At 49.0% G+C, this 140,431-nt stretch overlaps 3 protein-coding genes and 3 long non-coding RNA genes across 11 annotated transcripts; 3 read left to right on the top strand and 3 right to left on the bottom strand.

Moving 5' to 3' along the window:
* Positions 1-10,751: 10,751 nt before the first annotated feature.
* Positions 10,752-17,746, bottom strand: LOC308191425. The gene is made up of 4 exons (XR_013947976.1): positions 17,318-17,746; positions 15,689-15,790; positions 12,068-12,401; positions 10,752-11,038 (listed from the first exon to the last, which is right to left on the bottom strand). It is a non-coding gene; the product is annotated as an uncharacterized lncRNA (long non-coding RNA).
* A 4,859-nt stretch (positions 17,747-22,605) lies between these two features.
* On the bottom strand, positions 22,606-24,300 carry LOC308193688. 2 transcript variants are annotated; one of them, XR_013949849.1, is made up of 3 exons: positions 24,286-24,300; positions 23,793-23,963; positions 22,606-22,863 (listed from the first exon to the last, which is right to left on the bottom strand). It is a non-coding gene; the product is annotated as an uncharacterized lncRNA (long non-coding RNA). The 2 variants fall into 2 exon arrangements; XR_013949850.1 differs by lacking the exon at positions 24,286-24,300 and having other exon boundaries at positions 23,793-24,279.
* Positions 24,301-38,548: 14,248 nt separating this feature from the next.
* Positions 38,549-61,356, top strand: MTMR9 (myotubularin related protein 9). 2 transcript variants are annotated; one of them, XM_080585722.1, is made up of 10 exons: positions 38,549-38,911; positions 41,497-41,605; positions 42,309-42,434; positions 48,040-48,213; positions 49,909-50,126; positions 51,410-51,571; positions 53,713-53,854; positions 54,452-54,672; positions 56,597-56,748; positions 57,474-61,356. In XM_080585722.1, exons 1-10 carry the CDS (start codon positions 38,727-38,729, stop codon positions 57,635-57,637), a joined length of 1,653 nt encoding a protein of 550 aa, XP_080441848.1. In that variant the 5' UTR covers positions 38,549-38,726; the 3' UTR covers positions 57,638-61,356. The 2 variants fall into 2 exon arrangements, with proteins under 2 accessions (XP_080441848.1, XP_080441849.1); XM_080585723.1 differs by lacking the exon at positions 38,549-38,911 and adding an exon at positions 41,217-41,361.
* A 17,817-nt stretch (positions 61,357-79,173) lies between these two features.
* LOC308192310 (L-threonine 3-dehydrogenase, mitochondrial) lies at positions 79,174-92,194 on the top strand. 3 transcript variants are annotated; one of them, XM_080585724.1, is made up of 11 exons: positions 79,174-79,237; positions 80,085-80,141; positions 81,169-81,280; positions 84,481-84,682; positions 85,034-85,076; positions 86,403-86,473; positions 87,205-87,354; positions 87,442-87,614; positions 88,201-88,291; positions 88,776-89,045; positions 89,273-92,194. In XM_080585724.1, exons 4-11 carry the CDS (start codon positions 84,499-84,501, stop codon positions 89,410-89,412), a joined length of 1,122 nt encoding a protein of 373 aa, XP_080441850.1. In that variant the 5' UTR covers positions 79,174-79,237; positions 80,085-80,141; positions 81,169-81,280; positions 84,481-84,498; the 3' UTR covers positions 89,413-92,194. The 3 variants fall into 3 exon arrangements, with proteins under 3 accessions (XP_080441850.1, XP_080441851.1, XP_080441852.1); XM_080585725.1 differs by having other exon boundaries at positions 79,186-79,237; positions 80,085-80,145; XM_080585726.1 differs by lacking the exon at positions 79,174-79,237 and having other exon boundaries at positions 79,863-80,141.
* A 5,618-nt stretch (positions 92,195-97,812) lies between these two features.
* LOC308192477 lies at positions 97,813-117,076 on the top strand. The gene is made up of 7 exons (XR_013948831.1): positions 97,813-98,040; positions 98,885-99,139; positions 104,101-104,270; positions 104,950-105,185; positions 107,006-112,910; positions 113,911-114,151; positions 114,301-117,076. It is a non-coding gene; the product is annotated as an uncharacterized lncRNA (long non-coding RNA).
* Positions 117,077-117,209: 133 nt separating this feature from the next.
* Positions 117,210-138,564, bottom strand: FAM167A (family with sequence similarity 167 member A). Of its 2 annotated transcripts, none has more exons than XM_080586064.1 (3): positions 136,413-138,564; positions 128,384-128,911; positions 117,210-119,430 (listed from the first exon to the last, which is right to left on the bottom strand). In XM_080586064.1, the coding sequence occupies exons 2-3, from the start codon at positions 128,753-128,755 to the stop codon at positions 119,167-119,169; spliced, it is 636 nt and encodes a 211-aa protein (XP_080442190.1). In that variant the 5' UTR covers positions 128,756-128,911; positions 136,413-138,564; the 3' UTR covers positions 117,210-119,166. The 2 variants fall into 2 exon arrangements, with proteins under 2 accessions (XP_080442190.1, XP_080442191.1); XM_080586065.1 differs by having other exon boundaries at positions 136,296-136,423.
* Positions 138,565-140,431: the final 1,867 nt, after the last annotated feature.

Below are 140,431 nucleotides of genomic sequence, written 5' to 3'. Positions count from 1 at the left end.
AGGCCTTGGGGCTCAGCTGCCGTGGTCCCCATTCTACATCCCAAATAACGTGCAGGAATTGCTTGGCTCAAAGCCCAGCCTTGGCAAAGGGGAGCTCCCGTGCCTCGACGTGCCTCTGCTGATGAGTAGAGATGCAGCCACTGCTCCTCTTGAGCCAGGATCTGGGAAAACCTCCATGGATTTGCATCCAGGCCTTGTCTGCTGCCTCAGGCAAGGCCCAGTCCCTCAGCAGCATGCAGCTTTGCTGGTGTCCTCACAAATTAGACCTGCAATAGGCTCTGTTGAACCCGGTCAGCTCCAAGCTCACTAAAAGACACTATCAGTGTCTGCAGGGTATTTTGGTGTGTTGCGAGCAGGGACCAGCAAGGGACTCCCACTCCAGCACCCTGAGCTCCTGCGCCTCCTAAAGGAGCTTGCCCCTGGCCCAGGAATGCAGGCAGGGAAGAAACAAGGGCAAGAGCAAAGTGGCAATATGCTAGCTGCATTACTGCCCTATTTACAGGTGTATTTTTTCATAGAAATGAATTTCTTTAAGTAAACTCCATAAAGTGAATTGCGTTTGGTGGAGGACAGGCAGGGAAGGGAAAAGATTCGGGCCCAAGTGAATTGTTTTGCTCAGATAAAACTGTGAGGATCCATTTTTATTTTGAGCTTTTAAATCCTTTCCATTTGCTACATCAAAACTATACAAAGTACATTAAAACTAAATAAAACCATAATTTCCTTCCCCTCAAAAAGAGGCTGTGGAGCCCGGTTCCCCAGGTTAGGATAACTCCCCTGTGCCTTGGAGCTGAAACTGGAGCTCACAGCCAAGAGCATGGATGGGAGGGAAAGGAAAAATTGGCCTCAGATATTGCAGAAGGCAAAACCTGAGAATTCCTCTCCAGCAAACCCACCTGGTCCCCCCCTCCAGGTGGATTTTCAGCATCCACAATACCCTGCAGCAGGGATTTCTCAGTACCCCTTGTGGAGGCACTGATAAAAAAAAAAAAAAGAGAGGAAATCCAAGTGATGAATGGGAGAGAGGGTCAGCAATGCAAAAAGCTGGTTTGGGTTGCTTTGCACTTTATCTTCCAAGAAAACGGTGAGCAAAGAGGATCCCTGAATGTTTCCTTCTTGTTTAGCTCTTGTGCCCTGCTTCCTGCTGCAGCACCGTTGTGTTCCCCAGTTCTCCAAACAGGAGTGGGGCACACAGTGGATTTTCTGGTTCACTGGCAAGCCCAAAGAATTGGAAGGAAATTGACTGTGATATAAAAAGAAATGTTTTTTCCTTTCCAGTTTGCCAAAAAAGAAAAAAAAAAAAAAAAGAGAGACAGGAAGAAGAAAGGTCAGGCACTAAGGTCAGGCACCAGTGAGGTCAGGCACTATGTTTGCTTTCATGCCTGGACGTTTAAAAATTTTGTTTAAATAAAAGCATGGGACAAAAAGGGGAAGGTAAAAGGCTCCGTGGAGGACTGCCTGATTCATCCAGCATGGTCCCACTAAAATTGCATGGTGGAAAGCATTAAATTTCTTACTGAAGGGCCTAAAAACTCTGTTGCCTCTGGTACTGGTGTAAAAGGAGGACAAAGCCAACCCAGTAGTGAGGATCTCTAAACAGCTTGTCTGTGCAGAGTAAAGGTCTGCTCCTGCTGCACAGCTCCTGCACACCTCAGATGCCTTCATAGCTCTTTTCCATATTTATTTTTTCCCCACCACACACCCCCTGAAACTAGAAGTTGAACCCCCCATATGGCACCGTTCCCCCAAAATGAAGAAGCCCTGGCTGGGCAGCCTTGGCAGTTTGCACAAGGCAAATTAAAAAGGCATGGTTTGAGGTCTGGGACAGCCTCTTTGTGTCTCTGTTGTACACCTCTGGGGGTCTGAAGCTGTCTGTACATCATGCACCAGGACCTGCAGCCCAGGTAGCTGTGCACGGAATCTGGCCCTTTATCGCGCCTTGTTCTAAATTTGGCTTTTTCAGTTCGCAAGGGAAACAAAAAAAAAAAAAAAAGGGGGGGGAGAGAGAGAGCCAAGAAAAACAAAAAAAGAATTCCTCAAAGTAATTTTTTTTTTTTTAATAAAAGCATGGGACAAAAAGGGGAAGGTAAGAGGCTGCATGGAGGACTGCATGGTTCATCCAGCAAATGTCTCAGACCTAAGATGCCTTCACAGTCCTTCTCCATACCCATTTTCCCCCACCTGAGACCAGAAACTGAACCCCCTGTTTGGTACCGATACCCCAAAATGCAGAAGCCCCGGCTGGGCAGCCTTGGCAGCTTGCCCAAGGCGAATTAAAAGGTGTGGTTTGAAGTCTGGGACAGCCTCTTTGTGTCTCTGTTGTCCACCTCTGGGGATCTGCTGGTATTCTCACAGAAAAAGGGGTATAGCATGCTTACAGCAGACATTGCTGAGCCACCCACATTTCATTTTTTGAGATGTCTGGAGGTAACCTGTAGGCTGAAAAAACAGTAAGGAAATGAATTCTACCTGGATTCTTGTCTCCAGGTGGAGCTGAATTAAGGGGCAGGGAGAAGGAAAGAGTTAAAAAGACAGCTTTCATCCCAAACCCCTACCCCACAAAACCCCTGGCAGCTCTACAGATTGCTGTTACTGGGAACCCAGGCTTTTGTGGTGCTCACAGGACTCTGGGCTGGGCTCGAGGAACCTGTCCTAGTGCTCTGCCTGGGGTCACAGGTCGCGAGTAAGCACACCACACACAAATGGGAGTTACATCTTTTTGTCTCTTTTCATTTACTGAGAGGAGGGGATGACACTTGGGTTCGACAGTCGAGAAGCCGCTCCCAATGCCACCGAGCTGCCTCCTCGTCCCCGGGGGCTCCTTGCCCAGCCCTTATTTCCCCTTCCAGATGAGACGGAGGCAGCAGTAGAACTTGCAGTCGGAGGACAGGGACCACACATCCGCCTTGGAGCACTTGCGGGAGCAGTACCCGCCCCAGGGGCAGTACTTCCTCACCTGCCCGTAGCCTGCAAGAAGAAAGCAGAGGGGGAGTGCTTGGGTTAGGAGGGTGCCTGTGTTCCTCGCTCTCCAGCCCCCCATTGCCTCCAGACTGGGGATGCTGAGTGGGATGAGCCCCTGTTCATGGGGAGGTGCTCCTCAAACCCAGAGGTGGAAGGGATCAGAGCACAACCCTGAACAACCAACCCCTTGTGCATCCCTCTCCCCGCAGCTGCAGGGCCGGTCGGTGATAGAGGTGCTCATCTGTGCAAGACAACATTTCTTCATCCTGTTCCTCTCCTTAAGAGACAGGATTTAGGTGTAAATCCTGTGTAAAACAGCCAAAGTCACATCAAGATGGTTTCAAAAACACTAGTGTCCACTCAGGTCCCTGTACTTACAACATGCTTTTAGAAATTGTCTTAGAAAAAAATCAGAAAAGGTGCTTCAAATGTTCAGCTGGCCACAGAGCAGCCTTGCACCAAATATTCACTGCGGTGGTTACAAGTGGGAGCCCGAGTGAAGGACTTGGCCTAGATAGAAGAGAAATGGTGCCTGAAAGGAGCTCCTAATGCCCGACGGGCAGACCTCAGCCCACAGTTCCTGCAGAGGGACCACAGGGCACCAGACTCCCGGAGACGGGCATTAGCAGCTACAGCTACCTCACATCAGCAAGCCGAATGTGCCCAGGACTGCTCCGTGACTCAGAAATCGAGTGGCAAGGGTCCCCTCTGGCACTGTGAAGCTCTCTTACCCCCTGCAGAAGTGTCCGCATCCAGAGTCTTGGTTAGGAACCGTCTATCCTAAGCTCGCTCCCAAACGTGTAACCTCAGTTATCCCTCCACAAATCTTCCTGAGATAGTCCCTTTTTACATCGCAGTCCCTTGAAATAAATCACTGATGTACCTGACCGGGTTAGAGCGATCATCTCAGGTGGCGATACCTATATTTCCAAGACCTAAAGTTACCTGAAATGAATCGCAGCCAGTCTCATCTCATCTCATCCCATCCATTTTTTCCACTTACCCGGGGCGGCCAGGGAGACCAGCAGGAAGACGGCGAGGATGAGGCAGAGGAACCTCATGGCTGGTGCCGAGCTGGGATCTGCAAGGCTGGACGGAGAAGAAATGACTGGGCTCGAGCAGGCAGTGCCTTGAGAGGCTGGAGCTGCCGCTATTTATTGGCCCATTTCCTGCAGACCAATGACACGAGGGGTAGATGAAATCACCGAAAAGCGCCAGTTTTAAAAATGGAAGCCGTCCAAAAAAGTCGGATGAATGCACGGGTGAGTCACAATCCTCCTGCTAGCTCGAATTCCTGCCGGAGCCTTGTTCAGTGAAGAAACCCGTCACCTTTGGCATGGAGGGCGAAGCTGAAATTTGCAAAAGGATGCTCAGGTTGTGCAGAAACAGGCTGTCCTGGTTCCAGTTAAGACAGAGTTAAGTAGCTCATAGTAGCTGGTAGGGTGCTATGTTTTGGATTAGGATGAGAAGAGCGCTGATAACATGCTGATGTTTTAATTGTTGCAGAGCAGTGTTTACACCAGGCCAAGGACTTTTCGGCTTCTCGCTCTGTCCTGCCAGCGAGCAGGCTGGGGGTGCAGCAGGAGCTGGGAGGGGACAGACCCAGGACAGCTGACCCAAACTGGCCAAAGGGGTATTCCATACCATCTGACGTCATGCTAAACAATATATAGGGGTGGCTGGCCGGGGTGGGGGGGCCGGCTGCTCGGGGGTAGGCTGGGCATCGGTCAGCGGGTGGTGAGCAATTGCATTGTGCATCACTTGTTTTCTTACACATTATTATTGTTAATACTATTACCATTATCACTATTATTATTATTATTGTTATTATTATTTTCCTGTCTTAATAAACTGTCTTTATCTCAACTCACAGGCTTCACTTTCCCGTTTCTCTCCCCCATCCCAGAGAGGGAGGGGGGAGGGTGAGCGAACGGCTGTGTGGTGTTTAGCTGCCAGCCGGGTTAAACCACAACACAGGCATGGACCTTCCAGCCTCTCCCATGCGAGCGGCCAGTCAAACCACAAGCTTCACCCATGGTGAGACCCTCCCAGATTTTTCTGAGCGGCCAGTTTCTGGGGTCAGGATGTATTTCCCTGACGATTGTATCTAAGCTCTGCGCTGCTCGAGGTTGGGCTTTTTGCTACCCTCAATGGCTGCTGCTCTGCTCTCTCCTTCACGCAAAGTCATTGGGAGCGATGCCCTGTTTTGGAGAACACAGGAGCTAATGCACACAACACTGCTGATGGAAGAAAAGGAAGTCCATTTGGGGACAACACGTAATTGCCAGTGGCAATTAGCAGGTTCAGAAGGTGCAGCACAATTTTCAGGCTGCCCCAGACCCAGCTAGGTCTGTTTCCTGAGGTGTGACAGATTGTCTCTCCTCTTAACTCTCCAGTGCGGTGGTTTTACTCGGGTGGGCGGCTGAGCTCCATCACAACCATTCTCTCACTCCCCATGCTCAAACAGGAAATACGATGAAAAGGGCTCGATGGTTGAGATAAGGACGAGGAGATCGCACAGTAATTATCGTGACGGGCAAAACAGACTCAGCATAGGGAGATAGCAAGATTCGTTGCCTATTACTGACAAGCTAGAGAAGCGAGAAACAAAGGAAAGAAACCAAAAGCACCTTCCCCCCCATCCACCCTCTTCCACCTCCTCCCCCCGAGCGGTGCAGGGGAACGGGGGAATGGGGGTTATGGTCAGTCTGTAGCGCTTCTTCTCTGCCGCTCCTTCTCGGTCACTCTCGTCCCCTGTGCTGTGGGGTCCCTCCCACGGGATGCAGTCCTTGCTGAACTGATTCGGTGTGGGCTGCCCACAGGCAGCAGCTCTTCAAGAACTGCTCTAGATACGGGTCCGTACCACGGGGTCCATCCCTCAGGAGCAAACTTCTCCAACCTGGATCCCCCACGAGCAGCAGCTCCTGCCAGGTCATCTGCTCCTGCGTGGGCTCCTCTCCAGGGGCTACAGGTCCGGCCTGGAATCTGCTCCGGCAGGGGTCTTCCACAGGCCGCAGTCTCCGTCGGTGCAGGTCCACCTGCTCCACCGTGGTCTCCTCCACGGGCTGCAGGGTGAAACCCTGCTCCACCGTGGTACTCCACGGGCTGCAGGGGGACAGCCTGCTTCACCATGGTCCTCACCACAGGCCGCAGGGGACTTCTGCTCCGGCGCCTGGAGCACCTCTCCCCCTCCTTCTTCACTGACCTTGGCGCCTGCAAGGCTGTTCCTCACTCCTCTCACTCTGCCAGCTGCTGTGTGGCGCAGTGTTTTTTTTCCCCTGTCTTAAATATGCTCTCACAGAGGCGCAAAACAACATCACTTATTGGCTCGGCTCTGGTCAGCGGCGGGGCCCTTACCAAACATGGGGCAGCTTCTAGATCCTTCTCACAGAAGCCAGCCCTATGGCCCCCTGCTACCAAAACCTTGCCACGCAAACCCACTACATCCAGCTCCTCAGTCCCATGGAGCCTGTGCTTACAAAGGCTGCCAGCACAGCACAGAGCACTTCACAGTGTGATGGTAGCTGCTGTATTTCCCCTCATTCCAGTCCTGATCCTGCACTATTTCAGTAGTGAGATCTTTGCTCGTGGCTCCAGTGACTCCAGGATCAAGGCTCTACTGCAGTCTAAACCAAAGGGATACGTCATGGGATACACGTGCTTTGCAGAGTTGGTTCCCACATGTCTCAGCAGTGCAGGAGTGTGAGGGCCGGAGCTACAAAATCCCAGATGCCCTTATGGTTTCTCACATGTGGAAGATGCCTGAAGAAATCTGAAAGGGCTTTGGGAACAGAAAAAGTCACCTTCATAGGGTTGTGTCTGGGCTGCCGGTTCAGGCTGTCTGGGACAGAAGTGTTGAAAACTTATGTAGGGGTCTCAGGCCCTACAAGCCGAAATCATGGTGATGGTCAGTGATGATAACTCGTCTGAGTGTAGGACATCTGGGACAGGCAAGAGGCCTCCAGTGGACTTCTCTCTGATACCACCCCACCATCTCTGCTCCAGCACATCCCCACAGGATTTGAACCATACAAAGGCACAGCTTCACGTGAGCAGGCTACCAGGAGACTCACATATGGCTCTGGTGTGAGAAAGTGCAGTACCTGTGTTTGGCCATGTCATCGCTTATAAGCATGGCAAGGCTTACCAAACCACGGAATCACAGAACCATTAAGGTTGGTAAACCCTCCAAGATCATCTGGTCCAACCATCCCCCTACCACCAATGTCACCCACTAAACCATGACCCTAAATCTTCACAGGTCCCCTGACCACGACTGTTGGGAAGACAATGAACCACACAGCACACCTCAGAGTGAGAACTGGTCTTTTTTAATGAGAGGACCGAACTCCATTTCTATGAAATGAGAAGAAACTGCTGCAAGCATCACTGTTTCCCTCCTCCTCACAGCGCTGAAAGCCTCAGCTCTACTTCTTTTTCCTGTGTCTCAGGCAGCAAGATGTCCTCCTGCAGTCCTCAGTGTGCACCTCCTTCTCTCCTTTAGCACACGTCCTGGAACAATACCCATTGCAGCTCTTTTTTGACTGGCTTTTTCCTGGAGAAAGAAAGAGAGTTAAGTCTGCATTTGCTGTTTCATCGTGGTCAATGGCACAGAAAGTCCACCTCCTCACAGGAAACTGTCTCCTTAAAACAAAGCACCCACATCCGAACTGATAATTAGGAATGGGCCCTGGCCACAGTTGGTCCTTGTCTCAGGATGGTTTGGGTCCGTGCTATTTGGACAAGAGCAAAACTGACAATTAAAAGGTTTGGAGGAATTAATTTCAATGTCAAGTCCAGGCCTCAGAGCTGGCACTGCTGAAGTTATTAGAATAGCCATAACCATCCAGGTTCGTAAACTCAAATTCAGCTTCAGAGGAGCTGAATTGCTCTGCCTGTGTTCATTGGTCTCCAATGACTACGACAGGACCCAGTTCACATGCAGACCCCCCCAGACGGTGGATATCTAAATCTAGGCTGGTGTGATTCTGGTCTCCTTCCCAAAATCTGGTGAGCCAAACCCACCCAAAACCTCTATATGACCCTCCCCACCCACACCTACTTCCCTGGAAAAGTCTTCGTTACCTTCATTCCTTTATGGTTCATTCATTTCTTCTCCAAGTAACGTGCCACCTTACCTGGGGTGGCCATCAGGGCCATTAGGAAAATGGCAAGCACAACATAGATGATCTTCATGCCTGGATCTCCACCAGGATCACAGCAGGTCTGGGATGCAGCCTTGCTGAGGGAGCTTAAATCTGTTGCTAAGAGGAAGGCTGGAAACCCTGATATTTATAGACATTTCGTGGCAGAAAGGACAGTGTTAAGGTGACTCTGCTGTTGTCCAAGGACACGTTGTTTGCTGCTCAGTGGGATATTGTGTCACTCCAACCCAGTGGCCATCCGACAATGAGACATCCACCCTGTGCCCATTTGTCACAGGGTATTGAAGGCACCTCGTGTGGCCTCTGTAGGCGTCTCTCCCTTCGGGGCCGGGCTCCTCTCCGTCTCGGTGACGATGCTCTTAGCACGGCCAATTGTCACTACCAGCCCCGGGGTCAGGGGACATGTCTTGGGATGGGGAGGTCACAGGGACAGGTTTGAGAGTGCTTCTGCCCTTCCAAAACAAACACCTGAGAGGGCTGGCACTACACAAGCCAATGCCACCATGTAGTTTCTCATTTTATGTCAAATCCTAGGCCCTCAGCCAAAATACTGTGGCAGTGGACAGAAAATATTTAATAAAGTTAAAATATCTTTCCTGCAGCAGAACTCCGGCTGTCTGAATGTGAGGACACCAGTCTAAGCTCATCGGCAGGGGCTTAATTCACTTTCCTGAACACCGACAGCACCATTCCCCAAGTTTATCCCACTCATCAACCACCCCAAAGAGGTTTGGAAGCCGCTTTCTGCAGAGAGATTAAACAGCAGCTCAGTCCTAGTCTCTTGTTCTCTTAAGTCCTCTAAGTGTTGGGCTTTAAAAATAAATGGATGGAATAGAGCAAAGCACTACGTGCAGAGGTGGCCAAACTGTGGCAAGAAGCCCGTGCCTCTGCTGCTTACCCGGAGTCTCCTTCACCACCAGCTAGAGAGAAATCCCAGCGCTTACATTTCCATCAGCGTGTTTGTTTCCTTTCTCATTCTCTTCTCCTTTGTGGACAAGCAAAGAAATAGCAACCACAGCACCGCCAGTCCGAGAAGAGGCTGAACCCGAGCAGAGACACCGTGGGCTGTGTTCCCTGGCAATGACCGCGCGTTTCGGGCTGAACAATACTGGCACTGCCTTGTGCCGTTCCCTCCGGACCTGCCTGCGAGCAGGTTAGGGCTATCTGCCCCGGAGAGCACAACCTGCAGAAGCACTCGCTCCAAGTCCATTCGCTCTGAGTGGGAGATGAATAAACCTAGCAGAGATATCCCACCTCGCCCCCAGCCGTGTCTCTAGAGGGTGACCATCTCCTGCAGCTTCCATATCATACCTGGCAGCCACGTACAGGTGTCCCAGGCACAAAGATCCTTCTGTGTAAACACCTAAGAGCTAAACTCTCCCTAATTTCCATTTTAGTCTCACCCAGATAGTGCCAGGGGGACAAAAGCATGAAGGGAGGATTCTGCCTGTCTTCCACTCCGTCCTTTACACCCAGCTTGGACAGCACAGCTCGAAGATGCTGGGAGACCCCAGCCTTGCGGTGCATCTGTAGTTGTTTTTCTGCCCCGATTGTGTCTTACTGCACTGCAAAATGAGAAAGCAAGAGAGAGAGCAGAAGAAAAGTTAAGATAGAAGAGGAATAAACTACAAACTCCTTGCATTTTCCCAGTGCCTCCCTCCAGAAGGGAAACGATCACTGTCATGCAACTCTTCTTGTCCTTGATTCCCCCAATAACAAAAGCAACCACTAGAAATTCAATGATTCCTGCCGTTAACTCAAAACAAGTTCCTCTTGGAAAAAAAAATAAAAATCAGCCAGCAACCCCACAAACAGCCACGAGTCCAGGCAATGTCATACGGATCCTCCTCGTGGGAGTGAGAGCAGAGCTAGCCCTAGGATGTATTTATTTACAGAAGCTTTTCCACTGTTAGACTCTGAACCCCTGGTTATCCCCATAAACCCACTGCTATATCTTCACCTTTACCAGACTACAATTGTGGGGTGGAAAGCATTAAATCTCTTATTGAAGGGCCTAAAAACTGTGTTGCCTCTGGTACTGGTGTAAAAGGAAGAGAAAGCCAACCCGGTGGTGAGGATCTCTAAACAGCTTGTCTGTGCAGAGTAAAGGTCTGCTCCTGCTGCACAGCTCCCGCAGACCTCAGATGCCTTCATAGCTCTTTTCCATATCCATTTTTTCCCCACCACACACCCCCTGAAACCAGAAATTGAACTCCCCGTATGGCACCGATACCCCAAAATGCAGAAGCCCTGGCTGGGCAGCCTTGGCAGTTTGACCAAGGAGAATTAAAAAGGTGTGGTTTGAGGTCTGGGACAGACAATTTGTGTCTCTGTTGTTCACCTCTGGGGGTCTGCTGGTATTTTTACAGAAAAAGGGGTATAGCATGCTTACAGCAGACATTGCTGAGCCACCCACATTTCATTTTTTGAGATGTCTGAAGATAACCTGTAGGCTGAAAAAACAGTAAGGAAACGAATTGTCCCTCGATTCTTGTCTCCAAGGGGCTGAATTAAGGGGCAGGGAGAAGGAAAGAGGAAAAATGACAGCTTTCATCCCAAATCCCTACCCCACTTTGGGCTGGGCTCGAGGAACCTGTCCTAGTGCTCTGCCTGGGTCCACGGGACGCAAGTAAGCACACCACACACAAATGGGAGTTACATCTTTTTGTCTCTTTTTATTTATCGAGAGGAGGGGATGACAGTTGGGCTAACAGTCGAGAAGCCGCTCCCAAAGCCACCGAGCTGCCTCCTCGTCCCCGGGGGCTCCTTGCCCAGCCCTTATTTCCCCTTCCAGCCGGGCGGCAGGCAGCAGTAGAACTTGCAGTCGGAGGACAGGGACCACACGTCCGCCTTGGAGCACTTGCTGGAGCAGTACCCGACCTTGGGGCAGTACTTCCTCACCTGCCCGTAGCCTGCAAGAAGAAAGCAGAGGGAGAGTGCTTGGGTTAGGAGGGTGCTCTTTTTTCCTGTTTTCCATCCTTTCATCATCTCCAGACTGGGGATGCTGAGTGGGATGAGCCCCTGCTCACGGGGAGGTGCTGCTCCGCCCTCCCACACGTCCATGCTCCTGCTCAAACCCAGAGGTGGAAGGGATCAGAGCACAACCCTGAACAACCAACCCCTTGTGCATCCCTCTCCCCGCAGCTGCAGGGCCGGTCAGTGATAGAGGTGCTCATCTGTGCAAGACAACATTTCTTCATCCTGTTCCTCTCCTTAAGAGACAGGATTTATGTTTTCAGTGTAAAACAGCCAAAGTCATATCAAGATGGTTTCAAAAACCTAGTGTACACCCACTTACAACATGCTTTTAGAAATTGTCCACTTAGAAAAAAATCAAAAGAGGTGCTGAAAATGTCCTGTTGGCCACAGAGCAACCTTGCACCAAATATTCACTGTGGTGGTTACAAGTGGGAGCCCGAGTGAAGGACTCGGCCCAGATGGATGAGAAGTTGTATCTGAAAGGAGCTTCTAATGCCCGACGGGCAGACCTCAGCGCAGAGTTCCCTCTTGACTCCTGCAGAGGGACCAGAGGGCCTCAGACTCGGGCATTAGCAGCTACAGCTACGTCACATCAGCAAGCTGAATGTGCCCAGGACTGCTCCGAGACACAGAAATTGAGTGGCAAGGGTCCCCTATGGAAATGTGAAGCTCTCTTACCCCCTGCAGAAGTGTCCACATCCACACCAGAAGTGTCCACATCCAGAGTCTTGGTTAGGAACCGTCTATCCTAAGCTCGCTCCCAGACTTTTAACCTCAGTTATCCCTCCACAAATCTTCCTGAGCTAGTCCTTATGTCCCAGTCCCTTGAAATAAATCACTGATGTACCTGACCGGGTTAGAGCGATCATCTCAGATGGCAATATCTACATATTCAAGGGATAAAGGTACTTTAAATGAATCCCAGCCAGTCTCATCTCATCTCGCCCGCTTTTCCCACTTACCTGGGGCGGCCAGGGAGACCAGCAGGAAGACGGCGAGGACGAGGCAGAGGAACCTCATGGCTGGTGCTGAGCTGGGATCTCAGCGAGGCTGGAGGGAGGAGAGCCGACTGAGCTCGAGGAGGCGGTGCGGAGGGAGGCTGAGGCTGCCGCTATTTATCGAGCCCTCTCCTGCAGCGCGGAGGACGCCGGGGAGCCACGGGAACCCGTCCAAGACCGTGCTGTTCGTGGCCGGGCGCAGGGTGGGGGAACAAGCAGCAGGACCTCCCGCCCGTGCCCAGGTGTGCTGGCAGCCGCCGCCTGGTTGCCCAATATCGGCCGATAATCCACGCGCCGCCTTTGAAGGGAGCACAAAGGAATAGGGGCTGGCGAGAGCGGGGCGGATGGGTCAGCGGGACCTGATGGAGATCTGCAGTATAACGGGGAGGGGAGGGCGAGATCGGTATCACAGCATTTTGGGGCCTTTCTCGGCCTCTGGCAGAGATGCAGGAGGGCTGAGCAGCGGCCGCGATGTGCCGATAACTCGCCCTCCATTGTCTAGGCCCATCAGCGTGCAGACAGAGGGACCCTGCTCTGAGCTGCCTTGGCCTGGGGAGGACCTGGGGCCTGTGCCTCCATTCCCACCCTCACAGGAACACAGTCTGCAAAATATCTCTAATACCTTCAGCAAACCTCGTGTTCGTTACTTACTGTCCCCTCTCACCCCGCTGATGGGCAGCAGCACGGGGGCTGAGCGCCTGTCCCAGGAGCCTGGATGAGCCGACTGCTTGCAGACACTTTGGTCATCATCCCCCCTTTCAAACCCTCCAGGAAATTTTGAGGTTGCAAGCATAAGCAGGGCAAAAATTGCTTTTCCAGCCCCAGTTAGCCAGGTTGTTTTATAGCTTTACACACAGCCAGAAGAATGAAGTGAGTGGTGCAGGGACAGAAGCTGCTGCTGCAGGATTACCAAGTGCCACCAAACCCAGGTCCCCCAAAGGACCTTACAACACTGAGTAACAGGTTAGCAAAGGGTCACAGCTGATTCAAGGTCAGTCACTTCAAGGCTGTGGTTTGGAAAAATATGTAAACAAATGATGGGTCTGGATTAGCTAGAGCCAGTTAGGAAGGAGGTTTGGGAATCCGAGGGCTTTGAAAACAGCTGGAAGTCCAAAAAGGGGAAAATTGTATGCTAAGAAATCTTAGCTTTCTGATTTTTTAGCTTTCTGATTTTCAATTTCTGATGGGCTATAATAGGGCAAGAAGAGGTTAAAAGGTGGGAACTCATTCCCATAAAGTTAAATATGCTGGTGCTTTTCAACTCAGGAAAGAAGCGATTACTGGATATGTATCACAAGGCGTACAAAAAATTGTAGAGGCCTAAGGAAGAGAGATCTATGGTTCTCCAAATTTCCTAACCCAAGAAATAGGTGAGATGTAGTGCTAAATCACACTTCCATTGCAAAAAATAGCCAGAATTCGTCCTTCACACTGAACGTAGCTGAAATGTTGAACTTGTTGCCACCAGATGTTGGAGAGGTTAAAATGTCGGACGTCTGGCAAAGCAATTTATAAGTTCAAGAAGCAATTATAAACTCAGAAATTAGATACAAATCCTTATCAAAGAAGCCCCCGAACCTCATGTTACAGCAGGCTGGAGTGTTTTGCTGGGCGAAAACACGCTCTTGGACTCTTTCCTGTGCACTTGCTTCTGCCCACAGCCTTGGCTCAGCCTTTCTTCTGTTCCCCTCTGATCCTATCTGAGAAACCGTGTAAGAGTAAGGGTGAGAGGCTGCACACCTCGCCTACTTCACGGCTGCTGTTTCTTACCAGCTCTCTGCCTGTTTTGTGGTGTTTATTTTCTCTGTGCACGGTGTACAAAGCTGGATGGATGCACTTTCCGACACGTGCACGGTGCCGTGGGTACGTCCTGTGTTTTACCAACCCAGCTTCTGTTTATACTTGCAGGACAATTGGTGCTGGCTTCCCAGCACCAGGACATTGCTCGTTTGTTCCTACCTGTGATCCACTGCAGCCTGAAATTTTCCTGCAGGACTGCTGTGCAGCCAGAAACTCCTTGTTCTGCATTCCCCAGCTAATTGCTCGTGTCTGTATAGAAAGGGTAACTCTCCCTGTTACCTAATTGTGCTTGGTTTGTTATTTCTTTAGCATGAAAAGATCCACTGGAATCCTAATCCTGTCTCTAATGTGTTGCAGTCCCTCTCAATTTTTTTATATGTGAATATATCAAGCACAGTCCCTAGATGACCACAAAAAATATTAGGCAGGATAGCACTGGGCTCACAACAGATTTCTGATCGGATGTGGTGTGGGAATCAATTGCTTTATTTTCATTTAGATATTTGCCTGTTTCCTTCAATCAGCATCATGGGTCTTTTTGAGGAGATTCTGACAAAACACCCAAATAGCTCCCAGGCTATTATTGCAGAGCATCAATGGGAAAGACCCTTGGGGAACCTCACTGATAAACTGAGGATGAAGGCACCCTGAAAACCATTCCCCGTGATGGATTTGACACCCCAGTGCTGTCCGTCAGGTCTGTGCCTTGCAGACGGTGTCCAGGGCCGGTGCCTGACCAGAAGGACACCCAGGCTGGATTCCTGCGGCCCTGGGGTGCAAACCTGACCCAGGCAGCTCCTGCTGGCACCGGGTCGATCAGGGCTGCACCCGGCGGCGCTGAGCAGCCGGATCTGGAGGAGGGGGAATTGCCCCCGCGCGTCCGGGTTGGTGCAAGCGGCTGGGAGCTGAAGCCCGCTGGAGCATGGCCCCAGCCGCCAGGCACCTTTGGGAGCGGGTCCAGCAGGTCGCAGTGACATTGCACGCGCCAGAAAGCAAACGCCGCCTCTCCGAAGATGGCTTTGCTCGAGTTCCTCCTCCCGCCGCTCTGCTCGCAGCAGGCACCGCTCTATAAAACCCAGAACCTCCAGCGTTCCTCACCGTGGCCATCTCAGACCTGCTTTGCTCCCGGCGTGCCGAGATCTCCACCGTCCTCCAGACATGAGGGTGCTCTGCGTGGTCTTTGCTGTGCTCCTGCTTTTCTCCATGGCCGCGCCAGGTAAGAGAGCGACGCCGTCCCCAGGGCTGAGGGTGCACAGCCTCTAGCAGAACCATTTCCAAATGCTTACCTTGGGTCCCTGGGTTTTAGAGGCTCACAGCCACAGGGGATGCCCCGGAGACACCTCCTGACCTTCTTTCTCACTCTTTTTCACTCTAATTCCTGCCCTTTCTTCCTCTTTCGCCCTCTGCCCGCAGCACCCTGTGCCTCCTGCCTCCCCCTCCCTGGTCTGTGGGGTGGAGGGAGGGGTGCATCTCACCCAGCTTTAGGGTTCATCCTCCCGTGGCCACCCCCGGCTGCCTTCAGCTTCATCAAGGAAGGTCAGAAACGGGCACTTTAAGACATGATTTACCCAACACAGTCAGCAAGCTGCAGTATAGATCAGTAGGGATGAACTTCCAGTGCCCAGCTCTCCACCTGGCTCAACGGCGACAGAAAACACGTCTCCTCCCCTGCAAGAGTTTAAACACAAACCTACCCCCCGCACCAGTACAGCCAGCGAGGAGATAATTTCCAGCTTTTGGGGGCTTTCTCTCCTACGGTGCCGGACATTTGCCGTTATGACCCACCTCTCTCTCTTCCCTCGCAGGGTACGGGCAGCCGAAGGGCTTTTGCGCGGGGTACTGCTCCTACTCGTGTGCCAAAACGGACGAGTGGACGTTCCACCAGACCTGCGGGAAGATGTACTGCTGCATCCCGCCTCCCAAAAAGGGAAAATGATTGCGACGGAGCCCTGCGGTGGACCAAGAACGGCGCTTTCAGTGGAGATCCCAGCGCTGTGTTCATTGCGTGCCGGAGACGGTTTCATTGCTTTGAAGTAAATGTGGCCAGATGTGATTTCTGTGTGCCGTGTGGTTCATTCCCCTCCTGGGCAGGGAGCTCCAGGAGAGGTTCTGCAGCCTCCCTGGACCACAAACACAATGTACCTCTGATAACCACAGACCTGTGACTGCAAAATGTTAATCTGGAAGGGAAGGGGCTTTGGGACCTGCTTCAAAACAGGGTGGTGGCAAAGGCTGGGAGAGGACGGACTGCCTGATATTGTGTCCTCCTCCTCCACAGTTTAGCCTTAGGAGCTCTTTAGCCCAAGCCCCCAGCAGTCCCATTCTGCGCTGAGGACCTCGGTCCCACCAAGGGGCAGACACCAGGGTGAACAGCCACCTCCTTCCCCTCGCACCCCCAAAATCCCACTCCCAGGGTGTCTCCGGAGCATCCTCACCCCAGTGCGGCCACTCAGGTGTCGTGGTCTTGGGCACCTTAGCACAAAGCAGGTACCTTAAAAATACAGTCCATGACCAGATGTCCGTGGCCCGGGGCCTGGCAGTCCATGTCCCCTTGGGGGTCACCAATAACAGAAGAAAAGACACAGATTTTTTCAGTTCCCCTGTCCCTACCCGCTCCATCACACAATAAACCATTCACTCCAGGCTTTCTGCATGGGCACGGGGACAGGGAACGGTCCGGTGCCGGGGGGCTCACAGCATCCCAGCAAAAGGCAGCCAGGGAAGGCTCAGGAGCAATATCAGAGGGTGGGATGCTTGTGCCAAAAAGAAGCAGCTCCCTGACCGCCTCATGGGACAGAAAACAGCCCAGCTCCTGAGCAATCCCCCAGGAAACAGAGTAAGTTTCCAGCCGTGGGGCCTTTCAAACCCAGAAAAAGGCTCCTGCACTGGTGTTTGTCAGGCTAGAGGATGATGCAGGAAACTCCCTCGCAGAAAACTTGCTTAATTTAAGATTAAAAGAAAGAAAGTTTGCTTAATTTTGTCCATACATGCAACCTGAGCTGCTCCAATTGCTTCCACCAATCACTCGGGTACAAACGAGCCGCACCAGGAGATTTTTTTTTGGGGGGGGGGGGGGGGGGTTGAAGGGAAATAACCTGGCGAGCAACCTTACACTATTTTATCCACAGGACAAAGGATAATTGTGAAACCTGATAACCTTAAAAGATGCATGGCTTGAAAAAGTGAGCAAGAAGGCAGGAGTCCTGACGGAGCTGTGGGATCCCGTGCGATATTTCTCCTTGCAGGAGGAGCTGTCAGGATTTCTCTCGCATATTTCTCTTTCCAAACCAGCCGCGGATTGTGAGATGCTGAGCGAGAGGGGTTAACACCAGCGTGCGGCTGAGATCAGCCAGGGGAAGGCAGCAGGTAAATGTCGAGAGCGGCAGGCGTCCTGCTTACCCAGGGGTTACTTACCAAGCTTCTCCTGGCCCCAGGCAACAGGATCCAAAAAAATAAAAAAGGGAAAAGCACCTGAAACAGCCGCGTGCTGGTGAGAAGACTACACAGCCACACGGGGCTGGGAGCTGGAGAAAACAATAAAGCTTGCAGGAGGAGGTGCTGAACAACAGCAGCAAAAAAAAAAAAAAAAAAAAAAAAGCCATATTGTTTCTTTCCCATTTTTCCACAAGAAAAAAAAGAAGTGTGAAGAAAGTGAAAAGAAAAGCTCTGTGAAAGTGAATGAGCAGCAAAATGGGGTTTTGAAGAGGTCTCTCTCGCTCTGCTGCATCTCCAGCCTTCAAAATGCTCTCTGCAGCTATAGAAACTTTCCGATAGCAAGAGCTTATTCCAAATGTCCGTTGTGAGGAGATAGAGAGCTCTCCTCTGCCTCCTGGGGAGCAGAGGGACCCTCCAAGGGCGCTGAGCAGCAGGAGGGGTGGCGCGGGCTCTGCCTTGTGGTTTCCAGCCTGGAAAGGGATGCGGTTGCAGTGCAAGGAAGAGGGGAGGAAGGCTTCCCTCATCTTCAGGGCCCATATCCTGTACCTGTAGATAGCTGGACCTTGGTACATGCCACAGAAGTGCTGTTTTCGTTGTGTGGAAGTGATGTTTGCCCAAGGGGTCTTCAAAAAAGGGAAGCAGAAGCCCCCACCCCCTGCAAAGAGCATCCAGGAGATTCTCAATGGATCCCTTTGGAGGCAAGACAAGAGCTGATGGGGACAAAAACCTGACCAGTCTCCTGGAAGAGCTGTCAATAATAAATTCATTTTTGCAGGAGGCATTTTGATCACTATCGTGCAGGATTTTGTTTTGTTTTAATTTGTTTTCCTGCAGGATAAGTGCACCAGATAGGAATCATGAGCGTGCAGAAAGTGCTTCGGCCGGTCTTATTTACACACACTGAAAGCAGAGAGAAGGTCGTGATGAGGTGTACGAAAGAGAAAAGCCCAAACGGTAGGAATCATGCCCTGGTGATGAGAAATCAGTGATAACAGACTGACATTATGAGAGAAACGTTCAGCTCTGACACTACTACAGCCAGATGTGATTTCCAGGGCTAAGCCTTCCTCTTGGCACCACGAAGGCCAGCATCCAAAGAGCCACGCAATCAAACACTATTGCACACCTGGAAGGTGCTTCTGGGAGGTCCAGACTTTCGGAAGAAGGATGAGCAAAGAGCACAGAGTCTTTGTTATTTATAAATTAAACCCCAGCATCCCACCTTTCACAGCGTGGCGTCGGCAGTATGTTACCTGCTGCGTCTCGCACGGTGCTTTGGGCGTGAAGGCGCAAGGTTGGGTAGGAGGCCACAATCCTGCCTTCCAGGATCTGGATCAGAGACCTCAGAAACTGTGCCCAGACCTCATCTCGGAGGTGATTATACCCAGAAGTTGCCCAGAAGTGAATTAATGTGTGCATGGGAGACAGACAGGGCGATCCAAGTTGGCACTGTGAGTGCAAGGTAACTGCAGGACCTTGGTGGGTGAAGAAAAAAGACCCCATTATCAGATTATGTATTATATGTATCAGTTTATATATTATATATATATTATCAGATTTCCTGCACCGCACACACATGATCATGACAGCCTGATCTTGCACTGAATTCAATTTCTTCTGGGTGCCTTGGATATTTTTTGAACAAGGTTACTCAGGTGGGAATACATGCCCAAGGAAAAGAGAAAACGTATCTTCCCTAGCATGGTCACCATTTCTGCTAAAAACGGGCATCTTTCTAATTTCAGTCTGTTCGTGTTATAAATTCCAGCTATGCCAAGAAGCAGATTTAGGTCCTGGAAAGCACCTTCTGTTGGAGTAGTAGTTGAATACTTAGGCCTTACAAAGTCAGCGTGGATAAATTACTGGTGTAGAGGGGTTTTAAACGTTTACAGGGAGAAAACACCAGTTAGAGGCTCACTGACCTAGCAGGAGGAGACAAAGATGTAACAAGCAATTTCTCAGTACTTCTTTCGGTATGCAAAATTAGAGAGGACAGCTCTTGGTGCTGGCTAACCCTCTGGGCTTAGCTCAAAGTTTTACCCTGGGAAAGCTGCCCTGCAGCATGCATCAGGTTCCCACCTCTGCAGGAGCAACAGGGGATGGAAAGGCCACTATTTCTGTGCTTAATTTCAATGAGGGAGCCACATAAAAATGAGGGAAATGTTAAAAAGAAGACAAAAGGGACAGCTAAAAGAGTTAAATCCTTGCAAACAGATTATTTGCAGGCACCCTGGGAGCTATTTAAGGCCACTATATTGGAGACTCGGAGAGAATGTATGACACCTATTAAAGAAAAGCCCTGAGAAAGAGCAAAAAGAAAAGGTCATAGCAGAACAGTGGGATGAGGGAGATTGTTAGAAGGAAGAAGCTGAAATTGTGTCCAAACGTGGGAAAAAGAAAAGATAATAAACTGTGCCTGACAACGTGTAAAACGCAATAAAGCTGCTCAGCAGAGAATTGCAGGAAGAACTTGCAAAAGGCAAAGAAACCTCCTGAAATATGTCTTCTTTTTTTTTATTTTATTTTATTATTATTTTTTTTCTTCAAACACATCAGAAAAAGAAGCTTGGTGAAGAGTGTGTAGGGCAGGAGATGGATAAAATAGTAATGCTAAGAAAAGCTAAGACCGCTCAGTGGAAACTAAATGAAATATTTGCAGCTGTGTTCACCTTGTGAGAAAGCAAGGAGGTCTTCGTGCCAAGCCTTTGTGGGCACTCGTCAAAGGATTGGTCTTAAATGAAAAGGCAGTGGAAGGGAGGAAATAAACAGCAACAAATCTCCAGCATCCAGAGAGATTTCCCCAAAAGTCCTAGAGGAACTCATGGATTCAATAGCTGCCCTATGACTGCAGCGTGTCTTATTGATGGATAGAGATTTGCTGTGCAAAGGTTGGAGATGCTTATGTTAGGAAAGAAGGAAACTTAAAAGGGGTCCAGGACCAACAGGATGATAAGGTAAGATTGTGCCAGAAACAAATATAAGACATGGGGAAAGACAGGAAAATCTTGTCCTAAAAACCTGCTGGAGCTCTCTGGTGGGGGCAGCAAAAAAAAACCTCAAGGACTAGGAGATGCGCACAGGGGGAGGAGGCAGGGGCCAGAACCAGGGGGCCCAAATTGATGGAGAAGGAGGTCACGGGCAGATCCATGGGGTGTCACTGCAGGGGCTGCAGTGGTAAAGTTGTTCATTAAAGATGCACAAAAAGGGTTGAACGGAAAGATGGTAAAATTTGCTGCTGGCACTGCGTTGCTCGGGGTAATAAAGGTGATGGCTGCGGCAGGACCTCACCGTTTTGAGTGGCTGGCTCATAAACCATGATGAAATCCAGCACAGGTCGATGTAGAGGGATGCACATAGGAGAAATCAGACTAATTTTATAAGTTGAATGAATGGCTCTACGTTGGCTATTCCATGGCTCAGCAGAGACCAGGAAGCAAGCAATCAGCAGAGGAAGAGAGAGCAGGGAACAGCGTCATTACAGGGCACAGCTTGATAAATCTGGGGAGTTCTAGCCAGAAATTTTGAGAGCACTTACTTGCTCTTTTTTAATTTTCCTGTTTCAGGTAGAAAGCGTTTGCCTTCTTCTAATGACAGCTAGTAACCCCGTGCAAGAAGAGGGAAGAGTTAGAGGTGCCGAGACTTTGTGCGCCATTCAGAGGGAGAAACGGGAGCCTTCAGTTTCCTCCTTGTCGGGAAGCTTCAGCTGGAAAAAGTCCTGACGGGTCATGGCTTTGCTACTCAAACAAACTGCACTCAGCCATAAAAGCCCAAGACCCGGTGCAAAAAGCCAATTCTGCCCCGATTGCTGTCTGCGATTGTACGTAGGTACCAGTGACAGCAAAGCAGATGGGCATGCTAACACGAGTCATTGGACCAGACGTTTTCATTATGCCTGGCACTCCTCTTTCTTCCAGGGCAGATGTACGGACTGTCACTACGGGAAAAGACAGATCTCTAAAATGTATCGCACCAGACAGTGTGGTATCTCCAGATTTGTGTGGTAAGTGGGTTTTGCTGCTGTGTGCAGCTTGTTTCCTCTAAAATGTCTCTGCAGAAGTTGTTATATTTCACTGAAAATAAGACATAGAGAAAAATGGTGGGAAAAAATAAAAATAAAATAAAAAGCACCATCTTACAACCAGGATCCAATCTGTTATCATCCTGCACGTTCCAGAAGCAGGGCTCAGAAACGCAGCTTTTCTCTTGGAGCTGCAATTTATGGTGCTGTTTGAACAGGTACTTACTGCAACTTCACAAGTTAACTCTCGCTGCCAGATAGGAAAGACCACGAATTTCTCCCCAAATACCTGTCCTTTCAGGTAGTGGAGCACCATGAAAGCTTTAAATGAGAGGGGTCCATAAATGACTGCATTAAAATGAGGACGTTTTAGATGAAAACCATTCACGGTCGCTTCATTACTCTGCTCAGGCACGTTCTTTATAGTAGTCTCTGCTTTGTCATTGAAAAATGTGGTTTCTTTTCCAGGACCCAAAAACGTGAAGAAGGGCATCATATGAAGGGCACATAGACAGTGACACAGTTTTCTAATTGGAAAGTAGCTACAGAGAGACAGGATAAGGATGGAGATAATCGTTGTAACAGAAAGGGATGCTGCAAATCTTCCCTTTACAACCCCTGCTAGGGCAGTGTATTGGCAGTGCAGGAGGGGGAGCGAGAGGGCAGAGGTGCTCGGCTACCTGCTGGTCTCAAACCAGCACAGGCTGCTGTGTGCCCTACGCAGAAACCCTCTAACAACCCCAATCGATGCTGCTGGTGGTGCAGAGGAGCCTTTGGGAACCAGAGGGCAGGAGCAATGCTCCCCTAAAGGTCCTTCTAGACAAGGGCCCTGGGGCATGGTGAAGGGAGGACAGACTACGGCACCCATCGTTTCCTGCTCGCTACCCGGTCCTACTACCAACAGGCTTGCCAGGATCTCGGAGGGATATTGATTTTTTGAGCCCCACTGTTAGAAATGGCTCTCTCTCCCCTAAAACCCATGGGCTTTGCCATGCAGCCCCAGGGGGGAAAGGACACCCAGGGGGGTGTTATTCTAACCAGCCTTTTTCCACCCACCATTGACTAAATTATCTGTGGGAAAAAAAAAGAGGAAAACGCCACATGTTTAGCTCTTTTGCTATCAGTTTTGTGCAAAACCCACCGATGAGACATGCTGCTAACGGGCCTTTTGGGCTGTGCTCAGGGAACCATCTTAACCCTCCGCCTGGGGTCACGGGACGCGAGTAAGCACACCACACACAAATGGGAGTTACATCTTTTTGTCTCTTTTTATTTATTGAGAGGAGGGGATGACACTTGGGTTCGACAGTCGAGAAGCCGCTCCCAAAGCCACCGAGCTGCCTCCTTGTCCCCGGGGGCTCCTTGCCCAGCCCTTATTTCCCCTTCCAGCCGGGCGGCAGGCAGCAGTAGAACTTGCAGTCGGAGGACAGGGACCACACGTCCGCCTTGGAGCACTTGCTGGAGCAGTACCCGACCTTGGGGCAGTACTTCCTCACCTGCCCGTAGCCTGCAAGAAGAAAGCAGAGGGAGAGTGCTTGGGTTAGGAGCGTGCCCTTGTTCCCTGCTCTCCAGCCAGGGCCAGCTGGTGATAGAGGTGCTCATCTGTGCAAGACAACATTTGTTCATCGTGTTCCCCTCCTTAAGAGAGGGGACCGGTGTTCTCATGGCAAAACGGCGAGAGGAACACCAAAGTGGTTTGAAAACGCGAGCTGGTATTCCAAATCTGGAAGGTTGCTGCGGCAACCAGAAAGCTGACCTGCAGTAGAGAAGGTGAAAAAAAAATTAAAAAAAAAATCAAGTGCCAAGCACTAGTCACCAAGGTGGGAGACTGTTTGAAAATGATGTCCTGAGTGAATGGATACTGGACTGGGAACCCTTCTGAGCCCAGAATCCCCCTTTGAGTCACTGAAGAGGGAAGTGGGAACCCTGCTGCAGGGGTATGCGGGGGAGCAGTGTTCTGGATGTGAAATATCCTGAGAACAACCTCAGAATCAGCTTGGCACAAAAGGGGGCATCGTTGGACTGAAACAGAGACACCACAGCCCAGCTCACCTGGACCTAGAAGACATCAAAAATATCTAAAACACCCAAAAGTGTTTTTTGTAGTACTTCAATTGTAAAGTGAGTTTTTCTATAACAAGGATATCTATTTTCTAGCTGCAAGGTGCTGCTCAGTTGCCCGCACACGAACACCGAGCCCTGTTTAAAGCAACCTGGGATAACCAAGTCATCTACATCTGCAGGAGACCAGCAGCTACCTGCCTAACCTAAGGATGAGATGCCTACATGTGTGCAACTAAATAATAGCCTTTAAAGCCAATAAAGACCCCGAGCTGTCTATGAAGCATGGCACACTCCTCTGTGCTGCAGCCCTGACCCCCATCTGGCTCTCCCACCACTCTCCCAATTATTTTCCAGTGCAATTTGCCCGCTTACCTGGGGCGGCCAGGGAGACCAGCAGGAAGACGGCGAGGACGAGGCAGAGGAACCTCATGGCTGGGGTCGAGCTGGGATCTCAGCGAGGCTGGACGGAGAAGAGCCGGAGCGAGCCTGAGCTGGACACCGCTGAGTGGCGAGGCTGGGGATCCTCCTATTTATAGTGAGTCCCTGAGCAGAGAGGAGGGCTCTGGGGAGGTCCTGCTGCTTGGCAGACCTCTCACGGTTCACAGCACAGCACCCTCCTGCCCCTCCACCCTGCACCTCGCTATGGTGGCGAAACTCTGCCCTCCCCAGCTCTGCTGTCGGAAATCACAGGGAAATAAAAGGAAAATCATTGACTGTGACAAGAACCAGCGGTGAACAGATAGGACAGATCTGCTGGGGCAGAGGGACCCGAGACAAAGCGAGATCGGTATCACAGGGTTGCATTTCTCAACCTTGGGAGGAGAGGCGAGTTATGCAACAGGGCTGAGTGGTGGATGCGACGCACCGATAGCTCTCCCCCCACCGTCTGGACCAGTCTCTGGACATGCTGAAAGGGTGTGTGCTGGGATGTTAACTTTCCCTGCAGCAGCCCATACAGTGCTGTGCTCTGCACTCGTGGCTAAAACAGCAGTGGTATCACACCAGTGTTGTGTCTGCTGCTGAGCAGTGCTGGCGCAGCATCAGGACTCCCTCTAACCCCCCCTAGGGGGTGGGCAAAAAATGTGAGAAAAGAAATATCACCAGGGCAGCTGACCTAAACCAACCAAAGGGATATTCCATACCATATGATGGCACTGAAGGGATGCACGACGCGGACTCCTGATGGCTCTTGAACAAGGAGACGTTTATTGCCCTTTTTCACTACTACATATACCTCCCCCGTAGCCCCATGTGCTGTCCACGCGCCCGAATCCGTCTTACAGTCGGTTAGAGACCCTCAGACACGCGCCTCGAGCCAGCCAGCAATTGGCCACTGCCCAAAGCTCATCTTTAACACTGTAGCCAATTCACTTTATCTCGACCTTGCTCAAATTTTTGGTTCTACCGCTGTTTTCCTCATTATCTCTAACTCAGGGACGTGTGAGACAGCGCAAAGCTCCCTGCGAATTCCTTTCCCACACGTCACACTCAGCCATAAAAGATGGAAAAAGGAAGAAGAGGGGAGGGGTGGGCTCTCGTTGTGAAAACGTCTGTCCTCCTCCCACACACTGGCGACATGCGTTGAGGCCCTGCTTCAAGGAAGTGGTCAAGCATCGCTCATTTGTGGGAAGCAGAGAGTAATTTCTTTCCTCTGCACTTCCACATAGCCTTTACTTGTTTTGTTTAGTTTTCCCTTTCCCCTTCCATTTTCCCCTTTCCTTTTTTTTTCCCCTTTAGTTAAATTGTTAATTGTTTAGTTAAATTGTTTAAATTGTTTAATTAATAATAATCTTTCCTTAATAATTATTTATTTTTTTCCTTTAATTAAATCGTCCTTATCTCAACCCGTGAGTTGTTCTTTCCTTTACTTCTTCCCCTCCTCATCTAAGGAGGGGGAGTGAGAGAGCGGTTGTGGTGTTCAGCTGCCTGAACCACCACAGGGTGTCAGGGTCTCGGCTTGGGAAGGACCTGGTGTCCACGTCCCCATCTCCGCCACCGTGGGAACCACGAGTGCAAATCCCCTTTAATTAATTTAGCAGAGACCGTGTTCAATGTAGCTCCTTGTGTCGTCCCCTCTCACCCTGCCACTGGGAAGAAGGGAGCCTGGATGTGCTGACCATCGTCACCTCTTCCTCAAAAACCCTCCAGACAGAGCTGTGGTCCAAGTGGGCTTTCTTTCTGGGGCACACATATTCTGATCCCTGCTACGGTCATTCATGGCAGTGAAACCGAAGCTGCCCGCAAGGAGTTTGCAAGGCAGGAGGGCCTCAGCCCTGAGCAGCGGCGTTAGCAGGTGGCAAATGAGATTCAGTGATGGCAAACTTACTCTCACCTTCCAGGAAAGAGGTGCTCCCGAAAAGAACTTCAGAAAAATTCACCTCCAGTGTCTGGAGGCAGCCAGAAAGGAAATCTGAGTGCTGGGATTTATGAGGATGGGCGCTGACAAAAATTGGTGTGTCACTGTACCAAACTTAAGGGTACTGCATGCCACACACTGTGCGTGCTGCTGGTGTCCTGTCTCTGCAAATACTAGGACAAAAAGTGGTATAAAGGATGGTACAAAGTACTCCATCCCACAGGAACCCTATCCTATATGCAACACGGAACTGTCATTGCTACACTTTAAGCCCACTGTTTACCATCCAGCCCACAGTAGGCATGGAGAACATATGTAATCCCCATCCCATGACCTTTCTCTTCCAGATTTGCAGGGCATCACAGCTCCCACTTTTTTTTTCTCATCATCACGATCTCAGTTATTGAAGATTTTTGTTATAGACTGTATTTTCTTGGTCCATTAACCCTCTCAGCTCTAGACTCTATGCAACTATTCCACCCCATCTTGGAACACGGTGCTTAGACAGCGAGCAGTGCACTACCTGAAAGTTTAGCAGTCAGCAGTAATAAATGGATCGGTTTAAGTGCCTGAGCAGTGATAACCCTTAATACGTATACAAAGAAATAACGATTTCTGCCGTTTCCATAGCAGGATGACATTGTACCATTCTGTGCACCTCGCTGCCCAGTGCAATCCCACGCCTCTCCTGCAGAACTGCTGCACTGCCAGGTATTGCCTGCTCTACCTTCTCCAACGATTGCTCCCGTCTTTTGCAAACAATGCAGCTCACCAGCATTCTCCCACATGCTGCAGTCCCTTTCAGCCTGCTGTTTGCAAATTTAGTAAGCACAATCTTTATTCCATTATGCAATTTGGTAATGAAGACCCCGGATAGTCCAGGACTCAGAACAGCCCTCTGAGATGTCCTTCTGCCATCACCATGGTAACTGGAAATTTAGTAACTCGTGTTCATAGACCGTTTTGCCTTCATTTCCTTTAGGCCAATGTCATGATCAATATGGACGGAAAAAAAGAGAAAGAAAAAAAAAGAGAGAGAGAGAGAAAAAATACCCAAATAGCTCTAAGGCCAAATGAATGTGATGAAAATGTTGTAGAGCATCAGGTTGGAAAAGACCCTTGAAGAACGTCACTGACAAAGTGGGGATGAACACAACCTGAAAACCGTTTCCTATGATGGATTTGATGCCCCAGTGCTGTCCGCCAGGTCTGTGCCTTGCAGATGGTGTCAAGAGCCACTGCCTGATCAGAAGGACGCCCAGGCCAGATTCCTGCAGCCCTGGAGAGCAAACCTGCCCCAGACAGCTCCTGCTGCTTGAGCAGGGCTGCAGCCCATGGTGCTGGGTGGCCGAGTGCCGGCAGCTGGATCTGGAGGAGGGGGAATTGCCCCTTTGTGTCCAGATTGGTGCAAGCGGCTGGGAGCTGGGAGGTGAAGCCTGCTGGAACATGGCCCCAGCCGCCGGGCACCTTTGGGAGTGTGTCCAGCAGGTTGCAGTGACATTGCACGCGCCAGAAAGCAAATGCAGCCTCTCCAAAGATGGCTTTGCTTGAGTTCCTCCTCTGTTTGTATCAGGAATCCATCTCTAAGTACCAATATCTCTGTCTTTGTTTGTGATGAGTATTGTTCTCGGTTCCTGGCGTGCCAAGATCTCAGCTGGCCCCCACACATAAGCATTTTCTTTACTGCTTCATTCTTCTCTCGTTTTTCTCCATGCCCACCACAACAGTTAGGAAGCTAGAGAGGACAGAGAGAGGTGGAAGGTGAAAATTCAAAATTACTGCCTTCAGAGTATTCTTGTCTGGGCAACCTGCAGAGGTACAATTTTGAATACAGTATAGGTCTCCAAAGGCCGTAATTGTTGTATGTTCAGATTCCTGAAGACTAAACCGGAGAAAGACTCTTCCAAATCTCTCCTCTGCTTCTCTTTTACACTATTACCATCTTTCTCCATTCTTCCCCTTATTTGCCCTTTCTCCCAATTATTTGACACTACACGTTCATACCTTCCTAGTCCCCTTCTTCATTCTTTTCTTTTCCTGTTTGTTCTTGCCTTGATTTTTTTCTTGTTTCCCATGATCACTGCAAGGAAATAACTCTGCTCATTTCAGCAATTGGCCATTCATAAGCTTCTTAAATGAATAATTCAATTTACTTGAATTAAGCTGCTGAGCAGCTTCCTTTTTTCTTGACAAGCAATTGTTGGTTTATTATTTTTTTTAGACGCGTTTTATTTTACAGATACTGAATGTATATGTTCCTATAAATGCTCAACAGGGAATCCCTAAGTCAAGCTACTCACATTTGAATACAAATAAACACCACCACTCATTGCTAATGTTGGCTCAGCATGAGGAGCTGCAATGTTTGCATGGATTCATCTTTTCTGGATGCAAAACCAACCGCTATAATTTCTTCCTTTGAGTTAAGGCACGAGGGCTGGAAAGGATGAGTCCGGGTGAGTCTAAGGGTAGACAAAAGAAAGCAGTGCTGGGAGATGCTGAAGCACTCCGTACCACAGGAGAAACAACAGAGCTGGAGAAGAGCCAGCAGAGGAGGGGAAGGATCTTTTATGTTTCTTCACAAAGCATATTTTTCATTGTATTTTCAAATTAGATATGATGTAGCCTTGATGTAATTCAGGTTTTTTTAAGCAATTCTGGGACCGTTTGCCCTCAGGCGAATCACCCAGCCACCTTGTGCAGATATTTCATGGGGCTTATTTCTTTCCAACCTGTTCCTGGTAAGAATAGTGACCTCTGTGATCCTCGTATTGTTTACACAGGCTGCCTCTGTACCCGTAAATTAAATATTTTCCAGAGCAGTAATAAGAAATGTAGAGCCCTTCATTATTAATATAACTTTGGGCCTGTTTTCCCTTGTTCCTTACTTTGCAATTATCAATTTTTGTGACTCTTTCCCAAAATGCATAGCAGTGAGCATAGACTAGGTCTAGCAATACGCCTGCTTTAGAGCATTAGGTACTGAGGACTTGCGGCAATGATAATTGTCAGATTAATTAGACTTGTACGGTACTGCTCATTAGGTGCTCCAGGAAAGACAGATGCAATGAATGCAGGTTTAGAAAGTGTGTACCTCGACAGCTCTTTAAAACCAGACATAAAATATCCAGGAAGTGAAATGATGATGCTCTTTGCTGGTTTTAAGCTACAGCCTTTGTATTTCACCTGTAATAATTTATGCTGGGCACATTTACAAGGAGGGAGGAGGGCAGTAATAAAAGTATCCTATTGTATCCCATCCTGTTCCACTCTACTCTGTGTTGGTGCGGCCTCAGCTTAAGTACTGTGGCCTGTTTTGGGAATCACCGTATAAAGAGGACATAAAATTATTAGGGAGTGTCCAAAGGAGGGCTACGAAGGTGATGAAGGGTCTGGAGGGGAAGGCGTGTGAGGAGCAGCTGAGGTGCCTGGGTTTGTTCAGCCCAGAGCAGAGCAGGCCGAGGGGAGGCCTCACGGCGGCCTGCAGCTCCCTCACGAGGGGAGCGGAGGGGCAGGCGCTGAGCTCTGCTCTCTGGGGACAGCGACAGGACCCGAGGGAACGGCATGGAGCTGGGACAGGGGAGGGTCAGGCTGGGGGTTAGGGAAAGGTTCTGCACCCAGAGGTGGTCGGGCACTGGGACAGGCTCCCCAGGGCAGTGGTCACGGCACCTGGCTGCCAGATTTCAAGAAGCATTGGGACGATGCTCTCAGACATAGGGTCTGGTTTTGGGGTGGTCCTGTGTGGAGCCAGGAGCTGGACTTGATGGTACTTGGTGGTCCCTTCCAACTCAGGATATTCTATGAGTCTATGATTTCATCCCATCTTATCTCATCCCATCCCATTCCCTTTCAAGGGTGTCAGGCACCAACAAGCTTCCATGACATCCTTCTGTTGTAAACAAGTACGTAAAAAAACTCATTTAGTTCTTTCAACAAGACATGATATATATATATATTTTGTGGCTTGTGGTGCTCAGGGGACCTCCCTTTTCCACTGTTCTTGGCTTACTAAATTCAGAAGAGGGATTTGGTGAAACTAGATGGCCTGGGCCACAACAGCTCAGGACTGTGCCGACCATTTAGGAGTACAGCCCTGCTTAAGTTAGAGTATGGATGCCCTCTAGGTAGCTCAAGATGGCAACATTTACCGGTATTAAAGAAAGAATCATCGTTAAATATAACCAGATTTGCAGGACTTCATAAGTTGTGGAGTTGCACTCAGTGACAATTTCCCCTGGCAAAGGGCATCCACTTACGAGTTGAACATCTCCAGCAAATGAAGACACTACTACTTCTGTTAATAATTACTCTCACTCTTAAGAACTAAGCTTTCTTTCTAAGTTTAGTCTGTCTAACTGAGAAGCAGCAGCATCAGGAGGTTATGCCTTTCTCTGTTCAGTTAAACAGCTCTCTTTGATTTTTGGTTTTCTCCTTTGATTTTCCCTGTGAAAACAGTTACACCCTGAATGGAATCACTCCCCGATAATTTGATAAGCCCCTTATCCTCCTGCAGGGTGACATTTCCTACATTTTACTATATAAATCTACATCCTTTTTCCAAAATATATTCTTTCCAGCAGCATCACCAACAACCTACATTCTGTTTGATGTGAGTCAGCAGTGAATCCTTGCAGCAGTCAAGGCCAACTGCATACTGAGCTGTATCAGTAAAAGCATGGCCAGTAGGTGAAGGGAAGGGGCTGTTTCTATCTGTTTGGCTCTTGGGGACTGCATCTGGAATCCTGTGACCGGTTTGGGGCTCTTCAGTGCAAGAAAGATCCCAATAAAGGCATGAGTCCTCCTTTGCTTCTTTCTGGAGTTCGAAGTCCCTGTTGCATTGCTCTTCTCCAGAGGTCTCCTGTGACCAGACTAAGACAGCTCTTAGTTTGCCTGTTCTGGCGATGAGCTATTTGCAAGAACAGAGTCTTGATTTTAGTCTTCTGTCACTCGAACAACAATTTCACACCACAAACAATTTTACACAGTGAATTTCATGATTTTTTTACACTGTGAATCTCATCTCATATTACTCCAGTCTTCATGACAACCCAGTTCTTGCTGTATGTTACTTTAATCTTTTTTTTTCTTTCTTTATTTTTTTTTTGTTTCTGTACTGATGGAATACACTAGATTTGGGTCCAGTACATTGCTTTTTCATACTTGAATTTTTGTTCTAAGAAGAATGACCCATAAGAAAATTTCACAGCAACTGCCCCCCTGCGACATGTTCCCTTTCAAGGTTATTCCTCAGCCAATTTACAGTGCCTTTACTAACACCCCCCTTCCCCCTACACACTTCATTTAATGTAGTCTTTCACAAACTAACAGTCTTTACTGAAGTGCATTTGATAAGATCTGATGCCTTCTCTTTGCTAAAAAGCTATTTCATCAGGTTGGTCTGTTGAAAACTATTCAGCTGAGAACCCCTGATGCATTTTCTTTTGTATTCTTGTTTGCCTGTTTGTTCCCAAAGCCTTGCATAATATTGAGATCAGATCATACTCGCCTGGATAATTTCTGTTCTCGCTCTGAACTGTAATAGTGCTTGCTGTTCTCAGATTGTAGTGTATCCCCCACTTACCAGATTCCTGAGAAATTCCTGTTGTTTAATCCCAGTTTTATGAGCCCCTGTTCTGAATTTGGGGAAGGGTAATATTAAATGAACTTTGTGGGTCCCTTCCAAACGAACTCTTCTACTCTACTCTACTCTACTCTACTCTACTCTACTCTACTCTACTCTACTCTACTCTACTCTACTCTACTCTACTCTATTCTCTAAATAAGGCTCTCCTTCTTTGGGACTGACTTTCAGTGAGGCCTTTTCCAGTTATTTGCAATTTTCTGGCCTTACTTATTCCTGAATACCAAACCAAAATATTCATCAGTGTCTGTTCCTGCACACTCTGCAAATCCACCTCTCTACAATAGCAGCTCCACTTTGCCTCTGATCTTACAGTTACAGAGACTTGATGGCGAGCTATGGCACGGCTTGACTTTTTCCAGTGCTCGCTTTCTCCCTGTCCTTTTTGATTTCCAAAATGACAATTCATTGCTCTGAATTTATCCCACTCCCTACAACAGGGAGGGGAACAAAAGGCATTTCAGCATGCAGGAGCCTGGCTGACCCTGCTGGGCTACCCTATTGCTAATCTCTTTGTCACATATAAGCGTGGGTACTCTGCCCATTTCTTCTTTATTAACTGCAACCATTAATTGGGTTCCGAAGGGAAAGGTTTTCATTTCTGAATATCCAACAGAGAGAACATTTAATCCCGTGCTGAGCATCCTTTTTCCCTGACGAGCAATTTTTCAGACGTGGCCTCAATCTACTACACTCATCCTGGGAAACCCTAATTCATCCTATCCAGATTTGATCTGAAACACTCACCGCAACCTTAGCAGTCACTGCTGAACTGACAACACCAAGATGCAAATCCTGTTCCTGACATTTAAAGCTATGTGCCATTTCCCACAGTTGTGTAGCTCTTGGGACCTGTAGACACAGAGAGAAATGTGCAGATAAATGCTTACTGTAACCCGAAGAGCACAAATCTATGGGTGTTTGTAGGAAAATGCAGCTGTGGGAAGCACAATTGCTGTATAGAGACGATGACTTGGTGGCTAAGGAGGGTCCACAGATGAAGAAGGAGGTCGGCTGCAGCTGCTGCTCCTCTACTCTTCTACAAAACCTGTTGTTCCCTGCTCGTTCTAAATTAGACATGAGCTGCCCTCACTGTTCCTGTCCTCTCTTGGGGGATGCTCTATGAAACTTGTCATTCCTTCAAGCTCCCCATGGCTAAGAACGAATTTGGATGTGCAGAGAATGTAAAGGTGGACTAAATGAACTCTTAAGCCCCTTAATAACCATGGCAATCCTGTTCACTTTGTAGTGAGGAACTAATAGTTAAACAGGCTGCAATTTCTTACATTACAGGGCAGCTTGCCAGGTTTCACATGGCAGTTCTTATCTTCTAACATAACCCCCTTTTTTTTTTCTCTCTTTTAAGCAGAAGCCCTCATCAAATCTCTATCAAGCCCAAGAGGTTTTAGTTTAGAAGATATTTTAATTTATACTTTTCTAGAGGCAATTCATGATGCAGCTTTCTCCGGAATGATCTGGTAAGTTCCTAAATTGGGTCAGACCCCCAAGAACCCAGCTTTGAAGACATGAAGAATTACCCCAGCATATGCACCTCCTGGGACACAAACAACTCGATCCATATCCCATGGAAAAAACACCCAGAACTATGCTTTCAAAGCACTGCAGCTTTTAAATAGTAACCAAAAAAAAAAAAAAAAAAATCAGATCAGAAGCAGTTTGCTTTATCAGCTTACATTATCCTCATTTGCTCTTTCAGGAGTAGGTGGAAGGAGAGCCCTGCTCACTTGAATGACATAATGCTTTCCTCTGGACCCCAGAGAAATCAGAGCTGTCTCTGTTACAGACTGCAGTCACTGCATAAATGGCTGTTTAATTATCTTTCCGCTTAAAACCATGTGCAGGTCAAGATCATTTCATTAATGCCCCCCTGCTCCTTTTTTTTTTTTTTTTCAGGCTGCTGTCTAATGGAAAATATTTATAACCACGGGGGTTTCTCCTCTGTGCCATCAGCTTCTTCTCTCTCTCTTTCCAAGCTGGGGCTCCCTTTACTTCAGGCAGTAGAAGGCTTCTTAGAAGGCAGACGTGGACCCCAAAAACGAACAGCAAGGCCACACTGTGATGCCTCTTCCAAGCCTGCACCACCAGTTCCACATGTTAAATGATGTCCACAGCTCTCAGAACACCTCTTTGTCCACCTAATCAATCAGGTCACGATTATTTAAGAACACGTCAATATACAAAAGATTCTTCAGCCCCCTTATTAGGCTGATGGATGCCTCTTAGGCATTAGCTGATGTTACAAACGACGATATTTTCTGTAGAATTCAAGCTTTTTTCTCCCCCCAGCAATTTCTGGAAAAGCCAAAAGCAGATGTCAGAACAACTTCCCACATGGGTAGTAGTGCTGGAGAAAGCTCCGGGGACAGTTCGTACCAGAGCAATTGTTCTCGCTCTGTCAGAATAATTGCAGGCAACTTTGGCACCGAACTATCTGCACGTTTTGGATGGCCAGCCATGAAGACACTCCGAGAGCACAGAGACCTGCAGGTTTATCTTTGGCCAGTTCTCCTCCTGGGAATGATTTCCCCGAGCTGAGGAGAAAACCAGCCCAGAAGTTCCCTTTTCATTGTCCAGACATTTCCCTAATTGAGAAATGAAAGGTAAAAAAACAAAACAAAACAAAAAAATATAGAGGTGGAAAAGACAAAAAGCTTTGCAAAAAAACATGATAAATTTCTGATTTATGGACATTATGTAGTGTCTCGTGATTCTGATCCCCCTTTCCTTATGACAAAATGGGAAAGCTTCACTAGAAATCCCTTAAAAAGAAAACAAAAACAAACAAACAAAAAAACCCCACCATACTACCACCACCAAATAACAACTAAATCTATATTCTGCTAAAAACAATTTATTATGGCAATTTAGAGGTGAGGAACAAGCCTGTTTGCAACGTTGGGTACACATGGCTGCTCCATCACGTCCTGGCAGCCTCTGTCCTTCTGTGGTCTCATTTTGCTCGCTCTCCAGGTATCAAATCCTCAGACTTACATCGCTGGGGTTTGGGGAGAGCTGTCCTGGGAAGGTGATGGGTGTTAAGTGGGAAACAACATCTAAGTCAGCTTCGGTCAGCTCTCCTACTCTTAGGATGTTGTATAAATAGAATGACTTCTTTGCTTCTTTATAGGAGGGTTTTGCCCTCTTTTTTGCCCAGACCCACTGGCAATAGTGGTTTTGCCCACTTTTTTTGCCCAGGCACCACAAATGCTCATCCACACTTAAAAGTCGGAGCCAGAGCAGTTTTGGCCTTGGCCAGCTAGCATTGCCCAAACTCTCCCGGGCAGACCTCAGGAGTTAGCAGAGGGACTGACACCCATCAAGCTGACCCCTTTCGGGGAAGCCAGGAGACCTTAATATCCTCTACATGGCCATGCCAGCTGGCCTCGCAGCTGCCTAGGCCCTGTGAATTTCCCACCACAGGTATGGGCACTGCAATCTCAGGTGGTTTTCAGCCACAAACATCCTAGGAAAACATCAGAGGGTGAACAGTTGGGCATCTGGATAATAAAATCAGAACCTATTTCAGGAGTGAAAACAAGCAAACTGCACAGCTCTAGAAGATTACTCGTGCTTCTCCAAGGGGCAAATGGGCACGGGACTGCAGCAGATGGAGGGGGATCCTCTGGCATTCCGCAGCCAATTATGCTTTGGATTTCGCAGGCGAAACCCTGCTGATAGGAGCTCATGTAGGGGAGAAAACCTCGCTCGCTGAAAAGCCCAACATCAGGCGAATTGCCTGCCATTTGGGAGACGTGGCACCATCGGTGGTGCAACTACATGATGCCTGGGGGAGGAACCTCCTTCCAGGAACCACTTTCCACCCAGGAAGAGTGGCCAGAGACCCGACAGCTCCTGATGGTGCTCCTCAGACAGAAAGGAGGACGTGGGAAGAGCCCTTCTCCTGCCGAGGCCAGACAAACCCTTGGCATGGCAAGGGATGGACGTGGAGCAGATGGCTTGGCGTTAGGGACCTGGCAGAAGGATCGCTGGGCGTTTGGCACTGATTCAGCTGCATCTCCTCCTGCCTGGACACCTTCTGGATGTGCAGGCTACTCCTGCATGGTGGGGATGCTGTTTCTCAGGAGGCTTGCAGCTACCAGCCTCCAGAAACTGGAAAACCCCAATTAACCCATTCTCTGCATGTGTACTGTTACGAACCAAGCACAACCTCACAAATATCTGTACATCTGCTCCCCCTCACGCAGAGAAGTCTGTACCCCTCACCTTACATGTGGTTTTGTTTGTGGTGTGCACTGCCCAGCCCGTTGTTTCTCCTTGCCCCGAATAGAGCTGTGGATTTGGGAACGGAGCACAGGATCATCATCCATGCAGTGTGCAGGTCCAACAGAAATTGCACAAGAGACGCCTCGTACTCCTCATCACGTCCTGTTCATCCTCCGTTTGTTAGGAGATGGTAGTGACACCTAATGACCGTGACACCGGCGCTGCGCTGTGCCAGGAGGTGTTGAAATACTGGAGGAGAAGGAGCCTGCCCCAAACGTTCCTGACCTTGTTCCACAGGAGGAACAACGAGCCTCAGGGAACGGGGGGGCTCAGAGCTTTCTGTGGAGAAAAAGAGATTTGAGCCCAAGGTTTTTGACTACGAGCCTTTCAGCTTTTCCACCCAGCAGGTCATTTTCCCTAAAGGCAAAAAGAAAGAGGCAGGCAGTGAAACCCATGTGAGTGCTACTCCTCTTAGGAGACACATTTCCAAAGCACCTCTCACTCATTTTAGTCCCTGTAACATGCCCACAATTTGACGAATGTACTTATTTTTTTTTTCTTTTTTCTCTAAGCTGGGAGAGAGGTGATCCAAGAGCTTAGCCCTGCCACTGTCATGCCTCTACTGGGGAGACCACAGGGCTATACAAATATATATATATTTATATTTATATTTATATATATAAAGTGCCTATCACCATACTGGTAAACACTCTTTTAACCACTCTGATGGCAGGGGTAAGAATGGGAGTTGGCCTATTAGTATCTCACCACTTCTGTTTTCAACCAATTATTAAAAAAAAATAAACTACAAGACTTTGCTGGGGACCACAGGGCTACATCGGCCACATGCTCGTACCCATCAGCTGGCTGCAAGGCAGAAGGAGCTGTGTGGAGCTCCCCCTGCCGAAGCCGAAGGCATCACCAAAGCACCAGCCCTCCAAAAATGCCGAGCTGAGTCTTGCCTCGGAGGCTCCAGACCTACAGGATGGTTGGAGGTTGGATGGGAAGGGAGCAGCAGAGCAAATGTCTGGGGCTATCACCCTCACCATTCCCTGTGGTCTGGTCTTGGAAGCGATGGCAGGTGGAACTGGAAATGAGAGGAGGTAAAATGTGTGCTGATCGCTCTGAGCAGGTGCCCTCTGGTCTTTTTTCTGGGTTTGTTTAGTCAGATTAAACCAAGGATTTCTTGTACAACCATAGGCAAGCAGCACGTCGTGGTCCTTCTCATGGCCCGAAGGTGGGAGGTTGTTAGCTCTAGATTCCCACCAAAGGCTTCCCAGTCCGTCCAGTAAAATCCAGAGAGAATTGGGATTTCTTCCAGGCCATCCCAGAACCAGACTGAAAGTAGCGCTGACACATTTTTAAGTTAAATACAGGACTCCCATGCCCTGGGAGCTCCACAGCTAGGAGAGCCCCCTCTTCTCTCTTGGAGCCACTGATGATGTGGGTCACTGCCAGCACTGCCAAAAGAGCATTAAGCTTCCTTATCATGAACATTTGTATGTGTTTATGAAAAGAAAATGCCATTAAGCAGCTTTCCAAATCATTGTCAGATAAAGAAATCACCTAAACTGCCAGCATTAATAAGACACGCAAGGAAGAACCTGGACAAACAGAGAGTGAACTTGCTGCCAGAGGTGAGTATAAAATTTCAGGTCACTGTACCTAAATACCTGCACAATCTTTCTCCTGTGCAATTGCCTAGAACAGGCCGTTATCCAAAGCTGCCTGCTTGCATCTGCACTGATAGTTCCAGGCCGTTTCCATCGTGCAGGGACTGAACACTCTCAAATTTGTACCACCGAGGTAATCACAAGCAGGATGGTACGGAGCGGCTATTTGCCTCCTCCAAAGGGAGCCCTGGACACATCTGGCATGATTTTCACGCTTTGTTCTTTTCCAGAGATGAAGCAGATTGAGGACTGAGTTTCTTGAGGTGACCGAGATCCGGGGTTCTGCGCCAGTGCCAGCACCCCACTCCTCCAAGCCCTTTGCTTGGGAACCCTTCTCAGTCTCACAAGCACTCAGGGTAAATGCCAGATTTCAGCACTACCCACCTCAAAATCGGTTTTGAATCTTGCTAATTTCCTCATTTTAGTGAAACCCCGCTGTCAGTGAGCCCCATGCCAAGACGTGTTGTCTGTTCCTCTGGCTTAGTCTGGCTGCTGTGTGTGGACAACCTTTGGCTGTGTTTGCTGTCTCGAACTTTGCTAACAGCGATTTAATTCACAGCAGTAACCAAGGGAAAAGTGCACAAATACCTCTCTGCACCCTTATCACCAGCTCTCGCATGTTTGCAGAGTGATGGGACGCATGTCACGGCATGAAGGAGCACCTACAGCCCACGGATGACCCCTTTGACACCGGGAAAGTTTTGGATTGAAGCACAGGGTGACGTACAGGGGGCACAGGCACCAGAAAACCTCAGACCACCACACAGGCTGGGACTTGGGTTTGGAAGGGAAAAGTGGGCACTGCCCAAAGTTGTCAAGGGGGTGCTGAGGAGAAAGCCAGGAACAGCAGTGGTGGCTGTCGTGGGGTTTCACCCAGGTGAGGAGCAGTGTCAGGGCTTTGCACAAAGCGTGTTTGCATCTCCCCTGTTGACTTTTCCCCTACTGTTTTTTCCCCTGTTGTCTTTTCCCCTATGGTGCAGGGGCAGAGCCAGGAAAGCAGGAGCCCCGCTTCCTGCAGGGGTGCAGCCTTTTAACACGGGCTAACAGAGGATAACAGAACAGCGGGTAAGGATTTAACATAACCAAACGAAGTCCCAAAACGTGGCCGGGACAACCCCAAATCCCCCACACACCCCGGGCGGACAATTCATGCCGCGGAACCTTCCTCAGCAACCACCATTGCGCGCCGAACCCTCCCCTCCCTTCCCCGCCCGGGCAGCGTCCGCCATTTTGCGTCCCCCACACGCTTCCGCCGCGGCTCCGCCGGGGCCCGGCCATGTCGGCGGGCTCGGGGCTCGGGGGCTCGTGGCCGGTAACGGGTCGGGGCCGTTGAGCCCCCCCCCCCCCCCCCCCCCGGTTTCCCCCTCCCGGTTCCCTTCTTCCCGGTCGCGATGGAGTTCGCGGAGCTGATCAAGACGCCTCGGGCGGACAACGCGGTGCTGCACGGCCCCCGGTGCCCGGCGGTGCGCGGCACCCTGTGCCTCACCGGGCACCACCTCATCTTCTCGTCACGGCGCAGGGAGCGCGGCGAGGAGCTGTGGCTGCTGCACGCCAACATCGACTGCGTGGAGAAGAGGTGAGGGGCGAGTTTCTGTCGTTGGTGGAGGTTTAGGTGGGAAACGAGGAGATATTTCTGGTCAGGAAGAGCAGCCAGGCGTTGGGACGGGTTGCCCAGGGAGGTGGTGGCGTCACCGTCCCTGGGGGTGTTCAAGGGAAGGTTGGACGTGGTGCTTAGGGACATGGTTCAGTGGTGACATTGGTGGTGGGGGGTGGTTGGAGCAGGTGATCTTGGAGGGCTTTTCCAACCTTAACGATTCCGTGGTTCTAAAAAAAAACGGCTCACCAGAGGTGGAAGGTGAGGTCCTGCCAAAGGGATCTGCTGTGCAAACCTGGCGGCAGGAGTAGGATCTGGATTATCTCAGCCCCACATCACTGTGCAGCTGCTAGGCAGTGTCATCCCTATACTCCTCCAGCAGCTTGCACAAATCAATAACGCCCTTCGCATCATGCTTCTTACTGGACTGGTGTGGTAAAACTGAATTTTAGTTACAGCACGCCAATAGCATTTTAGTCTTGCGCATCCTCTCTTGTTACAGGAACTTCAGAGACAAATCCTAACATAGTTTCTGTCAGTTTTATGTGTTCTTCTGCCCCACCGTGCTTCCCTCAAGCTGTTGAGTGCCAGTCCCCTCTCATCTGGTCATTGTCCGCTGCATGGTCCTTTTTGCAGTTTGTTCATAATATATATTTATTTTTTTTAATTAAAAACTCAACTCCTCTCCTCATAAAGCGATCCAGAAGATACATTTCCTCTCTGACAACAAGGCAGGAAAGATGAAGCAGCAGCAGTTACAGATATGAGGCTTCCTCAGAGTGGGTAAACTGTTGGTCATGGATGAAGTTGGTTCCTGTGATTCTGATTTCTCTAAGGGTTGGAGAAATGTTGCTTTGTGGCCTGAGTGCGGACAGGAGCAGGGTGAAACCTAAGGAGATCGGCTCCCGTCTGGTACTGCTCAGTCATCGGGGTGCTTTGGCCACATCCTCATTGCTGCTTGTACTAAACCAGCCGTGGCTCCAGTTTAAAAAATTATTATAGGGAAGCTTCTTTTTTCTTTTAGCTTATAATGTAAGTTAATATGAAGGGAGAAAGGAGTATTTTAAGTTTTGATGCTGGGGAGTGGTGCATTGCTAGCTCGGTGCGTGATTTATAACGGAGCTAGCTGTGCCTGCACGTCCCTCGGTTAGCCCTTATTGCCAGCCCCAGTTTCTAAAAGGTCCCTAGAGTGGATGCCGCCCTCCTGAGAGCAGCTTTGTGAGCATAATTGCAATGAAACTCCTCCGCGTAAAAGGACAGGCGACTATATTCCTCTCAGTGCTGGAGAGGATGGAATAACAAGGCTCTTTAAACCAACAAAGACCGTAAAAAGCTCCAGTTTGGCACCGCTTCAGGGTATTAGTGCCTAACAACTGTGTTACTACATCAGGTTCATGAAGTCTCTTCTCCCAGGTCCATGATAGGAGTGTAATTCTGTAAAAGTGGTGTTTTCCTCAGTTATCAGGTGCTCATTGAGCTGTTATCAATGTTTTGTAGTTTTTTCATAACTTAAATATGACCTGTAGGATGTGATAAGAAGAGAAACAGTTTCTAGTGATACTATGTGGAGTTTTTGCTGAAGGAATTGGGGAAAGGGGGAGTAACCCCAGTGGTGGATGTACACTGGCTGTTTGGGGAACTGTGAAACAGTGCTGCAGCGAGCACGTGTGATGCACAGACTGGTTGTGCTGGAGGTGCAGAGCTTTTGGGTCAAAATGCCTCCATTCCTTCCTTCAGTGTTACTAAAATTGTAATAGGCTCTGAATGTTAACGTTTCTTTGCACAGATCACCTGTAATAACTTCAAAATAAATTAGAGGCAAGTTTGTAGCTCAAGTGAAGCAACCCGAAGCTTAGCAACAGGTCTGCTCTTAGAGCTGGTGCAGCTCTGCCCTCCTTTCTGTGGTCTATCCCCTGCTTAGTCCCCCAGGGGACTGGAACTTGGTCCTTCACTTCTTGCCTGCTCCTGTTTCTTGCATCACCTTCGGTGCTGTGAGCACTGCTGTGGTGTGCAAGGAGACTTAGCTGCTTTTCCTTAGTTCACTGCTCTGCAAACAAAAATCTGCATCGCTTCTGTGAGTGCTGCTGGCTACTTGATGTAAAGAAAACATTATCTGCTCAGATGTAGGCCTTTTTTCATATCTGCAAGGAGGACTGGAGAGGGCGTCTGTGTGCTATGTTTGCTCTGTAGCATAGTTTTTCTGGGTTGATTTCCAGCTGAAGTTCCCAGTCTTATCAGGGGTGAAAAAAAACAACCACTAAACATTCCTTTTCTCTTGCGTATTTTAAAGCAAAGCCAGGGTGAAAACCTTCTCTGTCTTGTAATACGTCCACTCGCTGCCACATCACAAGGGTGGAATAGAAAAGCAGAGCACAACTTGAAAAATACCAAATATTTCTCTGTTGTCATCTTTCCAAAACAGATATATCTATGTATATATGTTGCAGATGAATTACTACTAATGGAATTTTATCTTACAGGCATGTGTTGTGGGAAGAGATCTAATACCTCACCGGACCTTAGAAGATCTTGTTCCTAAGAGGCTCTTTCTTCCTGTCTTGCTGCAGGTTTGCGGGCTCGCTGGGTACCATCGTTATAAAATGCAAAGATCTGCGAATCATTCAGCTGGATATCCCTGGCATGGAGGAGTGTCTGAACATCGCCAGCTCTATTGAGGTAAGAATTCATGATGATAATCACACTTAGGTTCTCAGACCTTCATCGGACCTCAGCCTTGGCTCTTCTCAGTCACGGAAGACCTCACTGCTGTTGTGGAAGGTGAATGTGAATAGCGGGATATCTCCTTTCAGTTGTTAAAACTCTATTTGTTGTTTGTGGGTATTTTAAAAACAAACAAAATGCTAAAAGACTACTTAATCAAATATTTCCCAATAGCATTTGGAAAAATGATGCTCAGCAGAATTATGGTGGAGCATGAGGAGGTGAAAACAAATCAGACCAAGTAAGTTTCACATGTCTCAAGCAGCGTTAACAACTCTTTTAACAAACTCTGAGTTTAAAGCTCAGTGGCAGGATGTAGGAGGTATCCCATTAATTATACCTGTTTGGGATGCATCGTCCTCACTCTTTGTTGCACTGTTAAATAGCACAGCCTGCACAAGTGATACTATGCAGACAAATCCCCAGTTGTGGTTAAATTGTCTGTTATCTTTTTTTTTTTTTATGCTGCTCTGCTCTATGACCGTTAAACTACCCTGCAGGTAAACTTAGTGCTTCAAACTTAATAGTTCCATGCTTTTGGATGATGTCAGCTTGCATCACCAGTATTAGAGAAAAACACCACTTTCTGTGTGTTTTAGGAATGAAACAGCAGTTTGAATGAATTTTAACTACTTGTTTGTTTCTGTCATCCTTGCAGGCACTTTCCACGTTGGATTCTGTCACCCTCATGTACCCGTTCTTCTACCGGCCCATGTTTGAAGTCGTTGAAGATGGCTGGCGTTCTTATCTGCCTGAGCAAGAGTTTGAGCTCCTCAGTTCGGTGGTAAGCTGAACCTAAAGGTTTGCACAGACACTGAAGTGTTTCACTCAGTGCCTGGGTTGGAAATCCTCTGTGGGTTATAATAGCTGATAATGCCTGGGTGAAAAATGAGTGGTGCTCCTGGTGCTCCCTGTAAACGTCCGGCATTTCTGCATGTGCTAAATATTCCTGTTTGGCACTCATATTTCACCTGGTGGAAATGGAGTTTTGAGGTTCATGTAAAAGCTGCCTGGGAGGATATGAACGCAGGAAATGTTTATCCTTTGGGGATGCTTCCTCGTTGTAAGAATGAGTACAGGACCTTTGGTCTGGGTTTGTTCAAGTTAAGTTTTCATCTGGAGCAGGACGAATCTTTGTCAACGCCTGAACTGAAACAAAGCTGTCTTTAAACACAAACAGAAACTTAGAAATATAAATTATAGCCCTCTAGGAAGATGATAATGTGCATGCCCACTTCCAGATACTTGCAGGATTCTGCCTGGTTTGATAGTGCCTTGGGTTTGCATCTCTGTGTTTCAAGTCCTCCACATTAAATATGCGCACTTGCTGCATCGCTTATGTTCCTGAGACCACATCCATTAGTACAGCATCAAAGAACATCGATTTATTTTTTTTAAATACGCAACCGGGCTTGTCTGCAGGATTTGTCACTTCCTGTTTATGACTAATAACTGAATAATGTGATTAGCTCGGCCAGATTCACATGATGAAATCAGAAAATCAAAAGAGTTTAGGGGTCTTTCTATTTTTGTCTCATAATTAGATGCATGTCCCATCTTCACCTGCTGTCAAAAGTAATAAAACCTGACCTTTTCTAATAACTAACCGCACAGCTTTTGTTTTAATTCAGTTGGGTGAGTCAAACCTAAGATCAGGGTGCTGTCCTGTTTGGAGGCAAAGCAGCGGATGTTTTCCAGGCTCAGAGGCATTTCAGGGAGAATCGAAAGGCAAGAAACAGAAGCGTGCCCTCTGGTGAGAGGGGAGATCGTGCAGGAGCAGGATTGAGGGCAGCAGCAGGACATCCCTGAGAGCTCAGTGGAAGCTTGCAGGAGATGGTTCTTCTGTTCATGTCTTTCTGTGTGTAGTTTAAAACCTTTCTGGTTTTCAGGAATCAGATCACTGCGGACTTTGGGATTTACCATCACGCAGATGCAGCTGCTAACAAAATCCATTGTTACACTTTTGTCTTTTAGAGGCTTTAAAAGGGCACTGATAACTTATTTGTGAATCCCTTGGCTTTCTGAACATAGATTCCTGGTAAGAAATACGAATATATTCCTTCCCAGGAATTGTTCCTTATAATTAAAAACCTAATGATTTATTCCTTTAAAACATACATGTCTAACAGCTGTTGATTAATTCTTGGCTTTTAACCTAGAATTTCAGATGTAACTTTTTTTTTTTTACAAGAAATGGTGACAAAAACCACGCTCAAGTGACTTGCTTTCCCTGAACAACAGATTTAAAAAAAATGGTGTTGACCAAACATTTCTTGTTCTATACTTAAACTTTATTCTGGGACAGGCCAGAGCAAGTAAATGGCGGATTTTCTTAAGTCACATGAGTGGAATTCAGAAGCTTACTTCCCTCTCCCTTAAATCATCCATCTGTCTGTGTTGTGCCTCCAAATTACTGTGAGATGAGACTTCAAAGATACTACAGACAAATAAGAAAGGAGCAGAGAATGCACAGGATAGATGGCGTTTGCTTATCCAGCTGTTTTTTTTTTCCTGGAGGCACTGGGTGCATGAGACCTGGACTGGCTACAGGTACGTCAGGTGAAATTTGTTTTAAAGAAAATTGCATTCCTCGCTGTGCTCCTGCATAACCAGCGAGTAGCTGAATGGAATTAGAGTATATGCAATGAAAATACTTCTTTTTCTTCTGAGGAGCTGAGGAAAAGCTAACAGGTCAGGATGAAGGAATTTCCTTTCTGCCAACTTCTACAGTTGCAGGGTACTGTGAGCTGTAACGCTGAAAACTCACGCTCCTCTTCAAGATAAGGGAACAGCCCTGGGAAGCTTATACACTCAAGGGATAATCAACGTGAAGATATTTCATTGCCACGGAGCTCGGTTTCTTTGCCTATTTCTTCTTTTTATTTTTTTTATTTTGTTGCCAGCGTAGGAAAGCTGAGGGTTCTGGACAATTCAACTGGTTTGTCTTCTCTCCTGGAGTTCTTACAAACAGGTGAATTTTCAGGCTTTGGTCTCGGCTTGCAGTGTAGCAGATAATTGTGAAATACAGGCAATCAGACAAGCTTCAGTCTTTGCCTGCATCTGTTTTGCTTCTTGTCTCTGCACTCTCTGTTATAGGGCTTGGTGCCTTCTGTCCATTCCTTGGTACTGGCCTGCCATCACTGCTTTTCAGGATTCTTCTAGGTCTGTGAAGGCTTCTCGAACTGTCGTCTAAGGCTTGTTGTTTTACACAGTTTTGTTGAAAATGAACTTTTCTATCAACTGCAAGCTCTTCGGAGGAAGAATAACTGTAGTTTTAGCTTTCCAGTACAGTGACATTTGAAAATTGCTGTCTCTAAACAAGTACCAGGACAGGCAAAATAGAAAGAAGAGAAAGTTAATCCTGCTCTATGTTTAGGAAAACACTTCTGACTACCTTTTTGTTCCTCCTTTTGGGTCCTCTCCTCCTTTGTGCTCACCCTGCAATCCTTTGCCACTTTCAGTCTTAACTGCAATTCTTTTTTCCTGAATCCTTAAAGCTCAGGTCTCTAGATCTCTTGCCAAGAGAAGTAAATGTTAACTTTGCACTTTCTGAGCTTCACGGAGCATACGTTTTTGATGTCTGAAGATGAGGTCCACCTCTTCTCTCTTTCCTTGCAATCCGTGCTGCTTCCTGTGTCTGCATCTACTACTGCGTGTAGCTGAATTGCTAATCCCTCACTCTGCCTGTTAGTAATGGCAGAATTTTTTCCAAAATGCAGAGAGACCCCAAGAAAAATCCACGAAGACGTTTGCTCTGTTGGGTTTATACTGTCACCTGTTCATGTTGGAGTACGCTTTAACAGTCTGAAGCTGGCTCTGCAGAGGTTCGCTGGATCTCTGCACAAGTAGCTCTGATACAGGAGACGAACGGGGCTAATTGCTGCCCTTCTCCTCCTTCCCCTGTAACAGTAAATTATAACTGGCTGACACAACGGTATCATCTATCTCGTGTTATAAATGGTGAGGAGAGGAGGTTGTGAGTCAAGTTACCAAAGTGGGAGATAAATCAGGTTGATACTCTTCTATTCCTCTCGTACTGGTGATGTCGGTGATGGCCAGTCTTTCAAAAAGGATACTAAAAGGTTTTGATTCTGCCCTCCCTACGTCTTAGGTAACAGTGAGGTGTTTCAGTTGTTTCCTGTATCACACATACTTCTTAAATTGTGGACAAATTGCACACCATCGTATGAAATCTACTGTAATTTGACACAGGCACCCCAAAAAGCTGTAAAAATATTGTTGTTGGCACAAAAAGCACGAACTGTGACCGGCCAACCTCCCGTCTGTGATCCAGACACTGTTTCATCTCTGCCTGTGACACGATTGCCAGAGGCAATTTAACTCTGCATCTGGGAGAGCCTTTACCTTGTAAAATGTAGACGTTCACAGGGGCCGTTTTGAGGTTACTGAATAATGAAATAAGCTTGCAACAGGGCTGCTGCAAGACCGTCTGGGTAGGCTGCTCAACACAGTGCTGAGCACTGTTCCTGATGATGGTAACACCCATGTGTGTGCTTTCCAGCATCTTTTTCTTAGGCTGCCGCCAAAAGAGACAATTTTGCTGTATCCTGGGCCCCACATCCCTTGCATTGCATCTGTTGATGATGAAATCATGTCGTGAATCAGATCATCATGTTTGTCTGGCGGAGATACTTCATTGCAAGAAGCATTTCTGGTTCAATCTTATTTTTCCACTGGACAAGCAAGCCAAGCAGATTGCTTCGTATAACCAGGTACAGGCAGGCTTTTTTTTAAGAAAAAAGGAGAGAGGAGAAGAGACCTTTCTGATCAGAGTCATGCAGTTAACGCGTGTCCAAGCTTTCTGAATCAATTTTTGTTATAATTTGTGTTCTGTTACTGGATAACTTAACTGTCATGCTCTTCTCTTGCTTCCTCTGATACCTGCTTTGTTCCCCTGCCTTTTTGTCTAGCTGAAGCTTTCTCTGAACACAGGTTTTTACAGCATCTTTGAGGTTTTTGCATGCTGCAGTTGCAGAAGTCTTTACTGGTCCATACCAAAAACGCCTCATATGAGAAATTACTTGGGGTCTTATTTGCTTTCTTATATTTGTGTCCTGTCTAGTAACTAAATATAAAAAAGAGACCTTAATAGCAGCTGCCTGTTCCTCTTCAAAAGACTTCATTTCACTTAAATTTTTTGCCTGGAGCTTTCTACAGGCAAATCTGTCACTCTGCCTCTATTTTTAAGAGGCTAACGCTGTTGCTAAAATCCAAACATGCTGTAGGGGCTTCTGGGTCACTTTCCCCACCAGGGTTTCTGCCAGCAGTTTTGGTTGGCCGTAAGGAGTTACAGAATAAGGACACAACGACTAAAGATGCAGCCCAGCAAAGCCACCACCCTGCTGCCAAGTGCCACGAGCTCTGTTCCTGCCAAGCTTTAGGTGCTGCTGTGCTGGATTCAGTAAGCGAGGGCTTCTCGTCAGTGAGGCCACTTGTTGACCTTTGGTTTTGCCTGAGGTGGAGCCAAGGCTTGTGTCTGACCCCGCGTATCTGGTAGCCTGAGCTCGCTGGCAGAAACACCAGCCGCCGGCTGGAGCGTGCCGATGTTCAGCGGGTTCTTTCACAAATGTTTGGCTGCTGGAAGCTGAAAAATGATGTAACGGGAGTTCACCTTGGTGCTCAGACGCTGCCGTGGTTCCAGGAAGTGCTTTTGGAGGAAGAACTGTCGTGGTTTACGTTAAGCAGAGCCCACAGGAAAGAACCAAGCTGGAAATGTTAAATCGTAACTTTTAACCTCCAAGCAGCTTTGTCATCTGGAGCTGAGTTGTCTGCTAATGCAGTAAGTTGCATTATAGTGCGTGCTGAAGACACGCTGTTTTCTGTGCTTGTGAAATAATGAAAAGCTGCTACCACCCGTTTCTGACCATGGGAGCTAAATGGGGAGCTGTTGTGGAACAAATCCCTCACCTCAAGAACCAGGGTCATCTTATAAAGGGTCATCTTATAAAGTTTTGCAGGCAGCAGAAGAGATGACTGTGTGCTGGTTAACGAGCTTCTGGGAGCTGCTGCAACAAGATGTGGTCGGAGATCAGGAGATTTGGGGTGGGAGGATCGGTCAGCAGACCTCTAAATGGATACTAAAGGGCTAGGCAGGAGCATACCTTCTGATGTCTGTGATACATGCATGCGTTGTGCCTTTGATCTGACTGATCGGTGTAGTTACGCTCTCACAGGGGGTTCAGAGTCCTGGGTGAGCAGAAGTGGTTACGCTCGGTGATAAGTGAGCTTTTACCTGTGGTGCAAATGGAACAGATCACCGTGTGTGCGTGCTTTGTTCTGAGCATGGAAGTTCCTCTTCGCTGTTACCTTTCACTCTAGCAGTAATACTCTGTTTTCTGACCTAACGCCTAGAATTTCTTCCCTTTCAGACAGATGAGTGGCGTCTAAGCTGTGTCAACAAGGAATTCTCTGTCTGTCCCTCCTACCCTCCTGTTGTTACTGTCCCCAAATCCATCGATGACGAAGCGCTCCGGAAGGTCGCACTGTTTCGCTACGGCGGTCGTTTCCCAGTCCTCAGCTATTACCATAAGAAGAACGGGATGGTAAGTTGGGATGGCTGGTGGTTGTACCTGAAGGAAGCGCGTGAACCTGCTCAAATCCCGTCAGCCTCTCTTAATGAGCAGAACAGCTTGTGCTCTAGACTTAATGCAGTTCATGAGACGTTCACTCATTATTTTCCAGCTTGTTTGTAAGTGTATGCATTGAAACTGGTTCTAGGCGATGGAATGAGTAATCTCCATCCTAGAAATAGCTATTAGCCTGCTTGTTTGGGCGCGTACGTGGCATGAGCTTGTCTCATCTTGCTCTTAGTGCTGGGAGCCTGTAAAGCCACTGTTGGCACCCTTCCTCGCTTCGTCTGCCAAGAGGCTTCACGCTGCAGGGATGGCAGAAACCACATTGTCATGTCTCTGGGTGGTGGGCCGGCTCCTCTGCAACGGAGTCACGATGACAGCAAGCGTGCCCGGAGCCAGCGCTGCTTCTGCCGGGTAACTGTCGGTGGAGTGATCGGAACAATCTGTTCTCCGAGCCTCTCAGCTTAACACGTTTCAGGAGCAGCAAATTCTTGCTGTTGCAGGCTTCGCCGCCTCTCAGCGAGCCAAAATCTAATTGAGGCACCGATGCGCTGTAATTAAGAAATGCACTTTATGAAATCGTTGGGTAATTCTCCGTATCTCTTGCTGATGTAACTTGTTCTAAGGATGTTGGGGTGTTCCGCTGGCAGCTTGCAACCTCGATGCACGCTTCTGAGTCAAATGCTCTTAAGTGTTCTCACCTCCTGTTGCCAAGATTTGTAAGGCCTGAGTTAGAGGACATCTAATCTGACCCAGCAGTGTGCTACCTTCAAATTTTTTTTTGCCTTGCTTTTAAAATCAGCTCTCCACCAACTTCATAAGTAGCATTTTCTGCTCTTTTTCTGCTTGACTGAAAGCTCTTGAAGGAAGACATGTTCAATTATCCCTCTGAATTGTGCATGTATCAAGTGTGAGGAGTGTAGCAGCGTTTGGCTCAGTGCTTGAACTCGTGGCAGTAATGCTGTCTGTCGTGTTGCTCTACTGGCTTTGAGTTCTCAAGTACAGCCGGAGCTGCTGACTGGCTGCCCTCACGTTTTAGTTGTTGGAGCTGTTGGGATGCGATAGCTTTCTCATTTGAAAGGTGTTTACCAAAGGAATCTCAACTAATAAACCTGTTGAATTAGGATTTATTAGCCTAGCCACTGAGTAAAACTGTACCTAGTAGACATCATTAATATATAAGTGACTAAGATACTGTAAAAATGGATTTGAAAGAGACCTTCAGAATGAGAATCCTAAAAATGGTGGTTTATAAAGGAGGCAGCAGCAGGAAGGCAGTTCAGTGGCTTGCAAAGATGGTTCTACAGGAATAATTAAAGAACAGCTCTGTAACTTAGAAAGTGGCCGGCCAAGTGATTGCACGACTTAAGGATTTCTAGTTTGTTTGTTTTTTAAATAAACTCTGTCTCTGTGAGTAATTGCACTTAAGAACCGAAGAAAAGAACTGCAGGGTTCAGAGCAAGAGGGAACAGCAGCTATCGGAAGAACCAGAGGAATGTGGGATGGTGTTTCTGGGCATCAAGCTGCTTAGATCAGTGTGTTTGACCCTCTAAATGTTGTGGATTGAACTTAAAGCAGAGTTTGTTCCAGACTGAAAGCCACGGATCGCTTGAGCCCCAAGTCTCAAGCCTTTGTCTCCTAATTGATGGTTGTTTGTCCTCGCAGGTCATGATGCGCAGTAGCCAGCCTCTAACGGGTACGAACGGCAGGCGGTGTAAAGAAGACGAGAAGCTGATTAACGCCACGCTGCGGCCTGGAAAGCGCGGCTACATCATCGATACAAGGTCCCTGAACGTAGCGCAGCAGGCCAGGGCCAAAGGAGGGGGCTTTGAACAAGAAGTGTACTACCCCCAGTGGAGGAGGATTCACAAGTGTATTGAGAGGTGGGTGAAACCACACAGGCCCTCGTCTGCTAGGCTTTGCAGGGTTGCATTGGCAGGGCTAGTTCCGTAAAGTAATTGGCTTCTGTAGAAAGTGACCGGGCATCCTGGTTACTGTCAAACAGGGTCCCTTTCTTGCAAAGTGAGGATGCGTGAGTGATAAAGACATTTGCCTTTGGGAAAGCTGTGTTTAGTTCCTTGTTCTGAACAACCTGCTGCTGCAGGTTTCAGATATCTGGCAATCTCCCTATTTTTCTGACCATCTCTAGCTGCAGTCCAGCCTTCCCGTGTTCCTCTTTTGTTTTCCGTGAGGAGCTAATAGAAGGAATTTCCTGTCCTCTGCTTTGAGCTGCTAGTTTTTGCTTATAAAAAATTATGTGGAGTTGAGCTTCATGTTGATTACTTTGCAGGTGGATGTAGGCGTCAAGCGCATTCATTCCTCTCTGTGTAGCTCATGCTTCTAGTTTTTTTAAGCTTTTTGAGATCTAGTCTACTAGCTGCACCCATTATTACACCTGAGTGCACAGTGGAATCAGTGGTGTTAAAGCGGCATTTGATCCAGCAGTACTTCGGTGCCCCTGGAAGGCATAGTATGAAACAGGACCAGAGAAGCAGCTGTTGTACCAGCTGTGTGCAGAACGCCAGCCCTGCAGGGCTTGAGGACATACTGCAACAACTGTAAAAGTGAAAATTTGTCCTTCCTCCCGCTACATCTTTCTTACATTCTTCAGAATGTAGCCAAACTTGGCGTGGCTCTGTGTAGTGAAATTGAGCCTAGTTTAAAGTTTTCTGTGTTACAGCGGGGTTGCAGCTCTACAGGTTAAAACTTGCCGTGCAGTAGAAAGAACAAAGCAGCACTTGGAGCCTGGCAGATGTTTGCTAGTGCCCATGCGGGACTGCAGTAACGCTTGTACTTGGTGATGGCAGTAAGGCTCCTGAAACACGCTTTACATGTATGGTGTTCATACGGCTGAGCACGCACAGAGCTCTGGTAAGAGAAGGAAAAGGCTGCACTGTTGTAACACCTCATGGAGCAATTTGTTTTGAAAGTGGAGAAGCTGCTTGTAACCAACGAGTGGTGTTCTGCTGGCGCTTAGCCACGGTTTGGGATTCCCACTGAAAGCAGGCTTGTAGAGTTAACGAGGTACAACATCTGGGGGCTCGTACTTGTGATGTAAATGCACACAAGTCTTAGTGCTGAATTTTGAGATCAGAATGTTTTTGTGTGTCGCCGTGGTTGCTGTGGTCCTGCTGATGTTTTCAACAATATTTTGCTCTTCCCGAAGGTTTAATATTCTGCAGGAAAGCCTCATCAAACTTGTGGAAGCTTGTAACGACCAGTCACACAACATGGACCGCTGGCTCAGTAAGCTGGAAGCTTCCAACTGGCTGACTCACATCAAGGAGATACTAACAGCAGCTTGTCTAGCTGCTCAGTGCATTGACAGGTAAAGCTTTTTTCAAAAAAAAAAGCTAATTTTCTCATTCACTGGTCACAGTTTTAATCGTTAAATACTCTGTTTTCTTTAGGTGGCATTTAGACCATTAGTAATTGGCACCATGAACTAGCTTGCTTGCACCTATGCAAGATGCTATTTCATCAGCGTGGTTAAGGAATGTTCCGTCGTATTTGCGCTCTTGAGTACAAGCCTGAGGGAGGAAACACTGACTGGGAATAGATATTAGATAATCTAGGTGACATCTGTTCCTACATCTGATTCAGCCCCTCTAATTTAGTTTGCTTTACTGAAGGTTTAGGTGAGAATGTGCCCATCTAAAATACTGTGTGGTAGCCTAGCAAAGTGACAACAGTATTAATAAAAAGTTGGGTTGTTGAGTTGTTTGTTTTTTTTTCAGCTGAAAGTTTCCAGTACCCCACTTCACTTCCAGAGACTAAACCGATGGCATTTCTTTGTTTTCCCCAGGAATTGGTCCAATGCTTTTTGCTCTCAAAATTCTTATCTCTTTAGTCCTATCTGAGCCGTCTTGCTCATCCCTTATAAGTGTTTGTGACCTCTTTTAACCTGACACTTACTAAATCCTGCTGATTTCACTAGCGTGTCCTCAAAATCTCTTCATATCTCAGGCTGGAGAGCGAAAGCCAATGGTCAGGTGCCAGGGTTTGTAAAAACCCAATGCAGGGGTCTAAATGCGATGGTCTTTTCGTGGCTCTGAAAGGGGAAGGCCCTTCTCAAAGCTCAGGGAACCTTAAGCTTTCTGTAACAGTCAGGAAATCGGTTACACAAACAAGATGAAATGCAGTCTCATTGGTAAAACAGCATTACTGCATTAAAATATGAGCTGCTGTGCTTTTTAAAAGCACTGACAGCGTCTGCTTAGTTACAGACTGTGCCAGGAAATGATTGCTCTTGATCAATAGTTTTATCTGTAACTCTTTCCCCTTGTACACAAGGGGAAAGATCGGTGATGAAACTTGTCTGGCTTGCTGGGAGAGTAGGCAGTTTTGTCATCTTTAACCTCCTCTTTGCTTTTTCTGTTTACCTGGAGTTAGGACACGCCAGCTCGGACCTGCTGCCTGGCCTGCCTCGCTCAGAGCCTGCTGGTTAGGGCTGAGTTGATGAGAGCGGTTCAGTTACATTGGCCCCAGGGCAGGAGTGGCTGGGGTGTGTTGTGTCTCTGTGGCCTCTGTTGTGTCTTAAATTCTGGGGCCAGAAAGGTGAAAAGTGTTCCTGGCACACGCCGCTTGGGGAGCACATAGGCTTGGCAGTGAAGTTTTGCAGTTAAGGGGCCTCTGCCACTGCCTGGGGGAGGAAGAGAGTATATAAAGATTATCTATGCTGTAGAGGCACTGGGTTTATTTTAGACATAGGACTGTAGACAAAGATGTTGCAATGTTTAAGGTACAGATTTTTTTGTTCTGTTTTTCAATTCAAAACGCAGGTAATGTCTGCAGCGTGGTGGATTGATCTGTTTTACCCGTGCTGTGCTGATTAGCTTGGGTCTCTGCACAGAAATAAATCCAGCCTGCAGTTAATGTCCTTGCTAGGTGTAAGGATGGTGGCAGAAGTGAGGCATTGGGTCAACGTATGGGAGGAGTAAGGGTTATAAATGCAATTCAATACCATCCTGTCCTTAATTGAGTAGTACTTAAATTAAATTTGGAGAGCGTATCCAAATACAGCCTAGGATGGAAGAAGAGGAGAGGAAATCATTTGTCTTAGTGGCGACTAGGGTGTGGGGAGTGACAGCGTGTGGGTCCCCAACAATGTGCAAAAACCTTCCTGCCCCAGACTGTCCCACCTCAGGCTGCCCCTCACGTTGTTCTGCTGCTTCACTTGTGCGGATGGTAAGTTGAGAAGCCTTTGTGCTTGGCTCTTAGACAAGCTTCCTTGCTCAGCGCAAGCAATTCATCTTCCTTTCTGGACACCAAGCTCTGCCTCTTCTTTCTCCTGCACTGGCTCATTGGCTTTGCTTACAGTAAACCCCAGTGAAGGTGTAAGTGTAGTTAAGCCCGGGTGTAAGCAAGAATCTCATCAGACTGTTGCGATGCTGACGTCCACGGGATGTGCAAGTCCATGGGATGTGTTGTGCTCATTCATACTGTTACTCCGTTCCACCTTTCTCGCAGGGAAGGTGCGTCCGTGCTGGTTCATGGGACTGAAGGAACGGATTCGACACTCCAGGTGACTTCTCTGGCACAGATTATCTTGGATCCAAGGTGCAGGACCATACGTGGCTTTGAGGCTCTCGTCGTGAGGGAGTGGCTGCAGGTGAGTACTCGGGGATAGAATGGCAATCTGTTCTGTTCCCACTTGTGTTGAGAAATGGCCTGAGAGGCAGCAAACAAGTCGGGCCTTGTTGCAGCCCTGCTTCGTGTGAGCAGCCCTTGTCCGAAGGAGCACCATTATTACTGAGTCATTTGTACCTCTGGCGTTCCACGGGGCTTGTATCTCTCACCTTAATTCTTCAGTTTGAGGGAACTGCCTCTTGTGTGCCCAAGGTGAACGTCTCTTTAGAATACTAGAAACACAAAATTTTAATTCTGCTCTGTGCTGTTGCAGCTAATGTCCTCGGACTGGTCCTTTGGTGCCCCTACGCTAGTTTGCTCTTGATAAAATCCTCTGATCAAATACAGTGGCAGCTACAGAGCCAAAAAAAGGCAGAGATGCCTTTTTTTTTCCCATGCCTTTTTTGTCCATGCTCACTAGCAATTTATCACTGGATGTTTGATGAAGCTACAGTTGTAGCTAATAATAATATATTAAATAACGGTAGTAGAGTAGTTGCATGGACAGAACTGGCTCTGAAATCCTTGCTGTATGTATTCACATCCCTGTGCTTTGTGTGACGCTCTCTCTGATTTCTAGGCTGGCCATCCTTTTCAGCTGCGCTGTGCCCAGTCAGCCTACTCGAACACAAAGCAGAAGTGGGAGGCCCCAGTGTTTCTCCTCTTTTTGGACTGTGTGTGGCAAATCCTGCGTCAGTTCCCTTGCTCTTTTGAATTCAACGAACAATTCCTTATTATGCTCTTTGAACACGCTTACGCTTCGCAGTTCGGGACTTTCCTGGGAAACAACGAAAACGAAAGGTGGGTGAGGATGCTTCCTTTGAACCTTGTAAATATCAGGCTGTATCTGGCAAGAAAAAGAAGTTTATAGGCTTGAAAAAGGTGATTGTGTGGTCTTCCTTAATGCAGGTGAGGTTCTTGCAGTTCTGTGATCTGTGGCAATGGCAGTGGATTTTTCCCTTTTACAATCGGGACATTGTGAATAAAGGAATTTGTGGCTTTGTCAGGGGGAATTTGCCTTCTCCAAGTCCAAGCTACTACCTTTAGGTTGTCTTTTCTGTTTCCCTGTGTGGCCTTGAACATTCTCCACCTTTTCTTATATAATCCCTTACACAGAAGCGCTTTCTGGGGAGAAATAAATGGCGAGAGTTCAACAGTGATGCAAGCTTTAGCTGCGCAAAGCAAGCTTGTCAACGTCGGCCTGGAGGAGAAGGTCAAGGCAGGCACGGGCCAAAGCTGCGAAGTTTGGCTCTTAGCTGCTAGGCAGGGATGTGACTTTATAGCCTGCTGGTCCCAGCACCCTCGGGAAAGGAAGGATTTGCTTTTTATATCATCCTTTAACTGCTGGAGGTGGAGAAACACGGAAGAGATTCTCTCACAAGGATCTTTCCCACACTTTGGCAAAAGTTAGGCTCGTTTGGCTGTGAGCATTTTAGTTAGGTTGGGTTTTTTTTTGGCTGCACCATAGTAAAACTTCAGCAGAAGGACCCCAAACCCCTTTAGCCATAACCTGTGCCTTAGAGAAATGTGATTTTACTGTGTTGAGCGCATGCTGTGAACACTCAGATGGGTGCACTTGTGCTTATTTTTTTTTAAAGGAAGCAGCTGAGATGTGTTCTGCTGGAGTCTGCCTTGCCAGGTAGTGTTAGGCCTCTTGCTGAGCTTGCTTGTGGCCTTTAAGGCACTTGAGCAGACTTAGCTTCTGAACTCTAGTCCCTTTTGGATGCTGTGCTGTACCAGTGGGGGAATTCTGGAGTCCAGGAGGACAGGAGCCTCCCAAGACAGTTGGCAGCTGCCAGAGGTTTGAATTCCTGTTTTAATCTTAGGCACTTCTGTTCTCAGGTCTTCTGACTCCAGTAAAACCGTATCTGTTGGTCTGCTGCTAAACTGAAGACCACTGAAGGAGTAGAAGGAAAAAATAGAGCTGATAATACAAAAAGACAGTTTCAGTCTTCCTATAAACCTCTCTGCCCTTAAAGTAACCTTTGCTTTTAGAAGAGACTCTCGTGTTTTCTGCTCAACTGGTCAGACTGCAAAGCTATATCAGATGTAAAACTAGTGCAAGGAAATCTGAACGAATGTTGAATGTTACGTGTAATAACCTGCCTGTCACATTTGAATGTCCGGCTGTGAGCAGGAAATGTTTTGAAGTCTAATGTTAAGCTTGTTCTGCCTGAAGTATTCATGGGAATCTCGCACCCGGCTGGCAGCTCAGTCAGAATGAGGTTTGCCACAATCTAGGGCACAGAGACCCCTGTTTAGCTCTGGGAGGTGGGTTTGGCCTAGGAACATGGACTTTTCTATGCTCTGATGCTTCCTGCCACCAGAGGGACCCAATGGAACGTCCCCATTGCACAATCCTAGCACTGATACTGACTTAACAGAAGGATTAAATCCCGTTCTAAAACCTGGCAGGCCAACCTTTTTGGGGAGGTGACCGATTCTTCACCTGGACAAGAAGGCAACTAACTCCCACCCAAGTTGTAAATGTTATTTCCTCATCTCTTCTTTGAAAGACAATGCTGAGTAAACTGCTTTAGGTTTCCACCACCCCCATGCTTTGTTGAGGAGTGGTACAGAAAGGATTAGCGGGAATGTTCACCCTTGGTTTGTCTTGGCTGGTAGCACGTAGGAGAGCCTGTGGCAGTCTAACCTGTGTATTTCTGACAAAATGAGTCTTAATAGTAGAAAAACGGAAGCTAATTTGGTCCTCTGGGTTTCCCAGGTCTAAGCTGAAGCTGCAACAGAAGACCATGTCCCTGTGGTCCTGGGTGAACCGGTCTGAAGAGCTGGGCAAATTCAAGAACCCTCTTTTTGAGGCCAACAGCCTTGTCATCTGGCCCTCTGTTGCCCCGCAGAGCCTGCAGCTCTGGGAAGGTAAGCCAGCCTTCCTTTTTCTGTTACAGGCACCGCGTGTCTTGTGGCTACTCGCAAAGCTTGCGTCCACTCCTGTTGTCTCTGCTCCGTGCTTAGTCTGTCTCAGCTGGTGGTGATCTCACTCCTTTTGAAATCTATTCCAAAACATTTCTGGCATGTAGCATCCCCAGAAGCATAATGGCTTCTCCTCACGTTTGGCAACATGCTGTTTTTTGCTCGGGATCGTACCAAGCCTTCCTCGTATCACTTAACTTTTTAGCACAGTATTTCTGCAGTGCTGTAGCCAAATCTACATCTGCAAGCCTCAGGTTTTTGTTCTGTATAAACAAGACTTCCCTTTCTCCTGACCAGCAGGTGAGTACTTTGTGCAGTAGATTTTCTGCTGCGGAAACTTCCTCCATTCCACGTCTGCTAAAAAGTTAACTGCAGCGTAGTCGGCAGGCAGTCATGGCAAGCTAGAGACTAAATATGGGTTGGTCTTGGTCAGTATATGAGGAAAAAAAAGGAAGGCAAAAAAAAATGCTTTTATTTTTTAACCTTGCTTAATAGAATGGTGAACTCAAGGGAGGTTCAGTATTGCCAAGTGCTGTTTAGGGGAGATTTCTGTTTTTAAGAAAAAAAATGTATACGTTGTGTGCACATTACTTGAGAGCAATGGAATATGAATAGCAGTCCCCTGCTGTAACAAAAATTCTTCCTGACTCTTTCCGTCTCTGGGCTTTCAGGTGTCTTCCTTCGGTGGAACCGGCCTTCCAAATTCCTCGATGAAGCCCAGGAAGAAATGCTCAACATCATAAAATACAACAGGGAACTTCAGGCAAAGGTTAACGCGTTGAGGAGGCAGCTGGCAGAGCTGGAAACGGATGACAGGATGCAGGAGAACCTGTGAGCTCGCAGGGCTTTGCCTCAGGTCTTTCTTTTCCAGTTCCCTTTACATTAAAGACTAAACGTGGAAAGTGCATGTATTGCAAAGTCCTCTGGTACAGCTGCCCCTGCCCTCCCGCTGCTGAAACCTTCACTTCACACTATGTACCTCCCTGCTTTTCGGGAGGGATTTTTTTTGTTTACAGAAGATACACACAAGTGGGCACAGTGTCCTTTCTCTTGGCAGCTTTTCTGTCTCTAAGTTGTGTACGGTGTCATTATAAGCTGGAACTCTTACCTCCACCCAACTGTATGGATGACCAGGATGGGCCAAGAGATGGGGTGTTTCAGACTTACTTTGGACTTTATTTCCCTCAGCTCTCTAAACACTCTTTGCAGGATTAAATGACGAAGTTCTGTGTAGGTAGGGAAAGGCATTCTGCCTGAAGGCACCTTTTCTCCCCAAGAGTAGGTAAGGCAGCTTAGTTCTTTAGTTTCCTAGGTAATGGTATAATCTAACTACAAGCTCAACCAGTCTATATGATGCTTTCTGTAGCCTTCATATCTAACACTTGTTTTTGTGGGTTTTTTTTTGTTTTTTTGTTTTTTTTGTGGCTTGGGAGCCGTAGGTTAAATACCAAACCGGAGTAAGAAATTCAGTGCAATACGGGACCGAGGTAGGGATTCTGCTGCTAATGTTTAAGCCATGACCTTCAGGTGGAATTGTCCCTCGTGGACAAATACCTCCTAAGGAATAACAAACTTTTTTTTTATTCTACCTGGAAAACACAAAGGTTAAGTGGTTGGCGGAGGTGTTCATTTGCTAAGCAAAGCAGTGATTTGGAGCTGTCCTTTTTGAACTACTGCCCTCTTGAAGCTTCTGACTGCACTGGCTGTTCCTGTACATTTGAACAGGCTCACGGCATTGCCAGGGTGCACGAGCAGCACTTAATCTACAGCTCATCAAAATATTTTTACTCCATTCAGTGCTTTTTTTTTACCTCTCACGCTCTTAGAAACATCAAAAGCAGGAGTTGGGAGTTAACGTGATCTAACATCCCAGGTTGCTGCTGCAGACTGGAAGGCTGTCACACTACAGAAATGCTCACAGTGTAAATCGCTTGCAGATGCTAAAACTGCCTAAAGATGCTAGAGAGAACTTTTCCAGGTAGCTTTGTATTTTGTGGTTACTTGTTTCTGTGACTGCAGTCTGCTTTGTTATAAAGTTTGTGGATTTTTGCTGGAGATTTTTTTCCTCCTTCAGAAAGGCGGGTAGGAATGGTCTGGCATGTTAACTCATCTCAGCGTTTGTTCAGCTTGATTCCGTTGGTAGCTGCACATGGCTTGAATTAAAACAGTGCGTGTGGCTGGAATTGTTATTAAAAGTTGTTTGCTGTCAGCCTGACTGGGCTGAAACAAGTGGAGCTGTGTTAGGTCAATCTTGATCTCTCTCAAAAGTGTTGAACTTCCAAGTAATTTCTTTGGTGTTTTGGAATGAAGCTGCCTTTACCTAAAAGCCACTTTACATAAAGACAGATATGACAACAGGATCTGTAGTTGTCTTGGAAGTATCTGGAGAGTAGTCTTCTGCAAAATACGTATAGCCACTAAAAATATTTTTAAAAGTGTTCCGTAACCAAGAAGACTATTTGTGATAGCGATTTTCAGGCACTCCCTTTTAATGCCTTTTGTTCCAGTCCTTATTTCCTTATTTATTTTTTTGACTAGCCTAAACTTAGTCCTAAAGCCGTCTCGCTTCAGAAAAACAAACAAACAAAACAAACAAAAGAAAAACGGCTGTAATACCAATTTCTACCAGTTTCTTCTTACATAGCGAGAACAACTAAATCGAGGCTGGCATAGGGAACGCTTCTCAGGGTAGCTGGTGATCTTTACTGCGTGACGGTAGAGATGCAAGTTGGCCATGCCTTCCTTCCGCCTCCAAGCTCCAGATTTTGGAGCTGCCTTCTGGGTGTATTGCAAATGAAAGCCCAGAACGTTACTGCTCTCCCTTTAAGATTACGGCTGCGTGCTCTGCACCTGCCTGGATGTTGTGCTCCCATCCAATTCCCAATTTCTGCCATTCCTGTACATCTAAAATACATGATCACTAGTCAGATGAGAAGGGTTCAGAAGGGACTATTTTCCCCATAATAGACTATACATAAAACACACTTAAAGGTTATGCAATTTTCTAACATAATAATTATATATTGAGCTAAATAATAGAGAAGCAAAGAGGGTTTTTTTTTTTTTGATCCAATTGCCTGCCTGCTCTGGTCTCGTGGAAACTGCAGGCATCTGAGGAAAATGGGTAACCAGTTGTGACAGCTAACGAAAGGCAGAAAATTCTCTCCGAGCTGGCATTTCATCCTCGACTTGGTTTCAGGACTGGGTCCGCACCCAAGTGCAGTGCGTGCACCCTGGCTTCGTGGCGGTGTGGACCCTAACGAGGATTCCCTAGTGTCATCCTGAGCAGCGACAGCAGTTTGTCCCACCCCCTGATTGCTCTGCCACGCATCGCCTTGTGTTCACAGCGAGCAGCAGGAGCTGGAGGGCTGAGTTAACCCGCAAACAGTCACCTCTGTGCCATGTTTCAGTCCTGCAGGGTGTTGTGTGAGGTGGAGTTGAGACGAGATCTCTTCTGGGAGTCCTCTCTTGGGAGAAGACGGTTCTCAGACCTGCGGCAGGCCACTCGCAGGGTCTGTTTGCCTTTTCGTTCCCAGAGTTTTCCAGGTTCGAGTCTAGTGACCACTGGTAACACGCGGTGGAGCAGCGCCCCTTCTTTGCTTACCCGTGCGTCCACCATATTTATTCACTTATTTTGATCAGCTTGCTTCTTGTTAGCCCGCTGCACTCGCCCCGTGCAGTCAGTGACACGCTGCTTGCAGTCACCCGTGTCTTCCTGAGCCCTGAGCGCTGTGGCAGTGCCCAGCTCTGGCTCGGCAGCGTGACGCTGCTGCCGAGATGCCCGTGTCAACTCTTTTGCACGTAGCTCTCCGCGTAATAAGCTGGACATCGAGGGGCCCCTTCTCCAAGCTCTGGGGTCAGCCGACGCGGGGACGCTGCCATTTACCCCCCCCCCCCAAAAAAAAGGGAAAAAGAACTAACTTGCACAGCTTTCACGAACACAAAGGGAATGTGTACCTTCAATATTCTGATTGTATCGATCTAACTCCTGAATGTGGCGACCCGGTTAAGCGCACTGTTGTCCACGTTGCATACGATGTAACTTAAATTGCACTGTACAGCGTATCGGCGTCCGTCTGCTTCGCTCAAGCCTTGGAAGGCGTTGTGCAGGTTCCTCTGCGGGGGAAGGCGTCCGTACTAGCACTCCTTTTGTAACTGTGACACTGGATAGCACTGCGTGATGTGTGCTACGTAGCTGTTAACTCGTACAAATCTAAGTGGTGAGCGCACTTCTGTCCAAACATCTGGGATTGTTCATTGGACTTGGCTGCTGCATTGATCCTCATTTTCAAATGAGTAACAGGGCTGGGAGTTTCGTGCTATTGTTAGACGTATGCTGTATGTGTACAGAATCCTAGCTGCTGTGGTATTGAATATATTGCAAAACAAACAAACAAAAAAAAAGTAAAAATGGAGAAGAAATTATAATGGCTGAAATCGCTTAGCCATTTGAGGGGAGAAAACCAGATACAAAGTGGCTGTAAACTTTGCTGTAGATATGTTGAGAACATAGTAGACTTGTCTGTTCAAATTAAAACCTTGAAGACTCTAAAATTCTTTAATTACAGTGGTGAATCTTCTTTATTAGTACTGCCTTCACTTTCCGTTGGGGGTGTGTGTGACTTGGGTGTAAACACTTGCCCGAAGCTTTTTTTTTTTTTTTTCCAGCTCATGTGCTTTTTCTCCTACAGCTCAACATGGGCTGTGGTGGTAGAAAAGGAATTTGTGCTGCAGGGCTGCCTGAAAAGGTTGAGACCCCGACTCTCTGCACAGTTTGCAGAGCTCTGCTTCCATGGTCTTGGCCCTTTGACGCCAGCCCTGCACATGAAGAATAAGCAAATTAATTAGCTATGATTTTTAGCTTGTATTAGATCCTCTAAAGTAAGGCTGGCAGATCTCCTTAAAGGGAGAGGGGTCAGGACCCTAAAACCCAGCAAGGAGTTCGTGAGGAGAGCTGGGGCTCTGTTACCTACTGTTTTAAGGGGGTGTGTGGGAGGTTATTTTATGTGCCAGGGAAAGGGGGGCAAAAAGGCAATTTCTTGAGAAATAGAGTCTGTGACCCATGGAGGAGATCTCTCCAGGCCAGTAGGTCAGTGCGCTGTCTCCCTGGGGCAACATTGGTGGTCTCTGCCGCTTGTTTGGGAGGTGAAGAATGCGTGTGGCCTTGGGTTTTTCAGCAGATGAGCGCTCTGCTGCCCTGCGGCTCGTGCGGTCCCTGATGGTTACACAGCGAAGGGTGCTGAAGGCTTCGTGTGTTCCCAGCACCTGTGATGGGTTCCTTTAGCTCGTACAGTCTGCGTGCAAGCAGTGCTTTGGTTCAGCGTGCAAAATATTTGATGGGAAGGAGCAGTGAAGATTGAGATATGTTCTTCTCAGTCTGAGAGTCGTGTCACTTCCAGCCTGGCTTTTTCAAGCCTCCATTCCCAGTCCTTAAAGTCCACCTGCCCCCAGCCCCATCCAGCCTGGCCTTGGGCACTGCCAGGGATGGGGCACCCACAGCTCCTTGGAGCAGCCTGAGCCAGGTCCTCTGAGGGAAGGATTTCTTCCTAGTATCTAATCTAAAGCTCCCCTCTTTCAGTTTAAAGCCGCCCCCCTTGCCCTGTCCCTACCCCTGACACAGAGTCCCTCCCCAGCCCTCCTGCAGCCCCTCAGGCCCGGGCAGGCCGCTGGGAGGTCTCCCCGGAGCCTTCTCCTCCCCAGGCCCAACACCCCCAGCTCCCTCAGCCTGGCTCCAGAGCAGAGGGGCTCCAGCCTCTGCTCATCCTCGGGGCCTCCTCTGAGCCCGCTCCAGCAGCTCCACGTCCTCCTGGTGCCGGGCCCGGAGCTGAGCGCAGGGCTGCAGGTGAGTACATCTTTGTGTCATTTGGCATCTGATGTGTCCCACCTCACCCCTTTCTAACCTGTTCACCGAGGTAGGCAGCAGAAAGGTGAGTGCATTCCCCCAGCAGAAGCAGCAGACCAGCAGGCAAGCCTCTTAACCCCTGCGGAAGGGCTGTGTGTGAGCTCGCCTCTTCAATTCTGAGCTCCCCTGGCTAGCGATGATCGTGCAGCATCCAAATCCCAGCATCTTGTGTGTATTGTGGCATGAGTAGATGTTGAGGAAGCTGAAAGTCAGCAGATTGTGCCATAGGCGTTTATTTTTTAAAAAAATCCAACTGTTTTTGTTTAGTGCCATTACAGGGCTCTCTTCCGTGCCACCAATTTTCCCCAAGCAGTGGAAGAAAACGAGGAGGAGGAGCCACCACCGTGCCCTGAGCGTGACTGCACGACGCTGGACTCTGCTTGGCTGCTCACGGTTGCTCCTGCTGCATAAATGTAGGGACAAGCCTGTGGCGTTTGTCTTCCGCAGCTGGAGAGGCTGATACTTCGATGTTCTGGTGCAAGAGCGTTGCTGGTGGATTTGGATTGCTCTAATACTACAGGTCAGGCTAAAGGAGGGGTTACTCCCAAAGCTCAGAAGCTGCGAGCTGTCCTGGACAGGCACAAATCCAGGATTTTCCCTGGACCAAATCAGAGACCCGCTGCACTAGGCGCAGGGTGATATGTGGCAGTACCATACGGGGTAATAGTTTCAAGGTGTAGCTTGTGATTATTTTGGGGAGGAAAAAAAGGCGCTCAGCCCTTTTTTGAACTAATTCTAAAGTGGCTGAGTCAAAGACACAGGAGATGCAGGAACTTTGCTTCATGGTGACTTTTCGCTCACGTGAAAAAAAAACTTGTTGTGATGGTCCAGCCAGGTAAGTGCAGCATTTCTACAGGATGTATACGTATCTACAGGATGGAGATAAAGATATATTTAATTTATATATACTTATATATTTAGCCATTCCTTTTTGCCTTGTAATTCCATGGTGTTGTATGAAACGTAAGCTTTTTTCTAAAAAGTTTTCCCAGCAGGAATAAGCGTTGTTCCAGAATTCGTATTTTTGAGCAGAGAACTGCTTGCTTTTTGTATGCTGTGCTTCATCTCACCAGCTGCCGTCCTTAGCAGTGCTTGGGGCATTTAGGCTACCCTGGCTGCATCCTTCACGGCCAAGGACTCTCTAAGCCAGTGTTAACCGGTGGAATTGATGCAGCACAGGAATGGCTTTGAGTAAGCGCCATGCTGAGCGTACTAGATTAAGACCTACACTTGACCTGAACTCTTTTCCCTGAGGACTTGATGACTTTGCTGCTAAAATTCAGCAGATTCTCTCCGTTTCTTAGAGTCGTTGCAGGGAGATAACAGCACTTTGAACGGCATTGGAGTAAGTACAAGTCTCTGGTTTCTTCAGCTCCTCAGGTCTGGCAGAGAAAAAGAAAAGTGGACTTGGTGGGGAGAAGGTTATTTTTTATTTTTTAAATGCAAATCTATATGGGACACTTAATAATAATAAAAAATAATAATTAAAAAAAAAATGTATATTAAGTATTTTGGCAGTGTTGCCCACGGCTGGCAAGGCTGTGATTTCACAGCAAGGAAGGCTTTGGGAATGCTGAATTAAAATTCTTTTGTTCTCCACCTCTTTTTTCCTCCTCCTTGTGCCAGCCCAGCTGTTCACGAAGCCACACAACACACTGCATTGGAGAAGCTGGTGAGGAGAGGTAGCCTGGCCAAAAGGAAAGAGCCTTGCAGCCTGAGTCAGCACCCAGGGTGTTAAACGTTTTGGTGATGCTTTTAGTAATTAAGTCACAGAGACCTGTAGGATGAAAACCTGCGTGGATTAATCAGATGTCATCTAAGGCGCTCTCACTGCAACTGCATCCCCACGTAGACTGGGAGGAGGATTGATTTTTTTTTTTTTTTAAGGCAGGGAATTGCGGTTTTGGGGGAAAAAAGTCCTGGTCCTGCCACACTGCTGTGCCACCTCGTGTGGGTTGTCACCTGCCTCGGTCCCTGCCGAAGAAGCGTGCTGCTGGGTGAGTCCAGATGAAGTTCCCTGTTCTCCTGTGCTTCCTATTTGCCATTTGGGAAAGGGGATGCTCGCCTGTTGGACAGCGTTGAGCAAAACCAGCCTCGGGGGCAGAGCCCAGGTGGAGCTTCAAGGGGAGAGGAGAGGGCAAACCTCAGCCTTGCCCGCCCTTGACACCACAGGAAGTCACACTTAGATCCGCACCATCAGCAGCAGGACTAAAAGTACCCGGTGTGCAGAAATACCGTCTCCTGTGGGCGCCGTGCGGAGCAGAAGAAGAAGGCAGCGTGGGGCAGGCTGGGGAGAGTGAAGGAGCACGCCAGGAGCCATCGGCTCCACGGCACCGCGCTGCCTGCGGGAGGACGGAGGGTTCTCTGCTGCTGGAAGCCCCTGGCAGCAGAAGTCACCTTCCCATCATAGCGTGTTTTAATCTGGTCCTCCTGGAAGGTGGGACTGGCCTGGGTACTGTCATTGCTTGGGCTTGCGTTGTACCTGAGAGACGTCATGTTAAATTTTGCAGTTGCTGTTCTGCAGCCGTTCTGGTGAAATAGGATCAGCTTCTAAAGGATGGGATCGTTCTCTGAACCGAGCACCACCCTTAAATCTCCAACTCGCTGGCTGCTCCAGGATGGCACCTGCTGTGTGGGACAGGAGGAGCTGTGCTGTGAGGATCCCCTTTCCTTGGATTAAAACCAACCTTTCGCTGTCCTCACAGCCTTTTTTCTTTAGGACGAGAGCAGAGCCTCAGCTGCTGGACCAGGTTCGCCTTTCCCATCCCTGCCATCAGGGCCGGGGAGGCAGAGCAGCCTGTTGGGACGCGTCCTGCTCACTTCGTTTGCCTCCAATATTCCTTCCTTAGCACGTTTCTTGAATTCAAACTGGCTTTTCCTGCTCCCAGTCCCTCAGACGCTGATTTAACAACAACAAAAAAAGGAACTTGTATTTTTCCAGCCTGTCCGGCACTGCCAGGGACTGGGCACCCACTGCTCCTCCTGGAGCACCCCCTACACGTGTAGGGCAGCGAGGACTAGTGCGGTAAAGGCTGTGCTGGCACAGGCACCTGAAATTGTCCCTGTTGCCCACTGGCAGCACTTAGGGGGATAGGTTGGCCTCGGCTGCTGGCTGCAGAGCTGCCCTCTGCCAGCTCATGGCATCGGGGTTTCTCCCCGTTGGGATCTTTTTCCCTTTTCACACCGAGTTTTCTCCTCTTGGACCTTTGAGCTGCTACCTATCGTGTCTCGACGCGCTCTGTCCTCGGTTTTACCTTTCTTATCTTGCAGGGCTCTGTGCTCTTTCTCACAATTTGGCGATCTCTGTGCTCAGAGGCAGGGTTATCCAGCTGGGCTCTATCAGGGAGGCCTTGGATCGCAGCTGAACCTCCAGGACGGGGTGGTTTCAGGGCCAGCTCGCTGCGAGCTCTGTCTGGCTTGCGTTCGAGCCAGTTCCGCGCTCCAGATGGTTGCCTCGGCGCTGGAGGAGGAGGTAACCTGGTTATTAAATCACTCCTGCTGCTTTGGCAGCCTGGGGCATCTTCCACCGTGGCGTGAGAGTGGTCTAGAAGAGAAGCGTGCTCTGAGCCAGGCTAACACAGTAAACCCACCAGCGAGCAATTCCAGGTGCTCCATCATCCTTCAGGAGCAGGAGAAGCCTTCTTGGAGCAGGAGAAGCCTTCTTGCTCAGCCGAGAGCGTGTATTGGGGCCCTGGAGACAGCAGGACGTTTGCTTTTTGACCTCCACACCGTGCTGGGTGAGCTCTGCTGGGCCCTGGGCGTGTGGTTCAGATGGGGAACCGATGGTTGCAGGACGCAGTAGATGCCAGACATGATATGGGTTCAAAAAGCAGCTAAACATGGGGAATAAAAGTCCATCAGGGGCTATATAACACAAACACGGGCTGTGACCCTGTGCGTTATGGTGTCAGAAGCACAGCTGCAGGTCCTCCTCCATGCACCGTGTCCTCACGGGGTGCTGGTGGCCTTTTAGGGCTGGGACAGCCCCGTGGTTCCACGCAGTTTGCTGAGGCTACTGCAGGGCTTACAGCAGATGGAGTGATATTGCTGATGCTCCCACGTCTCAGCTTCCCCAGGGACTCCAAATGCACTCTGCAGGCTCTGCAGACAAACAAGAGAGTTCTCTGTGTTTATTTTCCTGCTGCAGCTTTTCTTCTTTTAAGAGAGACAGCTGCTTTTGAGAATGGTGCTTAACGGTTCTTTCAAACTCAATTAGGCACTCGGGAGCCAGGAGCTGCAAGCCCTCAGCTTCTACAGCTCGCAGAGGATTTTTCCACCTGCAGCTTCTGTTAAACCACGGCTTTCCGAGGCCAGCTGAGTGTTCAACAAGTGGCCATTGGTTAGTGCCTGAAAGCTGTAACCCCTGCAAACAGGGGCCAGTCCTGCTTTGCTTGCTCACCTAACTTTGAAATTATCTGAAAGCAATTTCATCCATCACTTCATTTCTTTAAAAAAAAAAAAAAAAAAAAAGTAAATCAGGCTCTGTCCCGATCCGGAACTGAGTTGAATGTTGTATCTACAAGAAATGCCTTTTTTTTTGTCCAGACTTGACAACAAACCATTCATCCATTTGAAACAGCAGGATGGTGAATCTGAAGTGTTTTTTCCTTCTGTGATCAGTGCATAGCAGGGTGCAATGTTTTGTGTAGGGTCTTCTGCCCATCCCCGAGCCGGCGTCCTGAGGGATGCGATTAATAGCTGTCGTGCGTGGTTGGCTCCAAGCCTGATCTCTGGCTTGGGAGATGTCTGTGCAGTGGAGGGCTTTAGTTTCGCCAGCAGAGCTCTGTGAAAGGTTTCCGTCCAAGGAGATTGCTTCTGGTACTTTAAGGTCGGTCTTTGTCCTGGCTAAAAAGTTAAGACCTCAAAAAAAAAATTATATATATATATATATACACATGCATGTTTTTGTATGACCCTTTTTTTCTTTAATTAGTTAAATTCACCAGAGTGTTTCCTTGTGGTGCCTTTAACAAAGCACTTCAGTATTTCAGGATGCCTGTTGGGGTTGCTGAGCTGAAGGCTCCAGGTTGCTGCACCGTTCAGAGCCGTGCTTTGGGCTGCTTTGCGCCGTGTTTTCGTGGTCTGGATGCTGGAGAAAGGGGTCCGGGCTGGCTGCAGGACGCGTGCCAGAAGAACCGTGCTGGACAGGACGAAGGTAAGACAGCTCCATGCTTAAATCTCCTGCAAGCACCACCAGCGGGTGTTTAAGGAGGGAGTTCAGGCCATGGGATGCCCCCCAGGCTCCAGCTAAATATGGTTCAGTGACTTCTCGAGGCAGGAGTTGCATCCAGATCATTGCACTCGGTGGTCACTGTGAGGCTTTCCTCTGCTAAATCTCTTGAAGTCCCGTGCCCTGTGGGGCTGCAGCCATCAGACGCTTGAATTACGCTTTGTGAGGGGGTGAAATGATGTTCTCCTGTTTGTTTTGGAAAGGCTACGAATGGACGGCACCCAAACCTGCAGCCCCAGCAGGCGAGCGATGGCCTGAAGCCATGCAACTAAACGCCGGTGGGACTTGAAACGCTTGGGATTTAGTTCAAGAAAACACTGACATTTAATTAGGGGGAATGGGAAGAAAATTGAATGATTTAGGCAAAATCCCTTTTTGCCCCCAAGGGCCATTTTTTCTTGCTGAAGTTGCTCTTTTTGTGGATGGAAAATTCCCAACCTGCCTGAGTTGGCAAGCTCTTGCTTTGGGCTAAGGCCTGTGCTGCTGTATGTTTCCAACAAAAAGCTGCGGCTAAACACAGGTCTGAAGGCAGCATGTGCTTCCCTGCCGTGTTCCTGCAGTCCTCGTAGTGCAAGCGAGGGCAGGGGAGTGGGAAAATGTCAATTACGGTTCAGTCTGTGGAATTACAGTAATTAAGAAAACAAAATATAACTCAGGCTCTGCCACCTGGCCTACGGGGAACTTCACTGTAAGCGCAGAAGAATCCTGAAAAGTTTTCTCTTAGGCAATGGGCGCTGCAGATCATCAAATGAGACAAAATAAGCTGGCTTTGTTTCAAGAAGAGGACTATTAAAACTTCAAGAGCAAAATTTTAGACTTATTATGCCAAATTATGAAGATTATCTAACGATTCCGTATGGAATATGGAATTCATAAACGCTTTGCCTCTCTCCCAGGCTCCCAATTCAATACCTTGCTACCCTGAAGCAATGGAAGAACTACTTTTAAGTTTTTAAGCTGATTTTCACTGATACGCTGTGCTGTTGGTGGCGGTTTTGCTCGATGTTAACAGCTGAGAGCCTGGGGAGGCTGGGGGAAAGGTGTTTGCCTATCCTTGGATGCACCAAGCGTGCTCCTAGCACTTGGTGAGTGATTTTGCAGCTGTGGTAATGGCTCTGTTTTGCAAAGATGGCCATTTTAGATTTCGGCTTAAATGCGTTCTAAGTTTTCTGTCCTGAATTTTCCCCCCAGGGTATTCTGTCAGAAGTCAGCTTTGCTTTAGAGTGAAGGTTTTGAGGTTAATTGAACAGAGCGCTTTGGAGATGAGGGATTTAAGGCCACAAGGCTTGAAGATTTCACAAAATACACCGGTATGCACTTAGCTTGCTTTTTTCAGGTCAGTTCATGGGGGTTACATCAAGACATGAAACCCAGTGGTTCCCTGGACCATAATAACCTCTGCTGGCTTCACCGAGCAGTTGTGCATTACGCCCAGACCTGGCAGACCCTGCCAGTCATAGATTCTACTGCTTTTAAGACCCTGACAGGGAAGTTTTACTTTGTCAGATGAAACCTGAGTCCTTTTCACAAATCCGCTAGTTATTCTCTAAAATCTACTTAACAAATGGCTCACGAAATAGAGTGGCTTTAACTGGATTACCGAGTTTTCCTCCTGTGCTTTGTTCCCTTGCAGAACACTGCCCGTGATGAACGGCATGTCCTCGCAGGCTGGAAATGGCCTCACCCAACCCTCCCTGAAGCATCTTCTCAGCCAGCCCTGGCGGTGGGAAGGAGGAGAAGAGAGGAGGAAGAAACGACGTTGGGCTCGTGGGCATCTGAGTCCATCACGGTATTCCCCTTCCTGAGCATTCGGTCTTTCACAGCTGTTTGTTTGACAGGTTGCCATCTCTTGGGCAGATGGAGGTCGTTCTCCACCCTTCTCATCCCACCGTCACCTGCTCGGCCAGCCCTGGGTCACCTTTGTCTTCCCTGTCATGTTTAATGCCTGCTCCTGCTGTGCTGCCGAACCTTTTGCCACAGGGTGCAGGAGGTGGGCTCATCTCCTCTCCTACTCATCTGAGTAGGGGCCTTTCCTACTCAATAAATAGAGAGTATACTTACAAAGCAGTGTATTCACAGAATCATCTAGGTTGGAAGAGACCTCCAAGATCACCGAGTCCAACCTCTGACCTAACACTAACCAGTCCTCCACTAAACCGTATCACTGAGCTCTACATCATACATGGGCAGCCCATTCCAACGCCTAACAACCCTTTCTGTAAAGAAGTTCTTCCTAATATCCAAACTAAACCTCCCCTGATGACCCTGTTCATCTGATAGCTGTGTTCATTGGGTAAAAAGACTGTATGTGCTCAAGAAACTGCAGTCCATCGGCGCTCTAAGAAGAAAACCACCAAGTAATCCACCCCTTTCAGATCAGATGGTCGCTTCCCCTTTTCTCGATTCCCCGAAGGTGCGTCACTGCATTAAATTGCACCTAAATTTGCAAAAACAAAAGCGCAAAGATGTTTAGGCATTGGAATGGGCTGCCCAGGGAAGTGGTTGAATCACCACCCCTGGAGGTCTTTAAAAGCCGTTTAGATGTAGAGCTCAGTGATATGGTTTAGTGGAGGACTGGTTAGCGTTAGGTCAGAGGTTGGACTCGGTGATCTTGGAGGTCTCTTCCAACCTAGATGATTCTGTGATTTTCCAAAGCGTTCCGCTTTGCCTTGTGTGGCTTCCAACCCTCTCCTCCCCAGCACCGAGGGATCCATCCGTACACAAAGCTTGCATGAGGGGCCTGCTTCTGCGTAGCAAAGCATCCCAACAACTGCAGTGGTAGCCTCAAGGAGCCTCAAACAGTGTCCTCAGGTGGGCACGATTTGGGTTGGGAAGCTAGCAAAGAATTTGTGCGGTCGGATGGGAGAACAGAAGAATTTTATCTGTGACTGTGGAGTATCTTCTGTAACGGAAAACTCAAGGCTCTTCTCCCTTCCTCTAACTGAGGAAAGGATGAAATCCTGTTTCCTCTCCATTGAAGAGGAAACCAGACTATTTTTCGTGGGGTTTGAAGCCTTGCTGTGCGTTCTGGCCCACGCTAGCTCATGCACCCGCTGCACAGCCCAACTATTACCCTTTAAGGCCAGATCCAGCTGAACTCTGATAGAGGAGAGCAATTAAATTGTCCCATGCCCTTAATGTGCGTTGTTCTTTGTGGTGCGTGACAAACTTGGTATGAGTCTTTGTCTGAATTTTTGCTTAAAATAGTTTGGTTTTCATCTTTCCCAGGGTACATTCCTGAACCCTTACTGTATTGCAACATCAGCTCCTCACACACCTGTAGGAGCTTGTTCTCATACCGGCTCGGGTGTTGTTCAGAGGATACAGACCTTTAGGAAAGCAGACCATGATTTACTGGATGGCGAAGACTTTTGGCAAACGAACTCTTCTCTACTGGCCTGAAAGCTGCCTGAGACACTGCTCCTGCTTAGACTGGAGACTCCTCTACGCACTAATTGTGCATTTCATTTCCAGAGCCTGCTTCAAAACAATCCCTGTGTACAGACCTGCACTGCAAAGGCCAGGAAAGAAGAAAGCTGGATGCTGCGTGCACCCCAGGCACTGTTAGAGCGGGTCTAGTTTTGCAAAAACAGCTCTAGCAGTTGTTATGTACCACTAGAGGGTATATAACGTTTCCCGTCTGCCTTTGTTTTTTTTGCTGTAGTTACTCGTGTTTGTTATATGATGAAGTTATATATATATATTGTTTTATATGAAGTTATGCTTTGTTTTTATAGATGCTCTGATGGGCGAGGAGATTGGCTGGCACTTACTGGTGTTGTTCTGAGCCTTCCATCTGACTTTCTCTGGGGGGAAACCAGGAAAATCAGCCAAAGGGAATTGAGAGTCGGCTGGAATTAAAGCGCCTGCCCATCCCTCGTGAGCTCCGTGTGTCTGCTCCGAGGTGTGAAAACCCTGCTGAAGGGCGAGCATCAACTTGTAGTGGATTTCTTAGAAGCATCGTGGCTCTGTAGAGGCAAGCGTGAATGAAGGGTAAGTCTTAGGGCCTGACTCTTCCTACGCATGCACACATACCTCAAAGCACTACTCATGTTTTACATGCAGCCTTCATCCATCTTGTTTGTTTAGCTGAAAAGCCGTGAGGCGGTGGAGAAATGGGTCTGTAAAGGGAAGCGTGTAGGTAACAAATGATGGTGTTTCCTTTCCCAAAATAATAAATGCATTTGTCGGTGAGATGTACGAATTCCTACCAGCTGGTTGCATTGTAAGCCAGGGCTTCTTGAGGACTGTGCAACCTCCAAAGCTAAAATCAGTGGCGTATTCTCAGGATAAACAAGTATCCCCTCTTTTCTATGTGCTGCTTGGTTATGAAATAAATCACAAGCAATTCTATGGGTGACACCTCAGTTCTGTGGGTGACACTTCTAAATCTGAAGGGAGGAGGCTTTAAGCCACTTGCGCCAAGACAGGATCCACAAAATGTGCTTTGTCACTGATGGAGGTTTACCCAACCTGCTCTTAAATCTCTCAGCAGCAGAAACTCTGCTCCCTCCTCAAGTGATCTTTTCCAGGACTTCCTTACAGCTAAAAGTTTTCCTTAATGTACAATTTTGCTGTTATATGGATACATGGCTTCCCGTCCTGGCCTCTGTAGTCAAGGAAACCAATACATTTTTATTGCCTTTTTTTTTGGTGATGTTTTATTTAATGTAAGTTTGACCCCTTGTCTCCTCCAGCCACTTCTGCTCTTTCCCTGCCCTTTTCCCTGAGTTTTTCAGTCATTCTTATCACCCTGGGCTGTCATTAATTGTCTCATCTCTCTTGTAAAACCCTTCATCATCAGGCTGGAAATGAGCATCAGGGATATAACAGAAATCAGATAAAACACCTGCTGTCATTGCATTATCAGCATTCACGTGTCTCACATTGCGTTGGACAAATCACTGTCTTTACGGGGCCCTTTTGGGGTTGTTTTCCTGCATTTGCATAAATATGTTGATTATAAGGAGGTAGCAACACAAAGGCATCCAGAGAAATGTGACTGTAAGATAAACGTGTGTGATGCTGGAGCGAAGCCTGCTGCAGACCCCCCTGCTTTCTCTGACGGCCCTGCCTGGAGAAATTGCTGGCTGTCAGGCACTGATCTCCCACTGCGTTGCACAGCCAGGCTGGGGGCTGCTACCAGCAGAAGCACGTCTCCTCCTCAGCCTACCCGAGGGGCTAACACCTGGGGTTTTGATTTACAGGAGCCCACAAGAACTGGAGCGATGCCAGGCGAACGACCGCAAACACCGCGCGTCGATGGCTGGATGAGCAAATCCAGCTGAGCTGTCTTCTAATTACAAAGAATATCTTCTAAATAAAATCTTTTCCCATCTATTCTCCTCCAAGGAAATAGCAGTCCAGCGTGACACGCATTTGGGTGCAAAAGCAACGCCACTCACCCACAGGGGGGAGAGTGACCTGGCTGTGCTCGGGATGAGGTTCTGCCCTGCCTGCCAACACGATGTGACACCTTGTGCACAAGCACAGCCCACGTCAGATCTGTTGGGGCTGATGAACATCAGGGTTAAAACAGCTCGGTGCCACAAGGAGAAGGTGTTTCTTCTTTTTGCATCCTGTGTGGCTGAGCTGCCACCAAAGCGAAGTTCGGTCTCCCTCCCTTGTGGCTCTTGTGGCGTTATTTGGACACAACAAGAACTTGCAGTGTCTAGAATTGAGGATTTACTCAGTAGTGCTGGCTGCTGTGGTCTGAGGGACAAAAAAAACATATGAAGACAAGGCAAAAGTCCAATTCCTTACTAACCTGCCTTTTGACAGTGGGCAGTGGCAGAGGTTTATGGAGAAGTCATAATACAGCCTGGTATACGGTGTTCTTACAGTACTGCATGCCTCGATCCTACTGTGAATCACGCTGTATTACTTTTTCCTTGTGTGGAGACCGTGTAACTTCCCTCCCCTGACATCTGAGCTGTTTGTTTTTGTTTTCCCCCATGATGCATGTATAGCCCTAAACTGCTGCATATGCTGCATCATGTGGGATTTACATATGGGAACTGCTTCACATGTGAACTGTCCGACGGCAAAAATTGAGTCCAAATGATTAGTAAGTATGGTGGAGCACCTGCTGTTCTCACTAAGTGTAGACCAGTACGACTCTGTTGGTTTACCCGAGTGAGTGATCTGGTCCTACAAGACTCTGCTGGCATATAAATTGTGTGACCTGGATCCTTGCAGAAAACCTATAGCTTGTCCTCTCTGCTTCCCATTAACAGTGCCTGGTCCAGTTCTCAAGAGCTGTTCATCGCTGCCAGAGAATATAAGGACTCCAAGTGTGTGATAAGGCAAGGACAATTTAAGATGGGTCAGACAGAAGCTTTATTAATCACAGTAGAGAACATTTGGATGTAAGACAGAAGAGGACTCCCCCTTTTCTCCCCTGTTCTCTTCCAACTGACCGCAGAGCCCCAACCTACGCAGTGTTTCACAAAAAAAGGTGATGAAAAACAATCATTCCAACATTGACAGAGCCAGGTATCCATCCCTGGGAGGGATGGACTCTAAACAATAATATAAATCTTAACGAAGCCAAGTGTCCCTCCTAGGGATGGACTCCTTAAGTAGCTTGTTAACTGCCAGAGCAGTGAATAATGTGACAATATGGACAGGTGGCTCTTGGTGGAGCCCGTAGGAGTGGCACACCCAGTATCGTCTTAGCTCCGAAGTGGGCAGTTGGAAACACTCACAGACTTAGCTTTTAGTTGAAAGGAAGGCTGGCAGTTAGGGCACCACGCTTCAAACCTGGACACAAACCCTATCAGCGTACAGGCTCACATTTAGAGCCCCGGCTGCTGTTCAGCAAACTCCCGTGCAGCTTCGAGCATATCACAAGAGAGAGTCTGCTGGCTGATTTTGTGCAGGAGATGGGCGTAGCTGTTCCAAGAAGAAAACTCATCCTATCAGCAGACTTGCTTTCTAAGTAGGGGGCCATGCAGAGAATAAACTTAGTGGAGCTGCATGACCACAGCAAGGATCCTATTGAGTATTACACTGGGGTGAGGCTAACACTTAGATACCACTAGACTCTGTAAGTGAAAGCTAAAATCGTCTGAGAAAGGGAATTCATTTGATACCAAGTATATTGAGCTGGCATAGGATGGTACTATCTATTGCAGACGTTTCCTTTTTTGTAGAATCACAGAATCGTTAAGGTTGGAAAAGCCCTCCAAGATCACCTGGTCCAACCATCCCCCTACCACGAATGTCACCCACATGTCCCTAAGCACCACGTCCAACCTTTCCTTGAACACCCCCAGGGACGGTGACTCCACCACTTCCCTGGGCAAAAGCCCAGCCTTGGTGCTCTGAGTCTCCTTCTCTTCTGTTCCTCTGCCCATCATGTGATATTTGTTGCCTCTATCTGCTGTACTCCTCTCCAGCCCGCATCTGCCTGCTTTACTTAGAGGAAATGTCCTGAACTGGCTGTTTTTGTTGGCAAACACCCACTGAAGGGCAATGCCAGCTGGTGAAGCTCTATGCAGACACTCCCCAAACCAATGTGATTAATACCGGAACATGGTGTGGAGGCAGCACAGACAATGTTGTGCATCTCTTCTTTCCCTCACACCCAGCCTGACCCTCCCCTGTCCCAGCTCCATGCCGTTCCCTCGGGTCCTGTCGCTGTCCCCAGAGAGCAGAGCTCAGCGCCTGCCCCTCCGCTCCCCTCGTGAGGGAGCTGCAGGCCGCCATGAGGCCTCCCCTCGGCCTGCTCTGCTCTGGGCTGAACAAACCCAGGCACCTCAGCCGCTCCTCAACACTGTGACTATGTGGATCACCAAGATGCCCTCTGAAGGACAAAGGAGACAAGCTGCTGGCAAACAGGACACCATGTTTGTCAGATCATTGACCTGATGGGCCATGGCAGGTCCTGAACAGGGACTGCATTCGCAGTCAGAACTTGACTGAATCTTCCTTCCTCTGGCAGGGCCCAAGGCCAAGGGCCTGGGGCAACCTGGTGTGGTGGAGGTGTCCCTGCCTATGGCAGGAGCCTGGAACCAGATGGGCTTTAAGGTCCTTGCCAGCCCAACCCATTCTGCGCTTCTACTGTTCTGTGATTCCCTGAGCCAATCCTCACAAGTCTTATTTCCAGCAGCAGCTATACGCAAAGAGCTTCCAGAACTCTAGACCCTTCTTCTTTCTGCTGAGCTGTACTTCTAGAAAACAACACTTTTTTTCCCCCCCTTATTCCAAACACTTCTATCTTGCACAAGCATAAACATTAACTCCCTAAGCAATCTTAAAGAACAAAGACTTTGAGATAAGATTAGCTTGCCGCAGAGATGTTTATAAGACTTTTTTTCCCCCTTCTCTCCTGCTTATGAATTTCACCCCTTGGCAGGCAGGTTGGGGATTGTTGTGTAACAGTTTAGCTACATATAATTAGAAGGCACAGAATTATATACGAAGCAGGCATGTTATCCAGTATGGATGACAAAGGCTTACCTGAGTTTGAAAAGCATACGGAGGAGTTTATGGAGGACAAAAATATTAATGGTGAGTGACTGTAAAAATACCGAATGTGAAGTTGCCGTGTCTGCTTCACAAAGTCCTTCAGCTGTAGAGCACAGAGATCTGTGAGAGAATTGCAGGGAAGCAACTGCTGTTAGAGTCCAAATGAAATGGGCTACGGTGATCTTCATTTGATTTCCTGTGGTTGTTTTTATGTTCTTAATTCAGTTCACTGAATGGCGAGCAGTAGCTGCCTACCCACAGCAAGGAGTGGATGAGGACCTCACAGAGCCTTGCAAACTAACCACCCTGTCTAAAAATCCTAGTTTACAAGGCCATTTATTATAAGCAGAGCACTGAAACATAAGGAATCTAAGTGCAGTGATTACACTTACCTGTTTTTAATACTTTAATAATTTGCCAAGAATGGCCCCTTTCTGTTGGCTGGACACTCTTGATTGTCACTCATACAATGGAGTCATTTTTTACAGTGTTACGCTTATTGTTTTAAAAATGGTTAGTGCTTGAGTCATGTTTACCCTCAAATGCTCTCCTTTCAGCAGTACTTTCTGTGTTCGAAGGTGTTCCTGAAGACAAACAAGCCTCTTCCTTTGACCTGGATTTCACATTTAAACATATCTCTTCGAACTGTCACCTATGTTTTTTGAAGTCTGTTGTAACCCAGTGTTTCCTAGATTACAGTATTTCCATTTTACCTAATTTCTGCCCATGAATAGGTTTTAAACTCTTCACAGTAGGAAAAAAGGGAGATTAAAAGAAAAAAAAAAAAAAGCTTTTTCATCTTCCTTCATTTAGATAAGCAAATGTCTAGTACTTTATTTATTCCTCAAGTCTTGACATCAGTATTCTGCCATTAATTACCACAGAATACAATAACCAGGATCTTGGAGGACCTTTCCCTTCAATCTTCTTCACGGTAGAACTTTTTTATTTTTTTTTAATTTTTTTATTTTTATTATTTTGAATACTCAAAAGTCCTTCTGTCATTTTAACTCTGATAAATAAACGTGCTCTTGAACTTCTGTACACATTTCTTCTTGGAGGCAGAAGAATTTTCCATCTGCATACTGATTATTTAATGGTCTTATTACTAAGTACATGCATTTTGTAGGACTCCCTGATTTGCCACACCTTTGTCAGCAGCTGTTTAATCACAAGGTTTTCTTTTGGGTTTACAGCAAAATACTTAGGTAGCTACTCCTTCCTTTCACCCAGAGGTAGCATAAACAGTAGCATTCATCCTGTCCAAGGAGTTGAGAAACAGGTAACGCAATCACAAAGAGAAGTTTCTTCACCGTTTCTTGAATTAGTTCCATCCTTTTCACAGTCAGACAGGCTTTGTGACATTCTTACTTCCCGGACAAATCGGAAGATGTTTTGTGGTTAGAAATATTATTTTGGGTCACGTTTGCAAGGTGGCAACCCTAGGGCAAGGTGGAGTCCTGCCATGCTGGCTCCCCTTGCCTCAGCCTTTGCACTGCCTGGTGATGATGCCCTTGCAGGGTGGCTGGTGTTTTCCTCTCATACCTTCCAGACCAGTGCACATCCTGAATTTCATTTCATACATAAGGCCTCTGCCAGCACCATTGGGTTGTAGCATAGATTGGTTGGTGACCACATATGTTTGTACTTTCCCCAGTGTCTCCTCACAGAATCACAGCACGTTGGAGGGTGGAAGGGACCCCTGGGTGCCCCTGTCCCCTCTCGGGGCAGCCTGTGCCAGGGCTCCGGCACCCGCCCGGCCCAGCAGTGCTGCCTGAGGGGCAGGGGGAGCCGCCGGGGCTCCAGGCTGGGCCCGGGGCCTCTGGGCCCGGCCCTGGGCACCGCCGAGCAGAGCCCGGCTCCGGCCTCTCCGCACCTCCCCGCGGGTCCTGACGGCCATGGGGGAGCTCCCCCGGAGCCTCCTCTGCTCCAGGCCGAGCAGCCCCAGCTCTCGCAGCCATCCGTAATAGAAGAAATCCTCCAGTTCTTCACTGGACTCTCTCCACTATGTCCATGTCCCTCTTGTACTGGGGAGCCCAGAACTGGTCCCAGCACTCCAGGTGCAGCCTCACCAGGGCTGAGCAGAGGGGCAGGATCCTCCCCCCCCCAACCTGCAGGCGATGCTTTGCTTAACGCAGCCCTTTCTTTGCCCAAGGGCCCATCGCTGGCTCACGTTCACCTCAGTGCCCCCCAGGTCCCCAGGTCTGTTTCTGCAGAGCCGCTTTCCAGCTGGGTGCCCCCAGCCTGTCCTGGTGCTGGGCCTGGTCCTCCCCAGGGGCAGGACTTTGGGCTTCTCCTCGTCGAGCTGCAGGTTTGTGTCAGCCCCCCTCTCCTGCCTGCCCAGGTCCCTCGGGATGCCAGCACGACCCTCCGGCATATCCACCGCTCCCCCCAGCTGTGTGTCATCTGCAGCCTTGCTGAGGGTGCGCTGTGCCCCATCATCCAGGCTATTAATTAAAGGTGTCAAACAGGACCGGACCCAGCACCAATACCCCTGTCCTGTCCCTACAGACCCCGATTAAGTCCCCCCCCGCCTCTCCCACAGCCCCGTAGGCACTGGCACACCACTACCTTCCACCACCGCTGCCCACCCCACACCCCCTGTTCAAGCCCTGTCGCCGAGCCCCCGATCCCTAACGAAGCAGCTCCCTTTACGAGCCATGACGTCACGCCCAAATGTGTGACGTCACCCCCAAATTCTCCTCCCCGTGACGTTGGGCTTCAGCTCCTCCTCTCCCACCTCCCCTTTCCCCACCTCCCCCCTTTCAGCCTTTGGGGGAACGGCGGCGGGCGAGAGGCAGCGGGGGCTGGCGGCGGCGGGAGCTCGGCGGGTGAGAATGGTCCTGGTCCTGGTCCTGGTCCTGGTCCTGGTCCTGGTCCTGGTCCTGGTCCTGATCCTGGTCCTGGTCCTGGTCCTGGTCCTGGTCCCGGTCCTGGTCCCGATCCTGGTCCCGGTCCCCAGAGCCTGAATGACTCCCTTTTTTTGGAAGCCCTTTTGGGGCTGCCGGGAGCAGCAGGGCGGTGCGGGGCTGGGGGCGCGGTGCCCCCCTTTGCTCCCCTCCTTTTCATTTTATTCTAGCCCCCTGAGCCCGATGCGACCCAGCAGCGCTTCAGGCTTTAACGCTTTTTGCTCTTTTTTTTAGCCCAGTGGCAGGAGGGACGCCGTTTTACGGGAGATGTGCTGTGAGCTTGCAGGCTTCATCATGCATATAACTCACACTGGCCTCTTTGTTTTATCCTAAAGGCCACGTATAAAGTTGCTCTTATCCGCTCCCAGAGCACCATGCTTTTCAGCAATTTATATAATCTGGCTTTATTTGGGGTGCCGAGGCCTGATTTCTGCCTGGCATCATTCCTTCGCAGGGCTCCGGCGTCGTCCCCTCTGAAAATCAAGCCGTGGCGGCCGTGCGTGTGCCTCAAGGTTATTTTAACGTAGCTCGGCCAACAGCTGTCTGCCGCAGCCCGTGTGCGAGCCAGAGATAACAGGCGCAGCGTGCAGCCCGGCCACGCTCCTCTCTGCCCGTACCAGGGGACACGAGGAGGGAGCAGGGTCCGGCAGCCCCCGCTCGGGGCTCTCCGAACTACAGAAAAGACCAAGAGGGGATGCGGGATGGCTTTCTGGCTGTGCAGGCTGCTTTAAGTGGTATTTGAGCTGAGAGTGTCCCCTACTTGTTGCAGGTTGAGCGTTCCCAGTGTGATCCGGTGGATTTTCCAGTTGGCAGTGCCCGGGCACCAGTGAGTAAGGCTTTCCTGCGGCGTGACGTGCGCTTCATCTTCTGGACACCCGAGGCTGGCAGTGTTTTTCCACTCGAGCTCTTCTTGATACAGTTGGGAAAAAAAATAGAGGAGCTTTCAAGTGCATAAGCCCTTCTTCAGCTCTTGAGCTCCACAACTGTGTGTTGCGGAGCCAAAGTGGGCTGAGAGCAATAGCGTGGAGCTCAGCGTGTCGGTGCAGGCCGTATGCGTGAGGCTGTTTTGAAAAAAACTGGTGGCTGGGAATCCGTGAGATCCCGTGCCCTGGGAAGTATCACAGCTTTCTTTGAAAGAGGCAGCTTTGGGACTTCTGTGGATAGCTTTGTGTAGAAGCATCCTGTGGCGTCTCAGCAGCAGTGCAGCCCCTGGGATTGCTGCAGGAGGTTTTGTTTTGGGGTCTGACCCTTCTCTTCTCCCTCTCCCATGTTCTCCGAAACTTTCTATTAATGGGATTTTCCAGAACAACCTCCTGAGTTTCTTATCGTTCTTATCACTGTAATGTTCTATTAATAACTAATACACAAGAAACTACGAGCTCCTATAAACATGTTTTTGTGTTTTATATGAGCAACAGGTGCTTGCCACTTATGTAACACTTCTGAAAGCTCGTGATGGGACAGCAACTGGCAGATAACTTGCTAAACGTTGGTGTGTTTTTTTTAAGATGTTAAATTTTTTCATTTTTCCCCTATTTTCCCTCTCCCTGTACTTTAATCTTCTTACAAACCTTAGAAATTCCCTGCTATCCAAGGGAGATAGATTATTGCTTTACATTTGAACATGTGTTGGCTTTATACTAATCCTTTGCGTTGCAACTAATTAGTTTAAAACCTGTCCTTCAGTTATGACCCTTGAATGCTCCTGTTAGTTGAAGGACCTGGCTGCACAGCTTCAGAGACCTCTACCTATCACAAAGTTACAGACATTTCAAAATAAAGCAAATGTGAACAAAGTGATATCCCTGGCTGCTGCTGCTCTCACGCACACACTTTTTTTTTTTTTTTTTAAGGTGTGGGACAACTCCTACTTTCTGTCACATTTTGATTGGCCTTCCAAAGAGGCAGTGTCCTATAAATTGCCATTTCCAGTTTGCTTCTGCCCTATTGCCAGCTGAGGGACAGGTGAGTACAGAAGAAAAAATGGTCTAGGGTGTATTTCATAATCCTTAAAATTAGTGCTGGTTGTTAATTTGGATTAGCAGGCTGGGGGAAATAACAGCCATGTTTCAGGATAAAGCTTCCTCATTTAACTTAATTTGGAAAACAAGAGAGTTATTTTTTATTATCAGTTTCAGTCAGTGAGTAAAATGAGTGACTGCAAAGCTAGTTAGAAAGTAATATAGGAATTGGTGGGGGTAGGATACATATATATATATATATTTTTTTTTTTCTCCAGTTCCTAAATGTACAAACATATTTAACTTTGGGACAGGCAGAAAAAGAAACCTACCCCCCAAATCAAAATTTTCACATCGGTTAAATTAATGCTTTTTGCGTTCAGTGCTGTTAACGACTCCTTGAAGCTCTTTAAAATGAGAAATGTTGATCTAGCAGAATGGGATTTTCTGTCCAACTTGCCCTTGAAAGGTAATGAAAAGTGAATGAAAGTTTTGTGTCAGGGCTAGCTATATCTTATGGTTAGTTTGGGGAAGTGTTTTTAAGGGATAGTATTAATGTCTTTATATATCTGTGCATTTGCTGATAATTTTTAGAATTTAGTAGCTAGTTACACCATTTTTCCCTTCCTATCTGACACAGCAAGAAATGCATGTCATAGGTGGTTTTTTTATATTCAGTTGTACTGCTTGGTAAACTAAGGGTTTTTCAGTGTCTGGTATGAAATGTTTACTGTTCTTTTGAGTCAGCCTAGACTTGCAAGTAAATTCTTAGCATAAGACTGTGTGTTTATTCCACAAGTGAATTTGGAGAAACCAGTCTAGTGAGTGGGAAACCAACCTGATCCTAACATTTTTGTAGCTTTAATTCGTGTACTCTGCATCTAGAGCTCAGAATGTAAAATGCCTTTTCAGGTCCTGTGTGGGGAAACTTTGGGAAACAGATCACATGAGTCTCCCTTAGTACCATAAGAATTTTCATATCCCATTCTGAAACAAGAAGGGATTATCATGGCTCTTTAAGGTGCTGGTGCTGCCAGTGTTCTTATGTTGGTTTCCTAGGGAGAAATATGTCCTGTGTATTGCCTGGATGTGTTTGCCTGCTGTCTTCCTCCTCAGCTACTTCAGCAGCTTGTGGCTCACTTCAGTGAATTTGATAGGGACTGAGTCCTAAAAATATCAAGAACACATCTGTTTTGTGAGCTGGGCTGAGGGGAGAGAAACCTCATGAGTGCCTCGGCTGGACACCACAGAATCACAGCAGGGCTGAGGCTGGGGGCACCCCTGGGTGCCCCTGTCCCCCCCTGCCCCAGCAGGGTGCCCAGCCCCACGGCCCTGGGCTCGGGGAGCTCTCCAAGGAGCAGCCCCCGGCCCCTCTCGGGGCAGCCTGTGCCAGGGCTCCGGCACCCGCCCGGCCCAGCGGTGCTGCCTGAGGGGCAGGGGGAGCCGCCGGGGCTCCGGGCTGGGCCCGGGGCCTCTGGGCCCGGCCCTGGGCACCGCCGAGCAGAGCCCGGCTCCGGCCTCTCCGCACCTCCCCGCGGGTCCTGACGGCCATGGGGGAGCTCCCCCGGAGCCTCCTCTGCTCCAGGCCGAGCAGCCCCAGCTCTCGCAGCCTCTCCTCACAGCACGGGGGCTCCGGGCCCGGCAGCACCCTGGGGGCCCCGGCCTGGGCTCTCCCCGCTGGGCCCAGCTCTCTCAGTGCTGGGTTGGTGTATAACCAGGAATTAAAGAGCTGTGCAAAGCCCAGAGGAGATTAGAGCAGTTGCCGGTAGCACTGTGATAGGAGAGATACGGCTGTGACAGATCAAACCCATAATCAGGGAGTCCGATCCCTGTAATGGCTTTGTGGCCGTGAGGTGCAGCAGAGGCATGGTGAATTCATCAGGGCACTAATTGACCCTGCTTCTCAATGCAATAAACAAATCTAAAAAGGAGGATGAAACAAAGAAGATGCACTTCAGAATAAGTCTCTTTCCGTTTTAATGTGCAAACGTGATTTTTTTAAATGATGCACAGTTCTTGCAGGTCTTATTAACCCTGCGATAGGTGGTTTAGCAGGTCTTCTGTATTTAAACAGCAGATCGCCTTGAAGTATCAGAAAACTTCTCCTTTCCGTGTTGCCTTAAGTGAAAGGAACAGCCAAGTTAATTCGCTGTTTGCTTTTCTATGCATATTATAAATTGGTGCTGCTGGAATTCATTGCATTAGCTAGCTGCCATAATTTCTTGTTGTGTCCTTCCTACTCCCCGATTCTTTTACTTATATGCAACAAGAACACATGAGAAGGGAATTGACAGCATAATCCCAGTTTTAAAAGTGAGCTATTTTTAAAAGGTGTCTTCATTTTGGAGTTGGTTCGTTGTATCACTTCGGGGAAGATGGTTAAAAGTCTGAGGTGAGGAAGCATTTTAGTGGCTGTGCCTTATGAACTATATTTGAAAGAAGGAAAATATAACCTCACAAAAGGCTGGTTGCATATGCAATTTATTTGCTGACAATTTTTCAGCAAATTTTTCTTCATTTCCTTTCCCAGTAGGAAAGATCTGGGGAGACAGAAAACCTAACTTGCGTATAGCTGAGGATAATTTAGGGATACTTTTGCAGTGTCTTATAATGAATCATGGCTTTTTTTGTGAAGTAATTAGGAACTAGTCCTGAGTAAATAAAACGCAGCTTCTCCTTTGCTTTCCTGGTGCTGTCCCTCGTGCACGTTAGTTTTGAGCAAAGCAGTGCTCTCTAAAGAGGCTGAGTTTTGCCCCTGTTGGTTTGAGCGAATCTTGCTGATGCAATGCTAAGGTTAGCTTATTTGTGGCAGTTCACAAAACTTTCACTCACAAATACCTACAGTGAAGCTGTGTAGTCACAGTAGGTGAACTTGTTGAATTCTGCATTTGCTGTCAGTTGTGCGTTGAATCACAGTTTCTAGCGTAAAAGGTTTAAACTTGGACTGTATTCTCACTGTTCGTTATACTGGACCCTGGGCTGGGGCTGTGGATATTTTCCTGCGCTCTCTCTGTTGAATACATTACCTCTATTCATGTTACTTCACAGGCTGCTTCTAGCAGACGTGGCTCTCAGTTGGCACATCAGGTAGGATTTGGATTGCATCAGACCTCTTTTAAACTCTTTAGAGTATTCTAAGGGAGTATTTAAAACATTCAATGTGGTTGAGTCACTTACGACTAATAACTTCTCTTGTTCTCACAGCCTAATTGAAGAAGGAAGATGCCAATTGTCAAAAACGTGAGCAGAGCTGTCAGCCAGCTGCTACAAAGCTCTGGTTGTGGGTGTGGGATTTCCATCGTGCCCGTTCGATGCATCGGCGTCTCGCCCCGCCAGGTGGCCTCTGATGCTAGCTTTCACTCAGTTTCTTTTTCGGAGTCAGATCATCCTCGGGTGCTAATTACAGGTCAGCATTCCTATCATAACTGTATTCCTTCTCCAGCTTCTCAGTCAAGTTCCATGCTCCCCTCCTCCCTCTCCAGTGAGCAGATTAACAGAAGCAAAAATACTTTGACAAAAAAAAAATCCAAAGAAAATATACTGGAGTTGTGGTCTTTCCTGAATGGTACTCTGTGTGAACTTGCTTTTTATTTTTATTCCAAAAATCTAAAACCAGTTCATTGGGTTTTCCTTGAGGACGGTTTAAAGCTCTTCTCTCTGAGAAGAGAAATAGTACTCATTTGTGATATAATGCATATAACACTTCAATACTGTGTTCTGATACCACCTCCTCTCTGATTTTTTTCTCCTGTTTTAGGTGGCCTTGGCCAGCTTGGAGTGGGACTCGCTAAGCTTCTGAGGTATGTCATGATTCTTTGACTTGCTATTAGTGAGGAGTTCAAGCTTTAGCCACAACTTGTAGAAGAAAAAATTTTCAGGAAAGCTGTTTTTAAAACAATCCCGGTGATGATTGAAGAGTTTTTTGCCTCTTGGTTTTGTAAACAACTTCATACTTTTGCCATCTTTTTATTTTTTACGCCTGTGCTTGTTTTGTGTTCACTGATGTACTTTCTGTATGTACATTGGTCACAGTTCCCAAAATAACATAATTTTGTCTAGGAGACTAGCCACTGGGTTCAGTTTGTTTCCAGTTAAATGGAAGTATTCACAATCTGAATCCTCAGAGGGCGCTCAGCCAAATAGGTCTGCGTTTCCATGCTCAAGAAAGACAAAATTTGGGGTTTTATGCGGGTACCATGGGAGAGGAAAAAGTACAAACATCCACTTGAAAAAATGTGTAGTCCTATGCTAATTGCCAGGCTTTGCAACTGCTGACTTGTCTCTCTGAGAATTTCAGTTATGTAACTTCAGGCATAAGGTGCCTTGTTTAGTACAGTGCAAATAAAAATAAAACTTCAAGACCTTGTACCCTAACATTTTATAATTTGGTGAAAGATGAACTGATGCAGCAAAAGCATTAAATCAATAAATGTAAAACGGTCCGAGATCTCTTCCTTGACTATATCGCGGTTTATATGTACATCCACTCAGCTCCAGAGTATCGCTTGTATGTAGACAGTGTTTGTTGCAGAGGATTTGGACTATGATCAAAAGTGAGCAAACCTGCTGTATTCAACACCATGATATGGATTGAATGATTTCAGTCATTTCTATGAAATCGTGCAAACAATGGAAGGCTGGAATGTACTCCAATTCCGACGGTCTTGCTCTCCAAGACAGCCTTGTGCTGATTAGAGCAGTACAAGTCAGAGATTACTTATCAGCTGTATTTACCCTGTTGATATAAAAATAGCTGCAGTTACAGCAAGCCCCGTGGCATATGCTTTTTGGTGTCTGTAGGGGACTAGATTCTCAGGGTACAACTTGTGGTGAGAAGAGGGTAGGAAAGAGTTTTTTTTCTCTACTGATTTTCATTATCTTAAAGACTTACGTATGAGATGCAGTCTTTCAGTAAAAGGACTACAAGGAGTAGTTTACTAATTTTCGAAGATGCTATATTGACACTGAAGAGAACTTTTAAAAATTTTTTAATAGAATAACTGATTTCCTCATGGAAACTATTGTACTTCTGATATTGCTCTTGGTAAACAAAATAACAAAATAGCAACTCATAAATTATCATAAAGACTGTGGACTCACTGTACCATGTGGTTATTTTTATACAGGAAACGATTTGGAAAGAACAATGTGATCTTGTCTGACATTAGAAAGCCTGCGGATCATGTTTTTCATAGTGGTAAGTGACTGGGGGAACATATGGAAAAAAAACCTTGACTTCACCTCTGATGTTGATAAACTGATTACTCAAGTCTAAATGAAGAGTGAATGAAACTGTACAAATTGTTTTTTGAAACTTCTGGATAGTGCCTTCCTGGTTTGAAGTCTTGCCCAGATACTGATTTCATATATCAGTTATTCCTTTTTCCTAAATATTTTTCTCTGCATTTTTCACTGTCTCTTTGCCACTTTGTTGACCGAAGCACTCAAGTCAATTGGCTTTTGTGTTCCTGCTGTAAAAAGAGATATTTATTCTTTTGGAGGGACAGGTTGGAAATTAAATATGTGCCCTTTTTCCCAAACTGAGGCAATTTAGATGACAAAACGCGTGTAAAATTGTTTTCTTGTATTTTCTTTAGAAACTTAATCATGTTTTTCTTCCTCGTCACTGTTTAATGATGTACTTAGATATCTGAATAATATATGTTAATGTTCCTTTTTCTCATGCCATTGACTGGATAAAACAGGAATTCTTGGATCAATGTGTTGTTGAGGCAAAGGCAGCAGTTTACCTTACTTTCTGCTATTTATCTACTAATCATTAGGCTGTTGCTGTTAGAAGGTGTGTATTTTGCTGTACAGTCAAATTTTGAGTAGAGGAATGGGCAAGAATCAGCAATCTATGAGTTTCATCTGGAACTTTTCTGTTCTTCTTGTCATTCAGCTTCCTTCTGGTTCCATTTCTTTTAGGCCCTTTTATCTACTCAGATATCTTGGACTACAAGAATCTGCGTGAGATAGTGGTGAATAATCGCATAACTTGGCTGTTTCACTATAGCGCTTTGCTTAGTGCTGTTGGAGAAGCAAACGTCCCTCTAGCCAGAGCTGTAAATATTACTGGTATGTGACAAGGTTTCAAGTTTGTGATTCCTACAGAGGCTTGAGAAAGCGCAGTGGATGTTCTGATAAATCCTGTTATTGTTCCAGGTTTACACAATGTTCTGGATATTGCAGCCGAGCACAATTTGCGACTCTTTGTTCCAAGCACTATTGGAGCCTTTGGACCCACCTCTCCTCGAGATCCAACTCCTGATCTCTGCATTCAGAGGCCAAGGACGATCTATGGCGTCTCCAAGGTTCACGCTGAGCTCATGGGAGAAGTAAGAACTTTTATTTTGCTTTCATGAAAGTTCAGTGAGAACTTCACTGATTCTGGAAGATTTCTCATTGCAGTACTTTCCCCCGTTTCTTTCCTTCCTTTTAGGCTTTAGTATTCTATTGTAGTCTGTAGCGGTTTGGCACGTCATGAAAACAAAAACCCTCTCCAAAGTCAAAGCCATCTGAGATTGTACATTCATAACTTCTCTATTGGCTTTGTATTTTTTCTAGAAGCATGAAATCGTTAAAGCTGTTACAGACAATTTCTTCACATCTTAAGTTTAAGAAGGACAGTGGCAGGTCTGAGGGCTCTATTAATTTGAAATGTCTCAGAAACCTGGCAGTTACTGGTTTCTGAACACTAGATCTAGACCTTGTGGTAAAAGTCAATCCGTATCTACTGATGTGGATGAAAACTAGAAAAGGAAGAGCAGAAAGATCAGTTACTTGGACTGATCAGTAATTCCTTGCCTTCCTTCCCTGCAGAAGTTACAGAATGAAGGTTCATCCTGTGGGAGATTGCTGTGGAAGCAGTGAGTTGTTTGGCCCAGTCTTTTTGTGTAAACCTTTTTCTTCCTCCCTCTTTAGTACTACCATTACCGATATGGCCTAGACTTCCGCTGCCTGAGGTACCCAGGAATTATATCTGCTGATTCTCAGCCCGGAGGGGGAACAACTGGTAAGCGGCTTGTGTGTATTTCTCAGTGTTGCAGGCAAGGATATTAAAAACATAAGCCAATGCAGTCGTTTTTAACCAGTTTGTAGAATTTAATCTGCAACCGTGAGGAACATCAGTGTAGAGATCCTGTTTGGACTGAAGGTTATGACAATACTTTTGTCCACTGCAACTTAGGGTGTACTTCTGTAGTCTTTAAGTGCTATCTGAGAGAGTTTGGCTTAGATATGCTTATTAAGTCCATTTTCTTTAAAAAATATTTCCAACTCTGCCTTGCTGCAACGTGTAAATGCCAGAATGTCATTGGGATAGTTTGGGATAGCTCCTTGCACTCCTGCTGTGTAGTGTAAATCATATACAGTTCTTCTGCTAGGAGTTCTCCTCCTAGACAGGACACTTTGGAGGTGATCTGAGGAGTGTTGACTGTCTTGAAGTGAACAATGGATTGAGGCAGATGAGCACACACATCCACTGCACTTTTCCACAGATTATGCTGTTCAGATTTTCCATGATGCCATGAAGACCGGCAAATTTCAATGCAACCTGAAGCCAGACACCCGTCTCCCTATGATGTATATTGATGACTGTCTGAAAGCAACTCTAGAGGTCATGGAGGCCCCCGCAGAGGCGCTGAGCATGAGGACATACAACATCAGTGCCATGAGCTTCACCCCTGAAGAGCTGGCACAAGAGGTGCAGAAGCATGTTCCTGAGCTTCAGGTGACCTACAACGTGGATGAAGTCAGGCAGGCCATAGGTTAGTATCGGCTTTTTGGCAATGGGTAAGTGAAAACTTCAGATTTCTGTATGTCAAGGACAAAACAATGTTTTCTTTTTAGACACTTGGAAATTGCTGCTGTACAGTTCAAGTCTTATGGCCTGAAATTCATCTTTCGTAGTTCAAATGGCCAGTGATGATAACACCTTGTAGTTTGAAGGAATTTTTCCTAAACCTCATGTTCCTTGTTTCTCTTTTCACTGCAGCTGACAGCTGGCCAATGAACTTTGATGACAGCAATGCCCGGAGGGACTGGGGATGGAAACATGATTATGACCTCCCTGAGTTGGTGTCTACGATGTTTAGCTTCCTTGGGTCTGATTCCAGGATTGCTCAAGCTAACTGAAAAATTTTGTCAGATGTTTCCAGATTTCCACAGAGGACCAGGAAGAAATGGCTAAATTAGTTTGTAATTTACGAGTCCTAGAGCATGCCAATTATTAGTTTCATAAGTAGCAATGGAGTTGGGCAGAAACATACTGTAGCTCTGATGTCCTAGTAGATAAATGACACCATTAGGTGCTGTCTCTGAGCACAGCACCTATGACAAACATAATTCTTGAACCTTCACACTTAAGCAACTGGGAACAAAAGCCACCTACTCCTGGCTGATGAATCTCCAGTCATTCTTGCTGCCTGGCTCTTACCTGGCAAACAGCGTGGGGCGATACTGTCAGTCATGGGGTTTCAGTCAGATCCCACAGAGTTAATGATATGTTTTTCATTTCCCTAGTGGAGGTTATTAGATCATAGTAAGATACAACCCTTTTTTTTTCTCTGCTTACAGACAAGAGATACAAGAGCTACTTCACATTTCCAGGTTGCAGGCAGGGGTTGTTGCAATTCTAGTTCGAAATCAAACTTTGGTTAGTAGTTCATATTTATATATATATAGTGCTGTAAAAACATACACTTTTCTATACATAGGGCATACTAAGTACCATTATTCTTATAACGCCTATAAATGTGAAGGGGAATAGGACCTGAATTCTCATTATGCTTTAAAAATAGCAGGGTTTACAAGCTAAGCTTTTCCTGTTATTGCAAATGCTGCTGCTGTCAGTTTAACCTCAGAGGTAGACCTGAAATCCAAAAAGCTGTTACCTTTATGTGAATCCAGGGTATATTTCAAGAAAGCAATGCCTAGGAATGTGGTTATTGTTCATTAGCACTACTTTTGGTTATCCCAGTTGTTTGCCACGCTAGCATAATGACATACTGCCTGGAGCAAGTTTTAAAGGTGGGCTGATGGTGGAGACTTACATTAGAGTCAAGTCAGCCTTTGAAATCTGTTCACATTCACTGCTTTTTCTGTGTACACTGCATATGTATTTGTAGATGCTATTTATGCGTAACTGTCATACGCTTCTGTTCTTTAGAGAGGAATCCAGAGGCTGAAACCATCTCCTAGCTACAGTTAAGGCCTGTTCTACTCATTGAGTTTCATGCACAGGAGATTCTAGGATTAACAAGGGAATCTTAGTAGATGCATGCAGAGAAGATGTCTATCCAAAAGCTACTTAGGAGACTTTGAAAACGAGAAGTGATGGACTGGCGAGACAGGAAAGCCATTTTAGGTAAAATTCCAGTCTCTATGGATGTGAATCTGAGCCATTGGCTACTATAGCATGCCTTGAGAAACAACATCTGGGAACTTTGATTATATTTATTTTTCAAAGAAAAATATCTTTGGTTTTCAGAATGACTGGAAATTCCCTATATGAAGCTCTCCATCTTTTTTTTGTCTTGTATACTCCAGTGGCCCATGTAGGTGTCATGTTCAAATACGTTCTTGCCTACATTGTTTGCTTTGTTTTCTGTGACAGTGCTTTGGTAGTTGCAAGTCTGCTACACTCTGTAACCCTGCAGTGTTTCTTCAGTAAGTGACTAACTGACATGACCTGATTCCTCCTTGTGAGGGAGTCTACGTGCTGCAGGGAATATGTTTTCTCATGAAAGTAACCTTCAAAGAAAGATTCTGTGGTGAAAACCAGTTATTTTAAACATATGTTAAATTTGTATCTCTTGTTTTTGTATGTATCTTACTGTTTCATCTGTTGGTGAAGCATGAATTTCCCAGGTATTTAAACTTAAAAACCTTTATGGTTGTGGCCTGTTTAAACTTTTTTATAATGTTTACATTTCCAGGAAAAAAAAAAATCAATTCTTTAAACTCTGCCGCTGTTGTAACTATCAAATTGTTCAAGTTTAATATTTGGCCCAGTGGGCCAGCAAAGTTGGGTTACTCATAACATCCAAGAAAAGACTGGCTCAAGTTTTGTTCTCTGCCCTGCCAAAACAGGATTATCTCCTAGTAAATTGTTACGCTGAGCCGTCAGATGAAGGGCTTTTAATATGATATGAAATGTCTCGTCCATTCCAGTCTTTCATAATTCAGACTCTGCAGACTCCTCATTGCCTCCGTTCCACGAGACCAGTATAAAATAATGCAAAGAGTTGTCGATGGGTCTGACTCCATTTCTTTAATTCAAAGGAAGTCAGGGGGTCTATCCCTTCACCCTTGTTCAAAGCTCTAGCTAACAGCAAGAGTGAAGAGCAAAAATGTTTTCTTCTGAAACAAACCGTCCTTGGCTGTGGCATTGCATGGAAGCTTTGGATAAGGTGTCGCACCGCAGGTGAAAAACAAGCCTATGACATTTTAAAGTTTGTCTGCCAAAAGTTGCTGATTTATTTAGGAGTGGGAGTTTAAGAAACTTCTATTTTGCAAAATCTGAAATAAACCATATTGCAGTAGACAGTTCAGATGTAACGACGTGATGATGACAGTCACGGTGTGTGGTTAGGCTTGTCTACATGGTCTGAGTCCTGTTTGAAATTCTGGTTTTTAACCTGTGACCAACAATGCCTGTATCATTTTTTTCTACATCTTCCCGTAACTTCAGTTGCAAGTATGTTACAGGTTTTTCTGTATTAAACCAATTTGATGTGGTACAAAACGTATTTTTCTACCACTATGAAGTTTGACTTCTGGGCAGAGACTTCTCACGACCTTTGAGCGTTGCAGCTGTTACATTACCTATTCAGGAAAAAAAAAAAAGATGTTAAGAATATTTTTTCAAATATTACAAGTTGTTGATGAAGCCTACTTTAATAAAATTCTATGCAGATGTGTCTTTGTTTTGTCATCCTTTGTTAGAGCATATAAGAGCCATGTGCAGGAGGATGCTGGTTGGTGCTGAATCCTCTTCTTTAGCTGCAGAAGTGATGGGTGCTTTGGAGCCAAGAAAGATCCACCCTGTCCCTGGCAGTCGGGGCAGTGACTCCCAAATGTTTGTTTGCACACTTTCTGCTGATTATTCCAGTCACACAGTGTAGCAGACGGTTGCTCACAAGCAGATACAGTGTGGTTACCCTTTAATTACAACATGGTTACCCTTTAATTGTCAGTGAGCCACTAGGCAGGTGTGTGGACGCTGCTCGTAGGTGGCAGTAGTCCAAAAGGTACTGGCTTTCAAATGTTCCTCTGTCACAGGTTTCTTAGCCCTCTTGCAGGGCATGAGGAGCCAGCTGGTCTGTGTTCAGCCACCTTTCTGTCCCTCTTGGTATCAGTGTAGCTTTGAAATTACAAGAGAAGAGCGACGTTCTGATGGAGGTAGCTTTAAAAAGCACATGCTTTAAATCATAGGGTCTTCATTGCTGCTGCGGGGGTCTTCTCACAACCAGTAATGTTGGTCACTGGGGGAATTTTGTGCAGACGTGAGTGAGAATGAGGGATGTGTCCCAGGATGCCCTCCTTATAACTAACCATAGACCTACCCCGCCTCATTAATTAATGGATAAACACTCCCATCAGGTTAAACAAGTCCTTTCCCTCCTCCTGCACCTCAACTTTCTAATGATGGGAATTTCTTGTGGAGGAAGCGTTCCTCCATGACCATAATTTACTGATTAATGCAGCCGTTATGGTTCTTGCGGAACAGGTGAGGGTGTTAGAGCACAATGCTATTTCCAGCTACTTCATTTTGATAATTAGTTTGACTTGTGTTTACACATGCTCAGTTTGGTTTCTGTTATTGCTGTAGGTGATTGATGGTGCTTCAACCAAAGCTGCTGTAGCTGGGGAGAGGATTGCCATTACCCATCAGGTCCTGCAAAAAAACCCACATTCTCTTATTATCGTTTTCACGGTTCTTCAAAGATTTGAGAATACTTGACCCTGTAATCGTGTTCATGCAGCAAAACCAAAGCCTCCTAGCCTTTTTGCTTTTAATTCTCAGGTTTACTTCTGGCTGGTTTGCCTTGGAGTCATTCCTTGACTTTGCTGTACTCACTTCTCTGTTCCTGTTTAAGAGGAAACACGGAGTTGGAGCAATGCTGACACTTGGTTGATTTATATTAAACAGATTTAACGAAGGAGCTCTGCACCTCAAGATGCAGAGTGCTGATGGAAGGTGTTGTTCAGCTTCCTGTAGGTTTAGAAGTCAGTACCGACCTCCATGCTTCTACAGCAATGAGCTGTTAATGCCCAGAGCACCGAATTTGGAACGGAGCCCGCTGTCACTGCTCAGGAAGGGCCCTTGTGTTGTGCTCAAAGTCTGGGATATATCTGAGGCTGGCATGCAATGGCAAATCCTGCCTGGGTCGGGGTCCTTTTACAATGATGCTTTCTTAAAATGTTAAACTTAATTCTTTGCTTCTGTCCGTGCAAATGCATCTGCTTTCAACGCTTGGCTGCTGAAGATCCCACAGACGCATAGAAAAGCAGGAACCTTCTTCCCTCTGGGAAATAAAGCGAGGGCAATGTGTGATTAACCTCTTTGTGCTTCTGGAAAATCCCTGCTTTAGCTCCTCAGGAGGGCGGCAGGTGCTAACAGCATTTGTCACAGGCTCTGCTTGCATCCAGGGAGGAGAAACCAAGGCCCAGGGACACAGAGAGAAGAAGGAGCTGAGGTCGGGGTTAGCCAGAGGACACAGCGTGGACCTGCGGGGCTGGGATGCCGACGTTGCAGCTCCCATTCATGCTTCTGCATGCTTCAGGCCCAGAGGGGGCTTTGCTGGCATACCCGAGGCAGGTTGTTGCTATTTTAGATGAAGGTTCGCTTGAGTTGTGAAACCTTTACCCTTCTTCTGGAGGCTTGGACCGGGCAAGTGCTCTTCAAGCTATTTTTGGCTTCATACCATAATAGTACGTGAGCTCAAATTCGTCTCTTGTGGCATGACGGAGTGGTGGGGGTGTGTGGGGGTGTGCAGATGGGTGTGCTTGCACATGCCCCTCGGGTGCTCGCTGTTCTTTGTAGGGGCTTCTTTTATATCGCGCTGGGATCACTGTGTACAGAAATGCTACCTAGCTCTTTGAGCCAGGGCCAGCTTCTGAAACAGAGCTGGATATTTAAAGATCGTCGTAACTTCATACAGCAGTGAAAAGAGTTGGCTCACATGGGTGACTTTTGCCAGTGGAGACAGGGCCTATCGAAAGACATTTGTAGTTCAGCAGCACCATTCAGTTTTGAGGGGATTTCATTCATCTTGCTAAAAAAAAACCAATAAAATTCCACACCATGCTGCCCTCTTCTCTTCTCACAAATGGGTCCCCACAGCAGAAAAGATCTGAAGTGCTGGGTAATATTTCTTCTGACCTCATTAGATCACTGATATCCTGCACAACAAAGTCCTACAAGTTGTTCAGGGTTTCCATTCTGCTTCCTTGGCCATCCTATAAGCGTGGTCTGACCTCACTGATCTTTTGTCCTTCCAACGGAGCCGTGAGAGTCTGCGGCCAGTCTGAGGGCCCACCAGGATCTGCCTGGGAGCTGCTGCAGGCATTCACTGTTGAATGTTCCATTAGCTGAAAGTGCCAACTTAAAAAGAAAAAGAAAAAAAAAAAAAAAAGCTGTTTTGGGTGACATTTAATGTGGAAAATATATATATATAGGTTCAAAAAAATATATAAGGCTGGAACAGGCCTCCAAGATCACCTGGTCCAACCATCCCCTACTACCAATGTCACCACTAAACCACGTCCCTAAGCACCACGTCCAACCGCTCCTTGAACACCCCCAGGGACGGTGACTCCACCACCTCCCTGGGCAACCCGTCCCAGTGCCTGACTGCTCTTTCTGAGCAGAAATGTCTCCTCATGTCCAACCTGAACCTCAGCTAGCACAGCTTGAGGCCATCCCCTCTAGTCCTATCACTGATTACCTGTGGGAAGAGGCCGACCCCCAGCTCCCCACACCTTCCTTTCAGGCAGTTGCAGAGAGCAATAAGGTTTCCCCTGAGCCTCCTCTTCTCCAGACCAAACACCCCCAGCTCCCTCAGCCACTCCTCACAGGACTTGTGCTCCAGGCCCCTCACCAGCTTCGTAGCCCTGCTCTGGGCACGCTCCAGGGCCTCGATGTCCTTCTTGTAGTGAGGGACCCAAAAGTGAGCACAGCACTTGAGGTACGGCCTCACCAGAGCTGGTACAGGGATGGCCACAGGTGGGTTTATTCCTTAGCACAGACCTAACTGTGGGTTCCCCAGAGGAGCAAACGAGACTCTTGATGAACATTAGTCCCCAGCCTGTGGATGTCCTTGGCCCCATGGCTTTGAAGGACACCTTCTGCCACTGTCCTGAGGAAGACACCATGTCCTCCACCATGCTGCAGGCCACTCAACACTTCCCCGCATTTGCTCAGGACCACGTTCCCAGCAGGATAAATGTTTCCCCAGGCATTTCGGTGCTGCAACGAGACCGTAGTGTGCTGACGGATGGGCGGGATGACCTTTAGGCCAGTCTTCAACGGAGGAGGTTCTTGGCAGGGGACGTCAGCTCCAAGGCCACCAGTGAGCTGATCGTTTTTTGGCAGGAAAGGAGCATTGTTGCAAGGATGATCTCTCCTTACCCGTCTGGTGCAATAGGTCCTTAATCTATCCGGCCTTTCCGTAATGCCAGGGTGAAAACCCGTCATCAGCAGAACCGTTGCAAAACCGACGTCAGAGGAGACAAAGCAAAGTCCAGAGTTCGTCCACCAGCAGGCCGCTTCCCCTTCGGCTGGCACTGCCAGTTCTTTGGAGCTGAAGCCCAAAATCCAGGAGATCTGGTGCATTTTTAAAGCCCTGCCTCCTGGAGTCTTGTGGTTCTGGGAGCCTCGAAGCTGAGCTGGAGAAATAATCCCTTGGAGTTTCAAGAGAAAAAAAAAAATCTCCTGAAAATGAATGTGAATTGCATGAGCTCAAAAATACGTAATTCATTCAGAAATAAAATGGGGATTTAATATTTTTATTATTTATAATTGTTGTTTGTATTTTTAGTGTCTTGCTTAATTTAGCAGACTCACATGTTTTTCACTCAACGGCTGCCACAATATTTGTACATCCCGTTGGTAAATAGAGGAATTACACGGTAATCTCTCAGATATCGCTTGCCAACATTTCCTAAATTGTGATAAACTGCTAAAATTATATTTTCTGTAGAACATCTTATAGGGAGCTCATCACAGAGTGCCTGCGCGTGTTTGGTTACGCAGAAATACCACACCAAGGATGCCATTTCATGGAATAAGTGGTTTATTGAGCTCCAGCACTAGGGAAACCTGGTTTAGTGTGGCTTTGTGCCTTGCAGCTGATTAATGTGGTTGTCTAACAAATGCTCCTGGAGTGGAGGTCTTCAGGGCCTCTCTTGTGGGTCGATTCTCTCGTGTCTGATGAAGGATTGAGCTGAAAGGGCAGCCCCTTTCCCTAGCTAATAATTCTTTTATCCCACAGCTCCTCGCCTGGTTCCATGGACCTGTGGCAATGCAGTATTTCTGTATCTTCTAACTGGGAGAAGGGAGAAAGAGCACCCCGAGGGATGGACCCGGATATGGATGGGGTGCATACTAAGCCAGGCTGGAATAGTCCTGGAAAAATGACCATACTGATCTCATTCCACTACTTTTCATGGCTGATTTTTCTTGAAATAAAATTTTAATGATTTATTGATGAAATTAAACCTGATCCTTTTGTCAATAGCCGTCACTTCCCTCTGCCTGAGTCCAGCAACCTCACGCCCCCCCATCCCTCCATGCTCTTCCCTGCCACATTTGCCTTTGGGGAATGCAAAGGGAGGGAAGGACAACAAATAAACAGTTTTGTAATTTTCCAGTTACCCACGGTTTACATCACGTCTCCTCCCTCCACACCTACTTCTTGTTTTCGTGTCCATGTGTGCATTATGTGGGTTTGAGGCCGCACCGCTGTGTGTCACGGCTGGCCCTGGTGAAGCCAAACCTACCTTGGAAACTGGGAATGACCACAAGTCACAATTTTTCTCACACCCCCAAGGTCCTCTGTGCCGTGGCCAGCTTTGCTCAGCCCTGCCTGCCTCAGTTTCCCCACCAGACCATGCAGCAGCCTCCCTGCTTGAGCGTGATGATGGGGATCAGAGTGGGTTTGTGTCCAGCACGGGGGAGAAAACGGGCCAAATCTGGGCTCTTACCAGGAGTAACAGGACCCCAGTAATCAGTGGGGACTCAGCGTGTCCCCCGTCACCCCCATCCACACTTGTGGCCATCAGCTCCCCGTGCCCAATGCACCACGGCACCACCTCCCGCAGCCCTTGCCCGTGGCTGTCACCACCTCCGTTCACACTGGAGGACGTGCAAAGCCTTCACGATGACTTCAACAAGAAAGCGCCAACACCTTCAGCTCTCCGTCCGCCCCACTCAGCCTTGCTGGGTGGGAGAAGTGCCCCAGGAGCAGCAAGGTCTCACCCAAGACACACCACGGGCTCCAGAGCAGGTATTTGAGCTGCGGATGACCTGTAGCTGCCCCGGGGGTGTTTGCTCTGTTGGCAGCAGCTCCGGGAAGCAGTGCCAAGAGCAGCTTTCCCACCTGCAGCCTCCCAGCCGGGCCATTCGCCCCAGATAACGCTGAGATTTCGGGAGACAGAGCAGCGACGGTTCCCGTCCACCTCCAGGCATGCAGCCCTGCTGGCCGCCCCAGCCAGGTCCACGTCGCACGGCTGTACCTCGGGTCCTGGGGACACACCGGGGTAGGTCCGGGAGGAGCAGCTCCGCAAGGGGCCAGGGCAATTTGGAAGGTTTTTGACTCTCCAGGGGTTGCAACAGAGCTGCAGGCACTGCGGCAAGGGGCTGTGACAAAGAAGGGCAGGTGGGCAGCACAGGAGGGGAGTCAGGGAAAAAAAATATTTACCATAGTAAATTTTATTTTATTTTATTTTATTTTATTTTATTTTATTTTATTTTATTTTATTTTATTTTATTTTATTTTATTTTATTTTATTTTATTTATTTTTTATTATTTTATTTTATTTTATTTTATTCTATCCTATAATTTTATTTATTTATTTATTTATTTATTTATTTATTTTTCCTCTTCACTTTGCTGGCTTTACATGTGTACACCTTAAAAACTGTATCGTGAATAAAAATGTATTCAAAGTCTATTTGTCTTACCAAAAGGCAGGCTTTCAGTAAGTAAAAACTTTCTGTAATTTTCTGCCTTAAAGGTATTTCCTCTCGATTCAGTGGCCAGGCAACGTATTTTGAAAGAAAGGCTGTATTTAAGCCCTGAATGAAGTGACAGAGCTGCAGTGAGGAGTGCCACTCGCACCACTGGTGACGTTGGTGCTGGCTCCACTTTGGGGTGTTGAAGCTGGATGTACTCCCAACACTTTGCAGATATTGGCAAGATGTTTCTGCTCGTTGCTCTGGCTGATGTTTCTCCATGAAGCTTTATTTTATTTTATTTATTTTATTTTATTTTATTTTATTTTATTTTATTTTATTTTATTTTATTTTATTTTATTTTATTTTATTTATTTTATTTTATTTTATTTTATTTTATTTTATTTTATTTATTTTATATTTTTCCAGGGCTGGCAATCAGATGTTTGCTGAGCTGCTCACACACCGCTTTCCAAAGCCCCTCCTGTCGCAGCCTGCTGCCATGCCATGAGAAGCCGCGAGAAGCTGGTTCGCGTTGCCCCATCCTCTCCCTTCCCAGCTGGAACTGGCATTTCGGGGTGAATCTGGCATTTACAATACGAGGGCTGGAGATCAGAAAAAAAAAAAAAATGCCCAACCTGAAGAAATTCCCAAGTGGATGCTGGTGGAAGGAGCAAGACGGAGGTGCTGAACCCCGTATTAGACACTGGAGAAGCCCCTCCGTGGCGCAGGCCTCTTTCCCTGGGGTTCGGGGCCGCTCTCACCCCAAAAACACGGGCTTGTTTTGCCATCTGCTGGTGGGAGGCCGGCAGAGGAGGTGGAGCAGGGCAGAGGGCAGCCAGGAGATGGAGGCTGGGGGGCTCAGCACCCCTGCTGCAGCTCCGACCCCCTGCAGCTCCTACCCGGTGTCCCCCCCCTTCCCAACGTGGAGGTCCCGGCCATCACACGCGGGTGGCCTGGCCTGGCCTGGTTTGGATTTTAGTGGGGTCGGGGGGCTGTAAAACCAGCCAGCGGGGCTTGGAGAGGAGCTCTCCAAAATCCCAAACGTGCCACAAAGAGCTGGGCGCGGAGCAGAACTCACCGTAGGTCTGGGAAGGTGGCCTACGCGCGACTGGTTGGCGTGGTGCTGGGGGGGCTCATCTCGTAATGTTTAATATTTTCTGGATGAAGCTTTTCCCAAAGGCATTGAGCCCGATTCCTCCTCCTAGGTTTGCTGGGGGTGACCCAATTCCTGTGTGGGGTTCGAGGGGTGCCCGAGCTGCTCGGTCCGTGCCCATGGCCCACACCCGATGGGCGATGAGCAGCGACTCCGGTGCCTTCCCCAGTCAGCTTCTGGAGGAGGTTTGGAGCGGACAAAGGTGTCAGGAGAGGGAGCCAGAGCCTCGGCTGAGAGCAGGGAGATCAGGGATGGGGACACGGCCCCTTCGGAGCTGTGGTCCCAGGTGTGTTTGTGGGGCAAACCCAGCAAACCGAGCCCCTCCGGGCCCTAATTTTTGGAGACGCGTCCCAGCGCGGTCAGCACAAAGGACCTGTGCCCCACGGGACAGCAGTTTTAAACCGTATGGGCGATTCACAGGACCCCACCAGCCCTGCAGGATAAAGGATGGGGAGCCTGAATTTGGTGTCTGTGTGCCATATGTTCTCCCACCTCTGTCCCACCCTGGGGACCGAGCATCCTCGGGTGCTCCAGCATCTGAGCAAGCCTGTCCCGTGTCTTGTCTCCAGCTCTGACTCCTGAATTATTGACGGCTCTGATGCATCAGGCTATAACAAGCTCCCCAGGCCTTTTCCCCGTGGGCTGGAGCTGGGAACACGTTTTCTTCGTTTTTATGTGGTTTTGCTCTGTCTTGAGCTGATGGCTGAGGGAGGAGAGGACGGATGGATGGGGACGTCGGGGAGGGTCGGGGTGGCTTCGAATGCATGGGGTGGTTTGGCAGAGTGGCTGCCCTCATTGCAGTCTGGTAGGGAAAGGGGTCTGGGGTTGCCCAAGGGGTCTTCAGCCCAGATTTTGTGGGGTGGAGGCCATGCAGGGAGCCAGGAGAAGGCAAAGGGTCTTTGTGTTGTCCCCTGGGGCCTCCTCAGCCACAGGTCTGCAGGTCAGAGGGAGAAAACCACTGAGAAAAACCACTAAAGAAAAGTCAGAGGGGGAAAACCACTGAGAAAACCACCAAAAGAAAGCCAGGCTTCATCTCAGGTGGAAAAAGAGCCGTGTTTGTATGTGTGGGGCTGTAGAAAACGGCGGGGCGGGTGCACGTCCGGAGTTACAGGCAGCAAGGGGCATCACCTGCAGGCAAAGAGCAGGTCGGTGGCTCTGCTTAAAGAGCTTTTCATAAGGAGCCTGAAAATGATTTCAGCGATTTCCAGGAGGCCTGCGTGCACCAAGTGCTCGTTTCTTGAAACCGTTAAGTCCCACTCAAAACAGGCATAGTAATACTCTGGTTTTGAGGTCAGAGGCAGCAGCCCCCCAGTTTAACTCCGTATATTGCTCCCAGAAGACCAGACGGTCAGAGCTGCGGCAAACAGTGGCACCTGCAAACCTCCTCGGCTCCCCCAGCCCCAATTTCAGGGGCTCCAGAGCTGGGCTGGAGAAGTTTGGTTTAAAAGGAGGGACAGAGCAGAAGGCAGGACAGCCCTGCCCATCTCCCCTGCTTTGCTCTCCCTTTTGAGCCACGCAGGGAGCCCTTGGTGGAAAGGTCCTGGTGCCATCAGCTGAGATGGGAGCCTCTCAGGGAGGACAAGGGGGTCCCATCCCCACCATGGGATGCAAAATAGAAGCAGGGATGCTGTTAAACAAGGCATTTCGCACGTGCAGCCCATGGCTGGGTTTATGGGAAGGCTTTGCTGCAGTAGCACAACAGGTTCTGCTTGAGGGACTCCTTTCCAGCTTGAGGTCCCCCTTTTCCAGCTGGTGGGAATCCCGCTGCGTGGTCCCAGGGGGAATGCTCCCAGCTCGCCTTTCCCCCAGCGCTGCTGAGGACCCATCCTGCCTGGTCCTGTGCGCTCCGAGATCCCCAGCTTGGCACTTCAGAGGCTGTCCCAGCACCCAGCCTGCCCTGCTGTGGGTGCTTGCTTCCAGATAATTCACTAAACGTGTATTTAAGCACATTCCTGGGAAAATCACCCCCTTTTTTTTTGGAGAAACCTGTCGTAATCAAAGCACCGACAGCTTCAGCACCAGTGTAAAGCTGCAGGCAGGCTCAAGGCTGCATTCGTGCTCCGCACCCAGCCACCTCTTCAGCTGTGGGTGTGGATTGGGCAGGATGAGCCCCTCCGACCCCCAAAATCCCCTGTACATGTGCTCACAGAGCTGGGGGTGCCAGCAGGGCAGAGACAACCCAGAAGTGCCACACGGTGCCCCACACCATCAAGGTGGGACGCTTGATGGCCCATCGGCACTGATTTAGGTGTGCCGCCTCCTCCCACGGGGCAGGGAAAGGGGCTGAACAACCTCTCAGGGTCCTTCCCAGCTCCATTTATCTGTGTTCCTACGGGCTAACCCACCGACCGACCTTCCCTTTCTCCCAGTAATGCAAAAATGCAGAGATGAGCGGATAAGCAGGGAGAGGAGGGATTAAGTTCAGGGCACGGGTCATGGGAGCCAGTTATAAATAAACAGAACTCGTTTAAAAGATGATATATGCTGCAGTAATATTGCTCCCACTCATCACCGCGAGCTAATTACGCTTCCCGGAGCCATCAGACTTCCCTTTGCATCCCAATTGCACCGTGCAAGGACAGGGGTAAGACGGCTTGTGGTTGGGTCTGGCCCTTCTCATTAGGTTTGGTTCAGCTTCTCTGCTGTAATTGCCCCCGTAATTACATGCTGATGAACTGTATCCCAGCCTCTGAGGAACTCTGGGTCCCTGCCACGTCTCCTGGAAAGAGCAGGGGGTTAACGGGAGGTGAAGTCCCATATAAATCTCAAATAAGGCTTCAGGCAACTGGTTGTGGACTGAAGTGGGTGTTGTTGGCTGCATTTGTGCAGGAAAAAAACAAACAAACAAAAAACAGGGACAGGGGATGGACCCACTCGCTGGACCACGGCCATCTCCACCGGGTCATCATGCTCCCTTGAACAGTTTTGGCTCACTGCTTGCAAGAGCAGGGATTTCTACCCCAAATCTGGAAGAAAAGGGCTTGATGGAGAGACTGGGAACAGTGCCTCTTCCCCAGGGTCTGTCTGTATGGCTCCGAGGGATGGAGGTCCTCCTGTCCTCCTGCTGGCCGAGCCAGGACCTCACGTAGGACACATCTCCTCGGGGAGGAAAACAGCATGCCTTGCTCTTTGCTGTCCTTCCCATACCATTCGGCCAAAGTTTGAGTGTTTTGGGGACAATCCTTGCAGTGTGGCATCACGGTGGGCAAGGTGTAAGTACCCATTTCGTGCCAGCCCCCACTTATGCCAGACTGGAATCAGCGGGCCAAAACCCCTCCTGAAACCAGTTTTCTTGCAAGAAGAGCCCTCTTCTGCTCCTAGCACCATCCCCTAGCTCCTGGGAGAGGCTTTCCAACATTTCCCTGAGAAATGCAAACCCCTGCGGCCAGTCGTGGGGTCGCTTGGCTGTGGCTGGTGGGCACTATGAGGTGCCCCTGGCCCCTCGGCCATGCTGTGCGATGCTGGCAGGGGGAAACGTAGGCAGCTGTGCGGATCCCAAAATGAAGGAGTGCCTTCCCCTGGGGTTTCCACTGGATTTTAGCAAAGTGCCAAGCCATGCAGACGGGTCTACAGTCATGCAAAGCCAAGAGCCCAGTTTCTGCAGCACACAGGAGATGCTTAGAAAATCATACATTAAAAGCACAGAGTCCCGGCGAGGCTGAGCCAAAAACTGGGCTCTGAGGGTGCCCCTGCCCAGAGCAAGGTGCCCACACGGTGCTGGGGCTCAGCCTGCCCTGCTGCTCTCCTTCTCCTTGCAAAATGCCACCGAGGCTCACGCTTCGAACCCCACGGGTCCTTCTCCCTCCTCCCTCTCCCTTTTACCTGTATAAATGATCAGCGGTGCTAATTCTGGCACCCCAAACTATCTGCAGGTGAAATGAGCTGGGGGCAGGTGATAAACCCACCACTGCTCCCATCCACAGCACCCGTGGTGTTTAGGAGGCCAGCTTGCCATGCCGTGGATAAGATGCGGTGTTTGAGCACGGATGGCTTAATTTCCACCTCCCCCCTGGCACCCCTTCATGCTTCCCAGGCTAAATAACCCTACAAAACCCTAAAAAACACTTGATGCAAAGGGGCTGCACCTGGAAAGGAGCGTGCCAAGGGGGCTTTGTGGGGTGCTGGGGCTGCAGGGAGTACCGGGGCTCCTCCTGCTCCCACAGCTGCAGGACGGTGCTCCCCTGTCCCTGCACACACGCGTGCCCTGACCCACGTTTTTTGCTTTTGCTGCAAGGTCTGGCTGCAGGAGAGGCAGACAAACCTATTTCCTGAGCACAGAGAGCATCCTCAGCAGTCACGGGTATTTAGACACCAGCAGAGGGCATTTTTGGGGTAGAAATATAATCCATCCCCAGTTTAGCTGATATCTGCTCAGAGGACATAGACGTGCACAACCGGGGTATGGATGGGGCTGGCTTTGTTCGTGGTGGGCTAGCAAAAGGTGGTCCAGGAGCTTCATGTGCTGACCCCACCGCGCTTCTCTTTTCAGGGGAAACCTGGAGCCAAGCACAGCTGAAGATATTTCGGGCCTCACGTCTGGGAGAAATGGTCTGGAGCCAAGCCCCGAGCCCTGCTGACGAGAAAGGATCAGACAAAAGGCAAAGAGCAGGAGTCCAAATCACGTTAGTCCAGAGAGCAAAGAGACAAATGTCTCTTGAGGTAGTGCATAAAAAAAAACAGATGGGTTAGACACACAGAACTGTATTTACGGGCATAAATCAGCCCTCGGTGGCTTGGTGTATCTCCTAACATCTTGGTGTATCTCCCAGCATCTCTGCAACACCTCTGCAGCCAGTGGACGTGGTCCTGGGCGCCCAGCTGCAGGTGGCCCTGCTTGAGGGCTTGGACAGGATGACACCAGGGGTCCCTGCCAGCCTCGACCGTTCTGTGCTTTTTGTGCCCAGAAAAGGCTGATGTCAAGGGAATAGTACAAGGATAAGCAGATTGAAATAATCCTTCCCCCAAATCCTCTTCCAGATTCACCGGTGCCTCCAGGTCTTCCTGGGTACAGGGCCACAAAGAAAAGCACCCGGATTTTTTGCATTTCTGGGCCAGACAGGTGGAAAGCAGGACTGCCAGCAAGGACAGAGGGAAGCCCAGCCACCTTAGGTGAAGTGTTTCACAGTGCTGTGGCCAAATTAGATTTATTTTCCTCCTGAAGGCTTTAAAATAGCCGATTTCTGAGGCCCGAAGATTGATGGGTTCACTCCTTCCTTTCCCAGATGGCATTTCTCTCCTTCTGACCTTACTCTAACAGCTCAAAGTATTTAATGTCTGGGATATTTTCCAGATAGCTTAAGCATCAGCTCCAAGGGCTGACGACGTTTTTCTGCTTTAGGACACGCTGCGGTTGGATGTCAGACTGCACGCAGGTGATTTTTGGCTGACTCCTGCTGCACACCAGCAGCTTTCCATGGAACGACGTTGATTTGCCCCTGCTCAGAGTCTGGCTCTCCCTTTCCACACGTAACACCTGCTTCGCTTTTTGAAATTTGCTCCAATTTGCCGAATCAGAACAGCCCCAGGACGTCCCCGCTCCCATCCCTGCAAAGCCTCCTGCCACGACATTTCTGGGTAAGCAGCTCACATCCATTTCAGGTGCTGGTGGCACCAGTCAAGCTGTATGATTTAAGATGAATTACAGCCAGGGAGGCTTTTCAAAAGCTACCTGGAAAAGTTCATTTACAAAACAAACAAAAAAACAACAACCCAAAAAAATCATCACCACCAACAATGATAAAAAAGAACCAACAGAAGTGATCAGTCTGTTCAACTGTCCAGATATAGGATGAAACTTATTCCTGGCCTGGTGACTGGTTTATTTTATTAGTGAATATTGGTTCCTTTATTGGTACGGATCATGGAATCCATCTGAAATCACGGAATGATTTCTCTTGGAAGGCACCTTTGGAGCCCATCTTGTCCTACGTCCTGCTCGGTGCACTCGAACCAAACCACTCGGGGCCGTGCCCAGCTGCGTCCTGAACACCTCCAAGGCTGCAAATCACACAGTTTTCCCCAACTTCTGCCTCTCCACGGGCTACCAGGACAGCCCCAAGATGCCTTCACGCCAGCCTGGGCAGGGCTGGAGGAAGGCTTGTGCTTGTGACCCCTCTCTGCTTTTGGAGAGGTAACTTCTACCCCTGCCCAGGCGCTCCGAGTTGGGTGAAGCCTCCCCAGGGGACTTGGGGTGGTTGGACCAGATGGTCTTGGAGTCTTTTCCAACCTTCATGATTCTACGATTCCTAGTGGTGTCCATGCAGGGACATGGGATGGGTAAAGCAGTTCCTTGCTCTCACCCCATCCTGGTTTTGCAGTAGCCACCCGAGGTGGTCCTGCACCAGCTGGAAACACGGAGATGGACAAAGCCCTTCCACACGTCTCAGGCTGGAGCAAAACCCCAAGGTGCTTACGCTGCCTATGAAAAGGGAAATATCCCCCAGCCAGAAACCCCAGGGCTGGACATCCTGCCCCAAAGCTCCCATCCCAACCAGAGGCAATTCCCAGGGCGCTGGCAGAGGAAGGGGTGCGAGTTTCCTACGCTGGATGGGAGCCACCGACCTTCAGCCGAAGGACACTTTCTGCCCTACCGATCTGCTCATTTTCTTCCCTCATTAATGCTCCTTCCATGCCCGACAGTTGTGATTTGAATAATTTGGCCTGATTGGTGTTTACACAGCAACACTTGGAGGCAACGAAGCCACGCGACAGCCAGCAGCCGACTCAAGGCTCTGAAATGCTGTTTTGCTGGCTTTCCTGAAGAAAAAGGGCTCACACACCCATACAAAACCTATGCTGTGAGGTTAGTCACCTTGAAATATGTTGGCAAATCACAGCCAGGTCTCATCTAGGGGCACGGCTCTCAAATATCCTGGGTTCTTGCAGGATTTTAGCAGGACTGGTTAATAGATGGAGGGTGGGGGCTGCCTTAGTGTTGGCACTGAAGGAATCAGCTGCTCTGGAAAGAAACACAGCAGCCAGGCAGTGCCCCTGTGCTCCTGCTCAGCACCTGCACAGCTCCAAATAACGCCAAGATGTGGTGTAGCCACGGCCAGAGAGCCGAGGATGGGTAGGAGATAGGGGAAAAATGAGAGAAGGGAGTGGAAGTACTGCACCAGGGAGAATCAGGGGGATTTAGGGAGAAATGAGGGTTATGGAAATATCTGGGAGTCTCATGCAAGTGGGTGAAAGAAGCTAGGGGATGTGGGGCACAAGCTCATAGGCTGTAAAGGTTCATCCATTGGATCTTCACCTTTTTTTCCTGATCAAAGACCATATTTCAAAGGTTGCTGGGGATGCAGAAACTCTTTTAGCAAATCTTCTGCCCTTCTTCATCTCTGCAGGCAGAGTGGTGTTATCTCATTTTTTTTCTCTCTTTTTTTTGTTTTTTTCAGGGAAAGCTGATGTCCTGCCCCCTTCTTCAAAGGTGCTGGTGGACGCTGTGATCCTTGAAAACGTTGTGTGCAGAGCCAGGAAGGTTCCTCCTGCTTCTGTCCCCAGCCATCCCTGCCCTTCTCCCCTCTCCCTGGGGCTGGGCACCCTGCCCAGGGTGGCTCAGATGACCCCAGGAGTGCCCTGGCAGCTCCCAAGTCCCCGTAGGAAGTGTCCCGGGGCAGGACACCTGAACGGAGGGGATCTGAGTGACTTTGGAGGAGCTTTTCAGCTCTCCCAGGTAGCACTGGAGCTCTGAGTGCAGCAATTCTGGTGTGCCACGGGCAACAAGGGATGGGAGTGGGGCTAGGATTAAGCTTCAGGGATCCTTCTGTGCACCGGTCCCTGGGGTGTTTCCATATTTCCTTCTTTATTTGACACTCTGCACATGGGCACATTGTTTGCATGCACAGGGATTTCCAAATGAACACAAGGCTGGATTTCCTCGCTCTTTTATTATTATTTTTTATTCCTGAAAAAGGCTAAAATGCGTTTAAAATGCATGCTCACCCATGCCTGCATGCACCCCAGGTGCTTTCCCAGTGTCCCTGCAGCAGGCTGGGAAGGGCCCAGCCTGGCTGGGAGCCCGCACGCCCTCTAAATACCAGCGTTTCTGCTTCTCCTTTTTCTGCCAGCTCACGGCACTGCCAAGGAAATGAGAAAGCATTCCCTCCTGGCTGCAGGAATTAATAATCAGCTCGCTGAGACGAACAGCACGGGCGTTCACGGCTCGGCAAGCAGGGATGCTCGGCTCTCAGGAGCTCCCAGCTCTGCAAGGGGCTGGTGTAGCGCCCGAGCTTGGTTTGTGCTGCCTCCATGCTCATCTCCACCCGGCCTCTGCCACGCCACCTTCCCCCTGGATGGGTTTATACAGCCCCTTGCGTGGGGAGACCTCAGTCCCCAGTGAGGCTGGCAGGATCTGGGTGATACAAGCAGGGTGAGCAGGACGTAAGCAATGCCCCCGGGGTCAGAGCATGGTCCCTTGAGCCCATGGTGGAAAAAAAGGTCATTTCTGGGGAGGTTTCTTGAGCCTGGCACCTTTCAGTGCTCTTCCTCAGCATCCTCACCCCTGGGGTTGGTGTTGCTGGAGAGGACATCCCAGCCTGGCATCCACTTACGGACCTGCTGCCCGCCACGGTTTCTAGCTCTTTTCCCAGCCTCCAGCTTCTTCCTGACACCCACTGTGCCTCGAGCTAATTTATTTACCCATTTTAAACAAATTCCCTGCTGGTTTCACCACTTGCTCTCATACATCACTCGCCGTACCCACATTTATGGCCACTCCGTGTGGCCAGGTCTTGGTGCAGAGGACAGACCAAGCACTGGTTAGCTTGAACAGAGCCTCATGCACGTCCACTGCTGGATAAACAGGCGGATGGAGAAACACTTGAGAAACGTTTATGGGAATGTGACATCTCTGAGAATCCCAGATCCGTCAAATCGGGCAGGGACCAGCAGTTCAGAAGTTGTTTGGAGTTGTTTGGGGGTGTCTGACAAACAGATACGCGACCGGCGTCGTTCCTAAGTGTCCAAGAATCAAAGAAAACCACCCCCCAAAAAATGTGTGTGCATCAACAGTCTGAGCTGATACCGTGAGAAGAAAGATCAGGACGAACGAGAAAATTGCACGTGGCATAATTAACTCCGTCCCCCAAACGAATCGCAGCTCTGCCCCCAAGGAAGCCGGGCAATTTCCGAAGCAGCAGAAGGTCAGGAATGGATGCAGAGAGATGTGTTTCTGCCTACACCACGGTGCGGACGTGCTCCCGGCTGCAGCACTCCCACTGCATTGAATGAGCTCAGCATACGAAAGGAGAGGGCTGGCGCCAAGCGGGGACGGGGAAGAAGCACGATCTTCCCTTGACAAGCCGGCAATGAGGAGAAAAAAAAAAAAAAAAATCACTTTTCCCAGTGAATTAACCCAGTTTTGTCTGGAGCTGCATCCCCCCTTCCTGCCTGCCTTTGCTCCCCGGAGCGAAGCGCGGGGTGGAGGTTAGCCTTACTGGTAAATGGAGGCTGGAGGATGACTGCGGGTTGTTGTTTGAGCTGGGATAATGCATCCTCCCCTTAAAAAACATAGCTGCAGAGCCCAAGGGGTATGGAGATCCCACGTGGGGGTTAGGGAAGCCTGTGGAAGGTCGGTCTATCCGTGGTGGTTGAACCCATTCTTGCCCAAGAAGACCTCACCAGGATGGCAGAAGCTCGGAGGTGGGTCCCAGGGTGATGACGCAGCCCTAAAATGAGACCCCAAGCACGTCAGGGTGCCTTCATCCCATTGAAATCCTGTGCCTGCTCAGCCCCTGCCACAGCAGGGATGGCCGCTGCCCTTGCCGTGAGTGACGGGACAGCAAATCTCATTGTGATGACACCCGTCCTTCAGGATGGAGACCCATGGCTTTGTGTAGGTGATCCTGCAGACCCCAACCAGCTGCAGCTCCTGGTTTTTGGCTGTTGTGCCTGCATACCGTAGAGCAGCTGCCCACAGAAGTGGCTGTACTGGGGGCTTTCGCTGTGCTTTTAAAAAGCTCAGAGGTCCTCGAAGCCTCTAGGCTCAGGATTTAAGCCCAGCAGCCATGCTTGCAGCTCTGCATTTCGGCTGGGTGAGCACCTCTGGAGTCACCATGAAGAACCCAGGAAGAAAGGAGCAGCCTTGGACGGTGCCCAGAAGATCTCTGGAGGTGGTGATCTCCTTGCAGCCCCAGCCTGGCAGAGCTTCTGCAGCTGGATGGGGTGAACCAGCTCCATCCAGCACGGGACGTGCCACCAGAAGGCAGCTGGGGCTCCCTCCCTCCCTCCCAGCCCTTGAGGAGCCGTGCAGGGACCAGCTCTGGTTTCGCCTTCCTGCCCACTGCAGGCTTCAGGTCTGCTTTTATGCAGTGCTCCGACCCCACAGCAGCCAGGAGATCCTGGATGCAGCCGGCTTGGGACAAGCACCAACAACCCAGCCGAGAAAATATCTGAAAACACCATTAAACAGTAAAGCAGGACCGGCACAGTTTGTATTTATTTCCTCTTTAATTACGTCCTCTTTCTTAAGGAGATCTGCAGTGATACGGAGGACAGATGGGCTGCGTGAGCAAAAAGTATTTTTTTTTCCTACCCCCATCTCTGAATTTTACAAAGAGACGTTGAAACGAAAGGCAAATTTTTGAGTGCTTGGGATGAGAGGGAAGGAGAAGCAACTCCAGCAGGGCTCCGTGTGGCACTGTCCCTGTCCTCCAACCGTCCATCAAAGGGGACCTTGTGCTCACAACGAGGTGCACGCATGCCTTTGCACAGATGCACACCAAACACACACCCATGTGCACACGCAAGGGCATGCTCTGTGGTCTGTGCACGGCGTGTAAAACCAGTGTGCTTTCACACTTACACTGCTCAAAACACACACACAGCATGCGTACGCGCACGAGCACCGTGGTGCACATACACACGTGCTTTTATTATCACTTTATTATGCTTTGAGCACGATATTTGCACACGCACAGTTCATGCTACGCACATCAGCATGCTCAGGGTAGCTTGTGGAAGCGTGCACACCCCTGGCACACGCATGTGCCAGCACACACGTGCACAGAGGCACTTGCACACCTGCCGCGGCACGCACAGACACACTGCAGTTTGCATCCTGGATGCTTATCCCCAGCCAGAGATCTCTTTACTTGTCTGAGGCTAATTAATGGGTTTTGGCAGCCACATTAATAAATCATAATCCCTTCATAACAGTGCGTGGAGCTCTCAAAGCCCCAGGATTTCCGACGTGCCTTCCTGGATGCTTGCTGCTGGCTCCGAGTCCTCGTACTTCCCTGCGAGCATCCTCACCTTGGTCGGCCGAGGCAGCGGCGTTCTGGGGGGAGTTGGCATCATTTTGGCTTTACTGGGGTGGCTTTGCTGATGCTCCATCCCTGCCCCCTTCGAGTTCTGTCATCTTCCTGGCTTAGCAAGGTCTGGCTGTTAACTGGGAGCTTTGGCACCACTGTGCGCCCATACTGGTCCAGTTGGACAAGAGCATTCTGGATATGTCATGGGGAGAAATGTGCTCGTGGGCACCTACTGTGGGGCTTGGAGATGGAAAAAAAAAAAAAAAAGGAAGAAAAAAAAAAGAAAAAAAAAGAGGAAAGACGTTTTCATGGAGGGAGTAATATTAATGTCTGTGTTTTGGGGGAATGCCCCCAGCACAGGGACCTTCAGGGCCCTTCAGACCAGCACAGCCCCCAGGAGGAGGCAGCTCAGGTACGGAGGCAGCTCCCCGTGCTCCAAACCCTCCCTCCCTCCACTCCCGGGCGATGAAGGGGCCGACGAGCACGAAATCCATGGCACGAAATCCATGGCAACCCGGCCGGCAGCCTCGCAGCCATCGCCTCGCTCCCTCCCTTCCCGGCGCGCCTTTGTCTGCTGCTGGCACATCCCTGCGGTCCCCACGGGTTTGGTTTTTTTTTTTTTTGTTTGTTTCTCTCCTGGATTTCGCTCGCTGGGAGCAGCCCAGCACCCACAAGAGCTGGCACGGCAGGCTGTGACAAGCAGCCAGCAAAACAACCTGTGGCTGCAAATCTGGGTGTTCCCCTTAGAAAAAAAAGACCCTACGATAACAAACCTGGAGGTGAAGCAGTTTGCCCCCTCTGGGATCCATGACTTGAGCACAGTAAATGCCTGTTGCTGGTGAGCAGTCCTGCTGAAGTGAACCCACAGCCCGTGCTTTGCATGCAGGGGTCGAGGTCTGCAAGTGCAGCCTGCAGAGCACAAACCAACAGCCACAGGGGAATTTTGTCCCCTTTCCAAGCAAAATCAGGCCATAAGGAACCCCCCCAGAGCCTAAATCCCTTCTTGCTGAGCCCGCCCCGGACGTGAAATCCTTGCTTTGAGGGCAGCCCCAAATCTTGAATCGGCCCTTCGGTGCTCTGTAGCTCCCCCCAGGAAAACAGCCTCCTCAGGGGTGCACGAAACCCCTCGGGGCACCCGGACGAGATGGGCTGAGCCTTCCCACCCCAGCAGCGATGCCGGCGTTGTGCCGTTGCCAGACATTACTGACTTCTCCCCTGCCTTCTTAGCAATCTCCCTGGGAGACTGGGGCGAGCCCCGAGGAATCCCACACTGGGAATGCACGGAAAGGAGCAGCGCCTTGCACGGGCTTTGCACTATACAAGCAGGTTGCAAGCGAGCCCCAGCTCCGCAGAGCTCAGCTGCCTGCCTCCTGGGATTGCTCCCCTTCTCCTCCAGTATCGTTTTCTCCCCTTCTCCTCCAGCATCGCTTTCTCCCCACCTCTGGCTCTGATTTCCGCAACGGGATACCCGCACAAAATGCGCCCATGGGTGCAGCCCGTTGGGGCAGGGCGTTTCTCCAGCACCCAGAGGAGGAGCCCAGGTGCCTGGAGCGATGCACGCCTTGTCCTCGGCTCCTGCTGGAGCTGGCGGTGCTGCTCCTGCTGGAGGATAAGCATCTGCTTGCAGCCCGGGCTGGCTCCAGCCCAGCTCGAGCACAAAGAGGGCTTTGTGAAGGGGATGCACAAAGCAACGGGGCAGAGCTGCTCTGCGAGGGGACCGGAGGCCCGTCCACAAGGCGGGTTCCTGGGGGTGGGGAAGCTAAAAGGAGACCTTTCTCCCTTTCCAGGCGGAGAGCGGCTCATCGTAATTAACGGGCTGCAGGTGATCAAAGCCCCGCAGCCCCTAAGGGGAAGCGAGGAGGAGAAGGGGGGAAGCAGGGAGGCAGGAGCAAACTTTCCCTGCAGGGCAGGGCTCTGAAAGGCAGCAAGCTGAGCTCGGGGGGCTGGAGGCTGGCCCTGAGCTTGACAGAAGCTTCACATCCCACAGGCTGCGATGCTGATGGCCAGGCTTGACTCTTCCCCACCGCTTAGAGCAAGGGAAGGCAGCGTGGTAAGAGAGGAAAAGCATCCTCCTGTGCTCTAAACAGGTCCAAAATCCTTGGCCAGGCTTGCAGGGTAGACTTGTGTAGCTCTGCTGGAAGAGAGGAGGACTCCTGCCTCTGAACCCTCCTCCCCAACCCCGTTCATCCCCCTCCTGTGCATTAGCACAAGGGTTTGGGGTCATTGTATGGGAGAGAAATAAAAAGGGTGGGCAGCGGTCAGCAGGCAGCAGGTTGGCACCTGGAAGGGATCCAGGCACCATCAGGGGCTCAGGGCGGCTATGTACCAGCATCACCTCCTCCCTTCCTGCACCCAAAGCCACCCGATGTCCCCAGGCAGTGTCAGTCCCCGTCCCCACCAATCTGCCTGACCTCCTGCTGAGCACGGAGGAGCAGAGGGTGACTGTGGCAGCTTGGTCTGCAGAGCATCTCGAGGGGAAAAGCCCTGGATTCAGGACTCTGGACCTCAGGAGAGATGATTTCAGCTCATTCAGGGAGCTGAGAAGTTGGTGGGGGGGGGGGCGTGTGGGGAAGGTGTCTGAGGCAGCTGGTTGATTTTTTTAAAAGAAAACGTATTCAGAGCTTGGGAACAAGCCCTGCCTTTGCACATGAAAATGAGGAATTTCAGCACAAAGCCTGCTCGGTTAATTAAGACACTTCTTGGTGAACGGAGCTGCTAAAAGGGAGCATACAAGAAATGGAAATAAGGAGGGCAAATGAAAGAAGAGTGCCAAGGCAATGCTCGGGTATTGAGGGATAAGAGCAGCAGGGCTGGCACCCAGCTGGGGCACAGGCTGGCCAGGGATGCTAAGGGTAACAAGAAGGGCTTTACGAGATTTTAATGGCACACTTCAGGGAAACTGGGGGTTTGCTGCTGGATGGGGGGATAGCTTAGCACTGGGTGGTTGTGGAAAAGGTTGGGTACCTTCTTTTTTAAGTTTTCATTGCTCCAAGCTTCTGCACAGAACAACTTTTTTTTTTTTTTTTTTCCCTTTGCATCTTACTACCAAGATGTCTAGGGAGCATCCTGGCATCTCTGGGGCCACCGTTCAGAGCAGACTAGCAGCTAATGAATCCCAGAATCGTCAAGGTTGGAAAAGACCTCCAAGATCATCTTGTCCAACCATCCAATGAAGATATGTAGTTATTAGCATGGACTGGACAAGATTGGCCACTTGACCTGATTGAGTCCTGGTTCCTGGTGGAGTAGCAGCCCTTAGAGGTCCCCTCTGATCCTGCCTATTTGGGGGAGGTGCGTATATCATGAAGACCTCTTCTCCAAGCTTTGACTTGGAATTGCATTAGGAAATTGTCCCTTTGCAAGACTTGTGAGTCATTAGAGACTGCTGAATAACGAGGAAGTTTTACCTAACCCTGTCCTGCCCGTGTCTTGTCGTGCAGGGCAGGCTGAGCGTGCCAAGGCGATCCCATTTGAAACCCAAGGCCAGACGGACCTTGGCTACACCTCTGGGGCAAGCAGTCAGCAATCCCACGTCTCATTTTCCAAGGCATAACTGGAGGATCACTGTTCTACCTTTCCGGGGTGGCTGGAAGAAGCTGACCTTGGCGGATCTCTCACTGTGAACAGCGTTCCCGTTTCCCGTCGAGCAGCTATCCTCAGTCTCAAGCAGCTGGGGGAAATTCCCTCTGCCTCCTGGAGCATTCCCCATCCGAAAGAAATCTCCTTGTGGCACCCTGCGGTTTTGGAGCAGCTCCTTCCTGCCCCCATTGTTCCCACGGAGCAGAGACAATGATCTCAGAACGCAGCACTCTTGAAACCCCTCCAGAAAGCTGCGATTTATGAGCAGCCTGTTCCAACTGGCAGGGGGAATTCGTCAGTGGAACAAAAACATTGTGTAATTCCTCCTTCCTCCTCTTCCCCCTCCGAGAGGCAGGCAGGAGCATGTCGGGGAGCCCTCCACCAAGGAGACGGGCTTTTGGGGAAGGGTTTGGTGAAGCATTGGGCATCTTCCACCAGGTTGCAGACCTCTCGTGGTGGTCTTGGGGAGCTTTGCAGCACACCAAGCTGCTGAAGGCAAGGGCAACCAGGATGGCTTGGCTGCCCAAGGGTTTGGCCCACAGGGACTCCACGATGCCCTCTTGTTGCTAATGGCAGGGAAAATCCAGGTCTCTTTTACCCTGAATGAAGTGTGTGTAGAGCTGGTCCCTCTTGGTACAGTAGGCTAAAAAATTAGGGATGAAAGCCTGAGAAATCAAGGGATTGCCCCTTATCTGTTCATCTGATTTGGGGTACCTTGCTCCCTCGTGCGTGTTTCTTCAGACATGCACTTGGTTGCAGAACACAGCGAGGGAAGAGAGCCCGGTTTGGTGTGTAGCCTGCCACCTCCTCCTTGCTATCCTTTGTTTTTTCTTTCAGTCCCTTCTGTCTTCTAAAATAAAACACACTGAGCAGTCAGCTTCAGTCTCTGAAAAGAACAAGCTGCTTGGAATACTCCAGCTGGAGTTGTATTCATATATATATATATATATACACACACACTTATACATATACATATATATATATAAATAGTTGGACCATGATATCTCTTCATAGACCGTGTTAGACCATGACAATCTGTTCAATGGAACAGGCTGCCCAGGGAGGTGGTGGAGTCACCGTCCCTGGGGGTTTTCAAGGAGAGGTTGGACGTGGTGCTTAGGGATGTGGTTTTGTGGGTGACATTGGTGGTAGGGGATGGTTGGACCAGATCATCTCGGAGGCCTGTTCCAGCCTTAACAATGATTCAAAGATTCTCTGATTCTATGATCTGAAATACCACATAGCAGAAGCAATCTGAAAATTCAGTATGCAACTCTTTAAATATGTCATTCCCCGGCCTTCCTGCTATAAATGTGACTTACCGGGCCACTTCTGTGATGATTTCTCTGTTTAATTTCATTAAGGGCTGTATGGAGGCAATTGTGGGAGACATCAAAATACAAATCACTCACTGATTATATGATAGCACTTCACAGTGCCAGAAGAGTGAGGAATGAGGCACTTCCCTCAGGAATAATGACCCTTTTTATCATCGCTGTACAGGGACTGTGAAAGAGAAGCAAGGTCTCTTGTCCATTAATGCATCGTGATGGACCATGTCAGGGAGCGTGGCCAGTTGACTAAGATGAAATATGTAAAATTGCTTCTTAATCAACTCAGAAAGAGTAAAAAAAAAAAAAAAATCAAGCTGGGCAAATTGTTTTTAAATGATTTCTTCATGACGTGAAATATACAGCGTTTTGGGTTGACCAAAACTTCAGGGACGGGGTCTAGCTGGATGAATGGCTCTAACCCACTGAAGGAAAAGTTTCATCAAGGCTATTTCAGGAAAAATGTTTTGACTATTCATTACAAAACAATGTCTGAAAGCAAACAAGATGTTCTCAATGGTTTTAGTGTTCGATTAATTTTTTTTTAGAACTTGGAGTAAAATAAAAATATGAACAATTAAAATACTAGGCAGACCATTTAAAATATGCATATATATATGAGATTTTGGGGCAACCCCCCTGAAATCAGGTCTTTTAGTTAACCTGGGGAAATCTGTGATCTTCCAGTCTGGCCACCCAAATTAAAAATGTTCATTACTCACATGGACCAGCCTCAGAATTGCTCTTTAGTTTCAGCAAGGAGCATGTCTCATGGCTATGCAGCTGCAAACAACTTGAGAGAGCTTGGGACCATGTTCAGCAGAGCCATGGCAAATCAGATCCTTTTGTATTTATTCCTCTTCCTTAGCTGGATATATATTTTAAGTGCCTGAAATCACCTTTGGCTCAGTGGCTGAGTAACAAAACAACACCTAGCATAAAAGAGCGAAGAGTGACTTTTTTTTTGGCTCTGTTTCCTGTACATTTTTGTCCAAACACATAACATGTCCTCCCACCTTTATTTCTTTCCATCTCCTCCGGACTGCAAGGCAGAGAAACTGCTGCTGTAGCCGCAGGGGATGTCCTAATGATGTGCATGGACAGAAAAACCTGATGGAAAACCTTTTACACCCATAAACCTTGCAAACACCACGCTGGTGCTCGGTAGCATGGAGGTGCTGGAACCACCTGGTGCTTCACGTGAGGTCTCCAGCCCTGCCACTGCTGCCTGCATTCGGGAAGAGACCTTTTGGTGTGGAGTCATGCATTTCAGTGCAGATATCAATTTTTTGGTCACTGCTGGTGGTGGTTACGGGGTGGTTTATTGCATTGGCATAAACAGAGCCTGCTCACACAGACAGAAGCTCCCCGTGCAGCCCCCGACTGCTCTCCAGGCAGGACTGGAGCCGTTGAACAAAACGAGAGACCAGAGGCAGGAATCAATACAGACATCATTTTATAATTAAAAAAATTGTGCATTTCGATGAACAGCTGGCAGTTTATAACCATCCTCATCCCACTTAATGCAGAAAATACATGTCTGGAACCCAGACGTCTGATATCTCTAATGCCACGTATAATGACCTCCTAAGACTGTGCTTGTACTAACCCCTGGCATTCAGCTGCCAGATAAGAGCCCAAAGGCAGGACCCCTCTATATTTGACTCTAGATTATCCTAGAGAGAACCAGTCCCTCTCTTCCAAGGCATTATTTTCGCTGAAATGCTGTCGTTGCCATCTTTTGATCGAAAATGCCTCTGAAAATCAACATGGGACATGAATAGATTTTTTTATTAAAAAAGTAAACAAAGAAGAATTTTAATGATTTTTTTTTTTCCCAAAGTGTCCATGGGGAAATAAGGCTATTTCTCTACTAGTAAACTAAATGGCATCACAATCCAGAGGCCAACTGGCAGTCTGGCCACAACCCTATTAAACCTTCAGTACCTGGACAGTAAAAGTCTCCAAGTTTAGGCACAACACTGATTTAACTATTAGTATAGCTACTGCTCTGCTGCCCCCAAATACCTCTCAGCAAGCCATACACTGGAGGGGGAGGCATCACCGAGCTGCTCTGGCATGCTGAGAAGAGCAGAGCTGGGCTCTGGCACGGTCAGAAGCGTTGGAACAGGAGGGAGAGCCTCGAGGCAGCCACGCTCCCCCTGGACAGGCTGTCTCGGGTGCCAGGAGCCGCCGTGGCTAAGCCCCTTGTGTCCCTGCCCCTGCTGGGTTAGACCACGGGGGGCTCTGCCTGCTGTCCTCATGCACCGAAAGGCAGAAAACACAGCATCCACCCTACACGCCGCCAGGACGGGAGGGAATCCCCCTGTGATGGCTGCGGGTCCAAAGCGCAGTGAGGGCAGCTCGTCGCAGCAACGTTTCTCCCTTTAATTTGTAGTCAGAGTTTGTGCTCATTACACAAAAGTCCTTTTTTTCCTCTCAGAGGTCCCTTCTCCGATGGATGCGTGTTGCTACAAAGGACCCAGGATTTGCTGGTGCTGCTGCTGGGAGGAGAATGTCAGCCTTGGGTGGTTTCTCTGAGGTGGGATGTCCCCGGTGTAAACTCCCTCCGTTGCCTTACTGCTTTTGGAGCTAGCCACATGAGTCTTGTGGCCATGGCTGACAGTGGGATCAGGAACAAATATTGCTCTGGGTAGAAATTCTAGGGCACACAGGTGACTTCTGGCCAGAAGGAGTCTGTATAGATAGGTCCACGATCCATCCATAATCCATACCACAGACAAAATTATGCTAGAGTACACTGGACTCAATGGAGCACGTCAACAAACACATCTCACCACCTTTGGGGCTGCAAACCATTTAATCCACCATCTCTCACCTGCTGGGAGGGCTCCTTTCCACTGGAAACCATCTTTTCATCTAAAACAGCCCCAAAGACCCCGTGCCTGGGCCGTCAGAGGCAGAGGATTGATGTCTCGGGAGACATCCAGGGAGGGGAGTGACATTTTCTGAAGACAGCTCTAGCCTGGGAGGAGGAAAAGGGATGGGAAAGGGGATTTTTGCCTTGCTTTCTGGCTGATCTTTGAACCTCCCCTCTGACTTCTGAGTACTGGAGATGCGTCCACCTCTTTGCTACTGTGCGGAGAGGAGAAGGAGGAGAAGGGACTTTGCAAAAGAGCAGGCTAAGTGCCCAAGCTGGGTTCAGATGCTCTGTGCTTCCTGCAGGTCCTGTCTTCTCAACGGGCATCTCTGAGCCATCCCAGCACTGTGCTCTGCTGCTCCTTATGCCACCAAGACCAGACGTGTGTTCCCCGCTTGCTCCCGTCCCCTCTGCCCCTCCGAGACCTCTTTGTGCCCAGCCTTCAGGCAGGGAGAGCCCTGGCACTGCCCAATCCTTTCTCCTTCTCCCCCCATCCTTCCCTCCTCTGCCCCCCTTCAGCACAGCGAGAACCGGCGCGAGTTGATGTTCATCTTGGTGACCCCGATGAGCTTGAGCGGCGTGGAGAGGCTGAAGGAGCTGACGAGAGGGAAGTCGCAGAAGAGGTCGGAGAGCTCGTCCCGCTCCTCCAGCTCGTACGTGGCGTCGTTGAGCATGCGCTGGTGGAGGTGGCAGGTCTGCTCGATCTTCAGCTTGTTGATGTCGCTGCGGAGGCGCATGAGCTGCCTGGCCAGCTGCTGGTCCTGCAGGCGCATTTCTGCCTGAAACGCAAGACGGAGGGAGGGGAGGGAAGAAGGTATCAGCAAGGGCACTGCATGCGTTCCTCAGGGTGCTGCCTGCACCAAATCATGGGAAACGTAACATGGCCAGAGGTGCTACCCCACTGCAAAGGACTGGGATGGAGGCAAGGGTCTTCCCTGCAACACATCCCAGTAAAATATGAGCTCAGGATGGTAAATTACTAGCATTTTGTGCTTGGTCAGCTTTCTGGGAGAACTGGGAAAATGGAATTAAAGCCAGCACACCAAGGCTGATGGTTTGGGTATCAGTCAGTGCAGGCTTCAGCGCCTCCCTCTCAGCCTTAAGCAAAGCCCGAATTAATCTTGCTCGTAAGGGAGCAGCCACAGTGCGAAGCAGCAATTAGAGGGGGAAAGGAGCAATTAAAAGAACCCCAGAGAACTGATCCCCAACTACTTGGCACGGGTTTCCAGCCTGCATAAATCAGGGCTGGTTCGTGACAGCGGGGAGCGCGGCTCCCCACATCCCCCGGGGCTTACCTCGCGGGCTGGCAGCAGATCTCAGGATGGGGCCCCCACGGTCCCCATGGGACAGAGAACAAGCACCCTGCAGGCTAACGAGCTAAATACTTCGGAGGGTTTTTCCTCCCCTGGCACCTAACTTTGAAAGGTGGAAGATTCAGAAGTGATGAAAGGAAATGGATTTTTTTATTATTATTATCATTTTTTTTTTAAAATTCCTACTCATAATTAAGCAGAAAACTCGTTGCCACTGGATATAGGGAGTGGTGAAGGAAGGAGGCGATCACTTGGCGAGATTCACAGCGAGCATCAGCCTTTACCTGGGGAACAGAAGCCGGCAGACGCCAAGCAGACAAGCCCCACTTCTCACCCCACATCCCTCCTCGCAGAAAAGCAGCAAACCTCAAAAGCCACAAAGAAAAGGGAGTGGTGGGAGAGAAGCCAAGCACTGCTTGGTGAACCTTGAGGCTTGAATCTCTACTGGAGACAAGGAGGGAGCAGCACAGGCTGGAAAACTGTCCTCCAGCTGCCACTGTGTGATGCCCTGACCCTTTCCTTGATGTCGCCTCCATCCCAGGGCATGAACCAGCATGAGAAGGAGCCCGTTGGTACCAAGGATTCCTGATTGTGTGTTTATTTTTGGTTATGTCTTTGGTTTTCTTTTTGTTCTTCTTAGCTCCCTGTGGTTTGAATGAGAAGTTCAGAAGCAGACCCAGGCTACATATATATTAATATGTTAAATTGTGCATGGCCGCAAAACCTTTCTCTCCGCTCAGCTGCGAGCACGGTCCTGGCATCCTTTGAGCAGAGGCCAACGCACACAGCCCTAAGAAATTCCCCACAGGCACCCCTCAGGAGGTAACTTGGGGGGATTCATCCTCAGCAGGCATTTGGGATACAGCCACTGAGCCTGGATTTTAACAGCCTGGACACAGCCAGACCGTACCAGTTTGCCTCCAGGCCTGAAAACCGGCTGCTTAGTTTATGAGTACAGATGACGAGCAAGGGGTAAATTTATTCCTGGGGTAGTGTCTGGAGCACAAAACTGCAGAGATGAAGGGCGGAGGCAAAATTCAGCTCAGGATGCTCCACAGGTGGCCCTGGTGTTTCTGCACAAGACCTTTATGATGCTCAGAGCCCCAGGCAAGGGCATTAATATAACGTAAATTAATCCGAGCCAAGCAAGGCTCTTCTCACTCCTGCCCCATGGAGGCACCGTGGAGGACCTTGCTTGGTGCTCTCAGCTAGCATTTGGGGTCCGTTGCTTGCAGAGGATTAAGTCACCTTCCTACAAATCCCAGACTGAACTTTCCTCTTGAGTAGTTGGTGGTGTTGTGGCAATTTACCCTCTTCAAAAAAAAAAACAAAAAAAAAACAACCCTCAACCCACTATTTCCTTGCCCCCAGCAGAGCAATGCCACTCGGTAGGCTTTTCTTCTCCCAGGAGTTGCAATGAAAAAAAAAAATTGTATTAGTGTTATCTTATTAGTGCTATCTTTCCCTGTTTCACAATGAATGCTGTGACTTGACATTTTATCAGGAAGGCGATCGCAGATGTTATTGAACTGACCCTTGGTCAGTATTTCTTGTCGGTTTATCAAGCTACATGAGAAAAGTCAACAAATGCTTTCATCAGAGGTTTTGAGGAATGTGGGATTAAAAAAAAAAAAAAAAGGTTTAAAAAATGAAGTAGGAGACCTTTGTGGAGAGGGAAAGGACTTGGAGATTGCTATTTCCCTCTTGCAAGCCAATTTCCCTCTTTTTGACCTGTTCTTGCTTTCTACGCTTTTCTAAGAAGCCATTTTGCTTTAGTGCGAGTTGACAGACAAGGCCATCTGGGTTGCGGTGAGCGGATTCCCAGCTTTGTCCTTCAGGTGCTCAGTCTCTGGTCTCCCTTTCCTCCACCATACCCGGTACCCCTGGCGTTTGCTAAACCATCCTCTTCCACATCCATGTGGACCGCTGGCCCTCCTGTATGGCAGGGTAATGCTGCACGGGGCAAAATCAACACCCACCTGCACCGATCACCCCAGATGAGCAGAAATTATCGTTCTAGACGCAGCCCTTGCAGGCTGTGCTCTGGGGCCCTGCAGGGAAGCAGGGACAAGCAGTCAATGTGCACGCTTTCCCAGAAATGGTTAAGGATCTCTTTTGGAAAGGAGCACGGTCAGGTCAGCAAAGCTCCCCAAGGCTTCCTGGAAAGACCCAACGGGATTACAGGAGCTGTACTGCAGGAAGCCGTGGGTTGTTGGTTTACACAGCTCACCCGCAGGGCTACTGCAGCGTATCTCGGTGTCCCAATTTGTCTGTGTGGGACGGCAATGTGATCCCACAAACTCTGTGCAACGTCCTGGAGGAGCCCACGGGGCACTCCCGGCAGCAGCCATGCATTTTGCTTCAAGGTCTTGCATGCCAAATGCAGGAACAGCCTCCTGTACAACTTTTATTTTGCACAAACCTCTATTTAACAAACCTTCCCCTGCCTCTTTTCGGCCCTGCTCCAGCAGACAACGAGCTGCGTGGCTGGACACGGGGATGGACAGGCTGGTGGTTTGAACATCCCGGCTGGGATGGGGAACCAAACCCAGTCCTTCCTGGCAGAAGACCTACTGCAATGAATAGACTGAATCACAAAGCTGGACTGCAGATGTGTCATGTCTTTTGACCCCAGGAAGGATTTTCTATTTGGATTGGGCCTTTGAGTCTACTGGGGATGTTAAAATGGGGGACGGAGAGAAAGTTTTGGATGCATTCTTGTCCAGTCTAGGTGGCTTAGCCCAAATAACTAGATGCAGCCTGGACTTGTCTCCAAGTTTTCCCAACCATGGACTGTCTGTATGGTCACAGACAGGAAAATCATCAATGTTCCCATTGTCGTTGGTGCACCTGCTGTGTCACTATGGGGGGAATTAGCAGCAGAGACCCCCCCACGGCATGGAGGTGGTGTGGAGCTCCTTGGGACTTCATCCCAGAAGAGAAATGTTCCATGGACAGGGTCCCAACCTGTGCTCCACGAAGCTCAGGGTGGTGATCTGTGGAGAAGTGGTTGCTTCCCCAGGGTTCGTACTTTTGATTTCCAAAAGATCAAAAGAAAGTGAAACTGGGTGCAGCCACTTGGATCCAAGCAGAGCTCAGCCATCGGACCCTTGCCAAACACTTCAGAGAAGTCGGGTAAGTCTGTGTTTAGGTTTGAGGCTTCATCTTCAAAGGTGCTCGGATGCCACCCTGCTGCGGCTAATTTTAGATGCTCACGCCCTTGTGGTGCAACCCACAGCCCAAAACAAGGTGTTTTTGTGATGCCTGCGGATTACACAACCCCAAATAAAGCCCAGATGCTTTAGCTAACACATGTAGGGCCTGGCATGGGTCACAAATCTCACCTTTTTTCAGTATTGAGTTTGGACTGTGTAGAGTCCCTCAAAATCTTCATCTTACCTTTCATGAGGGACGTAGTTACCTATTTTTTCTTTAATTAAGTGTCACTAAAATGCATCCAGGACTGGTAATGGTATGTCTAGGAGAAAGCCCACAGCCAGAGGAAAAGCCTGGCAGCTCAGCATCCAAATGAGGCGAACACAGGGACTTACACAGAGGAGTACAGTGTTTCTAAGAGCTGCAGTTCCATCTCTGCCACGTGCACAAACCCATATCCACCCCTGAAAACCCCCGACTCTCTAAAAAAGGATGGCTGCACCCAAACTGCCCCCTGGGGATGGTTCTGCTCTGTGTAAATGCCCAAACTGCCCAAATTCCAGCAATTTAACAGTAGCGATGGCATTGCTTCAGTGCACGTGCACGAGTCCTTTCACTGCTTGAATTACAAATATTGACAAATCCTTCCTGGACCTGTTATGTAGCACAGGATTTCCAATGCAGACCAGGCTCCATCGCTAAATCCATCCTCTAGGTTCCTCCTCTTTCTCCCCCACCTCCCAAAAATCACACAGCAATCTGGAATGACACTCGTGGCAAGAGTGTTTTGGTGCCACATCGACATTTAAAATCACTTAAGTACTTGCTCAACCAATATCAGTGTCAAAAATGGAAATAATAGCAGGAGCTTTGTAAAGCATATTGCCAAGTCCTATTGCTCTTGATGAGGAAGACAAATTGATCTGAAATGGAGACACCAATGGAGAGAGCATCCGGCTTTCAGGTCCCTTTTCAAAAATTTTTCCTGCATACTGGTTCACACGCCTCTGATTTCAGCGCAAAAATGTTGGTGAATTTGAGAAGGAAAACAAACTTTCCTACCACGCCACAGTCAGAACTGTCCGAAGGCATCCCAGTTTATGGTGGAGTTTTGTCCTTTAATTACTTGCCACACATTTAGGGAAAAAAAGCACTTTGAAGGCTCAGTTTTAGAACTCGTAAAAATTTGTCTTGACAGGCCAAAAACAAAGAAGAAAATAGAGCCTGACCACTCCGATCCCTGGGTCTTTCACCATACCCTGGCTGGTGGCGGTCTTACTTTCAGCACTGATGATGAGCAGGCGCATTTGACAGTGCAAAGGCAAGGAGGAGGCAGGAGGAGTTAGGAAGGGAAATGTTCCAGCCCCCGGGCAGTTCAACACATGCTGAGTGCTGCAATTTGCTCGTACACCTACACAGAGCCTCGCAGCACAAAAACAAGAGCAGGAATTTGCATGTCTGAATAAATCAGCTTCCCAAGGCCAGATTCTCAGCAGGTCCCAGCTGACGTGGCTGGCTGGAGCTCGGTGGGCATATGCAGACCTAAAAAATGGGGCCAGGCCTTCGTGCGCAAGGTGCAGAATCAGGTCCCAGGACTGGTCACCTGGGGAGAAATACCACGAGCAGCAGATGCACAGTAAGACCTTGGGCTCGTCCTTGGCTTCCCTTCTGAACGTGAGGAGCTTGGACCTGGCTGAACCCGAACCAGAGCAGATTCTGGACACACAGGGACAAATTCCCTGCAGTGTTGGATGACCTCTGTTTGGGGAACTGGAAGTAATGCTTCAGGTTTAGCAGGTAGCTTTACTTGAAATACCATGGCTAAGAGGAAACCTGGGCATACACATGCTATTAAATTCACTTTGCTTCCAGAACTGGGTGTGCCAATACAAACCGCTTGTTGGGGATGGTCTGCGGCACGTGCAAGCTCCTGAAGCTCTAACGGTTGGGCAGGGTGCTAATGGTACAAGCCAAAACCATACCGGGGCCATGCTAACAAAACAGCCCCGCCTAAACGTGCTGGTAGCTGTGATGAGGATTGCACAGTGTGAGCGATGAAGCTGTGTCCTGCACTGCTGCTTTTTGTTCTGTAAGGGCACAGGCAGTAGTGTACCCGTGTCCTGGGCACGCATTGCTTTTGCCCTTTCATTGGGTAGATGAACTAATTCAGAATAATCTAAATTGACTCCTCTTGGAGGACTGCCTAATAGAGTGAGGGAGAATTCAGCCTGTGGTGGAGGACAGTGTGGCAGAAACAGATTTCCCCCCAGTTGCAACTACTGGATCCTTTTTGGATGCTGTTCAGAAAGCTGCCCAGATGCTCATGCTGGTTCTGTCCATAATGGTAGAGCAAGCAGGGCCAGAGTCTTGGCTATCCTCTCTTGCATTATCAGCGTGCCTCCTTTGCGTGCACAGCTTTGACTCCAAAAACCAGCAGAGCCCCAAGCAGCTCTAGGCTTGGTTTGTGAGTTACCAGGGAGCTGCAGCTCAGGAAAGAGCCCTGGCAGTGTTGGTGCTGATGTAGATGGTCTCCCTCCTGCTATGCTCTGTGGCTGTGTCTGCACCAGGCTGCTTGCGGCAGGGCTGGTGCTGTGCCCAGGTCTGTGGTCTCTGACGTTAAACCAGACCAGAAGGATTTATCGCCCACTGAGGGCGACCATAACCGAGGGATGGGTGCTGGAGCCCTGCCTGGCTGCCCCGAGCAGGCTCTTGTCTGAAGGATGCTGCACTTTCTGGCCTTGGATCCTGCCTTAAGCAGATGTAGAAACTCTACATAACCATAGCCATACCCTGTTCTTAAATCTTCCTGTTCACTTTGCTATCGTGAAATGGTGGTAAACAAGGAAAAATCCTGGCTGTGTTGGGATGAAAGGAAGCTTGTTCGTTTATTTCAAAAGAAACCGGGCTTCATCCTTGAAATGCAATGTGAAATGCATCTTTTTGTTCCAGCACCCTGTGAAGCGATGGCCGTGCTGTGTTCTCACTGTTCGCTGGCAGCTCTAACCCAGCAATAGTGCCTCCAACATAGCTATTAAGCTGTGTGGTCAGTCAAATACATGTTCTGTCTTTTGGGGAAATTGTTCTAAATTACATGAGTCACGTCCAGATCCAGTAAAGACTGGTATAATTAAGAGACAGGAAAATGGAAAGTGACGAACAATTAGGGTTTGCTTTGCCCTTTTTCTTCCTTAATTTAAACTTTTAATTTTCATCAGATGATGGTTTATATACCACACCCTAGTCTAAAGGGTAGACTGCAAGACAATTTATACTTTGGGCAGGAGACCAAGAACAAACCAAACCCTTTAAAATCTGGGTCTTTAAGAAAGAAAAATCTGTTCCTTACTGTCTTTGGGCATCTTGAGACTTGGGTTTTACATCAAGCCCTCTGTGAATATGAGAATTCATCACAGATGCAAGCATGGACCCAGGTTCAGCTCTGAGATCAGGAGCTGATATTCTCCAGAGCACCGAGTGATTTTAGGAGACCAACTCAAAACTCTTTGTAATAGTCCTGGATTTCTGAAAGTGCTACTCTTGTTTTCCGAGAGCTATGGACCTGAGAGACATCTCAGCCACCAAAACTGATTTTCAAGACCACTTCTGTAAATAACTCCTTTAGAGATCAATCCAGTTGGCCAGTACAGCAAGAAAAACAAAAAGTAGTTGAATAAATATTCTTTGGCATAGAAGACGCAGAGACTTTTAAAATAAATATTATTCACTGTTCTGCATGGGCAGCTTTTCCTCAAAGACTTTGGTGCTTATCAAAAGCAAAGGATTTGCCCAGGAACATTTTCACGACTGCGTCTGAACCACACGTGCTTTCCCAGCCCTCAGGGACCCCATTGCAAATATCGCTGCCGTCCAAACAGTTGCAAATGCTGTTGGCAATCACAGGCAAACATCCGATTTGGCAACAGAAACGGAGTCACGTGAAATAAGTTGTATCCAGTTTCCAGCCACGTGGGCCAAATAATAAGGATTTTTTTGCCTTCCATTTTCATTTTCAGTCCAGAAGGGAAGGATCACTAGGAAGTGCTGTCTGTCTCTGCTTGCTCCTACTTTTGTAGGAGCAGGGGGCCCAGGGCCCACTCTCCAACCCCCAAAACAACTGTCCCAATCCCACCTTCCATCCTGTTGGCCTTCCTTGGCTCCATAAATGATGCATCCATGCTTCCCCCAGGGAATTATCCCCAGGTCATGCTGATTCCTGAGCTGGGCTGGGAGCTGCTTGGGTCAGTGCTAGCAGGCCGGGCCTGGGACCATGACAGCAGCACAGCGCATGAAAGCTGAGCTTCCAGTGCCCTCACCCTGGCTCTGGTTATTTTCCTAGCATATGTGTAGAATTTGTATCTTGTCTTCTTCCCTGTGAAACATGGTTAAAAGCATTTTTCCTTCCCGATGAACTGCACGGAGCAGGTCAGTGAAGACTGTGCATAGGCCTGGCCCACCCCAGCCATGTCCTCCCCTTGGTATGGGAAGGTAGGTCTCCATTCCTTCTGTCTGGTGGCTTGTATCAACCAGAAATAAAGATATGTGTAAGACGGGGTGCGTGTCTGAGGCAGGAGGATGACAAAAAGGTGGAGCAGTGTCTAATGAAGGAGGACTCGACAAATGATGAACATGTGCGAGTTGGCTGAGGAAGGGTCTGTGATCAGGCTCTGCCATTGTCCCGCAATGAAGAAATGATTTGGGGAAAGATGGTTACCACAAGACTTACAGAATATTATGAGTTTAAAAAAAAAAAAAAAAAGGAAATAAAAGAAAAGAAAAAGGGGGAATTGGGCAATCACTTGGAAGTTAGATCTGCTAATGCTTGTTAAATGGTGGTCTGTATGTAATGTCCCACTGAGGGAGCTCCTAAACCACCGATGGCCACAGTCAACAAGGGTAAATCCAGCAAGTGTAAATCCAGCAAGGGTGAAATGAACCTGCTGTATTCATCTGAAGCATAATTAGCGAAGCAGGAGAGGGAGAAAACTGCTAAAAACTCCTAATTAATGCAAGTTACTGTATTGCTTTGGCCTGCTGGATCCCAGCAAGGACTTTGAGATGGACCTGGTTCCTTCTCTGAGGCCATGGGCACTCTGTCATTCACCTTTCCCTTCCCCGGGCTGCTTCTGCCAGCCATGCAATGACTGCAGGTTGCTTTTTCACCCAGGGCTGAAGGCAGGTGGGAACAAGGAGCTTCTTGTTTCCCCCTCCTTCTTTTCCCTTGAAAATAAAGAGTGCTATCTACCAGGGGCAGGAAACCACTTACCAGTTCCTTCCGGAGCCACGTCAAAGCCTCGTCGATGCTCTCAAAGCCGCCTATTTTCCCTGAGGTAAGAGTCACCTTGTCCTGGGGAGGGCTCCCGTTGAGGTGCAGCTGCACCTTTCTCAGAGGGACAGTCTCCTCCGGGCCCTTTTTGGCCTCACTCCCGTCCTCCTCACCAGCCGGCTGGGGGCTCTTCCATGCCTGCTCCTCCAGCTTCGCCTTCCACTCCAAGTAGGACGGGCGCCTGGTTTCCAGCCTCAGCTTCTCCGTCAAGGCCTTGAGGCTCCTCAGGTGATCATCAGGAGGAACGGCACCTCCAGAGCCACCATCCGTGCTGTCCAGCGCCTCTTCTATTTGGATTTTAGGCAGAGACATCCTCCCCGGGAGTCCAACGGCATAGGGGTGGGCTCCCACGGGTCAGGGACAGGGGTGGGAAGCCCTCGAGGCAAGACCAACTCACTGCAACGTGCCCAACGCGGCTCCTCAGAAGAAAAATCTTGCTCAGACACCACACTGAGGCTGGACAGACACCTAGAAGAGAAGCAGAGGGTTGGTTTCCCCTTTGAGAAGGAAAAGGGAGCAAGGAGGGAGAGGCGGCTCTTCAACGCGTGGGCTTTGGGAAAGGCAGCGTGCCAAGGTGCTCCCGGGGAGTGTTACCTCATCCCAGCTCTCTGCCTTGCTTTTGGGGCAGGAACAGACAGGCTTTTTGGGAAGCTCTGGTTACCTGCACCTCCAATCTTAAGGGGCCGTGATAAGGTTGCCAATGTGGCCAGGAAACGTTCACAGACCCTTCCGAGGCTGTGTCACACAACCCGACGTCCTCTGGTTATTGCTGGGGGTCAGGGTGTCTGTGGGCACCATTCTGCTGGCTTCCCAGCTGGCATTCCTACATCTCTCCACTTAGGCGAAGAAGGGACAGATGAAGTAGGACAATGCAACCTTCTCCCAGAAGTTTGAGCCAAAAGGAGAGATAGAAAATGTAGATATGTTTGTTTGTTTGTTTTTCTTCCCCAGTTTTAGGGGTTTGCATTTAGATCTAGGCTTGCTAAAGATGCCAGTCTCCAGCTGTTAGATTCAGCTTCCACCCGCCCAGTGAGCTCAAGGCAGGAGCATGGCCCCTGGCCAGTCTGGGGAGTAACTGGGGCACTGGAACAGCTTGGGTTCGGATGCCTGCACTCAGGGAGATCTGGGCTGGTGGTTTCCATCACTGGCCAGCTCCAGTTTGTCTCCTGGGAGCGGTCCCTCACCCTTGCTAGCTCCTGAGCTCTGCCTGGATGGTGGAGCCAGGAGCTTTCTTCCCAGCTTTTCCTCCTGACACCACCAGTGGACCACAGCTTGGCGAACCAAACCTTCCTCCGTGGGACAGAGAGCTCGAAAAACTCTGCAAGAGTTAAGCTCAGGAAGCTTCTGCATTCATTTGAGGTAGGATCAGATAAGAGACTTTCTCAAGGTCATATGCTCATCTGTGGCTGAGCTAGGAATAGATCCAGAGCTCTCGTTTACACATCGAACGCAAAACAAAATACTTTTTGCCTGCCTGGTAACATGCCCAGAAAGACCAGCCGGGACGTATGCAGCTTTCTAGCTGGATGCACTGAAACACAGCAATGTGAGTAACTCAGCCATTCTTCTCCCTGCTATTTGTGCCCACAAAGACGTGTGCAGCTCTGAAATCCAGACCATAATTACGCCTCTCAAACCTTTTCAGTAAGAAGATTCAATTTAAAATAAACACCAACAGAGAGCAAGATTTATCCTACAATTGCGTGGAGGCACATGGGCTGAATGAGTAGCTGATAATATACACACAGACAGTCTGGGGGTGGAGAATTAGTCATGTTGCGGTCTTGTTCCTGCTCCTATTTATGTTAACGAGAGTTTTACGGTGAGCGGGAGCAAGCCCAGATACTATATCAGGTTGAAGCCAAGTGCTCTTGTGCCTGGAGCAACAACAGTTTTCCTTCTTCCGCTGAAAAAATAGATTGTATGGAGGGGAGAGCCGAGGGCTGCCTGTTCAGAGAGTCAGGCTTGCACCAGCTCTTGCACTGATGCTCTGCAGAGCTAAGGGCACATTGACGAATTTTGCTCCAGCAGCATATTCTAGCCCACTGACATCAATAACGGGAAACACTAATGACTTTAAAGACCTTGCCTCCGAGTGTTTTTTGCCTCCACTGAGGTGGGTTTTGCTAGGGGTGGCCGAATCCAGCCGTCTGATAGAGTTGAACGCAGTGGGCTGCTGGATTTGGTATCCCCTAACAGAGAAAACACCTTTATTGTAAGGCTGACGTCGCCGAACATCGCACATACAAAGCAGAGCCCCCACAAACCCTTTTGTCTCGTGTCTCCAGCACAGATCTCCACCTCCCAGCACCTGCTGAGGGATTTTTCTGCCCTGGAAGTGGCACCGTACCAGCCCACCCTTCATCTCCCAGCTGCAACACCAAGCCCCTCATTCGCCCCATGGACATCCCCCTAAATAAGCACATCTGTCCTCCAGCCTGTCCAAACTCAAAATCGACAGGAAGGAGCCACCTCTAATTTCCTATCAGTGTCTGGGATTTGGGTGAAAGACTCGCTGCAGAAGAAGAGATCTGAAAGCGGTAAGCATGTAAAAAATGTCCGCGTGCAAGGCTGTAATCCAGCCCTGTTTGCTACCCCACAGTGAGCTAATTCCCAGGACAAAATCTGGCCTCTTGCTCAAACCAACAAACTTCTCCCAGCCTCCCTGTCCCAGGCTCAGTTTTCCTCTAGGCTGGCCTGGAATTGAGGCGGTTAATCCTTGATTTGTCTTTGTTATCACACTTGGCAGTCTCGGTGGGTTCATGCCATGCAGAATTAGGGGTAACAGGAGGCTGGCATCAAAATGGTGACCAAAACCCAAAGGGTTTCCCCCTTTCCTTGCAGGAAAGCTATCAGTTGTGAAGGTGCAGGACACATCAGGTCACCGAGTCAACAAAATGCCATTAGTTTCTTCATTGGGTTAGGCTTCCATGGAAAAATCAGCCTAATTGACCCACCCTACAAGCTGTCATTCAAAGGGATTAGCAGGAGCAAGCGAACGGACGGAGAAATCACAGGACTACCCAACCGGCTTGGGTGTGAAGTCCTGCCAAGCCAAGGCTCACTGAGCTGGCGTGCCCCGAGGCTTGAATTTTGCATGTTTGCAAGCCAGCAAAGCAAAGCCTGACACACCAGACACACCTTGCAAAGCTCGTGGGGAATCCTGTGCTCTAAGAAACCAGGTCTAGCGGCACAACTGGCCACCGCAACTTCCCACTGCAGAAATTCCTCCATCCCTGGAGCAGATGCAGCAAATCTGTCCCCATCACACACCCTCAGACATCCCTGCTTGTGGATTAATCCATGAATAAACAGCGGGAGAACCATGTGAACGTCTCCTGAGCAAGCAGGTGAGACGGTGTAGGCAACGGGTGGCATGGGCAGGTGGACTGGGGTGGGAGAGAGGCTTTGCTTTATCACCGCTAGTGGTGGATAACACCACGATTCAGATGCTGTTCATGGTCCAAAGGGAGATTGCACGAAATGATGCCCTGGTCTGCTTCGAGTATGAGGTTTTCATGCAGCAGGCATTCACAGCCTGTTAAATTCAGGGCTGTAAATAGGTGCACTCAGTGCTTTGGAAGGTCGCATGCTGGAGAGCAAAAGGTCTAGGAGAAGAAAAAAAGAGAACGGGGGAGAAACACTGAGGATGAAAATTGGAGGGGAAAAAAAATCCACAGAATAAATAAAGCAATCAGCCAAGACAGGTGTAGGGAACAAATTATTCAGTTCCCTTCACTGTCCCTGGTGGACATCAGCTTGCAGTGATAGCAGCTTTTGTTGCAGAGGAGCAGCAGTGATTTTAGGAGTCTACATTAATCTGCTCATCTGGTCCTTGAGAAGAAAATAAAAAGCCTCAGTATGTGACAGAGCCCAGGCTGGGACAAGTTTTTTGGTGGGAGGCAGGGGTGCCCGCATGGCCCATGGATAACACCTGTGTCATGTGCTAAACAGGGCTTGGATGTTACTGACCTTCAAAACGCACATTAGCCCCTTATATGCCTCAGTTTCCCTCTCACGGATCGGGCAGTTTATGCAGCTGGCCTTCAGGGAAAAAAGCTCCGGGGATCTTCAGAGATGTACAGGGATTCACCTCCAGTATTTTTGGGTGTCTCCGTTCCATCTGGGTTCCCATGATCAGTGCAGGGGTGCCCTATAGGACCCATGGAGCTTGGGATTGGGTTCCCTTTGTAGGCACGTACTCCAGCGGGGCCATGCAGCCGCCCCTTAACCCTACAAAAGAAAACCCTCATACAAATTCCACCGTGCCAACACCATCACCCATCCCTGCGGCTCCCCGTGGGTGATGAGGAGCCTGCACGTGAAACATCAGGAAGAAAGGAGGGGGGGGGGGGGGGGCAGAGCCAGCTGCCCGTGCCCCATGCAAGGAGAGCGGCGTTTGCGTTTCCTTCGGGGCACACCAAAAATCTGGGGACGGGGTGGGGGTGGCAGCCCCCCCGTCGGTCTGCAGCAGGTTGGGAGAGAGGAGGAGACGCCTGTGCAGTGGAGTTGCCATAGCAATGGAGGCAGAAGGACCCCGGCTGCTGCACGGCGCTGGATGAAGGCTCCGAGCATCCTCCGGGCAGCGGAGGCACCGAGGCTCTCCGGCAGCGAGGCCGCTGCAGGCAGCAAACCTCTCCCCGGCTGCCCCACGGGCTCGGAGGAGAGAAATTCTCCCCGGGGTTGTGTTACCCAGCATTTGGCAGCCCGATTGCTCTCTGCAGCACCTGAAATCTGCTCCTGCAGGAAAATAATCTGGTTCCCTTTCTTGCCTGTCCTGAGGCGACCTCCAGCCTCCTTCCCCCAAGCAGGAGGAGATGCCAGCAGCCTGAAGATCAGCCTGATATTGAAGCCGGGACTCCCTCCGGGTGTGAGCCCCTGCTGGAAGCAGTGTTATCGGGAGAGGGAGCTCAGCACCTGCTCAGCACTGCTGGGGCAGGATGGGCTGCGCGTGGAGACCCCCTGGTCACAAACCTGTGGGCTTGGCCCCTCTTCCAGCAGCAAGACGGGGACACCAAGCTCAGGTCTGGTGGCTCTGATGGCCACGATAGCTGTGTCCCTTCTCACGCAGAGACCCACCTCCAACCAAGGGAGGAGACCACATCTCTGTCCCTGGGTCGACGCAGGGTTTGGAGAGGGGGTTCCAGAGCTACCCCATGTAGTGGGCTGACACACTAATGGAGCTTAATAGGATCATGGGTGCTCCTGGGTGTTCCTGCTCATTTATCACCACGAACAACCCCCAGAAGACCTCCCAGGCAGCTCAGATGTTATGGTCAACAGTGGAGAGGCAGCCCATCCTGCTGCTTCAGCCCTTAGGGTGTGGACGTGGTGTTGGCAGGTAAATGGGGGCAAGAGGGAAGAAGTGGGATTTCCACTCACGCACGACCTGCAGCAGGGTGAGGAATCACCCTGAGGATTCATCCTTCCACACTAATGACCCCCCAGAAGTAGCCCCAAATGCAAGGAAGGGGTAAGGGAGAGCAGTGGGGGGCTGCAGCCGATCCCTCATCCTGGCAAGAGGATTAAAAATGGGAAGAAAAGAGGGGACACGCTTGCCCTAGGGCATTTCCCTCCAGCATCAGCGGTAGTTTCAGAACCTGCCTCAACAGACACGTCCGTCCCCTGGAGCCCTGCTGCACCTTGCCCTTCCTGCACCCCTGCCCCAAGCCCCACAGGCTGCTTTCGAGGCAGCAGGATGGAGATTGCTGCCTGCTTTAGATGGACCCTGGCAGCTCCATCTCCAGAGCAGCCCAGTTCTCCTCCATCAGCAGATTTCCAGCGGTCGGGTGGAAACCCAGCGTGAAGATGGCCCGGGCTGTGCCAGATGTTTGGCATTCCTACAAACCAGTCCGCCGGCGATGAGTGGGAAGCATTTGCAGACTGGGAAGCCTTCATGGAAACTAGCGGGGGCAACTCTGACTCTCAGCCCATCATCCAAAGCAAGGTAAAATCATTCTTAGAGGGAAAGGGATTGAGCAGCAGCAGCAAAGGCAATTTTTTTATCTTGGGACCCAATCCTGGCTCCCAAATATGTTCTCAAAGGACCTGTGGCTTGGCAGAGCCTCTTTCCTTAATTTTCACCGCTGTCCACCCCCAAACCCAGCTGTGTTTCAGCAAGGGAGAGAGCAGCTGGAGAGGGCAGGGACCTCTGTGCCAGTGCAGCCGGGGAGATGCGAAGGGCTGCAGCTCCTTGGGAAGGAGCCGGATCAAGCTGGGAAATGCTCCCTTCCCAGGAGACTGGCACACAGAGTTATTTTTCCCTCAATGCAGCATGGAAGGCAGCAGGCAAAAGGGTATGATTTCAGGGGGGAAAAAAAAAATCAACAACAATTCTTTCCGGGGAGAGATTTTCTTCATTCTGCCTAGCACTGAGCTCACCCCCTGCAGATGCAATGCCAGGACCAGCTCCCATTTGACTCCAAATTAAAGCGATCAGGGGGCAGGATCGCCCCCCCAGCGACCCCCTAATCCCCTTTACGTGCTCCCTGTCCCATCCAATTACTCGCCTTAGCGGCCGCCGAGCACCAAGCACTGCACTCAGACCTGCCTCCTCCCAGGCGCTTGCAGCGCTGAGCTGATCCCCACTTTGCTATTTAATATTATTTAAGGTGAGCTGCTCGCAGACCCCAGCTCCCTCCTCCCAGAAAGGCTGAATGACTCCGAGGCTGGTTTTTATTTATTTTTTTTCCTTTTTCCTGCAGTGTCTCTGCTATGTTTTGCAAACCCTGAATGGCCGCGGAGCTGTTGCAGGCTCCTTCCTTCCCTCTCTGCTTTATTTTTGTGTCGTTCTGATCCCCCGAAGAGGTGCGCACGGGAAAGCAGGGGAGACCTGAGATGCGAACGCAGGCAGCGATGGCACCAGCATGCTGAAATGATGGTTGGTGGAGGGAAAACCCACAGCTTGTTCCCACGGAAAAGTGGGGAATCCGTAGGGTAGCGGCAATGGGCGGACAAAGCCGCGGCGATGTGCTACCAGCCGGACACAGCTCCTCACTGGAAACAAGGCACCGGGTTTTCCTTCATTTCCATCCCCTTTTACTGATGTTCCTAATGTAGAAAAGCTCCAAGGGGCGAAGCAGGGGTGTATAATCCAGGGAGCATCCCAGGGAAATAGGGAGGATCCCCCAGCCCTGCGCGGGTGCCAACGGGGGGCACGGATCAGCTGCACCGTGCGCTTTTGTGCCGGGGGTGCCCGGCTCGTGCAGGGCTGTGCCCGTGCTGGGAGGGGTGCAGGGCAACCCCATTCTTTTAGTAATTAGCCCCAAGCTGTTAGAAAGGGCTCTGGAGAAGTTCTGGGTGATTTTTTTTTTTTTCTTTATCATTAAGATGAGCTGCAAGGGCCAGACCTGAGCAGGTGGAAACCTGCTCTGCTCGACGCGGCGCCTGCTTCAAAACCCGGAGGTAGCTACGCCCTGCGAGGCCACCAGGCTTTATCCCACGGTGCCTGCCCTGCACAAACCTCCCCGGGGCTCTTGCAAATCTCGGGGAGGGGGCAGAGGGAGCAACAGGTGATCGTCCCGAACCAGGGCCACATTCTTCCCCATTACACCCCGAAAAATCCCCTCCCTGAAGGGGGCGAGTGCCCCCACACCTCTCCCAGCTGAAAGCAACATCCACAAACCTCACTGCAAAGGGGGTCAGTGCAGACCCTACCCTGATTTCCAGCCAGTCCCAACCATCATGGTGCTGCCAGCCTGGCCATCTCCGGGGGGCTTTTCTCCAAGCAGGAGGTGGTGGCTGGAGGGGGACAAGGCGAACCCCAAATCCCCCACGGAGGAGCATGCACTCTGAACTTGGCGGTGTCTTGGGGTCCCCATCGCCCCCACCCCACCGCTCCCTCCCCAAGCACCTGGTCCTTGCTGCTCCCCTTTTCCACGGGGTGACCAAAGCCAGGGGTCTCCTGCCCCCGGGGGTGGTTGTAGGTCTGTGGTCTCCTCCCCAGCCCCAGCGCCAGCACCCAGCTCACCGGGGAGGGACTCAGCGGGAACGCTGCACGGACATCTTGGCTCCCTCCTTCCGCCTCGGGTCTCCAACTTGGTATTTGCAGAGCGGTGTCACCAGTGCCTTCAGCAGACTGTCTCATCCTCCTCCCTGTCTCGCTTCAGAAATCTCTCTCTGTTTTTTTTTTTTTTTTCTTATTTAAGGGACTTTTTTTTTTTTTTCCTCCCCAGCGGTTGCGTCAGGCCTGTTGCCTGGAGACAGGCGAGCTATTCCAGTTTGAGCTTTTCAGTCCAGATTTCCTGTCTCTCTTTCATTCATACCACCAAGCCCTGAACCTACCTCCCACCAAGCAATAACCCTGGAGAGACCTGAAAGGGAGGAGCCGCGCAGCCCGGGTCCTAGACATCCTCCGACGCCGGCACCCAGACAAGGGAGGAGCGATAGGGATGCTACGGGGGATGAAGGGACCCCAAAAACTCGCGTGAGATGCCCGGAGAGCCTGTGGCTGCTGTCCCCGTGGCTGTTCCCGTTACGCACCATGGAGAGATGTGAGCGCTTCTCCACGGAGCCCGGGGACCTCTGGCAATCATCTGGGGATAACATTTTCCAGATGCCACGGCTTGCCCAGAGGTCAGCAGGCATGCAGAAGGCAAAGAGGGACAGGGACGGTTTGGCAAGGCTGGGAAGCATCTCCGGGAAGCCCTGGGGTGGGTATCTTGGGGCATTGTGGCTGGCACCATGCAGAAACCAGGACTTAAACTGGTCGTTGCCTGTCTGTTGTACTGGGAAAGCGCCTGTGGCTCCCACGTCTCCCCCAGCGGGGCTGGAAACCTCTTAATTGTCTCTGAGAGAGGCAGGAGCCCAGCTGCTGGGTGACCCAGGCTTTCCTTCCTTCCCCAGGGGTTAAGGATTAACCCCACAAAACCAGGGGTTGGCTCTGCAAAGCAGCCCCCCACTGTCCCCAGGTGCAGCTGTGGCACATTTGGTGTCTCAGATCTGCGGGCCGGGATTGTGAATCCGGTGGTGCGAAGGGTTAAGCGCTGGCCACGGACACCTAATCACCCAGGCCCCTTCCCACATCCAGCCTCCTGCTTTTTTCTTCACCCTGCCCCTCTCCCGCCTGTCCCTCCTCTCCCCCAGGGTGGCAGGGGCTGATTTACAGCCCTTTTCCTGAGCCCTGCATCCCAATGATCCCATTGAAGAACCAGATCTGGGGTGCCCCACAGCCCCCCCACAGTTTAGAGGCTGTGTTTGTATAGCACCAAGTGCAAGGCACCCTGCAAGATGCAGCACTGCAGACTTCAAAGAGTGAAGAGCAGCATTTTCACATTTCTGATGCAAATTGAATTTTATTTTTTTTTGCTTGGACAGCACCCTTTTTGTCAATTTTCAGATGTGCATACGCAAGCTGCCTGGTGATCAGCCCTCAAAGCCGTGCTGATGGCTTGCACCCCCACTTCCAGGGGCTGCTGGTGGTCAGGAGGGACCAGGGAGATGTGAGAGCTGTTCCCTTGCTGCTCAGACCTGCTGATACAGCCCTGCAGCTGCATTTAAACGCTTAGCAGCAAACGGGTGGCTCAACATTTCCTGCAACATCTCATCAAAACAAAAATGTGTCTCTGACCATGAACCAAATGATATCAGAGCACGGGCATGGACCCGTGGTTTTGACCAGGAATTAGCAAGCCCAGGGCCCCTTCCTGGCAGACAATTCGGATACAGCCACCCAGTTTTGATAGCCAAGAGCATTTAATTGCACGACGTGGCCAGACAAGGTCAGCTGTCCACAGGACCAGGGACCAGGTCTGCAGTGGGTTAGTTTACCAGCGGAGGTGTTGCCACCAAGTCTGGACATCTCTATCATTGCCGTAACAGACCACACACGGTCCCCGCTCCCTCTTCTGTAAATGTTTATTTTTAATTTAGTTGTGTAATGGATTTTGAATGAGCTGCCATAAGACACCAGTGAAAGGCTGGAGCTAGGTCCCTCTGAAGTCTCCTTATGGGTTTTAAATGTTTTTGGCCTGAATTTGTCTCATTTAAGTTGTCTTCACCCAAAGGATGTGTGGTGGGAGCTGCTCCTCTCCTTCCACCAAAGCACTGTCCATGATGAGGCTCTAACCCCAACAGCGTGCACAAGCACCCGAGATTAGGTGTACTAAGTGAAAATAAACCTGTACAACACTAATGCTGTCTATGTGTATGGCTCAGTATTTTATTTTATTATTTTGCTCAGATACAGTGAGGCCTTTCTGCTGCACTCAGAGCTGCAAAAGAAGCCAGCCTCCAGAGCTACGTCCTTCAGCATCCCTGGGCACAGCATTTTTTCTGGAGGACTCTTGAACCCCTGGGAACACCTTGTTACAGGCCTGAATCCTTGCTGGGATGTGGTTTTGCAAAGCCCAAGCCGGCAATTGCCTGCTGTAGGGGCAATCCCCTGCAGGCTTTTTTCGGGAACCCAAATATCCTGTGCTTACCACGGTCCCGTAAGGTAGATGTGCCCTACAGCCAGCCAAATCTCACCTGGACCCTCTAAATTTTCTCTGTGTTACCAGTAGGAAGAAATGGCCATTCCTCTTCCATAACAGGAGCAGTTCAGAGCAGATAGGATCTGAACCATCTACTTCTTGCCCTGACTTCTGGCTTTGGAGTAGTTTTTTTTTGTAGGCATCCTGCTAACAGAGCACGGAGGAGATGGACATGCCAGCAGGGGAGTGTGGCCATTCTGTGGGACCACACGCTGGGAGCATCAATGGTTGTTTCTTGGTTGGTCACCAAATAAATGCCTTTTCCCCAAGGCGAAGGACTCAGCATGGCAGGACTGGGATGGGGAGAGGAGGCTGTGGTGCTCCAACCACCACCAACCTTGCCTAGCTGCAAGCAGCCCCCACTCCCCACATGGGTGCTTGTACCAGGACAGTCCCCTGACATGGCTGGAGGGCCATTTGGGTGCTCATCGACCTGGAAATGTGACAGAGGCACCTACAGAGGGCAGCAGGTCTCCAGTTAATGCTGTCCCCTGGTCACCGCAGGGGAACCAGTGCAAGACACCATGAGAGCTTAACTGGGGACCTCCGCACAGAAGGCCCAGTCCAGCCTGGGTTTCACCCCCAGATGTTTGCTGTTTGCCCCTTCCAACTGCATTTCACCACTGTCATGGAAGGGCTGGAGCCCAGCTGTTTTCTATCACTTAAAAAAATCGATGTGGAAACTGCAGCACTGGCTTTGTAAATGTATGTGTTAAGTTCGCAAATCATTCTTCTCCTCGACTCCAAAAAAGTCCCTAAGCCCTGAAGAGCTGAAAATCATTTGCAAAGAAAATCATAACCTTTCCCAAAGATTTGAAGTGGCTCATTTGTAATGGCTTTCCTTTGAGAATCTGCTAACCCCAGATCATTGCAGCAACCCGGAGAAGCAAAAAGCATTTAAAATCTCAGAACCAAGATGCAGTTTTTTCCGCCTTTCTATTTTACTGGGGAAAAAAAGGGATGTGTGTTCCACTTTCACCCAAAATAGTTGTTGTAAATTATTTGCCAGAACCGCTAGGGAATAAAAAATCCCCTTCCAGTCTTACCTGGTTTCCCAGTAAGGCTACTTCATAATATGTCCTCTGGGCATCTTCACTGAAAAACATGGGAGTGGAGGGACTTGGGGTGAATACCACCTCCCCACACTTCAATTGAAACATTCTGTGTCCACCCTAAATTTGTTGCCGTGGCTTCCTGAGCCAAGGAACGGAAAGGTGAAGAAAGCCTATCTCAGATACTGCTTTAGGGTGGGATGAATTCCCTTATGGAATCACCCGTGTCCGTCTTGGGTTAAATACTGAGCTTCAGGCACCGCGGTGAATTCTAGGCCTATTGTCCTTGACTTGGAGATGTGAGGTATTTCCCGATGTCCACGTCTTCCTGCATGTATCCGTGATGTTTTTTGGTCACTAGCAGAGGTGCAGAGCTGTGTGTCCCACATGTCTGGGACATCCACTGCCCGGCAGCCCCCCAGGACACTGCTGGACAGGAGGGATGTTGGCCCAGCACCACCACA

This window comes from Anser brachyrhynchus (assembly GCF_964034855.1).
Source record: "Anser brachyrhynchus genome assembly, chromosome: 3".
Lineage (NCBI taxonomy): Eukaryota > Metazoa > Chordata > Aves > Anseriformes > Anatidae > Anser > Anser brachyrhynchus.
The sequence above is the reverse complement of the archived record's forward strand: the minus strand, read 5'-3'. Positions and strand labels throughout refer to the sequence as shown.

Coding starts and splice junctions, on each gene's coding strand:
- MTMR9 (XM_080585722.1), top strand. CDS start 38,727: ATGGAGTTCGCGGAGCTGATCAAGACGCCTCGGGCGGACAACGCGGTG. Junction 48,214..49,908: donor ACCATAAGAAGAACGGGATG/GTAAGTTGGGAT, acceptor TTGTCCTCGCAG/GTCATGATGCGCAGTAGCCA. Junction 54,673..56,596: donor GGAAACAACGAAAACGAAAG/GTGGGTGAGGAT, acceptor TGGGTTTCCCAG/GTCTAAGCTGAAGCTGCAAC.
- LOC308192310 (XM_080585724.1), top strand. CDS start 84,499: ATGCCAATTGTCAAAAACGTGAGCAGAGCTGTCAGCCAGCTGCTACAA. Junction 88,292..88,775: donor GCCCGGAGGGGGAACAACTG/GTAAGCGGCTTG, acceptor ACTTTTCCACAG/ATTATGCTGTTCAGATTTTC. Junction 89,046..89,272: donor TGAAGTCAGGCAGGCCATAG/GTTAGTATCGGC, acceptor TTTTCACTGCAG/CTGACAGCTGGCCAATGAAC.
- FAM167A (XM_080586064.1), bottom strand. CDS start 128,755: ATGTCTCTGCCTAAAATCCAAATAGAAGAGGCGCTGGACAGCACGGAT. Junction 119,431..128,383: donor CGTGGCTCCGGAAGGAACTG/GTAAGTGGTTTC, acceptor CTTGCGTTTCAG/GCAGAAATGCGCCTGCAGGA.